We start from the raw sequence: 144179 nt of genomic DNA, 5'->3' as shown, positions 1-144179 counted from the left end.
GGCCCTGTGCTAAGGGCATACTGTGTTGGAGGCAAGCATGCATGATGGGTCATATGAAATTTAATTTAGATGGGTTGATATATGGATTTAGGTTCATCAGTTTGCCTTAGAAAGCATGTATAAGTTATTATGTTAAGCTATTATGTTAAAAAAAGAAGCAAGCCTGTCCTGTAACTTAGAGTTAATAAGGTGCTCAAAGACGGGGTCTTTAACGTCCCACCTGGGAGTGGAGTCCTTTGCTGCCCTTTCTCTAAATGCTTTGTCGTATTCTAGGGCTGCAGCTTCACCAGCCATTGATTTAGCGTTTAAGATAATCTGCTGGTAGTTGAACAAATGCCAGCCCTGGTTGGGGCAAACTGCTGAGACCACACCAGCATAAACTGAAAATGCCTCCATATATTTAGAAAAAATGCACCCAGTTGTGACTTTTTTCTTGTCCTTTCTGCGCTGCTCGTTAGGTGCTGACTTAGAGCTACGGGCAGCGGATGGGAGCATGAGAGTGAATTGATTGATGTATTCCCCATTTAGGATATGTTCCCATATTTTTCTACAGAGATTGAAACCAGGGGGCTGGTCAGTATCAAATAACACTGGAGTCTGATCAGCATTACAGATTTGAGAATGTATGAAGTTTCCTGTCACATGCGCAAAACAAATCTGAAAGCTTTCAAGCTTGTCAGGGAACTCAGGTGGCAACTTTTGTCATATTGTGGTTCTCCTTGCATTAAACTGAGTTGTGGGAACGTTGTGTTTGCATGCTGCCTCCTGTGCCTTCATTTGCAACATCTCATACGATACACTGCAGCCGTTGTTTCGCATTTCATTCACATACCCAAACAGTTTCATTGATTTGTGGAAGCCTGTCAGTTTTAGAACCTCTAAACACATGTCTAGAAAGGTTTATGTTTTTTAGCTTGTCTTTCACTTCCTGCCAGTCTCACACCAACATTTCACTCACTGAAAACTGCCTTTCTGCAGCTCTGTTTCCATGCTGTTCAGCAAAACTGATCACTTCCAGCTTGAAGCCCACAGAATACTTTTTATATTTACCCATAATCACAAAGAAAGCAGAATCAGAGTCAGAATGCTGGTTCTGTAAGAATGAGAAAGAAATGCTTCACACGTTAATGTGTCAGGGTGCAGTTTAGCTATTGCGGGAAGATACAAGTCTCACGTGCTTTGCTTGTGAGATCCAAGTCTCTTGTGCCTCACTCATGGCAGCTTCGCCTGTCCACCCGCTCCCATTGAGCCTTCGGCTGCCACTGAGAATGTGTGATGAGAATGCCATGTGACTATTATGCAGTGAATACTTTGGGACCGATTTTAGGGACTGAAAAAGGGGTGTGACTATTATGCAGTGAAATACAGCAAAATAAATTTAAACAGGTTGATCATGGAAATCTCCAGGGAATTGGAAAGATGGGCATCACTTAAACTTACTATTTGGGGTAAGGTCACTGCCTTGTCGTGGCAAAGGCGCTTGAATAGCTATGTGCTTTGCCGTGCAGGGCCACCCAAGACGGACAGGTCATAGCCGGGAGTTTAGACTAAATGTGATCCACCTGGAGAAGGAACTGGCAAACCACTCCAGTATTTTGCCAAGAAAACTCCATGGACATAAAAAAGGGGAAGCTTTGAGAAGAATGTGAGAGTTTCCAAGGCATGCTCTGGTACATGGGGTCACGGAGAGTCGAACACGACTAAGACAACTAAACAACAACAGCAATATGCTTGAGATAAAATTTCTGCCACAAACAATATTTACGCTACATGGTATTTGTCTATGTATTCTCCAGCTGTGTTCTCAAAAGATCAGTGTGATATATTTCGAAAATTTTTGTTGGGTAATTCTTCATCTCATTTATCTACCAAATGCAGTTGTCTATACAGGAAGGAGGATTTAACTTACCAGACATTAGATCTTATCATAAGGCGTATCTGTTAGCACAGGACTGGGGGACCCTTTCTGGTCTTAATCTCCCCCACCCCATCACACCTTCAAAAGATGGGAGTCAGCAACATCCACCACATGGGCTGCCTCAGCTCTAAGGCAACAGTTTCTCTTAGTAAACAATTCAAACAGCTGAGTTGGGGAAATGGATAGGAAAATTGTATAGGATATTTGGAAAAGCTTTCCTAAATAAAAATAATATTGGCATATTCATCCTGGCCATCTTCTCTCAGTTTCTCATTTTTCCAATCTTTAGGTCATCAGTCAGCGCTGGCTTTTTTCTTCCTGCCTGTTCTTTCCCACTTTGTCTTGTGTCCATTAGATTATGAGTCTGTGGAGAGGAACTGTCTTAGAGTTGATTTTATCTCTAATGTATGAATTGCCCTTAGACATTTTAAAGCCCTTTATGTGAATAGTAGCAGTAGCAGTAGATTCCCTTCTTTTCTAAAGCCATTTTAAAACTTCTAATGAAAGAAGGGTTCCATAGTTGGAAAAAGTCTATATTTTTGCTTCTTTATGACTTGTCTCCAGATAAACTTTGGAAAGCTTATATTTTAATTTCTATAAATAAGAAAAAGGATCAGCTGTTCTGTATCATACCTTTTTTTAAAAAAAAATCAACTCTTGCAGAGCTATTGTAGATAAACAATTGGAGGCAAAGCACACAGGAACAGATTAGCTGTCCTGTAAATCCACTACTTCTCACCTTGTTGTCTGATACAGCCAAACTCATGTTGAAAGCAACATTTCTAATCTGAACACAACAGTGAATGCATGTACAGTGCAAGGTAACTAGGAAGTTAAGTTCTACCTCTGCTTAGTGTGACTATGGCTTCATCTACACTATATTTTTAAAGCACTATGATACCACTTCAAACACTCATGGTTCTCCCCAAATAACCCCTCACAGAACTACAAATTTCAGTATCTAGCAAGAGTGTTTTATACAGTGCTGATTGCAAATCAAACAAGGCTTTGCATGTTGTGATTATGTCTTTAATATAATTTATAACCTACAAAGAAGTCACAGCAAGAGGGAGGTCACAGTAACATCCTTCTTCCTCGTTCTTTTCTGAAAAAAGAAAAGAAAAAGAAAAGAAGAGCATAGCACTGCTGGAGGATGAAGAAATGAGTGAGCAACTGGCAGTGCTGGGAGCCGTCTAGTGGTGGCCTCACCACATGCTGCTGTAGCAGCTGTTGGAACCCTTTACTGCGACAGTCACCCGGAGGCTTCTGACCATATGGAGAGTTTCCATGCATTTCTGTGCAGCAACCCATCCAGATTTCAAACAGAAAGTGTGTGACAACACATTCATTTGCCCATGGCCTTTGATGCACAAATCTCAATGCATCCCAGTGGCTGTGTTTGGCAACCTATTATAGTTTTAACGATAACCCTCCAGAATGATTGTCAAGAAGTTGGAAGGCTGCAGTAAATGAATTCTGAGTTGCAGTTTGACTTGGCAGGTACCAGTCTGGGAAGGGATCGGGGACCTTTTCTGACCTTCTGGACTATATGTGAGTGGTGGTGGGGACAGATGCAAAAGTAGGAGGAGCAACTGATATAACTCCTACCTCTGTACAGTGAGCTAGTTTCTTCACAGTCATCACCATCATCCTGTTACACATATTCATTTTGCAACAAATGAAAATTTTGGGCAAAATTTTGGGCCATTGTTTGGTCCAATTTTTTCATTAGGTACGAAAACAAATGCACACCCCTTTCGGTTGTGCTGTTCTTTCTTGGGATGATGTCTGCAGTCTTCCGGTCCGTTTTGTTCATTCCACTTGGCTTGGTCCACTGGCTCTAAAAATAGGTCAAAATACAAAACAACCCCTTGAATTAAGGAGAGGAACATCTCAAGATAATATTAGCACTTCTCCGAGTTTGGAAGTGAAGTCTGATGCCCAGTGTAAAGGAATGAGAACTCCTATTTTGAGAACAGTAGTTTGGCTTCATGCCTGGTCTGTGGGTTTGATTTAGAAATAAGGAAAAGTCCAGATGCCACAGCTGTATATCTCTGCACTTCCTGGGCTGGAATTTATTCATATGATACTTTGCCTGTCTTCTCCTGCCTATGAAAGCTCATTCCCAAGCCAGATATGTAAGTCCTGAAGGAGCAGGGATGGGCAAATCTGAATTTCTCAGTTTCTCAGTCTTAAATCCAGTTCTTTTCATTTCCAGACCAGGTTGCATTTCCTCCCCCCAAAATTCGTCCTAAAATTCATCAGCATTTTAGTGTGATTTTCTCCTAACATGCACATTTTTGCAAAGTATTTCCCCCCTTTAAATGCATTTGTGTGTGTTTATTTTCACCAATATATGCCTTTTAATACTCATTTTTATCTTAGTGTACACATTTCTATTACTTGGCTGGAGAACTGCATTGCAAAATTTAGAGAAGTATGAATTTTGAACAATCACTGCATTCCAGTTCACATATTGTTTCAGAAAATGTGAATTAGGTAGAGTCACTTTTCTCCCCCATGCCTATGCAAGGCTCATGGGCTCTGGGTTGTTTTTTCTGCAAGACACTAGAATGGCTACTTTTTAAAAAATACATTTTATATGAAAGTTCTCCCAGTGACTGGCATTGGCACTGAAGTTGGCAGAGTGACCAGTATGGTTGGTATTCTACTGTGTGATCTTTGGGGCTTCCATGTAAGGTAAAAGGTAAAGGACCTACATATGGCTAAGTCCAGTCAAAGGCGTCTATGGGGTGCGGTGCTCATCCCGCTTTTCAGGCCGAGGGAGCCAGTGTTTGTCCACAGACAGCTTTCTGAGTCAGGTGGTCAGCATGAATAAACCAACACGGAGGACCATGATGAGTGCCAGAATGCACGGAAACACTGTTTACCTTCCCACTGCAATGGTACCTGTTTATCTACTCAGGCTGGTATGCTTTCAAACTGCTAGGTTGGCAGAAGCTGAGACAGCAACGGGAGCTCACCCCATTGTATTCCTATGAATATTTATTGAGGCTGAAAAGAAATACAGGCTCAGCAGAAGGTAATGAGTCCCAGCAGCTGCTACACTCAGGCAAGCTGACAGAAAAGGTGAGGCCAGCCAGACTAGAAGCTGTGGTCCTAGTTTAAGTAGCCCAACATCAGGACAAGTAGTTCAGAACTGCATGGGAGCAATGGAGTTGTCTCAAAGGGTGGGCACCTCCACCTGCTATAAACAGGGGCAGCCCATCCTGTTTTGCCACCTGAAGCAAAATAGCAAGGTGCTAACCTGTGCCTGTCCCCTTGTTCCCTCCTTCGAAGTCTTGCTTACTGGGGTTGTATGACTGCAGCTTCCATGTTCCAATGAAACCATGCAAGAGCCCTGAGAGATCAGGCGGAGGCAGTGGCGTAGCGTGGGTTGTCAGCACCCGGGGCAAGGCAAGTAATTTGCGCCCCCTAACCCATGGATTTGCGCCCCCTAACCCGTGGATTTGCGCCCCCTAACCCTAACCCCCAGATGTTGCGCCCGGTGCGGCTGGCCCCCCCTGCACCCCCCACGCTACGCCACTGGGCGGAGGCCTCTGCACCATCTTGTGGGGCTCTTGCACAATCTCCCAGGGTACTTTCTTGCAAGATTTTGCCAGAATCTGAAAGCCACTGCAGCCTTTTCTCTTCAGTTTTTTGGTGCTGCTGCTGCCTGGGCAGGAGGCTCTTGGATTCCACCACCTGAGGTGCCTATCTCCATCTGCCTCATGGATGGGCTGGCCCTGGCTATAAAGATGGACAAGGTGAGCTCACTCATGAGACTCTTATGCAATGCAAGACTGTTGATCACACAGACATGCACTGCATCAGGAAGGATCTGTGTGTTTCTAGATATGTCGCTGGTCCTGGGTCCCCTTCTGACTCTGGTTCCACCACTAGAGTTTGGCTGATTCCCTCCAAGAATTGCTCTTTTCCCCAAGAGGGAAGGGGGGAGATGGGAGTCCTGCTCCCCCAGCCAGGGCAGCTCTAGCCTGGGAGAGGGAAAGACCCGCTTCCTCCAGACTCTCTTCCCCCACTCTCAGCCCCACCCCGTGTCATCCTGTTTCCCCTTCCCTACTCTCCTGACCCTGGGGATGCCTTGGAGCTACATGGGCAAATAGATTGGTGATGAGCTACAAGGCAGCTTTTGACTTTCTGTTTCTATACTCAGAATGGGTGACACTTCCAATTTTGGTTCTCTCAGATTCTCATTTTTCCAATCTTAAATTCCATTCATATTTTTTGGGCAACTTGTGCATTTTTGGGGCAACTTCTGCATCTTTATATGCAATTTTGCTTACGTTACACATTTTTGTAAAGCAGGAAATACTATTGTACTTTTTTTTTAAAAAAACCCAAAACTAACATATGCATTGTCATGCACACTCTGATTTGTGCATATTTGTACACATTACTTGGCTGGAGAAATGCATTGTAAAATGTGGAGAGGTGCAAATAGTGAAGCATGACAAAGTATCACTTCACATAGAGTTCCAGAGAAAGTGAATTTGGTAGCTTCATCTTTAATAGTGAACTTATTCTGATTTCTTGCCCATCCTAACTCCATACCAGATGCTCCAGCTGCCCCTGATTTCTGGTAACTGCCTCTGGTAAATTACTTTCCACTTGTATGACACTTTTCTGTGTAAATATTTGCCCAAAGCCACAACACAACACACTAAATGCAAATCAATATAGCATTACAATAACACCCCAATGCTAGATCGTTTCAAAACTTCATATGACAATCCAAATAATTCCTTTTTATAACATAAACATTTTAACATTTTAACATTTTAAATTATTATAAAATAAGCTGTTATTAAAATGTACTGGTTAATGTCAAGCAAATATAATAAGCATTCCAAGTACAAACATTTTAACAATAACAGGAACAGGAACTCACTCCATCATAGTACTGTACAAAATACTAATACAACAAAGAGATTGGGCTCCTCCCTCCTCCCAAAAGGAATAATGCAAAGGGAAAACGCTCTTAGGTCTATGGCTTATTTTGTCCATAGAATGCCTTGTGGCTGTTATTATTATTTTTTAAGAAATGTGAGTGGTTAGATCTGTCATTCTTCAGAATCTCTAAAAGTGAACAAATCTCTTAGGGGCAGAGAGCTGCCACCTCCCTCCCACGTCACGCTAGTGGTGTCATTGTTGCTGGGGGAACTGCACCTTGTGGGGTGGCCCCCAGCCAGTCAGCACCAAGAGGGGGTGTGGTTGCAGGAGATTTAACTACGGCACAACTGGCAGACCCTCTCACTCGCCCTAACGCCAGATCACCCTACCCACCCACCCACCCTCTTTTCATGCTTTGCTCAGATATGACCTTGCTATGGACAATTGTTGGTCACCATATTGTTGTGGGCAGGTAGGAATTTTTCCACTTGGCAAATTGGCACCGGCCATTTGGTTTTCACCTACCTGGTAGCAATCATCACAACTTTGTGTGAGGCATTGGGTAAGCCTTTGTTTGGATGGAGGGGAGGTTGCAGACTTCCCCTGCCCCTTCTCAGTAAGAGTATCCTGTTAAAAGGATCTGGGGTGTGAATCCTGACCGATGCCTGGACGTGGGCTAGGACCTTTCACAGCCTATGTGGGGACCCCTCGGATGCCTCTATTTGATGTAAGTCATAGGGTGCCCCCTATCAGTTGTTTACCCTTAGACAGACTCTCTGCAGATGGACAGGAGTCAAGCTATAGCTTGGTCTCACCCCAATGCCTAAGCCAGACAGCTCACATCTGTAACCAAGAAGGTTGTGGCCTATTTGAACCCATAAACCAAAATACTTTGTGTCTGGGTGTTTATTGTTCTCCTGGGAACTCTGAAGCATGGAGGCCTTGGCATGCAAATGACAATTGTTCACATTTTTTTTATCAGAGTAACCGACTGTTTTAATACTAGGAAGAGGTTGTACTCCAGGGAAAGTTTAGCTATTCTTCTTATGTTATGATTCACATTGAATGTACTGTATATGCATTCTGTTGGCTCTGATCTTGCCATTTGCTAAGGAGAGCTTTCATCTAAATTTAGGTTGGCCGGTTGTTAGCTGTAAAGGAAGGTATTCAGAACCCTAGGGATAAAAATAATGATGCATTAATTTCGGTGGCCAGAAGAACATTGGATATGATCCTCCATTATTTAAGACATGACAGCCAACTTGGAAAATAGTGTTTGGCAACTACAGCCAAAGCCCTGGGAATTTTGAGATGGGATTACTAATCATAAAGTGCCCCAAACTACAGCAGATAGAACAATATTATCCAGAATGTACTGTTACTGTTGTAGGTGTGTTTGCAATATTTATGGCACACTGTTAAATTTTAAACTCCCCAGGGACTAGTCATAAAAAGAGACAACTAAGACCTTACTTCTAAACAACAAAAGCATGAGTGTTTCTATAAATTGTTTCAACATTGTATTTTTAAATTGTTCTAAGTTACCTTATAGTAAAGGACAGGCAAAAAAAAAAAAAATCTAATTCTAATCACCATCATCACCACCTTCATCATCTTGACAATGCAGCCTCATCCGCCGCCCACTGTTCTTCACTGAAACTGCAGGAGGAACAATCAAGAACAACTCCTCCTCAAGAGAGAGCCCAGGAGAGCAGTGTAGTCTTATAGTTAGATGCAATCATATGCTGGGGGAAAAAGAAATAAATTTATGGAGCAAAATGACCATTTCTGTTGTTGCCCAGCAGGGGTCAGGGATGATAGGACTTATGGTCTCACTCAGCACACTGCAGATGGCACAGTGCTTCCAGGGGGTGGGGTGGGGGAGCATGAAGCAGCAGCAGAGGCGTCAAGTTGCCCCCAAGACTGGGGGTGGCAGCTGGTGTGCATCACGCATGTCATGTTAGTATGACATCACATGCATCTTAAATCATGCATGTGTGACGACATGTGTGTTCCAGAGGAGGCAAGGAGGCTCTGGAGGAGCTGGCCACTGAACCTGCAATGTGCAATGTGGACACCTCAAGATTGAGGGAGCTCACCCCATTAAAACAAATATTGAGGGGTCTGAGGTACCTTTGGCCCCCTGGAGTTGGCGCACCTGAGCAGCAGTATAGATGTGCAAACCTCCTGCCCAACATTTACCCTTCCCCCTCCCTGGAATGACTTTGCCTTGTTGGATGTAGCATCCTGTCTCCAAGGGCTACCAGCCAGTTGCCTCTGGGAAGCTCACAAGCTACACTTTCCCTCAATTGCCCACCAGCTACTGGTATTCGAAGGTCTGTACATACTACATATTTAGCAATTGGGATGAATATCTGTTGGGATACATACCTGATGAGGAAAGGGTGTGGATCAGGGGTAGAGCATCTGCTTTTCATGCAGAAGGACTCAGGTTCAATTCCTGGCCTTTCCAGGTCAGTTTGGGAGATACCCCGCCTGATACCACGTGCAGCCAAGGCCAGACAAGACTGACATTACTGAGGGAGATGGACCAGGAGCTACATGGTTGTTAGCCCTGAGGGATATGTTCCAAGTCCACTGCTGGAGGCAGCGATGCTTCTCTATGCGAGCTGCTGGAAACCACAGAAGGCAGGGTGCTGTTGAACTCAAATCCTGCTTTTGGACTTTCAAGAGACATTTGTTGGAATAGATGGGCTACGGGCTGGATCCAGCAGCATCTTTTTAGGATATGACCCAAGGCCTGACAAGGCCACCATGTTTTTACTGACATGTATAAAACATGTTTTATACATGTCAGTAAAACCAGCAGATTGAAGCAAATAAAATTGCTTGAGGGTTCCCCCCCTCCCCTCTTAATTATGTATCAGCTCAAATACATACACATATTCTGAAAATTGTAAGTGCTGTACTATCATGGAGTGCTTACTCTGTGTTCCTGCTACTTACAAGAGGCAGGTCATTCATCTCAACAATTTTCTCCTTTTTCTTTCAGCAGTCAAGGTAAAGGCTATGGACTTCTGTGAAGATAATCCAGGGGGATGTTAGAGGTGAAACATCTCTCAAACAGAGGATTAAAGAACACAGTTTAGATGACTGCAACAAGATACACCTATTCTAGCCCAGCTTTTTAATTTTCCTCCAGTGCTCCTATCAGCTGGGTCTGGCAGCCATTATATAAATTTTCCTGCAATGCCCCTGATGCAGCAAAATCTGGGGCACTGTGGGAATTTAAAACGGTAGCTCTCATCCTCTGAAGACTGATTGCTGCTGCCCACCAGTGCTGTGAGGCAATCTCTCTGGGGCTCACCGGAGGGCTCTTCAAACCTTCAAACCTTCAAAGACAAAGCACGATGCAATTACTTGCCCTGCATACTTTTAAAAATCTTTTTTATTTATAATTTTTTCAAAATACAAACATAACAGATATAAAAAAGAAAGAAAAAGAAAAAGAAAAAATACAGATAATTGACTTTCCATCCATCCTTCCATGGTTTTTTTAAATTAATGGTTCTATTTTAACACAATCCTGCTTGTCTCTGTATTTACTTCCATACAATTTTAAAGTGCCGAGCTTGCTCCAAACCGACTAGTGTCAACACTTTTACAATAGTTTTTCAAATAATCTACAAATGGTTTCCAATCCTCTTTAAATATGGTCTCTTCTTCTTCTCTAATTTTATTTGTTAGATTTGCTAATTCTGCATACTCCATCAATTTCATGTGCTCTTCTTCCTTTGCAGGTACAGCATTTTCACACCATCTTTGGACATATAACATTCTTGCAGTGGTGGTCTCATACAAGAATAGATTCATTTCTTTAATGGTTACATCTGGACCTGTTATACCCAAAAGAAAAGCCTTTGGCTTCTTAGGAATACCTGTTTTAAATATATTTTTCAGCTCATTATGAATCATTTCCCAATATTCCTTAACTACTCTACAGGTCCACCACATAGGATAGAAAGTTCCTTTTTTACATTTTCAACATTTACTTGACTCTGACTTATACATTTTTGCTAATTTGCTTGGTGTCAGGTAACATCTATAGATCATTTTCATGTAATTTTCTTTCAGATCGTAACAGGCTGTTAATTTCAACCCTGATGTCATTCTCTCCCATATTTCTAAGTCATTTTTAAACTTCTTTCCATAGTTATCTTGAAATATATTGGGGTTCTTAGTTGTCAGCCACAATCCTAAATACTTCACCTTTTTATCCACCTTCCATCCACTCAGTAATTCTAAATCCTTTTTCATCTACACATCCATGTTTTTAACCAACATCTTGGTTTTCAATTTATTTATCTTAAATCCTGCTACTTTATTAAATCATTCATTTCTTCAATCACTTTGTGTATGCTGCTCCCTGGTTCCTCTAATGTAAGAACTACATCATCTGCAAATGCCTTCAATTTATATGTTTAACATCCTACTTTCGCACCTTTCATATCTGCCCTGCATACTGTTAACTCTCATGCTGCTGCAAGAATGCATCCTTCCAGGAGTGCACGCTCTGTCTCTCTCTCTCTCTCTATGTATATATATGAGTGAAGGGAAATGAAGTGGGAGAAGCTTGGAGGGACTGATGGTGCCCTTGGGCTACTCCTTGAAGAACAAGGGCTTAGCAAAATACAGCCTGGGCGCTATACATACCATACATAGTGTACTTAACACACAGGTCTCTTGCTGAGAAGCATCAGGATTTACAATGTGACTTTTATGAGTTATCTGGATCCCCAGTAAACCTTCCCTAGCCCATATATAACTACAGTTTTCAAGGAGATTTATAGGCAAGTATTCCCCTGATGATGCCTGAAGATACTCCCGACTTGCTATAAATGAAACGATTGGCGCAGAAGCCTTATCCGTCCATTTAGCTGCACATATTTTGAGATAGCTGTCATGCAAATATTCTGCAGAATACGATCAGGCAGTAAAAAGCTAATGCAAAGTTATAGAAGTCTGTAAAGATAGCAGTACAATAAACTCCTGAAATACTGATTCCTGGCAAAGGCCATTGAGGCATCTGGATTCATGTAATATGTATTCTTTTTTCCCTTTTCGTTAGTTGACACATTTGGGTTTTTCATAATCTTCCTATACAGTTTATGAGCTCTTAAGTAACTGTTCTTGCTGCTTCCCAGTACTCAGTCATATGCTGATTCTCAGCTATCCTCCTAATAATTTTTTTTAAGAGGGAGCAGCTGTGCTAGCACACATTGCAAATTTCTCCTACATCCCCTTCCTCATTCAATTACAACTCAGGGGCAAAAGGGACACAAGCAAACCCTTTGCTGATGGTTTGTACAGTGAAGGCAGTTCTTGGTTTAAGCCAACATGTACCACATTTTAAAGTTTTAGGTAGGGCTCAGACAAATTGAGAAGTGTTACGGACTTTTCCAGGTGATCCCCCCCCCCATATTGTTCATCCTGATTTACTTGCACAAAGTTTACATAGAGGTTAGACTATGTCTAGTCTCTTTTGAGCATTTTGTTTGGGGGAAGGTTATACAACAATGAGCATTCAGCTTAATTTGATTGTGGGCTGATTGAATATTATTGGTATCCATTCATCTCACTTTTCAGATCATTTCCCTGTCCCTGTCACTTTCCTAACTGCTGAAAAGTTCATTTTGTTGATGTGCTTTAATCCCTTTTAATTGAGGAAATTAAATGGTATAAATTTATGGTATAGACTTGAATAAGTATGGAGGCAACTTCCGGGTTGGCTGTGGGCAATGGCAGACGATGGAGACCGCTTGCCCTGGGTTGTCCGATTGCTGTGAGGGGGCAGGAAGGGAGCACAGGCAAAGCACTTTCTCTAAAAAGCCCAAAAGGAAAAGTTTGGGTTCTGAAAGGTCCAGCAGTGTTGAAGGACACACTCTAGGAACTCCCAAAGCTCCGGAGGGAGCATGAGACCTCCGAGACTGAGCGCAGGTACATGGCGCAATTGAGACCCACAGCAAACTGCTCGCCATTGAAGCAGCAACTTCTCCAAAAATAAAAGCAATTCGGACCAATTAGATGAGGTCAAAAGATAATATTAAGAAGCCATGCTGCTTCGGGCTGGTGTCACCCATGCGGCCACGGGGCTGGGGGGTCACAGTCCTCTGCCCCTTGCCCCACCCCACTCCGGTGCACGCACACACATGCACACCAGCCCCAGGCAGCATGGAGATGTGCTCCATTGCTGCTTAGCAGCACTATATTGGATACAATCCTATGTGTTCAATATTCTTTTTTGGAGGGTGTGGGTGTTTTGCATCGTTTTGTCATTTCAAAAGAGAATAACCAATCCCAATGCCTTGCAGACAGGCACAAGCAATACATGTGAAACATATATCAAATCGATGACATGGGAATGTTCAAGCATGCACATGCTGAAAAGTGCTACAGAAATAATGAGTAAATGCCTTCTGTTCAGAAGGAGACAAATTCTTTATGATTTTGAAAATTGTTCTAGAACTGTCAAATGTGCAGTTATGTGCCCAGTCTGCAGCTATCAAACAGAATTAATGGTTTTTCATTCCCACTGGTTTCAGTGGGAGAGCTATGAACATAATTAAATATCTCAAAGGGGCTTTGCTCAGCAGTGGCGTAGCATGGGTTGTCAGCACCCGGGGCAAGGCAAGTAATTTGTGCCCCCTAACCCATGGATTTGCGCCTCCTAACCCGTGGATTTGCGCCCCCTAACCCTAACCCCCAGATGTTGCGCCCGGTGCGGCCGGCCCCCCCTGCACCCCCCATGCTACGCCACTGCTGCTCAGGGAAACTATAGATGTCTCTCTCTGTGTGCACATACAAACACAATTAGAAAATTGGGTTGTTTAACCTATGTCCTGTTTCAGACCTCCAAAAAGTAGCATTGACTCTAACATTTTATGATTCTCTAGGGAAGCTGAGCATTCCTGATGCTGGAGTAGCATTCTGGATTCCCTAGTATCTTTCTCAAGGAATAAATCATGAAAGATGACAGCCTTTGGAACATTTGGCTTAGGAGGCACCCAGCCAATAAACACGGAACAGTGATACTATCATCTGAGTCGCTGATAAACACTAAAGTAGATTGATTTAGGCCTGGTTGTCACTGAATTGGTAAGTGGTCTGGGCTGTTACACTTCAAATTGCAGGTGAGGCTCAGTTGATATAAATACCTAATGTTAATTGTTTAGAATATCTACACCCCATTCTTCTGTATCAAAATAGGCAATAAACGTGCCTAACAAGCAACAAAAAACAGTGTGGTGTCAGGGGTGCCAACTTGAATAAAATATGGGGGGGCAGGCATGCCCCACCCTGCATAATTGATCACATGATGTGGTGCACACACACCATTTGAATGGCAATACCCGTCAACCTTGTGGGGGAGGACCTGGCCCCCTCAAATATTTTAATAAGAATAATAATAATCCAACAACTAATGCTCATGGACTGCAATCCCCACCCTCCAAATCTTGTGGAGCAGCTGAACCCTTGGTGACGTTTAGTTAGTGTGACCTCCATGTAAGCCTTGTTCAAGTAAATTAGGATGAATGCTCAATAAAGAGATCATACGGAAGGGAAGGAAGGCTGGAAGGAGATGAGGGCCCTTGATGGCATTCTGGAAACATCGATTATGCTCTGATTTGTTTGTGAGAAGTTTTCATGTCTTCCTGTTGAACATTAATTTACCCCACACTTTTCAGTGCATTTCTCCACTATTTTTCTGACTGCAAAAGTCCACTTCCCCCTGCAAAGTGGACTTCTTGTGCTAGAGTGGCCATTTCAGTTGCACGAAGCTGACTTTCCTGTGTGCGATTGAATCCCTCCCCCAAATACTGAAAGTCTGCAGTTGCGTGTCAAGGTCCCCAGGTCCACCCCAATAACTCACACATCACACAGACGTTTTTGTTTAAGATTTTTGGCATAATTTTGGCCACAACTTTATTAAAATACAAATTTGTGAGTGGTTGCGTAGGCATTGGTTGCGAACATCTGCCCCCACCATGGGGGACAGACTGACATTCCGCACAATGCGAAAGTCAGAATGGGGGAATACACTTGGGGGTTACGCGGAGCAAGGAACCTGCCCTCACCCCAAATGCAACCAGGAGCTCATTGCTATGGCCCGAGCCCCCTTGACAGAGTGGACAAGCAAGAGTTAGCCCCCGATTCCTTTAACGGAATCCCTTGCAGCAGCAGCATTAGAGGGGCAGGCACAGCCAATCCATGCCTCTCAACCAACCAAACCATAAACCAATGCCTAACCGCGAACCTTACAAGTTGTGACGATTTGCTACGCAGTAGGCAAAAACCAAATGGCCCCAGCCAATCAGCCAGATGGACAAAATTCCTACCAGGCCCCCACTCCAAAGCAGACGACCCCATGACAGGCATAGCAAGGTCAAAGCGAACAACCCTTTTCTAGGGAGGGAGGGACGGGCAATCTGATGCACGGGCGAAAAGAGGAAGCCCTAGCCTCGTTCAAGGAGTTTTACTATTTCTGGCTGTCAATCAAAAATTGGCAACATTAACTTCTTCCCAACAACAAGGGAAGCCCCAATCGCATCAGTGGCCAACGATCAATTAGTCCGCCCCCCAACTTTGGAGTGTCCTGGCGGCCCCCACCGCAACACGTGCTCTCCGTGAAGGAGAACACGCTTTGGCCAACAAGAAGCAGGAATGCTTTTGAAAGGCAGCCTCAGGGGTGGTGTGGAGGGTTAGGGTTAAATCTGGTGGTGACACATTTCCTACAGGTTTGCATTTCATGGAGCTTTCTGATTCTCCGTTCTGTTCTTGCTTTTGTTATCATTACAGCCTTGCAGGTTGCTTTCTGCAGGTGGCAGGAACAGAGCAGCCAAGTCTTTTAAAGCAGAGATCAAAACAGAAATTACAGAGCTGAAAGGCATTGTTCCAGTCTTTGAAACAGCTCCATAAACTTGCTCAAGCGTGGGATGGAATCTTAATTTCCCCCCAAATCATGTTCCTGAACTTCTACATGAGTAATGTTGTGTATGCTACTACTGTTGCATTAGCGCTGATATCCCTCTCTCAAATCTGTTGTATATATCTAGTTCCTCTACTTCGGTTGTTTTTATTATCTTGAGGTTACACGGATTCCTGGGCCTGAGGATGATTGCTTTTCACTGCTGTAAATGAGGAATAAATCGGAACAATAACAACAACAGTGTGGTGAAACCAGGGCAATCATAGACTCATAGTTGGAAAGGACCTGAGGGTCATCCTGCCTAACCCCTGACTGAAGTCTTCCTTGGCATTGCTTTCCTTCATCTTGATTTTTAATAGGTGGGTTCTTTCTGATCTTTCAGAGGGCTCTCAGACAACTCTAAAGTTATTGGAAAGTGCAAACCCATTTTGAATCGAGACAGTTAATATTAAGGTTTATGCAATAAAAACAGGATTGATGGTGACACCAGAAAACCAGGGCTCCATTGCTCTTATATTAATCACCATATAATATCACAATCCACCAAAATAATTACAGACAAATAATTACTCGCAAAATATGCATTCCTGCAATAATTTATTTGTCAACCTGTTAACATTCCAAATACAATGAATTGTGTTCAAGGTAACGATAAGCACTAATTGCACCATGTTGAATGAGGTACAAATATCTTTAAAAATGGCATGATAGAGAAAATTCATTAATGCTGAAAACAACATCCAAAATGCGCTTAGAGTTTCCTCTCCTAAATTCCATCTGCATGAATCTGAATTGCACAACAGATTTTTTTTGTAGAATTCTGAAGCAGAAACCCAGGCGTTATCCAAGATTCCCAACCCAGATTTATTGGTGAATGTGGAAGAGAGGGAATATGGAAAAGAAGCAATTGAATGAAGGGAAGTTGCCATGACCCTTCCCACACCCACCACTTTCCCTTTTCAATCCCCTCCAGAGGCACCACCCCAAGCCAATATTCTGTCTGAGCAGAGCCCAGCTAAAATTCAACAGAGAAGGGGAGCTGCTCAAGGAAGCTGAAGGATTAAGAACTCTCTTCCAGCCCACTGCTGCTTCTCTCCAAATGTCCCTGTGCCCACATCCATGGTCAGTGAAAATTACAGGTTTCGGGATCCTATGGCTTCTATGCTGTATCTAGTTCCAGTCTCACCTATTTCCAGCAGAGCAGCAGAAGTTCCTAACAGGACATGCCACATGCATGTCCAAAATGTTGTGCTGTGAATTGGGAATGTGTGCCTTGGTTCTCAGTCCAAGAAAACAGAACACATTTTCTGCATTGGGACAACACATGAAAAGACACCACACTAGTTTTCATGTCTCTCAACAGGCTCAACACTTCTCCTGCAAAGAAAGATGGGGAAACATGGTTGATTCCGGCTATCAGTCTTTTTCACATAAGAGACACAGATTGCACTTTGCTGGGACTTGTGAACTAGCAAGGAGAAGAGAGCAGGACAGAGAGAACATTCAAGCCTGAAATCATTCTTATAGCATCAGTCCAGACTTGTATGTTGCCAGGATTCACTTTGTCTACTACCGGTATGTTGACGGATGGGAAATGGGGTCACATTGCACATAGGCACTGTGTGGCTTCCATGTCTTAGAAGCAATAGTCACATTCACTTCCAGATACAACAAGGAACGAGTGGAAACATGCCGGACTAGCCCTTTAATGATGATGATGTATTTGTTTCCTGGCCTTCTTCCTAAGGTCCCAGGGTGGGTTTCAATATTAAAACACAATATTAAAAACAATTTAAAACAACTTAACATGCACACCAGCAACATTCCCCATCCAAAGCACAATCAGCTCAGTTCTCCAGGGAGCTGCTTCAATGAATGTAGTAATATTTCCTCTTGGCAGAGGTGGGAAACCTGTGGCCCTACAACTCCCATCACTCCCAGAAAGCATAGTCCAAGAGCCTCTGAAGGGCCATCAGTTCCCCACTCCTGCTCTAAAGGGACAAGAACCTTGACTGGTAGAAACCTTGGCTTATATGGAAGCTGGATGATTAATTGTGTGTTGTGGGACATTGCTAGTGTGTGTGATCGCATCAAGGGACTGGGGACAGTTCCACTCATGCCTAGTCCCATGTATTTAGAAACGAATGCTTGAATAGAGCTTCTGTGTGGGGACAAAGTAGAATTGCCCCCCCCCCAAACCTTGTGTGGAAATGCCCTTGGAACGCCTGCTAATGATTCTATAGTATACAGAAACAGAGAAAAACTCTATTAGTGAGACCCCACTAAGTCAAATTGACTTGGAATGTAGTCTATTCTGCAGAACCCCAGGTCACAGAATTGAGGTATTGATCTTGGCCAAATGCTGAAAAGTTGCCTAGCCTCATATTCTTACTGTTTAAAATTTGTAACGGTCCAATGACTAGATTCAAATAAATGAATTTGATCACACTGAGGAGTGTGAAAAGGTCAGTGCCCTGCCTGCATTTATTTGCTGAAACCATTTATTTTGTCAGAGAAGGTTATCAGAAATCAGAAATGGAAGCCCAGTCTCACAGCTCTGCAAACCTCTTGTCTGTTCCAATTAAAACATTGCCCAGAAAATGGAATGAATTATATTCTATTTTGGCCGCAATACAAAACTTGGAAATGAAGATTCTTTACATAGCTTCTTGGAGGAATGGTATGTGATCCCATGTTTTAAAAAGTTGTTCAAATATTAGTGCACCCAAATAGGAGGGCTAAAAGAGTATTAAGGGTCTATGAAAATTTATAGCCTTCAGTACATTAATGCTGGCATTTTAGGTGTTTCCTTACATATGAGAAGTCCATTTTCATTAATGTTAAGCAAAAACACACACACACCCTTTTAGTCCCATACACAGGCTAACAAAATGAGAGGCCTTTGGGACACTTTTGATAGCAGTGGCAGATTTCAGGATAGTTCCTACCATTAGGGAACTGTCTCAGGCGAGAGAAGTTGGGGAGAAGTGTTGGGAGCCTCCCAGCCTTTCCTGATGAGTCAATTTGCTGTTCCACTTGAAGAATACAACTGTGTGTGCCACAGGGCCTTCTTAGCTTGCTGCTCCCAATGTGGCGGAGGAGTTTCAAGGGTGGGGGGTGGGAAAACAGAACCTGCTCTTGGAGTGTCACCATATTTATCATGCTCTTCCTGCAAGGCGTTCAGAACAGCAAACATTACAGTCTCCCCCTCCTTAAAAAATCCCACAATGTAGGCAGAGAGATACTGACTAGCCAAAGGACAACCACGGAGCTGCGTGGCCAGGTAGGGATTGAACCAGGGTCACCACAGTGCTAGTCTGACATTCTTGTGGGAGTGCATCCAAAAGGCTATGGAAAGAGTTAATGTAGTACAGAATCCTATGATGTCACCACAGTAAGCAGATTTTCAGTAAGGTCTCTTATCACCTGTAGAGTGTTGGGAGTGAGTGCAGCAGGAGTTTGTTTTATGCTGCTATGTGCCTCAGAATACATCAAAAGTCTGGCAGTCTCATATAGTCTCTCTCTCTCTCTCTCTCTCTCTCTCTTACACACACACACACACACACACACAGAGAGAGAGAGAGAGACAGACAGACAGACAGACAGACAGACAGACATGTAAATTTGTTTTGGGATACCAATGAAAGTTATGTGTTATGTTTAAACTCTACAATTCTAACCACTACAACTGGAGATGGCCAAATCTGTCCTTTTCTGTGTCTCACATTTCTGACCTTCACTTCACTGTGCCCAACTTTAGTTTGCAAATATTCCTTTTAAAAGTCTGCATGAAAATTCATCAGCATTGCGTGGTGCAGGAGTTTTAGGGCTCGGCTAGGACATGGGAGACCAGGGTTCAAAGTCCTACTTAGTCATGAAGCTCATTGGGTGACTTTGAGCCAGTTGCTGCTTCTTAGCCTAACCTACCTCATAGGGCTGTTGTGAGGATCAAATGGGGATGGAAAAACAGGTATGCTGCCACCTTCAGCTATTTGGAGGCAAGGTAGGATATAAAGCTAATAAATATATTTTTGAACACAAATTTGCCTAATATGCACATTTTTGGAAGCAATTTCCCTAGAATCTCCCTCTCTTTTCTCCCTTCCTCCAGTTTGGCTTAAACACACCCACCCACCTACCCCACAGTGTGGCTCCTAATATTTTAACAAATAAACTTGGGTAAGCTGGATCTTTCTGTCTACAGAGCTGTTTGTCATCCAGCTGATTCTCTGAATTTGACAGTCACTGTAAGGACTCTCCCCCTTCTCTAAACACGGTTCTTCAAATAGCTTTTGTAATCACTGATCCAGATGTCCATCAATTTAATGAACATTTTAATGAGCAGGGAGCCTCTTTGATTGCCCACAGCTGTGAGATTATTATTATTCTGAAAAGAGAAAACATTTCACCTTTGTCCGGTAGTTAGGAACACACAAGTCTGCCTCATGCCAGGTGAGGATTTGTCTGTTTCACCTACAGGAACTAGGAAGCTGCTTTATACTGAATCAGACCATTGGTCCATCTTTGTCTGTACTGGCTACTCTACACTGAGTGTCAGAGGCTCTCCAGGATTTCAGGTACTGGACATTTCTAGCTCTGTCAAGAGAAGCGAGGAACTGACCCTGGCGCCTTAAGGACGCAAAGCCACCACTGAGCTCTTGTTTAGCAGCATAATCTTTCCCACCACCTGGCACGAAACACTTTTAATTGGAGGTGCCAGAGGCTGAACCTGGGACCTTCAGCAGCCTCGTGCCCTCTAGAGCTTTTGAACTGCAACTCCCACCAGCCCCACCCAGCATGGCCGTGCTGGCTGAAGCTGATGGAAATTGTAGTCCAAAACTTGTGGAAGGCACCAAGTTCTATAAGGCTGCTCTATATGCACTACCCCTGAGTTGCAATCAGGGTGGCAGCCTACCTCTTAGGCTGTGAGGGTTTGGCTGCAACTTTGGATTGTTCTGGGAGCACAAAAGTGAAGCATAGCTACACCTCCCTGCAAGTGAAGCTGCCTTCTGCCATGTCAAATCATTGACTCGTCAGACCTGGTACCATCTCCTTTGACTGGCAGCAGTTCTGCAATATCCACTGGAAGTGTTGGGATGCAGCTCAGCTTGCTAAGGGGTTTGCATGGGGTTATATTATAGAGAAGGGAACCTTCACATTCCTAAAGGGTCTCCCTGATCTCCCTGATGACCTTTCCTTTGATGTTACTGACATTCTCAGGTTGCAGCTTTTCCTTTTGTGCCTCCCCCTTCCTCTCGTTTGAGCTCTTTTGGAGACAGGACATCTTTGGATGTATCTCTGTGGAGTGCAAGAGTCCTTTGCACCTCCACCTTAGTTAGTAAGAGCTAGGAACCTTTTCTACTGAGGTATGCATTTCCTATAAAAAGAAACTAAGTCTTTTTCATGATTCCACAGCAAGGGTGATTGTGTGATTGCAGCCAAGGTAAGCCTGCCATCTCTCAGCAAAGGATCCATTGCACAGTCAGCTTCATGCTTTGTGCTAACTCTGCAAAGTAATTCAATATACTCAGGATCTTTTTAACCCAAGGATGATGGAGGACTTCTGCCCTATCTGTATGCTCTACAAAGTCACTTCAAAACAGTAAGAACAGTCAGGGGTGGTGTCAGCCCCTCTCGTCCTTGGGTAATTTCAAGGGCCCCAGTTCCTTCACAGGGCTCACTGACAATGTCTGCTCTACCCCCTTATTTATTTTTCTGACCCTGAAAGGCAAGCCATGTCAGGTCCAGTCTAGTGTTGGCCTGGGGCAGTGTGGGAAATTTATAGAGTGGCTAGACACAGCCATCCATTGGTACTTGTACAGCTGCCGCTGCAGCCAAGTAAGCTAATCAGGCACCATTGAGAGGGGCAGAAGAGGTCCATAGGAGGACATATTGTCCAGGGTCTCCTCAAACAAGGAGATGGCTAACTGCAGGTTTGGGCAGTGGCCCTTGGCGTGATGCCCTTGTGGGATGGCCTCTCCTCCACTTCGCTTGTCACCTGCTCACTTAGAGAGCGCTTAGCTGAGCAAGTCAGCAGGCAATGGCAGCTGTGATAGGTCAAGGATTGAAACTGGCCTTTCCAGAGGGTGCTTGTGTCTTGGTAGCTTTCCAAGGACACCGGTTTTGAGGACAACTCATTATTCTAGAGATGCTGTTAACTTAGGGAGCAGAGAAGTCCATTGTTTTTTCTTTCTCCCCCCCCCCCCCAGTAATCATTATGGGTGCACAAGAGACAGTCTTTTTAGATATAGCAGTCAGCTAGAAGGTGTTTCCTTGGCAGTATATGATGCTTTGGCTGTGTAGCAGCAGCAGGTTAAGGAGCAAAGGAAGTGGAGGCTGGTCCATTTGGGTGAATGGGACACTGCACCACCAAGTTTAGACCCTTCTTTCTTCCAACCAATACAGGGGATGGCCCTGGCTGTCAGCTTCCTTCTCCTTATTACCAGTGGTTCTCCATGTAGAACGTGGCAGGCACAAAGCTAAAATTAGTTGGTTCCACCTGACATTGACTCTGGCACCACCTACTGCTGGCCTCCCTGTTTTTCACCAGCCACCACTATGGCTATATCTATAGCAAATGTTTAAATCAGTCTCATACCACTTTAAGTAGTCATGACTTCCCTCCAAAGAATCCTGGGAGCCACAGTTTGTTATACATGCTGAGAGTTGTTAGGAGACTCCTGTTCCCCCCCACAGAGCTACAATTCCCAGAATTCCCTGACTGTTAAACCACTCTGGGAATAGCAAAATTTGTCTAGGAAACCTATAGCAGAACTGTGAGACAGAATACCACAATCCTGGGATTAAATGTTTTAGCAAATTACTTCCAACTCACAAACTGTCATTGGTTGCAGGGTTCCTCCACGGGGTTTATTTGGCAAGCCTCTACCCTCCAAGGCCGGGGCTCTGTGTCAACCCAACCTTGACTTTCACACCTCATTGAATGATGTGGGCAGGAGTGTCACTTTTCTAATTTTAGCCTGTCCAAACACACTGACACCTTCCCGATAACATTTCAGTTCAGGAGCAGAGTGTTTAGTTTAGGATTAATGTCTGAGGGACTGTACAGCGTGACCAAACCTTGGTACAGCTCAGTAAAAACTCCCCTGCTATAGATCTACAATTTGGGGTTTGTGCGTGGAGGGGGGTGTGTGTATTATAGCAGGTAAAATCCTGCCAAAAATAGAATGGGTATGAGAAATGCAAACAATCCAACTAGCCATTCAGCAGCCGTGTCTGGAGCACCATAACAATCTGCGCAGGCTGTAATTCTCCCAAACACACCAGTCTTAACAAACTCTTAATGAAAATAAATTGATATGGGGGGTGGGAGGAAGAAGTCACCAAACTAGCAGTTTACTCGTGAGTTGCAATCAGATCAAACCGTGAGATGCACCTGGCTCTGAGAATCTTGTAAAAGGCTCAGTGGGATTCATGGAAAGCGGAGGAGATATTAGAGGGGAGGAGGTAGCAGGAAGTGGGGAAAGCAATCCTGATTTCCCCAAAAGATCAGGGCAGGAAAATGCACTGGATGGTGTGAATAATGCTTGATGTGAGGTTGTCTAACCTGCCTGCAAACAGATCAAAATGAATCCTCAGAATGCAGGTGATGTGGAATAGCAATGAGCAAGAAATTAGTTTGAAATGCATTGGAAATACCCTTTTTTGCCATTTCTGAAACAAAACACAAATTGAAATTCTGTTCCTGTGAAATTTGCACATTTCTGAATTTTGTGGTACAGTTCACCAACCAAACAATGTATATAACGGAGAAAGTATACAGTAAAATGAACAAATTAGTGGAAATTGCTTGCAAAAATTAGGAGAAAATGCATAGAAAAATGTGCGTTTTGGGAAAAATTCACACAAATAATTTTCATGATGATCCCCCCCCGAAAATCAATCAATCAATCAATCAATCAATCAATCACAAGCTTATGCAGAAATGTGAAGAATGGAACTTAAGATGCAGGGGTGGCGATGGGGATGAGAAACTTAGAAAAATAAACATTTGACAAATTGGTGTATCCCTAGCCTGGTAGTAACCCAAGGGTTATTGGTTCCTATTTTGAGGAGGTTTGGACCCCAGAAACTGTGACAAAATAAAATCAGGGGTGAGCAGAAGGTAGGTCTTGATCTGCTGGTCTTGATCCCCTTGCATAGAACAGCAAGGATTTTTGACTCCAAATAATTTAAGAATAGTGGCAAGGAAATGATTTTCCCCAATATTAATAAATTGCGGAAAATAAGAGGACTGGAGGTAATCAGAAGTGGGATTTTTATAGGGAAGGACAATGAGCTTTGTTCAGTTCTGTTACAAATTCAGAATGATTTGTTTCTAAGTTTATATCATTTGCACCAGGTTCTAGGTGGTGGGTATTTGGGTTCTAGTAAAAACAATGTAGATCCTTCAACCCTGAAATTGTCTACTTCCCCGCAGCTGAAATACTTGTAATTAAATAATTATATCAGTCCTGAATCTTCCAACTTCATTGGAAGTTGGTTTACGAGTTCTGGTGTTACGGCAGAGGGAGAAAAACTTTTCCCTATCCACTTTCTTCATGTTATGCATAATTTTATAATCTTCTGTCATATCGCCTCTAAGTCACTTTTTTTTTTAAAAAAAAAAGTCCCCAATGCTGTAACTGTTCCTCTTAGGGGAGTTGCTCCACCCTCTTAATCACTTGGGTTGCCCTTTTCTGAACCATTTCCAACTCTACACTATCCTTTCTGAGGTAATGAGCAATTTTAATGCTCATTAAAATCCGCAGTCCCTCAGGAGAAAGGGTTGATTCTGCATGCAAATCATATGCATTATTATCCTCCGCTGAAGTTTTTCTTTTCTTTTCTTTTCTTTTCTTTTCTTTTCTTTTCTTTTCTGCTGTTCCCACAATGCATCTCAAAAATGCCCCCCTTCAAATGTATACTGTCAGCTTCTATTTATAGTCAGCCTTGTCCTATGCTAGGGCTTGGGACCCTCTTGCAGCCTGAGGGCTACACTCCCTGAGGGCAGCAGAAACTGCAGCAGGGCTCCCCAGACATGGTTGGGTTCCAGACTCGCCCAAGCTGTGGTCACTGGTGGTGGGAGCAGGAGGAGGAGGCAGTGACGGTGCAAGCAGCAGTGCCAGCGGTGCCCCTGGCTCGCCTTGTCTCATGGGGAAGAAGGAGCAGCTCCATTCCATGCCCCATGCCAGAAGCTGGAGAAACTGGGCCTATCCCAGTGCTGCGCTCTGCTCAGCCTCCTCTACCCTCTCAATATTGGAGGGTGGGTGCTGAGCCCCCTGCTAAACAATATCTAGGGGGCTGAGGTGTCTTCAGCCCTAAGGAGTTGGCGCCTATGCCATATACCCTCCCAAACTAGGGCCCAGTTCTGCTTGTAAGGGTCGCAGAATATGCTGCTGTCATGCTCAGCCATCTAATTCAGCCTCAATACAGTGTTCCCTCGGGTTACATACGCTTCAGGTTACATTCACTTCAGGTTACAGACTCCGCTAACCTAGAAATAGTACCTCGGGTTAAGAACTTTGCTTCAGGATGAGAACAGAAATTGTGCTCCAGCGGCACTGCGGCAGCAGCAGGCCCCATTAGCTAAAGTGGTGATTCAGGTTAAGAACAGTTTCAGATTAAGACTGGACCTTCGGAACGAATTAAGTACTTAACCTGAGGTACCACTGTACTGAAATCCAGAGCTAGAGCTCCCTTCACAGATGGCTGCCCAGCTTCTGCTTAGAGACCTCCAGCAAAGCAGAGCACACCATCCCTCTAGGTAACTGTCATATTGCCCATACCATCAAGACATGTCTCCTAATGCTCAACCAAAATCTGCCTCCTTGTAACTTAAAGCAAGAAGCACTGTAGCTTAGTGGCAGAGGATCTGGGTTGCAGGCAGGTAGTCCCAGGTTTAAGCCCCAGCACTTCCTGGTGGAGCTGGGAGAGATCTCTGCCTGAATTCCTCAAAAGCCACTAGCTGTCATTGCAGAACAATAATAAGCTAGCTGGATGAATAGAAAAAGCAGCTTCCTATGTATTGGATACTGGAAAATGGTGAAGATTTAAGGATTAGCATGGAGTTCAATTCAGTTCTTAGAGTTTGCTTACTGCATTGAATCCCATTTTCTTCTGATGCTATAGATGCATTTTCTGCCTACATTACAAAGTTAATTGCCAGATTATTTCTATAGATAGCGTGTGGTGTACAGAGCTGAGAACTATTAATTCCAAATGTGTACTTTACCTCTTTTCTACAGAGGGTGCAGAAATCTCCTGACAGGCTGAAACTAAGGAAAACACCCAAATCAAATTACTTTCAAGCTTCCTTAAAGGTCAATTACTACATTGCAAACCTCACATTTGCTGTGAACTGCTTTTGGTCCTTCAATGTCTAAAACACATTCTATATAATCCCTATGAGGCTATAGCAATAGGGAGGAAAATGACAGCCATACTGTCAGGCCTCTAACAAAATGGGAAAAGCTCTTATAAATATGTTTGGTCTTGTGAATCTTTGAATGACACTGGCATGGTATGAAGAGAGGTTATCTGAAAAGCTTTTCATGTTAGGCTCTCCAGAGAGAAAGCAAACTTTGGCAACCCAAAATCTATAGATTTTTTTTTAAAAAATAAACATAATATTCCTGGTCCAATATATAGACTGACGTTGTGCTACGGTTGTCATATTTCAAAAAGTGAATGTCCAGATACAAAAGTTGTTCAGCTTTTATTCCCCCCTTCCCCCCCCTAAAATCTCAGTAAATAAATAAATGATTTTTTAAACCTATTTTTAAAGGAAATTTGCCAAAAATTCTACACTTCTGATATGGGCTGCCATACGCCCAGGTTTCCCTGAACATTTTTGCTGCTTTTCAAAAATTCCACCTGGACGCCATTTTTTGACAGACAAATCCTGGCTATGTCCAAGAAATTCCAGATGTATGACAGCCCTAGATAATGCAGACATGCCTTTTCACTGTTTTATTTGTCTAACATGATGACTGGCAGCTGAAAATGTGAGATGACTTCACTTAAAAGTATTGACTTAAATCTATATTAAGTTAGCCTTGCTTTAGTTTTATCAGAATCAATTGGACTTAAGGGCGTCATGATGAGCAACTTGTCCTCTTGTCCTACTGATTTTAATAGGGCTACTATCAACACATGTGGTGGGAATGTGGTATCGGGGTGGGGCTGTAAGTATGGCCCCATTTCTGTTGCTACATGCAAGCTCTCTACATGTGAGTAGACACATGTCTAGTGCTTGAATCTGGATCCTTTCCAATGCATTTTGGTTTAGAAGTTCTGGTGTGACATTTGATCTGAAATGGCCCCTTCACCCACTTGGTCATCAAGCAAGAAATCGTGCACGTGTGCATCAGCTTAGAGTCCACTAGCAGCAAAAGTGTCCTCATTAACCTCAGTGTTTAAGAAATGTTCCACACACAGTTCCAATGAGCATGGGGCACATTTCCCAATGCTGGACCTAGTGTAGGAAGCTCTTGCTTATACAGAGCTCAATGGACAAATTCAAAGTTATTCAGAATTATGTATTGTGCGACTGCTATTCATTCCTGTTTGTTTAGGTTTCTGATCATCCAAATTCAGGTAATCTGGTTTAATGAGGGAACATGGTTTTGTTTTTATTTTTTAATATATTAATGTAAAATACTCTCATTGACGTCAACAGTTGAAAGATAAATTGCTTCATCCTTGTTGCAGGGGATTGATTTATATTTTGGTAATCCCACAAAAAGCAATTTAATTTAGCCAAAGTCAATTGAAATAAATCTCCATGGGCAAAGTTATACAGCATACCTGAACTTGTTTAAATTCAATTCCCTTTCCCTGGGGTACTCTATGAAATCCAGGACCAAGAGAGGATTTTGAACAGAATTTTTTGCAGGAAAACATAAATTAAATTAACCCTGTTGTAAAGATGCGTGGGGGGGGGGGGTAGAGGCTTCTTTGACACCATCAAACCTGAATGTCAATCAAGTTTACTGTAGACTGAAGTTTGCTTCAATTCAGCAGTAAAGAGCGGGTTTTTGCAGGAAATGCAATGAGACAAACAGAAAACTGCTCAGACCCATGCCTAGAAACATGAGACAAGTGGAAGACCTCTTGGACTCATGCTTTCTAGGCACAGGACAAGCAGAAATGTGGACAAACTCTGAATCTTACTGAATCACTGTTTCATGCACTTTCACTTCTGTTTCCTTGAGATGGCTCCAAATAACCATGTTCTCCAATCTCCAGCACACGATTTAAACAGATTGAATCTTTGATGTTGACTTGTGGCAAAGGCTGCCTTAAACCCTAGTCTTATCAATGGTTCAACAAGTATCCCCATAATGAATAACCCACATCACAGGGATCTGAACCTCTCTTTCATTGGTCCCTTAGTAAATCCTGCTGCTCCACAATTCTGCAAGTGATAATTACAAAAGGTTGCCTTGCAGTGCAGTGCTGGCTAGTGCCCATTTCGACTGGTAGGGTGGAAGGCAGGGAGGCCAATGGTACACGGAGGCAGAACAATGAAAGGCAGAGCCAACTAATTCTGGTTTTGTCTCCATCTTCCTCCCTAATGACTTCTGCAGGGACTAAAGAGGAGGGACGTAACAGCACAGGCCTCCCCTTGGGGTGGCTGTATGTAAGAAGTCAGGCAGGTAGGGGCTGGCTGAGGGCAGTGCCCCATTTGCCCTCATGGACCAGTGTTGCAATGCAACCTTGTGATATGAATCTCCACAGTTTCCAATTATTTCACATTGCACGCGTACCCTAAGTGAGTGTGTGTGACAACAATAATGGTTGGAATAATGGTTGGAATTCCCAAAAGGAAGCAAAAAGGGATTGAATGACCTGAAGTCTGTAGAGGTAGGCTATTGAAGGGAGAGGTGTGGCCCAGGGATGGGATGGAGTCAAACAAGTACAAAGGAAAGGCAATTGGTGTTGATGAAGGGGCTGGGAATTGCCCCACAAACTCAGAGGGCAGTTTCTTGGCATCATTATTATGACAAAGGTACATTCTTTTGCTACAGAATATTTTCCACCATTACATGCTGCACTTCAAAAATGAATGTACCACAAGACAGGCAACAAAGAGGAACACAGAGAAGGTGAAGCTTCAAAACGACACACAGAGATTTTTGCAAATGCTTTTGGAATAAGGAAATGGTCCCTGTGAGAGGGAGAGGAATAAGACCCACTTCACATCTGCACCACAAATTGTGGGAGCTGCTTCTCTTTGATGATGTCCCATGAGTGAATATTATAACTACATGCCCAGAACTAATCGTATGGATTAGTCCACTTGATTAGCACCCCAGAAGGAGGGAGCGTACTGGTTTGTTATCATAGACCCCCATATGATTTCCTTGCCTATGTGATTGTAGTGTTTCCTCTCCCACATTTTGACCACATGGGATGAAGGAGCCGTTCTCAGCAAGTCTGCCATCCATATGAAGGGTACACAAGCTTCTGAACAGTTGTTGCCAAGTGCAGAATCAGGGCCAGGTCTGAGCTGTGTACTCCCTATTGCAAAGGTGGGAAAGCTCCCCCCCCCAACCTGCATCCTCGAGGGCTGCATTTCTCCATGGACAACCTTCCAGTGGCCACATGCCAGTAGTGGGCAGGGCCAGAGGCAAAAATGGAGGGTGCAATTGCTGTGCCTTGACTTTGTGCAGTAGACTATATTCCAGCCACACAAATGTCCAAGGTCCCCTGTCCCCAGACCTCTCCATCCAGGCAAGCAAAAGGCATTATCACAGTTCAATGACATATTCCAGCCTGGCAAAAACAATTAAGGGATGTATGGAGCAGGGCCAACTAGAGGCCTGGGTGAAGGGATGTACCCCAGGAAGAGCTCCAAAGGCTGGTTGGAGAGGCCTAGGGGGTTGCATTCTGCTCCTGGGACTGAAGTCCCCCACCCTTACCCTTTTGGTGTCTTTTAAGCTATATGGTCCAAAGTTTCACAGGACTGGAATCAACAAAAAGAAAGGAATCAAGTTAAAAGACCATCACATTTCTCCAATTAACTCATGGTTCTGCCTTGTCAAATTCCCCCTTTAGGTGTATGAAGTTCCTCCACGACATAAAAGCTGAGAGCCAGAAAGAAGTTCCTGTGTTGAAACCAATAACAGATATTCATAGATCTCTATTGTAGGACATGCCACAACACTTTCCTCCACCCCACCCCCAAAGTTAAGAGTGCAATGGCTAAACAATTGTAAATAAAACTAACTGAACCTCAGAGCCTTGAAAATAGCAAGGAAATAATAGCAGAATCTCTTGAAGAAGTCCAGCCTCACGTGGTCCCATTTCTGAACCCCACAGATTTCACCTTGCCTGAGATTCCCTCAATAACTTGGATTCAGGCGAAGCTCATGTGCTTTGTTCTACGTTAGCATCATTCCCTTGCTGGCATTCTCCCTTCTGTATTACCCCATTAAAAGCAGCCCCCTCCTTGGGTTGCCCATATTGAAGTACTGCATGTAAACCTCTTCTGGTCCCACCGGAATGATGGATGCCTTTAAATATCCTCTCCGTTATCGCTGACAGAGACAGTGTGTATTTTAATGGTGGGCACTTTCTGGTCCTTTGCAATGTTTCCCCCTGATGTTCTTGCACAGCAGCAAACCTGCAGGAAACCTTTGCTCTTGACTTTGGCTGTCACACAGCTGGCCTTATCCCTGGAGGCTGTGCTCTTGGTGGACACTCTCTGCATGGCCGAGAAGAGCTTCCACTCGCAGACACCGTCCGATTTGGAAATCTTATAGAAGGTTTCTCCGGAGCCGACAGGGATGCGGACAACGTCTTTTGGAGCTTCGGCGACGTGGTTGCTTGCATGATTGAGGTTGAAGCTGAGGGAATATTTGTTGGCTGAGTACCTCCGTGGTGGGAGGCACTGGGCCCTCAGAACATTCTGGAATGCCTTTTTAAACTCTTGACTTGAACAAGGGTAGATGATGGGGTTGATGCAGCTGTTCAGGTATCCCAGCCAAAATGCGATTTTAAAAATTGTCTCTGAGGGCTTGCTCTCGGGAAAGAAAGAACCTGGAATTGAAAATATATGAACCATTACTGGAAATAATAGAAGCACAATTCCTGATTATCAACTAGTTAAGAAAAAAAGTGATGGCAGGGGATAAAGTTTTTGATTGTGCCCACCAGCACCACATTATTCAATTACGTCTCTGGAGATCAAGATGGCTAAAGCTCAGCTTCTAAGTCCTGTTTACTTCACTGCGGGAGACTGAAGCACATGCATGACTCTCTCACTAAAATGCTCTGCAGGGTGGGGTGGGGTGGGGAACAAAAATGGTGGGTCAAGAGGGGGAGTGAGAATGCATAGGGTGAGGCAGCAGAAACACAAACACAGAAACACAGGGGCAGCTGCAGGACAGAAGAGAGACGGGGACACACTCAGACACAGATACCCATCCACTTGTCACATAATCCCATATTGCGAAGGGGTGAGTGGGTGGGTGGAAGGCGTCCCACTCCCAGAAGTACCTGTTCAGGTAATGAGTGTGCTGCAACCCGTTGATGTGGTGCTGGCACTCACCCTTCCTCTGGTGGGAAATGTTCTGTGTGGTGGCTGAGGGACACCAAACAAGTGGGGGACAATGAAGGTCAGCTGGGGGGGATTAAGAACTATGGGGGGGCAGAAACACATAAGGCAAAGGGGCAGCATAGCCTCCAACATTACTCAGATGAAACAGGAGGAAGGAGAAATGTTGGAGGGTATGACATTGCTGGTACTAGGCACACACATTTCACAGAGACTAAATCCACAAATCTTGGTTACAGCTGGTGGTTAAGTCTGAAAAAAGGTAAACCATGAGCCAATATTCATATGATGTTCAAATCCAGCTATGGCTTAGCTCAGCATGGTGCAGTAGCAAAATAGCTAAGGAGCAGTGAAGCAGCTGTGATCTCCTTCCTAGGAGGCCGCACACTTGCACATCCACACTAAAACATGTTTTGACTGATTGGCACCTGCTCCCAAGGGTTGAGACAGAGGACATTTCTGGGCTACCTGCAGAGGCCGGGGACTGAACCTGAGACCTTCTGCATGGAAAGCAAATTCTTTTCCACTGAGTTACAGTTCTTGTCTTCCCCAAATAAATTTCTGGTGAGTCTGATTGTTTAACCTAGCTGATGTATTCTGGATCAGTCAACGTTTTATAAGGCAGGTGCATGCATTATTTACTTAGCTACTCATTTCTTCAATTACTTCTTGCCTTCCCTCTCATGCCTTGTGGGATAGAACTATCCACAGAAATAAATAAAAACAGCCTTAAGGTGGCTTACAATAAAATGATTAAAACTAGAATGAAATATAAATGCACTAATGAACAAACAGTGGAAGTCACATACATATTCAGTAACCTGGCAGCTGAAAAAGACAACTAATGCAAATAAAAAAGCTATTAAAATCAGATAATTTAAACAAATTGACTATCATAAACAGCCCATCAAAGGCTCCAAAGAACAGGACACGCAATAGCTCAGTTGCAGGGGTGGCAGAGTCCCCTGTTTGAAATCCTAGAGAGCTGGTTTCAGTCAGTGTACATAATACTGAGATAGATGGACCCATAATCTGAAACTGATAAGGCAGTTTCCATCTTTCTCATGCACCTGGAAAAAACAAAAGTGATGGTGCCAGAGCATGCATAACTGTGGCAAAACTCATCTCTTTCCAGGAGGGAAAGCAGCAGACATAGGACATCCCAGCTTCATGCCTTCTCCCCCAGCTCTCACAATGCCTGCACTCAACACATCATGGGTTTCCTCATCTCTGGCTGCCATTGGTGGGGAAAGGAAAGCACATGACATAATTATGTCCTCCAATGGTACACTGCAGGGTCAAGGGAGTGAACTCAGTATAGAGGGTGCCCAAAGCATCTCCCATTCATTTGTCTGCCATTTAGGACGGCCACACAGAGAACCCTTTATCTGAAAGAGGTGGTTTAAAGCAGGTGGGGCTAACCCTTTTCAGGCAAAAGGCTACATTAATTCCTGGTCAACCTGCCAGGGTTTGCATGTCAAATTGGGCATGGGGCAAGTATAAAAGTGGGTGTGGCCAAATAGTAATAATGGGTATGACCTTTTTTAAAAAAAGAAAATGTCATCTGGGGGTTGGTTGGCTGGCGCACTCTCACACACAACTTTTGGCATAATGGCATTACAGCAGAGGACCCATTGGAGCAGTCTATTAAAACAAACTCCCGCCCCCCTTAAAAACAGCAAAAATAATTATTGGGGGCCCAGTTGTATCCTTCAACTGTGATAATGCTTCATGCTTGCCTGAATGGAAGAAGGAAGGAGCTGTGTGCTGAAACCTGTGCCTTTTTGCATGGAACGTCGCCCACTGTAGAAAAGTGAGAGTCACATCCATTGATCTGCCTGCCATTGCCCCAGCACTGCCAACCACTGACATGGGGCTCCCAGAAGGTCCCCCATGAGGGAATGCTGCCCTCAAGCTGAAAAAGAAAGTGCTCAGGGCTGACATCAGAGATGGGCGTGGCTGGGCGCCTGTCAAAACCCCACACCCTGGCAGGGGGGAAGGTACCACCACCAACAGCCCCCTCGATCTGTTGCTTTCCCCACTAGCTCATCTATGTTGAGCTGCGTATCTGTCCACCTTGTATATTTTGTTTACTTTGTACTAGTCATCCATTGCAAGATAGGAAGCAGAAATCTTTTCAAGCTCTGCTGCCTGGAAGCCTTTGAGGTGGAAATCACAGGGATCAAACATAGGACCTCTGTGCAAAGCATGCTGCATCCCACTGAGCTATGCCCCCCCTCTTTCCACATTGCCATTGTCTCTGCCTGACTCTGCTGTTAGCGCTCCAAGGCAGTTTGTAATTTCAGCTGTGATTGAATTGCGAGCTTTTCTCCCACCAAAGTAATTAAAACGGGAAGAGCAAAGTGGCTCAAAGCCAAAACAGACTTCCGATTTCTGCAGCTAAAGCCAGGCACAGACGAGTCATAGTTAGAAGTAAAATAACTTCAGTGAGAAATGTTTGTTCAGAGTGCTCACAATGCAAGAATGAGCCAGCAGCTTCTTCTACCCTTAATAACTTAGAGTTCAATCAGCATATAGCAAGCAAATGAATGGGAATGCATGCACAGTGCCACAGTCTACTCAGAGTAGACCCATTAAAATTAATGAACATAAACCAGCCATGTCAATTACCGTATTTTTCGCACTATAGGACGCACTTTTTCCCCTCCAAAAATGAAGGGGAAATGTGTGTGCGTCCTATGGTGCGAATGCAGGCTTTTGCTGAAGCCTGGAGAGCGAGAGGGGTCCGTGCGCACCGACCCCTCTCGCTCTCCAGGCTTCAGGAAGCTATCCCAAGTCTTGCAAGCCCGGCGGGATGTCCCGCGGGCTCGCAAGGCTTGCGGGCAGCAGCCTGCACCCAAAAGCTGGGGACAGCGGGGAGGCGCAGAGCCGCCACCCCGCTATTCCCCGACCTGATCTGGAGGCTGGCGGGGGGAGAAGCAAGCCTGCTTCTCCCCCCCACCATCCCCACAACCTCCAGATCAGGTCGGGGAATAGCGGGATGGCGGCGCTCCGCCATCCCGCTATTCCCCGACCTGATCTAGAGGCTGGGGGAGGGAGAAGCAAGCCTGCTTCTCCCCCCCACCATCCCCACAACCTCCAGATCAGGTCGGGGAATAGCGGGATGGTGGCGCTCCGCCATCCCGCTATTCCCCGACCTGATCTGGAGGCTGGGGGAGGGAGAAGCAAGCCTGCTTCCCCCCCCCACCCAGCCCCACAACCTCCAGGAGAGCCCCACTGCCAGCCCCACAAGCTCGGGGGACAGCGGGAGGGGCGCAGCGCGCCCTTCCCGCTGTCCCCCGACTTGTCTAGAAGGCTGGCGGGGGGAGAAGCCTGCTCCTCCCCGTCGCCAGCCCCGCAAACTCGGGAGACAGCGGCAGGGGGCAGCGCGCCATCCCGCTGTCTCCCGACATGGTTTGGAGGCTGGCGGAAGGCTTCCTCCTCCCCCAGCCCCGCAAGTTCCCAGAGCGATGCCAAAGCTGCGCGCAGCTTCGGCATGGCTCTGGGTCCCGTTCTGGGGGAGGGGGAAGCTTGGGCTTCCCCGCCCCAGCCCCGCGCCTGGCGGGGGGGATTAAATTTTTTTGCCTTTATTTCCCCTCCCAAATCTAGGTGCGTCCTATGGACCGGTGCGTCCAATAGTCCGAAAAATACGGTAATTTCAGTTGGCCTACTCGGAGTAGGATTAGCATGGGATACAACCCCATTCTTTTTATTGTGCCTTTGCAGAGGTTGAAAAGCATTTTGAACACTGTGCATCTTTCAGCAAAGAATACACCTTTGGGTTAAAACAGATGCAGAACTGAGCTGCACCAAATGTTCTCCTATTTTACTTTTTAGGCAACTAATGCAGGGTTGTTTGTTGCCGTTGTTTTCCGATCTGCTACAATTTTTATTCCTCACATAGTTTTTTCACCTTCCAGGATTATTTGCTTGGCTGATACTGGCCAATTAGGGTGCAAGCAGTAAACAGAAAGATAACATGTTGCTACAATATAGTTTGGGTATATGACGTCATAGCCAACCAGTCATAGCCAACATAATAGCTATCAAGACTGCATTTAAACGTTTGTGGCACCCTGGGCAGGTTGTTGTGGCAGCTTCCATTTTCTCTTGGGGTGTAGATCCCGAGAGGATATGGGGATGCAAACTGCCCCACTCAGCTCTTCAGAACTGCAGCACTTATGCTGTCTCCTGGCCTCCTCCATCTTGCCATGAATGGGCAATGTAAGATAAATGTTGTAAGCATTGGGATGGCACAGAGACCTCAGCAGCTGGGGTGGTGGAAAGGACAGGGACCTGCATGTTCCGGCTCTGAAACATGTGTAAACTGCTTGTTGGGGTGGAGGAACTCTGGCAACTTTTGCAGCCAGAAAGGCAGGTGAGGCAGAGGCTGTGGGAGCAACGGGATGGAGGGAGCTCGCACTAACATTGCCAGAACCTCCTTTTCCCCTGCTCCTCATTCCTGGCTCCCCAAAAGCACAGGTGAGAATAGTCTGAGCAGTGAAGAAGGAAGCGCCTTCTGTTTGCACCCTTGAGAGCTTGCTCGTTTTCTGCGAATAGCATCACAAATCAGAAGTGATGGGCAGTTTTATCCAGCCCTACTCCCCACCCCCAACCTCTCTCAGAAAGCACCCAGGCGCCTCTATGGTGCTGGCCCACATGAATGTATTGATGTCTTGAGTCTGGGGTCCAAATCAGCATCTCTGGCCCTGGATAACACATCTAATATCTTGGACTCATTTAATACCTTGGATTTGACCCCCTCTGATCCTGGGCTGTTGTTAGTAGATGAATTATTGAAGCCTAGCAGTGAACTGGAGGCTAACACAGGGGAGCTCAGTTGGCATGTCCCAGTGCCATGATGTGCCAAACTTGATAGCGCTCTTCCCCTGGCAGTCAGCCAGTCCCTCCTTCCATCATGGAGAGATGCTGCCAGTGACAGAGGGGGAATGGGTCCCAACTCAATGTTCACAGGTTGATACAGAAACTACTCCCAAGGACTCAAATCTCAAGGGGGCCCACCCAGAACACCATGATGCTGCCCAGAATTTGAGGCCAAAAGTCATCATACACAATTGGTCAGCTCAAAACTTTAGAGGAGCACTGAGGTCTGAGACTGAAATAATCCAGCACATTCAAGATATTCTGGGGACACATCTGAAATTATATAATGGCCTGTGTTGTAATTGGGTGGATGTACTGTATACAAGGAGACGTGGGTGGCGTTGTGGGTTAAACCAGAGAGCCTAGGACTTGCCAATCAGAAGGTCGGAGGTTCGAATTCCTGTGACAGGGCGAGCTCCCGTTGCTCGGTCCCTGCTCCTGCTAACCTAGCAGTTCAAAAACATGTCAAAGTGCAAGTAAATAAATAGGTACCGCTTTGGCGGGAAGGTAAAAGGTGTTTCCGTGCGCTGCTCTGGTTTGCCAGAAGCGGCTTAGTCATGCTGGCCACATGACCCGGAAGCTGTACGCCGGCTCCTTCGGCCAATAAAGCGAGATGAGCACTGCAACCCCAGAGTTGGCCACGACTAGACCTAATGGTCAGGGGTCCCTTTACCTTTACCTTTACTGTATACAAGCAGTGAGGCAGCACTGAGTTGATTTTTCATGATTTTGAGTCTCAAGGTTCTTGTCCCTAATATATTTGTTGGCAAACAGAGATCTTCTTTCTGAGCTGAAAGGGCATCAAACAGAGCTTGGGAACAGACAGAGAAACTGAAGGCCCCGAATATTGAAGTTGGAGCCCGAGACCAAGGCCCAGAAATGGAGGTCAAAGCAGCAGAGGGAGGGGGCAATGGAGAGCTGAGATTCCAACGTTTGTCACCTTCTCAAATAACACTCAGACACAACCTAAGAAACCCACAGAGCCCAGGAGGTTTTCATCTAGGGAAGGGGAACTGACACTTGCCTGGTGCCATAATAGATTCACAGCTAAACACTTGGTATTCTCAAGATGCAAAGCTGGTGACATGGACAGGTGTAGTGATGCTGGCACTATGGGGAGACCGCCAGAGAGCTCCCTGTATTGACTTAGCAGGCACCAGAAAGATTGTAATATCCCCACATGGAATTTGGCAAGATGGGACAATAAGAAAAGCAAAGGGTTTATGACTCGTACAAAGTGATGGATAGTGGCTTTGTAGAATATCTTAAGCAGTTTCATGTAATTTGCCTGCAGGAGACTCGGGTGGAAGAGATGACGATGCAAGGATATGCTATCTACTCCCAGCCAGCTATTAGAGTTAATAGCAAGGGAAGAAGAAGGGGTTGATTGACTCTGTGTGTCTTGACAAGTCTAAATGTGAGGGCAGAGGAAATAGGATCTCTCTCCCCAGAGTTCCAAGTGGTCCAGCTGTCCAGTGAAAATGGGTTTAAAATACTGTGTGCCAATGTTTATATACGAGTTACAGGCTCCGTCCACCCTGGGAGCAACATATGGGCTTTGTTAGATGCCCAGTTAGAGAAATTGCATAACCAATCACATTTGGCTACATGCTGACATCACTATGGGCAAACTTAGCAACTGACACCTGGATGAGAATGATAACACAATGCTACTTAATGGATCAGATGTGACTACATGTTAGCTTCACTTAGGCAAAATTGTGGTGTACATTAGGAGAAATAGGATTGCTCAGCTGGTAGAGTGTGAGACTCTTAATCTCAGGATTGTGGGGTTGAGCTCCATGTTGGGCAAAAAGATTGCAGGGAGTTGGACTAGATGACCCTCATGTGGCCCCTTCCAAATCTACAATTCTATGATTCTGTGAAATAATGTCAGTTCAGAGTCAAAGCTATTGTTACAGTAACGGGAGAATACTTTTGAAATTATAACTCCCCTCCTTCCCAAAACATTCCCAAAAGATAGGGCCCAAATCCATCAGTCCTTGAAATACTTTAGCTGAATTCTATGCATGAAATCATATGTACTCTTTGGTATTCTGCCAAAGCTGGCAGAACAAAGTGGTAAAGCTTTCCCTGGACTGTACCATTTCAGGCTGCACGTGAGATTTGGATGTCCCTTCATAAAAACAGCAAATAGCTGCTTGTACATTGACAGCATGTCAGGCAAAAGTGTTTTTTATGATGTGCTATTTTTATATGGACAGGGAACCCCACAACATGAGAGAGCATTTGAGCACGCTTACACCTATGCACTAATCTGCAGCCTGGAGTAGCAGATTTCTGGAAAACATTTGTCACTTAATTCTTTTCATGGTACAATCTGGCCTTGACATCTGGGCGCTTTGTGAATCCAAAGGGGAATGAAAAGGCTGTTCTCCTATGCAGAGTTGACCAACTCCTGTAAAATTAAGGTCAGCCCTGTGGCCTGACTGTGAGTGATGTTTGAGCTGCAAGTCCGACTGGGGAATTCTAGAGTATGAGCAAGACTAATTTGATATGGGTCCTAATCAGATTTCAGTGAGTCAGAGGAATCCAGCCTGAGACTTGGAGAAGTTCCCATCTTCCTTAGTGGTGAGTTTCCAGTAACGTATCAGAAATTCTGACTTAGTGGTCAGAGGCCCACTGGAAAGTGATGCTCCTCTTCAAAGAGCTGTGCTTGACAGTGGGGATCACTGACTGATAGGAATGTTGGAGCATATTGGAGAAGAAAATGGAAATGGCAGCTGAAATTGCCAGTGTTCACTTATTTGTCCCATCTCTGGAAGAGAACGTAGTCTAGTGAATACAATAGGTATTCATCGTTACTGTTGTGTGCAGTCCACAAATGATGTGTAGAGCCCTTTTGCATTGCACCTCCTTTGCATTGAAATGAATGGGGTGGAATAATGTAATGACAATTTAATCAATGTCGGCAAGGGTGGGGGGAAGCCAGTACAAATTAAAATGGCCCAGTGGTCTAGAAGGGCCCCTGGCTATCTTGCATATGTTTTATATAATTCTTAATGAAATATATGTTTCATGTTCAATGCATGCACAGTTCTGAAATATGGCATGCCATGAATTCAGCATTTCCAAGTATTTCCGACTCTACATGTACATTTGCTTCTGCGCCTAGCCAGTACAATGCAGTCTCATCTTAATTACACATGATCACATTTGTATGTTTTCATAACTGAACACCCTGCAAACACAACAAAATTGTTGTGTGATATATATTGTGTTAAGTTACACATGCAAATTTAATGTTTAAAATGTATGGCTAGTTCAGCAATAATCATGTGGGTGCTTATATTATTTATATTAGTCATTAGGATCTTAATATTCTCTACAGGGATGAATATTATCATATTTATTATCAACATACCAATGACACACACACGTGTAAAGATTTCTAGCTGTTCTACCCTTGGTGGGGCCCCCGGAATTATCCCCCCCCCCGGGGCCTGAACTCTTTCTCGGTGGCCCTGAATGTAATTTACAGTACATAAATTAGTTATGTAATTAATTTACAAAAGTTATATAATTTTGCCACAGTGAACAGTGAAAAAAATATTGTAGTTTTTGGCAGAAGATGAACTGCAGTGGAACAGAAACGGCGCTGCAAGTAGTGACTATAGGGCAGAATGGAGAATGGTGCCTTATTGCTTCACTATTGACTGATCTCAAACAGAGCCAACCCAAAGGTGAAAGATTAGATAGAACACACACCATTCCATGTATAGAAACTGACTGGCCACTGAATCTTACTCCAATACTGGTAACAGAACAGTCCCTACTACATTAAGGTAGGTTTTTGGGGGGTAGGGAGCAGGCAAGAGTACATACCATACACAGGCAGTCATCCAACAGAGGGAAATAACTGGGAGGTTTAGGAGTGACAGCCAGAGGGCTGTTGCAGCTGCTTTCCAGCATCTGCCACTTGAGGCAGTTGCCTCACTCTGCTTTATGGGAGAGCCTGCCACAACTCCAAATTTAGGAGCATTAATTTGGAAGCTATTACTTCCTGATACGCAAGAAGGAACATAGTTCAGTAATGATGAGGTTACTGTTGTTATTTTGCCTCAAAGTCTTCATCTTGGAAGAGTATTCTGCTCTGGTCAGACCACACCTGGAGTACTGTGTCCAGTTCTGGGCACCACAATTCAAGAAGGACACTGACAAACTGGAACGTGTCCAGAAGAGGGCAACCAAAATGGTCAAAGGCCTGGAAACGATGCCTTATGAGGAACGGCTAAGGGAGCTGGGTATGTTTAGCCTGGAGAAGAGGAGGTTAAGGGGTGATATGATAGCCATGTTCAAATATATAAAAGGATGTCACATAGAGGAGGGAGAAAGGTTGTTTTCTACTGCTCCAGAGAAGCGGACACGGAGCAATGGATCCAAACTACAAGAAAGAAGATTCCACCTAAACATTCGGAAGAACTTCCTGACAGTAAGAGCTGTTCGACAGTGGAATTTGCTGCCAAGGAGTGTGGTGGAGTCTCCTACTTTGGAGGTCTTTAAGCAGAGGCTTGACAACCATATGTCAGGAGTGCTCTGATGGTGTTTCCTGCTTGGCAGGGGGTTGGACTCGATGGCCCTTGTGGTCTCTTCCAACTCTATGATTCTATGATTCTAATATTCATCTAGAGCAGGGAAGGGGAACCTGTGACTCCTCAGATGTTATTAGACTATGACTCTCAACATCCCTGGCAGGGGCTGAAGGGGGCTCAGAGCACAACACCATCTGGAGAGCCATCAGTTCCCAACCATCATCCAGGACTCCAGGCTATAACCCAACATTCCCCAGCATATTTTAAAAAGTTTTCAAAAGATTTACACCTTTCATCATGTGCTTGTGTTGTTCCAAATATAACCCAGTTGCAGCAATTTCCACTGATTCGGATGAAAAAATTGTTTTGCTGTCATCACTGAGATCTATCCACTATGCTGACTTAAACATGAAATCCTATGGGAAGCAATATTTTGGCTGCTTTGTTTATGCAACAGCAGAGATTCAACAGTAAACAGCCATTTCTTGGTTTCATTCCATGCTGTGGGCCACAAAGAGAGAGATGGATCTGAATCATGTCCAAATATTTTAATATCTCATTGGCTCCTGGGGGCAGCTGTTTGGTCTATAAAAAGCTCAGCCAGACCCCCCCCCCGACCTCTTGCTGAGAATTTATTGTTTAACACTGAGGATGTTTGAGTCTGATTATTTCAATATAATTATATATACACATGTCATTTTCCCATATTGCACAAGGGTCCATCTGTTGGCTCACAAAATTTGAATGCTGAGGCTCCAAAGATTTAGATGTGTTCTCTTAGGCTTGATATCCCAGGGTTGTTATCATCGCACACACTATGCACCATGCTTAATTTTGCCTTCCTGCCTGCTTTCAACAATCTGCTCAACTGAGTTGTGCCAGCAAGGTTAAAAGATTGGGAGTGTAACATCTCCATGAGTCCAGTGTTCCAGAACACACTATGGGTTGCATTCAGCTAAATCCTGCTTAGAGTAAGCTCACTGGAATTAATGGACCTAAATTAGGCCACAGCCACACCATACAATTAAAGCACTATGACACTACTTTAAACAGTCATGGCTTTCTCCAAAGTGTACTGGGAGCTTCAGTTTGCTAAGGGTGCTGAGAGTTGTTAGGAGACACACAACCCAATCCTCCTCACAATTTCTTGAGTGGTTTATTAATCAACTGTCCCTCAAAGGGAATTCTGGGAATAGTAGCTACAGTCCTTGAGTCTGTCAGGGTTGATCCCTGCCCAAATCTCAAAATCATACGAGGACCAAAGCAGATGGGGCCCTCTGGCAGATTTCCGCACCACTAATAACTCTGAAGAAACGTTGGACCAGGACATTCCTATCCCAAGGCTGGAAGTCTCCACACCAGCTCCCTGGGTTCCTGGCTAGCTTTTAAAAATCCCTGATCTTCCCCACGGCCCCAACAGCAAAGAAGATGATGAGCCAGGTAGAATGCTGAAGTTGAGTGGTAGAAGACAAAGGGAAGAAGTTCCTCACAGAGCTCATAGTTACACTATAGTTACATGCTGGTGTGATCTGGGGCTGAGATTGTTGGGGAAGGGGGGTGGTCCAAGCAGCCTCTTCGGTTCTCGCATTGGGCTCTTCCCTGTTTGTTGTGGCCGTGGCAGTTGCAGCACTGGTGTCGATGGCGTGGGGACCAGCCAAACCATGCAGCTGGTGTTGGTGGTCCCTCACAGCTCTGCAAGGCCATGGCAACTGCCATCTTGCCTCCCTTTTTCTCTTTTTTAAAAAGGGATTCCCCCCCCTCTAATTTTTAAAGATTATTACTACTCCCCTTTTTATTTTTGTTTTGTTATCATTTCATTTTACCTAAATACTCGCCCCCCCCTTTCCCTCTCACCCTCTCTGCCAATTTGAGGAGGCGGGAGAGAGCTGCGTTAACTTTCAGCTGAGTATACCAGGACCCAGAACTAGAGAGAACCTCACACTAGCTTGTTAAAAACTACCTCCAAAAAATTAACCTTTCAACTTTCAATTTTTGGTTTATTCCTTCAAACTTTAATTTGAATCTCCATTTTGATTTTGCATTTTTATCCTCAAAGAAAGAGGGGGGATGTTTACATTTTGATTTTTTAACTTAACCTGCCATTTTTAACTTGATTCTCAGTCTTGAACTCCTACTTTTACCTCCAAACCCTTACTCCTACTCTCACACTTGCACTCTTTATCCTCATTCAATAATTTAATCTTCCCCTTCCCTCTCCCCTACACCGTTTCCCTTCCTTTTCTTTTCATTTTAATCTTCATCTATCCTCTCATTCTACTCTTTCCTCTACACCCCACCCTCCCCTCCTCCTCCTCCTCCTCTCTTATATGAGTGCATAGACACACACAAATTCAGACACATACACTAGGGTTGCCATTTGTTGGGTTAAAAGTCCAATCTGTAGTTAAAAGTAGAAGTCGAAGAGGGGGGGGAAGATTTGCTCTTCCAAATATGGCAACCCTATCTGATACCCACACTTGCATAATATTTGCACAGTAAGACTGTGACGGCACTTTATTAAAACAAACAAACTCCTTTTACAAGTTAGTGTTAAACACCCTGCAGTAGTAAAGTACAGTAAATTATACATAATGTTTTAAGTATGCCATTACTGCCCACTTATTTTGTTCAGAAGGCTGTCAGCACTACAGGTGTCGGCAGCTGAATCTGATGACCAATCTAGCCCTGCTGATACTGTTGGATGTAGTTTCCATTATCCCTGGCTATTGGCCATGCTGGCTGGGGCTGATGGCAGCTGGAGTTCCACAACATCTGGAGGGTCTCAAATCAACCACCTTTTTGTAGAATAAACTCCCTATTGTAAGGGTCAGCAGGAATTATCTTGCAAACTTTGTCTCTTCATCCCCCTCCTGCCACCATCATTCTAGTCACTATTCATGAATTGCAGGTTAACTGTGAAAACTGGGAGTCTCCTGCATGCATGGTGTTAGGTCAGTTTTTGGCATGAATCTCTGTGTGTGGTGAAACTGATCACCCTTGTAGCTGTGGGGTACAGTGGAAGCAAACTCTGGTCAAGAAGACTCTAGCTCATGGTTTAAATTAGCCCAAATGTCAATTTAAAGGACAGAAGTGTCAGTCAAGCTGAGATCATATATCAGGATGCAGCAGGCTTATGTACAGCTCTGAGTAAGCTTCATGAGGTTTCTAAGCCTTGAGAATATGTCAATTGCCCAAAATTGTTGATAAATAAAATAAAATAAAATAAAACAAAACATCTGTTTTGCAGGTGTGTGTCTCCAATGTCATTACCAATGTGGGTTTGAATTTTCATGAGAAAAAGTAGGGGGGGGGGAGACAGGAAGTTGGAATTGTAGGGAGATTAAAAAGACTGCACCCCAGTGTTAACTTCACTACTTCTCCTTTGTTTCAAGTTTAGTTTTGCTCAGATATTTTGCAAGGAACAACCTATTAAGAGTCTCATAGCTGTTGGGGAAGAAGAAAAAACCCACCACCCAGTCATTCAACTTTGCTGTGACTTCTGGCAAACTTTAAGTGGAATCCTGATATGCTGCCAAAGTCTGTTAAAAATAGTGATGACAGATCTCCCATTCTTTTTGGGTGCAGGGGAAGTGAGCAAGATACAAACTTATTGGCCTATCCTCAGTGTTGAAATGTCCTGTTTTGAAGAAGCATGTGCTCAATGAAAACACGCACAAATTAAGAACACACAAATTGTGCCACCACACATTTTCTTTAACTTCTTCATTTTTTTAATGTGTCCAACTTTCTCTTTTATGATTTGGTGAGTTTATCTCATGATAAAACAAATATACTAAATGGTAACACGTATGGAGCAGTGAGGATGGTAGTATGTATAGCTGCATTGTAATGCCAGTATTAGACATTTCTTCTCTTCCCTTCCTTTTATTTTAACTTGCCCATCTCAAAGGCTAAGAGCAGCAAGTCAGCAAAAGAAGTGGTAACCGATGCCCATTGGGGCAGGTGGGGTTGGGGGCAGGCAGACCAACCGAGCCAATTACAGGCATCCAGCTAATTCTAGCTTTGCCCCATCCTTCTCCCTGCTGAGCTGTGCAAGAGGCAACACTAAGACTAAGGTGGAGGGAGCTGACTGGCTGGTGCTACCTCCTGGACTTTGTAAGTAAGAAAGCAGGGCAGGTGGCCTGGAGACTGGCTGAAGTCAAGTTGGTGGGGCAGTGCCCCATTCGCCTAAATGCAACAGCCTCCAGTGAAACAAAAGTGTCGCCCAAGGATTCCAACCAGTGATGACCCTTGAGCTGCTAAAAGCCTCTCTGATCCTGCTCAGGCTACCATCAACAGAACAAATAGCATTTTTGCTGAGTCCCCCATCTCTCCTGCATTTCACTCTCCCCCAAAATCTGTTTGGAAGAGTTGGGGTCACCTCTGGAACAGCAGGGGAGGAGGTTGTGTGAAGGGCCTGCAGGACTAGGGGGAATCAACAAAAAAACCACATCCCTCCTCATTCCATTGGCAAAAGAGCCTTTGCTCAGTGCAAATGCCACCATTAGCTAAAAGTGCAAAATCTGACTGATAAAGTTGAATTATCTCGATTGTAACTAAATCCTGATTCTGGGAAATGTTTCTGGAAATTGCTATGGCTTGAGGTCTTACTGGCCATGGTGGCTCTGTCCTGCCTCCACAGCTCACTCCACAGGTGAGAGTGCTCTTGTACTTGTTCGTGGGTTTCCCAGAGGCATCTAGTTGGCCACTGTGGGAACAGGATGATGGACTAGACCCAGAAGGCTCTTCTTATGTTCTTATAGTCCTCACAAGGATACTTATTACTCACTGACTTGTATATGTTAATGAGCCACCCCTGATTGACCACTCACTGAAGAAGTAAACCCATGTTTAGGCTCTACTGTTTCAGACTGTAAGTGGGGCTAAAGTTGTCTATTAAAATAAAAATTCATCCACCCAGGAAACTAGCCATCAGTTCCAACTAAATATTTTCCATGATGTGCTAGTTCTCCAGGCTCCCGCCCAAGAACAGCCACAGGTGTACTTTCTTGTAAGCAAAAAAGCCAAGATTTATTCTAGTGGACTGAGAGTGTATAATTGGAATGAGAAGAGCAGGAAGTAATTCAGGGGCCATGAGGCACCAGCAATGACAATGATCAAACCACCTCAGGAGAAGAGCTCCAGGGGACTCTAAAGGCAGGAGGCAGAATTCCAGGACCAGAAGCTTTGATCTGACGCTGCACAGGAGCAGGAAGTTGTTTCAACAATCAGCCCTGTTTCTCTCACATGGTTTTAAACAGAGGCTGGGAAATGCCTGACTCACCAAGAGCTCCTGACCTGAAGATGGGCACCTCTGTTGCCTTGGAGAAAATGCATGGCTTTGCGCCTTCCCTGGAAGCTCAGTCCATGCTGAGGAACTCCCCCTCCTTCATGGCCTAGCAGGGGTCTCCTTGGCATTGGATGGACCCAGCTTCTACCCCTGAGCCAAGGAACGGGGGCCCTGTGAGACTTCTAGAGGGAGAGTCTCAATAGGAAGGCCCAGAGGCTTGAGGGGAAGGGCTCTGATCCAGGGCCAGTTGCTCCCATTCACCATCCTGATGAGAATCCTTAGGGAAGCGCCACAACACTGATTTCCTGTGTGCAGAATCTTTTATTTGTATTTTTGTAGTAAGGGTCATTACATCCTGTGAGAGTCTACCTGCAGTCTGAAGTGGGACAGCCCAGAAACAGGTTTACTGTCTCAATAAGTATAATGTAGCCACATGTCCTACTTTGCACAACAGAGTCCTCTCTTTGAATACTGCCTGAGTACAAGTAAAAATCAAGAGCCATCAGAAGGGAGAGCAAGGGGGCCCTTGAAGTCGCCCCTCAACAGTTAGCATCTAATACTGATGAAGTTTCCTGAGGGCTTAAAAAAAAAAGAGTAAACTGAAGTGGAAATGTGGAGAACCAAGATAAGAAAAATGAGAAACTGAAATTGATAGATTTGTCTATCGCTACTGAGGCAAGGTCAACACGATGCCTCCCCCATTCCATGCGACAAAGGCTACCAGACCAGCTGTTGATGCTTCCTTCAACACTGGTAACGCCACATCTGAGGCATGGCTCACAGAGCTCTGTCCACTTCCCTTGAAGCAGCCAACTGTCTCTGCCTAATGGTGGGGCCGGCCCTGCTGGTACAAACTGCAATGACAAGAAATACAGAAATTGGTTCTTACCGTGAATATCTGTTTTCAGAGTAGATTGGAGGACGTTCATTTGACAGGATGACTCCTCCCAGGCCAGGGGGAGAATTAAACCTCTCAAACAAATGTCTTCCACTCAAATGTCTTGAAAATCCAACTGGAAGCTGCCATGGGGGACACACAACAGTGATATTACCTTGACTTTTATTGGCTGCCACTTTCACTCTAGACCCAGTTAAAAGGGTTTCAACCTTCAGAGCCTTTAAATGGCCTGGAACCATAATATTTGAAGGATTGCTCTTTACCATATAAATCTACCCACATTTAACTTATCTCTCTTACTTGATGACTATGATGGCTCAGTTAGATGTCAAGGACAGAGATATTTCCTATTTTGATGAACAATATCCTCACTTACCCCCAGCCCAATTATGCCTGTGCAGTTTGTTTCTTAATCACGGGTCATTTCTACCCATGGTCTTCAAGCGCATCAGCAGAAGCTACTCTTAGCAATTAATTCCCAAGGAGTGACAAGGGACAACATTAAATTATTCTCTGTGCGAGGATTCTTCCACATCCATATGTTTGCCGCCAAGTTAATTACTGGTTTCACTGCTAAGGGGGTTTGCTACTACTTAAACACACATGAATGCTTCGCAGCGTACCACACAATGCCAGACAGATGCAAAGTCTGGAAAAGAAGGAGAAGAAAGTGAACTTTATAAATAGATGCTGGAAGGTGATGCAGCTCTGCTGAACCAAATGCTTTGGAGAGATGAGAACCGGAATTGCAGCAAAAGGAGGTTCAATTTTCTGGGACTCATCAGTGCTCCAGATGAATTGTCTTCACTTTGGAAAAAAGGAAGGCTAGATTGCAGCCCTGTGCAAAAATTCAAACGTGTGTCTGGGAGGAAATGCTTACTGTCACCATCTTCATTCTAGTCTCTCTCTCTCTCTCTCTCTCTCTCTCTCTCTCTCTCTCTCTCTCTCTGACACTGGCACACACACACACACACACACACTGAACAGGGTTCAATATTCAGCCAATCATATTGTATATGATGTGTACTGAAGCACCCTGTGCTTGTAACATGAAAGATAAAGCATATATAATATGATAATAATAATTTATTATTTATACCCCGCCCATCTGGCTGAGTTTCCCCAGCCACTCTGGGCAGCTCCCAATCAAGTATTAAAAACAATACACACATAAGGCATTTAGAAACCATATTGTCAGGAAATCACTGTTTAATGTCTGGATAAGGTATAAAGATTTTCTAGAGATTAAAACACCAAGGTGGCTTTCACCTATGGAAGCGAAAGCTTTGAAAAAACTGAACATGGAGGCTAAATGGCCAAAATACTGGGAAATTCTAGAACAGGAAGGTGACAAATTGAAATTGCAGAGTTATGACAAGCTTAAGGAGAAGGTGCGAGACTGGCTACATTACTTTCAAATAAGAGAGGTCTATAACTTGGACAAAAAATTGGTTTCCAGGTGGAAAAATCAAAGTTAGAAACAGAATTGTTAGAACCCAATGTAAAGACACTTTCGAGAATGTATAATCTGCTGTTGAAATGGAATACTGAGGAAGAAACAGTAAAATCGGCAATGATAAAATGGGCACAAGACATAGGTCATAACATTATGTTCGCTGACTGGGAGAAGTTGTGGACCACCGGGATTAAATTCACGGCAGGTAATGCCTTAAGAGAGAATATTATGAAAATGATGTATAGGTGGTACATGACCCCAGTCCAGCTCGCAAAGATATATCATTTGCCCGATAATAAATGTTGGAAGTGTAAAGAAATTGAAGGTACTTTCTTTCACCTTTGGTGGACATGCCCAAGGATCAAGGCTTTCTGGGAAATGATATATAATGAACTGAAAAAGGTATTTAAATATACCTTCCCGAAGAAACCAGAGGCCTTCCTCCTGGGCATTGTCGACCAATCGGTGTTAAAGAAGGATAGAACTTTCTTTATGTACGCTACAGCAGCAGCAAGAATTCTTATTGCAAAACATTGGAAGACAGAAGATCTACCCACTGTGGAAGACTGGCAGATGCAACTAATTGACTACATGGAGATGGCGGAGATGACTGGCAGAATCCGAGACCAGGGAGAAGAGCAAGTGGAAGAAGATTGGGGGAAATTTAAAATCTATTTGCAGAAATATTGTAAAATTTCTGAATGTTGATGACATTGAAATGAATTGTGGGGGTTCTAACAACAAGATAAAATCTAAGATTAAACCAACAACAGGTAAATTAATGGGCTATGAATTTGCTGAACTAGCTTTGAAAAGGGATACAAGAACAGGGGACGCGAGGAAGTCAGGAGAATATGTGAATTTCAGATCTAAAATTAAGAAAGAAGGAATTTTTGTGTTTTTCTTATATGTGCTTTTTCTTTTCGTTATTAGTCTTTAATGTATGTATTTTGTATTTTTGTGCTTAATATGTGTATTGTTGTATTTTGTAGTATGCATTTGTGTTTTTATCTTTTTCTTGTCCTTGTCTTTGTATTTTTTCTATATTTTGTAAAATTCAATAAAAACGTCTTAATAAATAAATAAATAAATAAACAATGACGAAAGGGGGGAAAAAAACAAGTATTAAAAACAATACAGCGTTAAATATTAAAAACTTCCCTGAACAGGGCTGCCTTCAGATGTCTTTTAAAGATAGGATAGCTACTTATTTCCTTCACATCTGAAGGGAGGGTGTTCCACAGGGTGGGTGCCACTACCAAGAAGGCCCTCTGTCTGGTTCCCTGTAACCTTACTTCTCGCAATGAGGGAACTGCCAGAAGGCCCTCGGCGCTGGATCTCAGTGTCTGGGCTGAACGATGGGGGTGGAGACGCATCTGGAAACCTTTCTCTGTCTGTCCTCTTTATGTTAAGCTGGTGTGAGATTCTAGGCCAGGCATCCCCAAACTCGGCCCTCCAGCTGTTTTGGGACTACAACTCCCATCATCCCTACCTAACAGGACCTGTGGTCAGGGATGATGGGAATTGTAGTCCTGAAACAGCTGGAGGGCCAAGTTTGGGGATGCCTGTTCTGGGCCTTAATTACATTGATCAGAAGGGGCAATTCTTGGGGTGGGGGAGCACCCCAGTCTTGTTCTCTAATGTCTCTAGGTTTTATCTGGGTTTTAAAACCTTAATTACACATTAGTCCTGCCCCATGAACTTATTCAGGACCAGAGACAGGGCAGGATGGGGTGATATTTCCCAGGTCAGATGGTAGGGACTGTGCACAGCTCTAGTGAAAATACATTTTGGGGGTCATATGAATATATAATGAAAATACATTTTGTCTTTAAGAAGCTAGACAAAATTAAATTGTAAATATATAAATCTTAGTATTTTTCTTGTTTCTTAGAATTCCTGGAAAGTGCTGGGTACTGTCTACTAGTTATTAATAAAGAAGACAGAATAGGAGACTGATTTGCATAAGCTAATTTATGTGTATACAGTAGGTGCCAAATTTAGAAATAATTGTTATAATTTAAATTGAAATATAATCTCTCTCCCCATAGTGGTAAAAACCGTGGCCAGGTGAGTCATGTGCCTGCTCATCTGCTGCCAGTTGCTAACTGCCAATGGCTGTCTTCAGGATCCCTGCTCTCCTTTCTGATTATTCATCTCTGTTATAGACTTAGGAAAGCTGTTTGTCTCTGTGCTTATTCTCTATGCCAGGCATGTCCAAAGTCCACTTCCGGGGCCTAATTCGGCCCGCTGGTTGGTTTAATCCGGCCCCTGCGGCAATTTATTTCCTGGGGTAAAATCCTAAGAAAACCTCAACAACTTTGGTCGGCCCTTATGGCTCGTCACTTCATTAAATCTGGCCCTCTTTGAAAAAAGTTTGGACACTATGCATTTTGACAGCTCTTGTGATACCAGCAGCGTAGCTAGCCGCTTGGGCGCCTGGGGGTGGGGAAACTGCCCATGGGGACGGCTCAAGCCACCCACAGGGAGGGGCGAACCTGGGCAGGGGCGCTGCATAGAGCCTCTTTGGAGCCCACCCGCTGCCTCCCCCTCAGCCACCCTACAGCTGAGGGGGAGGCGACGGGCCGCCCCCACAGTGTAGCACCCAGTGCGTCCCACCCCACCTCCTAGCTACGCCTCAGTGAGATACCATAACCAATTAAAAAAACAATTTTATTTATAATTTTTCAACAATTAAACAATTCAATGTTTCAAATTTAGCAATCAATCATTCCACCTACAACTTCTCCTCCCTTCCTCCATGGTTCCCTAAAAATTTCAATTTATGCTGCATATTGTAGCTACTCTATACCAGGGGTGGCCAACTCTCAAGAGACTGCAATCTACTCACAGAGTTAAAAACTGGCACTGATCTACCCCCTTTTTGGGCTGGGGGGGGGGGCCTTTTTTGGAGCTTTTTTTAGGGAAGAGGAAGGCCCATTTTTTAGGGGTTTAGGTCAAAGTTGTAGAACTTTTTTTAGGGTGGGGGAAAACCACATTTTTAGGGGTGCCGGGCAAAAATGATGAGCTTTTTTTAGGGGAGCCAAATTTGTTGAGCTTCTTTGGAGGGAGACAGTGGACTACCAGTGATCTACCACAGATGTCCAGTGACCTACCAGTAGGTCATGATCTACCTGTTGAACGTGCCTGCTCTATAGTATACCTTTACCTTTTCTCACAATACTGTAAAAACAATGTTTACCCTCACTGCTGTTATTACTCAAATCCTTTTTGCATTTTAACATCTTTACACTGGGTTTTAAAGTAATCTGTATTTTCCAATCTTCTTTAAAATCAGTCTCTTTCTGATCTCAAGTTTTACATGTCAAGCTTGCCAATTCTACATATTGTATCAATATCAGCTGCCATTATTCTTTAGTAGGTACCGCCTCATTATGACATTTTTGTGCGTGTGATATTTGTGCTTCCGTTGTTATGTAAAGAAATAGGTTTATCAGGTTTTTTTGGAATATCTCCTCCAGTTATCCCTACTAAAAAAGCTTCTGGTCCTTTTGGGAAAGTGAAATTTCCTTTTCATCTCCCAAAAGTCCTTAGCTACGAGCCTTCTACTATTTTACATTTCCAACAAAGATTTGATGTTGATTTATACATTTGGGTTAATTTACTAGGTGATAGGAACCATCTATATATCATTTTTATAAAATTCTCCCTCAAGGTATAACATGCTGTGAATTTCAACCTGGATTTCTACAACTTTCCCCATGATTCTAATTCTATGATATGTACTATATCTTTAGCCCAGTGGATCATAGCATATTTAACTATTTCATTGAAAGCATAACCAAATTTTGTTTGATGATAGTTGTCTACATTTCAATACAATTGGATCCCATTTTCACTCAAGGTGGCAGACTGAACCTTTCAAAACTGCACTGTTTTTGGGGGTTTTCTTAGCATTCTTACTGTATTTTTTGGTTTTACTGTATTTTTGGTTTTTATGGAAGCCGCCCAGAGTGGCTGGGGAGGCCCAGGCAGATGGGCGGGGTATAAATAAATTATTATTATTATTATTATTATTATTATTATTATTATTATTATTATTATTATTATTATTATTATTCTGAAGCAAGGCTGGGCACTTTCCATTAGTTCTCTTTAAGTTCTCAAACAGCTTTTCCAGCTGAGGACTCCTTCAAACAGAGGACTGTGCTCCGTAAAGTAGATGTGGCAACTTCAGCAAAGTTGTGCTTTGGATCCCAACAACAGAGTTAAAAGGCTCATTAAGAGTCTTCAACATGCTTCAACAGGCCCTTATTAAAAACTAAAGCAGCCCCCCTTTTTCTTTTGGTACATCTGCTTTCTAATTTACTTCATTTCCTGGGAGTTGTCCTCTTTCCTTTCCATAAAAGTGGAAGATTTTGCTGGTGTTTTTTCATTTTATTCTGCAGCTAAGGGGTGCGTGGGTGTGTTTACTGCTCTGAGCTGACAGCTGCAACATTTCCATGTGCCTCCTGACGATAAAGTGCCAATTTGGTGGCATCCCTTGATTCCTCCGCAAATACATTACACAGAAGCTGTGATTACGGCTTGTTCAACAATCAGGCCTCGCCTCATGCAGAGATGAGTTAAAATGGCAAGGCAATGGAATGAGGAGGAAGAAACACTGCCGAGTTCCAATTAATGCAACTACATGCCCATTAGGTAGGCATCACTTGGCCACACCTGGTCTGCGGACATGGTCCTTTCCTGCAGCAGTCTTCCTGTCCCCATAAAGGAGGAGGGGGGTTGCCTGAAGGGAGAGGTAAAGGAGAAGAGTGGGGAGGGATGTTGAGGGGAGAAGGGGGGAGAAACACAGAAGACACTCCTCACTTTCAGGGTTATTTTTAAATCCCTCCTTACAGAGTACACATACATCCAGGCACACACACCAACAAGCTACCGTTGCTATTTTCTTGCATTTAGTTACTGAAGCTGGGGGAGATTTTTGTTTGTGTGTGAGAAAGATTTTAAGAAGATAAACAGTCATGCAAAAGTGTTTCCCTACTTTTTTTGGCCACTGTTTTATTTCAGGAAGATAACGGGCTGCAAGTTAAAGCTACCGGTTCTTTTGAATGTTCGTCAGAGGGAAGGAGATAGAGATGATGCAGGAAGATATGGACTGCAAGTTAATGAAAGGAGCCCCCACCTCAAGTCACCCCAGGGTGCCATTCCTCAAGTCACCCCAGGGTGCCATTCCTCAAGTCACCCCAGGGTGCCATGGAACACTGGTTGAAAACCACTGGCTTAAGGTGAATTCTGGCTATGAAAAGGTGAAGACGAAAGAGTCTCTCTTCCCCCCATCCCCGTTGTGTTGCAGTATCAGGGACAGGCAGAGGTCTGAAGGGTGGACAGTGGAGACAGGGGGCGGGATAATGGTCCAGGGGAAGGGGCCAGTGAATTGTGGGGTTTGTTGCCACCCATGAGGCAGAAGGACGAGGAAGAGTCTGGGCAGTCAGAGATAGGAGAAGGGGAGGCAGGGGTAGAGTTGCACGAAGGTGCAGAGGGGGAGGAGATGATCCCAGACAGAGTCTGGCCATTAGAATCTCCTCCATCCCCTACACCAGTGTTTCCCAACCTTGGGCCTCCAGCTGTTTTCAAACTACAATTCCCATCATCCCTGACCACTGGTATTGCTAGCTGAGGATTATGGGAGTTGTAGTCCAAAAACAGCTGGAGGCCCAAGTTTGGGAAATGCTGCCCTACACCACTGTCTCCAAAGATGAGGAGGGGTTTAATGTGACGGGAGCTGCACAGGAGAAGTTGCCAACATCCTATGCACAGTATGCAAGAAGAGAGGGTATAGATGTGCTGATGGGGGTGTTGGTCCAACTGTCTGGGTCAGAGCACAAGTCAGAAAAAGAAGATGCCTACAGGAGCAGTGCATGTAATTCTTGCACCTTAGGAACTGGTATAGTCAAGTGCTTTACCAATAAAGAAATAAACTTCCAATTGTGTATCTTCAGTGGTTTTCAACTAGTGTGCCATGGCACCCTGGGGTGCCTTGAATGATGGTCAGGGGTGCCGCGGGAAACACTGGTCTCTTTCTCCCCCCCCTCCTCTGATGCCCTCTTGTGTCTCTGCCTCTCAAAAGCTTGCACAGCAGTGTTTGTATGCAAACTGTGTAGGTCTGTGTGGTAGTGAAGAGTTAGAAGTTGTACTGTGTGTAACTTTTATACTGACAAAAGAACCAGATTTATTAGTCCTTTGATTGCTTCCTTCATGGGGAGGTCTTTAGAATAAGACATGAAGTGCGGGTGGGTTCATGCATGACCCAAGACTGAGACTCAGTTCAAAAAGGATTAATTGGAACATCAAGAAGAACAAGAATGGCAAAGGGGGCACTCAGCCCAGGCCTAAGGTAGAAACTCTGTCCTATTTTTCTAGAAAAAGAGGTGCTGGAACTCACCACAAACGTCTTCCTTGTTCTCTTGTAATGGCAACAGTGCCAACCTGAGAGGAGCAGGAACTGAGTTCCAGTTTTTATTGCTGCCGTAAATACAATTCTGCAACTTACAGCTTTTCCACAGTGATTTACAGTGTCAAAGTCAGAAGACCACAGGTATTTAGGAGCAGATTTCCCGCTACAACACGGCAAAATTGTTATCTATACAGAGATGTTGTGGCTTGGGTGCCCACAGGCTCCGTGCTGCCCCAAACGGTCTACCCACTGCCTCTCCCTCAGATGTAGGGTGGCTGAGTGGGAGGAGGCAGGCAGACTCCTCAGAGGCCCCACGGAGCGTCCTGCCCCCCGCCCTGCATGCGCATCGCCCCAGGGGCCCAATCGGCTTGCTCCGCCGCTGAGGGCAGTCTCCCATTCAGGGGGTTCAGATTGGGATTGCTGGATATCCCCCTCATCATGAATTTACAAAGTGGCCCTAACTTAAGCAAGAAATTATTTCACAGTACCAGACATCTCCACACCTCTGCCAGACTAATAAAGAGATAATACTTCTCTGTCCCCATAGAGTTTTTATAAAAAAAATCATTTTTAGAAAAGGGATACTGGACTAGTCAGATCCACCAGTACTATTGAATAAAGTTGCTGTAATTCAAAGTGGTGTTCAAAACCAATGTTACTTGTTTATTTGTTTATTTCAACTCTTGCTCTCTCATTCCTTTGGAACTGGCAGCTGGGGTGTTTATTTCCACCTTTTGCATTCAATCTCTGCATAAGCTTACATCTAACAAAAAAGTGTCTTTTAAAAGTTGCAGAATCACACTGGTATTCAAATGCAGACTGCCTCCAAGCAGTTGCCAAATGTTCCAAACGACCAGTACCCTGGAGTTATTATTTGTGTTCTTCTGAGCGTTCAAAGCAAGCTGCATTCTAACTGCCTCAGAACTCCAAGAAGCAGTTGCTACGGTGCTCCGACCAGCTTCACTCTTTCCAGGTCCTCTCCTAGATCAGACGCTGGAAGAGAAAGACCTGGAAAAAGCCCTTGCTCTGGAAAAAGACCGGTTGAAGAACTGATTCACGCAGGTGCATATATGCAGCGCTCCTCAGTTCCCCACCAACAGTGCAGTGTTTTCTCAGATAGGAACAAATTGACTTTTATTTCCTTTTGTCCTGTCTGAGAGCCACTTGGTAGGCTTTTCACAGTGTGTGTGTGTGTGTGTGTGTGTGTGTGTGAGAGAGAGAGAGAGAGAGAGAGAGAGAGAGAGAGAGAGAGAAGGAGGACTAAAGCCAGAAGGGATTCTTTCCTGAACAGGAGCTGTATTGGTCTGTTGCACCAACTTTCTTTCAAGGGTAGAATGCATAATTTTGGTGGGATCATACCTGACATTTTACCAATGGAGAGGGAAGGGAGGGGAGCATAGGAATGCAGAGGAGGAGTGGACTAGACAAGAGCCCAATTATCTGCATGGAGGGGGTCCCTAGAACAAAAGGGGTTGTGCGGTTGTGCAATTTCTTCACCCCTGGGGAAGTCTGATTCTTGACACTTATGATTGCAGGTACAGCAGACTTTTCCATTCCTACGTCTCAAGGTGGGAAATGCAGAATTTGCCCTAGAATGATGGCATTGTTTTAGCTGCACATCACTATTTGCTCAAACTTTAGGAGATGTCCATATGATACTGTGCCGAAGTATCTAACGGTTATCTTTTGTCTGTCTTTTTCTCCAGCATGCCTTCTATCGCCAGCCTTCCCAGCACTAAAGCGGAACTTCCACCCCAGGCGCATGATGGGTCCTTCCCAGTCCGCCTGCTGTGCAGGGTGTCCTGCGTGCAACTCGCTGCCTTTCTCCTGGCTGTCCTGGGCTGCCTAATGAGCATCTGCTCCACATCTGCCAACCTTGACTGGAAAGTGTGGCAAGTAGACAAAATCATGGGCAGCAACCAGCAGGGCATTGTGGGCATTGGCATCTGGGGTGCCTGCTCTGTAAGAAGAGTTACTATGAAGAAAACTAACATGATATGCATACCATTCAATGAGGAGGAGTCCCTACCACCTGAAATCATCGTGGCCCAGGACTTGATGCCAATGGCCTCAGTGGCCAATGCGGTGACCGTTCTTTGGATGGCCTTTGCTCTATGCAACATCTTTGAGCCGGGAAAAGACGAGAATTTCATCGATACCTTCTTTTCAATTGGAGGAAGGATAGAGTTGGCAGCGGGTACTTGTGTACTGATTTCCATTGCATGGAATCTTCACTCTATATTAACAAACGAAGGAATTCCGCTTCCGGAGGTTTTGGGAGTGCCTCCGATTCCCACAGAACATCGTGCTGGAATGGCCATCTATATTGGGTTTCTTGCTGCAGCTTCACAGCTGTTAAGTGGAACTCTGGTTCTGGGTGAAAAATATTTTTGGAAAAGGAGTGAAATAAACACTTCCAAGCCAAAATTTGTAAATGGCCCAGAGCTGAGGATGAAATACAGACAGTACTTCTCTTCTGTGACACTGGAATGTGAAGACGAAAAACCCACTATCTGGCGGAGATGTCAAAGTCATATTAAAACGGAAACCATTCCAAGCTCACTAGCAATATGGCTAAGGAATGGTTCCCGTCCTGTGACTGGCTTTTTTTAACTGGAAGCAGGGGACGTTGTGTATATTTATTTTCTTATGCATATTCTGTTGGGTTTTTTTTTAACTGAATGCTTGTGGGATGCTTACAACATAGGGTTAACTATAAATAGGGGGAATAAATTAAAAGTAGAAAACTGTTATATTTGCCTGTAGATATTTATGCTATATCTCTTTTAACAATAAAAAGAATGTTATCTCATTGCAAACTTATGCTGAAGTGCTTATTTTGCTGTGGACTCTACTGTTTATGGTGCTTTTCGAATTTTCTGCATTACAGAAACACTGCAAATTGTTCTGGGGCATGCTTCGTGTCTGTGTGTGTGTGTGTGTTTGCAGTCCGTTTTACAGAGAATACTGGCCAAGCCTTTGAGTGCCTGTGTGCTGCTCCCAGCCCTGGCCAGCAAGAACAATGATCAGGGACACCCGGTTTCAGGGGTCCAGCGAGACCTAGGCCACTTCCAGCTTTAGGCAGAATAAAAAATTAAACACAAAACACAAATAGCACAAATAACACAAAAAAATTAAACACAAAACACAAATAGCACAAATAACACAAAACAAAATAGCACCACACACCAAAGAAGTGAGATGTAATTAAATATGATGAAATCTCTGTGAACAAAAAAGAACCATGTCTTTTACCAAATCACATCTCTCATTTGCTTAAGTTTTCAGCTCTAAGCTGGGAGTGGGTGTCACATTTTGGTTTGCTGCAGGTGGAAACAAGTTGAGAGAAGAATCAAATACCAAAAATATTAAGAAGTGACTAAATCTGAGGCCCCCTTTGAGGTTTTGCCCCAGGCCAAATGCCCCCCTGCAACCCCTCCCCCCAACTGGCCCTGCTTACAGGATTTCTTCAAAAACTCCTGCTGCTGAACACCAAACATGACAGTGGAGCGGGCCCTAAGGAAGCTCAGGTGGTGCCCAGTGCGGAAAATTTCTTGTTAACCCCCCCATTTATTTATTTATTTATTTTTATTTTTGACTGCAAAAAAGGTTTTATGTTTTATGTTCTTACAAAGGAATGTGGATTCTGGGCCTCTGATAACAAGTAGGCGACTATGGACAGATACTTAAATCTACAGGATGGATTGTGTTTTGGCTTGTGATATTTTATTCATATTTATTGTTTATTTAGTTTTAAAAACCTGGTTTACCAAAAAGTGGTTTACCAAAACAAAAAACAAAAAAACCCACAGCAGTAAAATCAAGAAAAATTAACAATTCTACTTTAAAACATACAAAAGCTAAAATATTAAGATTAAAATTACTACAACTTCCTAAGCATCTAGGTAAGCCTGCTTAAAGAATGATTTTAGAAGGTGCCCGAAAAGAGTCTAGCAAAGGCACGTGCTTTGTTGCAATAGGCGGGGAGTTCCAAATAATAATAATAATAATAATAATAATAATAATAATAATAATTGTCAGGGGTTCAGAAGCAGAGACGCAGAGAAGGGTGGAAACAGAGAGCGAGGGGGAGGAAGCCGAAGGGAGAATGAGTGATGATGACGACCCGAGATCTCCAAGCCTAAGCAGTGAGTCAGAGGACTCCCAAAAGGGAGCCCCAGTGAGCAGAGCAAGGGGGGGATCCGGGGGGACACCCCAGGAGGAAGGGAACAGAGGAGATTCAGAGAGCAGCAGCTGGAAGTCGGGACCCACGCTCAAGACTGAGAGCAGCAGGGAGGAAGGCAGCCAGGCATCGGGTTCCGGAGGCCGTCAGCAGGAGGGAGGGCACGAGTCAGGGGTGGTCACGCCCTCCTCAGAGAGCGAGGCAACGGTCAAGAGGAAAGTAGAGAGTTGGGCGCGCGCGCCAAGTTCAAATGCAGCGGAAGCTGGAGCAGTAAGCAGCCCGGAGAGTGAGCCAGGTCCCAAAGCCCGCCGAAAGGAAGCGGAAGGATCAGGGGGGTCAGCGTCAGAGGAGAGTAGAAGGGAGGAGTCCCAGGGGGGCAGAAGGACCCAGAGACGCAGGGAGAGGCGAAGGAGGTGGAGCAAGGCTAGGGTATTAAGCTGGTGTGCAAGAGGCGGGGACTCAGATGGGTCTTCGCCGACCTAGGGCAGAAGGTGTAGAGCTGCACGCTGCAGTTCGGAAATGAAACCTGTAACTCAATAAAGACTCTTTTAAAGTGGACGCTGTGTGGCGTGGTCCTATGTGAGCTGGGACCTGGTAGCAGCTCTGACAGTAAGACCCATCTCTTCAAAGCTTCAGAAACCTGAAACCTCGCAGCGGGAGCAGAAGCCGCTAGGGGAGGAAGAGGGGTGTCTGTAAGCAAGCTCACAAAGGTTAGCAAGATGACGGAAGAACAGAGGATCTCCGCGCTGCAAGAGGCAGTGACCCAGTTGTCCTCAGAGGTATTGGCTTCCAAGAAACGGGAGGAGGAGACTACAGCCGCCTACAGAGACCTACACGCCAGGTTTGAAATGCTTGTTAAGCAAGGGCAACCGGGACCCAGACCGGAGGGCGTGGGATTGGCACGGAGAGCAGGAGGGCTTGTGGCTCACTTCGATGGGACTTTGCAACAGTACCCTAATTTTAGAGCAGACGTAATGTGCGCACTGCAACTGCTGGCAAAAGACTTTAGAGATGAGGAAGAGAAGGTGGGGTTCATATTGTCCCATTTGCATGGGGATGCCAAAGCCTGGCTGCGCAATTTGTGGAGGGATAAAGATCCGGCGCTTCAGAATGCAGATGCCTTTATCAAAGCGATGGATGCGTGTTTTTTGTCTACTATTGATGTGGATCTTGCCAGACGGGAGATTCATGGACTAAAACAAGGGAGGGCGAGCGTCCGGCAGTATCACGCCCGATTTTTTGCGCTGGTCAGTGCTTTAGAATGGGATCGGGATTCGCCCCCTGTCAGAGACCTCTTCTGGGAGGGTCTAAGTTCTGCGGTTAAGGATGAAATTGCAAGGGGGGAGAGGCCCCGAAGCACGCAGGAGGTGGTCCAAAGGGCGCTGACTGTGGGGGTGAGGCTGGAAGAACGTCCATGGTGCAGAGATGAAGGACGTGGAGGGCGCGAAGCAGCGAGAAGTTTCTCTTTCGTTCCGAGGGAAGCAGCGCGTGCGCAATCCACACCTCCGCCAGGAGGGGGAGGGGAACCGATGGAGGTTGGAGGTGCAAGGGCTCAGTCAGCAGCCAGAGCCCTAGCACCGGCAGCAGTGAAAGCGAAGCCTCCTAGAGGGAACAGGAAGTGTTACATCTGCGAGGATCCAGGCCATTTGGCGAAGGAGTGTCCCCGGAGGCTCCACAAGCACACTGCAGCCTCAGCAATGGTGACTGCAGCAACGCAGCAAGGAGAACCACAGCAGGGAAACGACGATGTCTGGCTGGAAACGGAGGCACTGGGGCCCAGCCAGACGCATCTGTGAAGCAGTCCCCAGCGATATTGCAACCCACGGATCCCCTCCCACCCAAACCAGTAGTGCAGCTCACAGCGTCTCTCCAGCTACCCGACGGCGTCACTATCGAAGTGCCGCTTTCTGTGGATTCTGGAAGCAACGCAGACTTTATAGCGCAGAGCTTTGTGGAGCTAGCTAAGCACGCCTACAAGGTGCAAGCTGACAAGCACAGGCGGGTTGGCGAAGTGATCCAAGTGGGAGACTGGGTCTGGTTGGCAGCCCACGCAGTGCCGACCAGGTCACTTGCCAAGAAGAAGTTGGGGCACAAGCAGATCGGTCCGTACCAAGTCGAAGCGCAGATCAACCCGGTAGCCTTCCGACTGGCGCTGCCGGAGGGTTCCAGAATGCATCCGGTGTTCCACAGGTCGGTGCTCACTCCCTACAAGGCACCTCACAGGTTCCAGGAGCCAGGGACGGCGCCAAGTCCGCTCCGGGAACGGGCGGAGACGCGGGGGGTGAAGCACCAGGACCACATCAACGAGGTCACGGAGATTTTGGACTCCAGATGGGGGGAAGAGGGAGTCGAATACCTCTTAGCCAGAGAGGGCACCCGGGCCAGCGCCAATAGCTGGGTACCAGACTACGCTTTGGAGGAACCCCTGCTCAAGGACGAGTTTCATGCCCTCTTCCCACACAAACCCATGCCAGCGAGCTTCTTCGACGACTGGTTGTTCACACCCACACTTTCTTCCAGCACGTTCCATGGATTCGACTCAGAAGGGGAACCCGCACGGAGCACCCGTTTCCCAGAAGGTTCACCGGCAGGTTCGGCATCAGGCAACTCGTATTGGTGGGACGATCGACCAGAGGAGCAATGGCGCAGGAAGTGGCTGGAGATGCCAGGTCGAGCGACCGACGCAGAGACTGACATGGACGTGTTCGGGGAGGACCTCGGGTTCGAGCACGGCGGTACAGAGATGGAAGAGCAACAAGTCAACGTCGACGACCGCGAGGGGGAAGACTCGGAGGTCTTCAGTTGGCGGCCACCCACGGGGAGCGACCTGTATCCAGCATTCCCTCCCATGATGATGAAGCACCCAGCACCCACACCTGACAGCGGGGAGGGGGGAAGGGGGGGCTTCGAGGGGGGGATGGATGTCAGGGGTTCAGAAGCAGAGACGCAGAGAAGGGTGGAAACAGAGAGCGAGGGGGAGGAAGCCGAAGGGAGAATGAGTGATGATGACGACCCGAGATCTCCAAGCCTAAGCAGTGAGTCAGAGGACTCCCAAAAGGGAGCCCCAGTGAGCAGAGCAAGGGGGGGATCCGGGGGGACACCCCAGGAGGAAGGGAACAGAGGAGATTCAGAGAGCAGCAGCTGGAAGTCGGGACCCACGCTCAAGACTGAGAGCAGCAGGGAGGAAGGCAGCCAGGCATCGGGTTCCGGAGGCCGTCAGCAGGAGGGAGGGCACGAGTCAGGGGTGGTCACGCCCTCCTCAGAGAGCGAGGCAACGGTCAAGAGGAAAGTAGAGAGTTGGGCGCGCGCGCCAAGTTCAAATGCAGCGGAAGCTGGAGCAGTAAGCAGCCCGGAGAGTGAGCCAGGTCCCAAAGCCCGCCGAAAGGAAGCGGAAGGATCAGGGGGGTCAGCGTCAGAGGAGAGTAGAAGGGAGGAGTCCCAGGGGGGCAGAAGGACCCAGAGACGCAGGGAGAGGCGAAGGAGGTGGAGCAAGGCTAGGGTATTAAGCTGGTGTGCAAGAGGCGGGGACTCAGATGGGTCTTCGCCGACCTAGGGCAGAAGGTGTAGAGCTGCACGCTGCAGTTCGGAAATGAAACCTGTAACTCAATAAAGACTCTTTTAAAGTGGACGCTGTGTGGCGTGGTCCTATGTGAGCTGGGACCTGGTAGCAGCTCTGACAATAATAATAATAAATTTTATTTATATCCCGCCCTCCCCGGCCGAAGCCGGTCTTGGAGTGGCTAACATCAAATGTATAATACATTAACATAAAATCAGACAATCAATTAAAACACATCCTCAAATCAGATCAGGATCAGAATAAAATCCAATCGGATGGCAACCCGCAGATTAGGGTTGGGGACCTTAAATGCTCCCCAGGCCCAACTGTTTGTGCTGAACTTATATGGGCCTGTGAGAAAGATTGGGAGGCCACTTTCATGCAAGTTCTTATGAAAGGGGAGAGGGAGTCAGACTGAACAGCCTGGCAGAACAGCTCTGTCTTGCAGGCCCTGCGGAAAGATGTCAAGTCCCGCAGGGCCCTAGTCTCTTGTGACAAAGTGTTCCACCAGATCGGGGCCACAGCCGAAAAGGCCCTGGCTCTGGTTGAGGCCAGCCTAACCTCCCTGTGGCCTGGGACCTTCAGGATGTTTTTGTTTGAAGACCATAGGGTCCTCCGTGGGGCATACCAGGAGAGGCGGTCCCGTAGGTACGAGGGTCCTAGGCCGTATAGGGCTTTAAAGGTTAAAACCAGCACCTTAAACCTGATCCTGTGCTCCACCAGGAGCCAGTGCAACTGGTACAGCACCAGGTGAATGTGATCTCTACTACTGAAGGGGAGGTTTTATTTATTGTGATTTCACTGTGCTCTGTATTATCTGAAATGGAAAATGTTTATTTAAAAAGCAGGACTGCACAGCAGCAATCTAGTCTCATCATGATCAGTGGGACTTATTCCCAAGCTGACGGTGCATAAGATGGGCTGCAATTGTTTGCACCCCTTGCATCCAATTTGTACCTAAAACTCTGCACAAGCCTGCACCAGAGAACTGTAGAGTTGGAAGGGACCCCTGAGGGTCATCTAGCCAAACCCCTGGGGCAATGCAGGAATCTCAACTAGACCATCCCTGACCGATGGCCATCTGTCTTCTGTTTCCCCCCTCAGCCAGGACACCCAACAATGGAGACTGGAGGTGGGGGGAAAGATACATTTTGACAATGGGGCGGATTTGTCAGGCGTGCGCAGGAGCAGCTTGAAGACCTTACACAGAGAGGAACCCCACATGGGTTTCCCCGCATGTAACGTAACAGGCAGGGAGCCAGATCAGATAGAGGGAAAGACATTGGGGGAGGGGAGGAGAAAAGAGTGCCAAAGTCTGCCCATTTGATCCTCTTTGGGATGGGGGCACTAGGGTTCTGGGACCACCCTCCCCAAAATATTTACTTGTCTTCAATGACCTTAGTCTCCTTTTCTTCACCTAGGCCAACTTTCCAGGACCCAGGAAGCCCAGTGGAGGGTAGGGCAGTAGGGCGGTTCATAAAAAACTTTTTTTGAAAATGCCTTCTCCAAAGGTCTTATCTTACTAAACGAGGGATTATATAGCTATATCTGAAATTTCATGCATATCAGTTAATATCTCGACCCTCCTCCACTGAATTGAAATTTCAGACTTCACAACATAGGAAACCGGCCAAGTAAACAGCTCTTTTCGTGGAGGAGGTTCGAGATATTAACTGATATGCATGAAATTTCATAAATAGCTATATAATTCCTGGTGTAGTCAGATAAGACCTTTGGAGAAGGCATTTTTTTTTAAAAAAAGTTTTTTTATGAACCACCCTAGTAGTGCAGTAATTGTTCCTTGATCATTTGCCACGCCCCTCCATGATGGCACCTGGGACACCCCGCCCCCCCTTCCTGCACCCCTGAGTATATATTGTTACAAAGACCTGGTGTCTGCCCCTCCCTCTCTCTGGCAAGCAATGGCAAGAGCGCATGGGGCAGACACACAGGATCTGTGCCCCTCTGGAGAGCAGAGACACAGTAGAGACTGCGGTGCTTTAAGAAACAGGATTTACTCGCCTATTTACACCTTCAGTCTGCATGGGGGTTGCCCAGCTCCTACAGCAAGCACAAGTAAGAGCTGTTCGACAGTGGAATTTGCTGCCCAGGAGTGTGGTGGAGTCTCCTTCTTTGGAGGTCTTTAAGCAGAGGCTTGACAACCATATGTCAGGAGTGCTCTGATGGTGTTTCCTGCTTGGCAGGGGGTTGGACTCGATGGCCCTTGTGGTCTCTTCCAACTCTATGATTCTAGGATTCTAAGTACCCTTCAGGCTGCTTCACTCAAAGATGGATCACAGCCTTCCTCCCTCCTCCTTCTGCCCAGAAAGCCTTGCTTCAAGCCTCCCTTTTCCTGTCCCCTCAAACACACTGTTACCCCCGGCAACCTTTGTGACATCTGACTCCCCAGGCCAAAGGGGAGTTCAAAGTTATCAGAGTTCAATGATACCTTCCAGCCAGGTAAGACACTCATGGAGGGTGCAGAGCTGGACTGGTGATGGATGTGGGGAGAGTCAGGATCAGGATTCGATTAAAGCATACTAAGGCCCTATGTCAAACTGAAAAGGCCCCATAGCAGGGCTGGATAAACCATTAAGCAAAATAAGCACGTGCTTACTTAGGGCATCAAGGGAAGGTGGGCACGGCAGAAATTTCCCACACAAATTGCTCAGCTGAGCATTCATTTTCTCAATTGAAGTATATTAAAAATCCCAACCGAACAACTATGCAACAAGGCAAGGCTGGATGCCTCACCTCTACAGAAGCAGATGTGTTACGTAAGATTATTTCTGAGTATCTAATCAAACACTTTGCAATTAGAAAAAGTAGATTTTCCCCCAAATATACATAAAGTGGAAGTATACAAAAAAACCCATTATCTTCCATCTTAATGCAGGTTTCATTTCATTTCAAAGAATGCAATTTTATTTTATGGTTTATTATTGTTGATATTTTGAATTAGATTTTTGGCACACCAAAAGCTTTTAGGTGCTTAGGGCCTCTAAAGGTCTTGATCTGGCCCTACTCCACTGCTAAGTGCATTATTCTCACAGAAAGGACAGTGGAAATGGACCTCCAGGAGAGGAGCAGCATCCAGAACAACTACAGGAAAGGCAAACTTTTGCCACTTGTCCCTGCTCTGCTTTAGCTGCTGCTTTTCTCTTCAGGGAGAGAGAGATGTTCCCTCATCCCTGGAAGACATCCGCACCCACCAACCCAATTTGCAGCTGCCAGCCTTGAGGGGGGGAAGAGCTCCATTGCTGAGCTGACTTCTGAGCTAAGGGGTGGGTATCTGTGTTTTATATTTATCTGCTGGTCAGTGTGTGTATTATTTTCTAATGGAGCCAGGAATTATTTATCAAATCAATCATGTGCCTAGGAAAACGTACCTTGGGCCACGTGGGGGCAGTAGATGGGAGTCCATTTTCAGTGGCCTTGGATGAGGGGTAGCTATGGAGTTGGATCAAGGGTGCGTCAAGTTGAGGGGAACTCACCTAGCCTGGAGCACAGCACAGGGCGCTGCAGCCTGTGTTCTGTTCTGACACTTTTTCCAGCTGAAGGCTTGTTGGTGGCTGTGCCAGGCTGCCCGTGGGTCTTATAAATGCCAGGTTGGTTCACAATAAGATATCCCTTAAGCATGGTCTAATCAAGGATGAGAAGGCTGACCTTGCGTGCATAGCTGAGAGCGGGGGGGGGGGGTGCAGGGTGGAGTTTGCTTCTGCCCCCAACCAGTGTAGGTATTGCATCCAGGTACCAAGTGCCTGAACCTTATGTTAGACCAGTGGGAAAGATGGGGGGATTCTGTTATTGTACTTTTATATTTGGATATATATGAAGGCGAGGATGCCATGGAAAACCAGCAATCTAACTAAAGCATATATTGCAATAAGACTATTTGCATATGAAATACCTTTAAATGAAAATACCTTGTGATTTCGTACTTAGCATATACAGTATGAGTACAGTCGTACCTCTGCTTACGTATCCCTCTGGATACGTAAACTTTGGGATGCGAACGCAGCAAACCTGGAAGTATTTTTCCAGGTTTTGCCGCACATGCATACGCAGACACGGTCCTCCGGTTGCGAATTCCTCGGGATGCGGCCAGATCTCCGGAACGGATCCCATTCACAACCAGAGGTACCAGTGTACTAGTATTACAGCTTTTCTGAACAGATTTATAAATACAATATGGCAAATGATTGTGCAACTATTAAATAGAGTGGTATCTCAGGTTACAGATGCTTCAGGTTACAGACGCTTCAGGTTACAGACTCCGCTAACCCAGAAATAGTACCTCGGGTTAAGAACTTTGCTTCAGGATGAGAACAGAAACTGCATGGCGGCGGCACGGCGGCAGCAGCAGCAGGAGGCGCCATTAGCTAAAGTGGTACCTCAGGTTAAGAACAGTTTCAGGTTAAGAATGGACCTCCATAACGAATTAAGTTCTTAACCAGAGGTACCACATATGTCAGAGGTGTATGCTTTAGAGCGTTCCCCCCCCCATATTTCCATTATTTCTTAACCAATAATGTAAAACTTGGAATCCATTAATTTTGGGCATTTAGAGGTCCCTCATAAATGTGAAGCCTTAAGCTGTAGCTGACCTAGTTTGTGCCTGGATAGCTCCACCCCCGCCCCAAAATGGGCTTATTCTGATCTTGGAACCACTTCACTCTTTGCCCCCCTGGCCCCTGCCCAGCAGCCGACTCTCTTCTGGCCCCTGCCCCATTCCTCCTTTCCTGTCCCTTGCCCCTTTACGCTCCAGCTATAAGGCAATGGAGAAGAATGTCCTGGCCGGTATATTTCTGGCATAGTCAGATTTGGCAGGAAGGAGCTGGAAAACCTCTTCCCACAAGCAAAAATTCAGTGAAATGACTGATACGTCTGTTAAGAGCCTGGAGAAATATTGTGCCAGATGCACGACATTCTCCCAAATAGAGTGCATCAAATATGGTGCAAGGACTTTTCAGCAAGGTCTGCAGAGCTATTTGCAAAATCCCTATGGGCTAAAAGGATTCAGAGGATGCAAGCAGTATCCCAAGACTTTTGAAAAACCAAACTTAAAACATTGTAAGGCAACAACGTGACAATCACTTTCAGATTTCTGGCATTGCTTATATATTTTTGGCCATAGGGAAGATAGATGGAGCTTGTTCCCTAAAAAAGGCATTTTATTTTTTGTGTGTGGTGCAGCTCCTGTGGTTATTTTTATTTATTTATTTTTGCAAATGGACATTATCATAAATCTTCATGGAACCCATGGAAGAATGATTAGAATCTAGATGCAGCCAAGCACGTAGGCAGATGTGGAGGATTTCAGAAACTGAATTTATAGAAGTGTGACTTGCTTGCATAGCAATGTCTCTTTGTCATGGATTCTTCCCATGGAATCTTGGGATTTTAGGCCCAGGTCTCTTTAGCAGAGAATTGTACAGTGGTACCTCAGGTTACATACGCTTCAGGTTACAGACTCCGCTAAACCAGAAATAGTGCTTCAGGTTAAGAACTTTGCTTCAGGATGAGAACAGAAATCGTGCTCCAGCGGCGAAGCGGCAGCAGGAGGCCCCATTAGCTAAAGTGGTGCTTCAGGTTAAGAACAGTTTCAGGTTAAGTACGGAACGAATTAAGTACTTAACCCGAGGTACCACTGTAATGATATTCAAAATGCTACAGTACTTTAAGCACCATAAGACATATTTTGAATTCAATATATTACATATTCTGCTCTGTTAATAGTTCTCTTCTGTTCTGCCTTTGTCAGGCCACACCTGGAGTCATGTGTCCAGTTCTGGGCACCACAATTTAAAAAGGATATTGACAAGCTATAATACGTGCAAAGGAGAACAACCAAGATGACCAAGGGTGGTCTGCAAACCAAGCCTTATAAGGAAGAGCTGAGGGTATGTTTAGCCTGGAAAAGGTGAGACTGAGAGGAGATATGAAAGCCATTTTCAAATACTGTATTTAAAAGGCTGTCACATGGAGAATGGAGCAAGCTTGTTTTCTCCTGCTCTGGAGGGCAGGACCTGAACCAATGGATTCAGAGTACAAGAAATGAGATTCCAATGAAACATCAGGAAGAACTTTCTGACAATAAGAACTGCTCAGCAATAGAATAGTTTGCCTCATTCCTTGAAGGTTTCTAAGCAGAGGGTGGATAGCCTTTTGCAACATATGTTTTAGTTGAGATTCCAGCATTGCAGGGGGTTGGACTAGATGACCCTTGGGGTCCCTTCCAACTCTACAATTCTATGTCTACTCAGAAGACAGCCTCATTGATGATGGAGTCAGAACTGGGGATTATTGCATTAGTTTTCCTGGTTCTACTGCTAGCACTTTTCCGGTTCCTGGTCCTCCTTTTACATTTCACATTATGGAATTATGGCTTTTTGATTGATTTACCCCCTTGTCACACTAAATTTCATTCACACCAGGGGCCATGGTGTGACACATCAGTGGACATGCCACCACACTCTATGTACTTGTTCTCCCGTGATTCACACATGAAAATGGTGGGAAAGAACTGTATGCCAGAATACCATTCCAAATTTCATCACGTTGTGTGATCATGGATCATTGGAAAATTATAATGCTAAACTCCCACAATTTCCCTGGTTATTGGTGGTTGCAAACAGATTCCCCCCACCCAGAAGCAATTCATGCAGAAATAAATGCAGAAATAAATGGTAAACTTCTCCTAGGTTCCATTAGATTTCCAGAAGTGAGTTTTACATTGTATGAAAGATCACATAAAACATAAAAGTTATCAGGTAAGGAAATGTCAGGAATATGGAATAAAGTGCTGTCTGGATGCAGCCAGTGTCATGCAAAGGAGTTGTTGATCACAGCTGACCTAAGAAGTAAATGTATTACTGAGACTGGACAAATGTCCCAAAGTCCAGTGGTCAGGCGAGCCTCACATTGGCACACACAATCTCTAGCCAGACTATTCGCAAATTATCAGCCATGTCTGGCAGTGACATACTCATTCTGGTGTCTGCTCAGAATCTGAGTAATAAACAACATATCTGGAGCAATTACAATTGAAGTTTTATCAGGCTCTTCTAAGATTTTGTTACATGCAGTTTTCACTTACACAAAGTCAGGAGATGACTCTTGTCTGAATCATTTAACTTCATGTATTCTTAACTAGTTTTCCTGCCTTGTTGGAACAAGTGCTAAATAACTACAAATCCCAGTCAAGTGAGAGAATCTGTACATAGTGAATAAAAATACGCCACGTTTCACTTCTCTTTCAGCGTGAAAGACCATTGATACCGAAATCCAGCATCGCCTGAGCTCTGCGAGTGCGGCTTTCTCCCTAATGAAGTGCAGAGTGTTTGAAGACCGGGACATTCACAGGGAAACCAAAATGCTTGTTTACAAAGATATTGTACTACCAACCTTACTGTATGCTTGTGAAACATGGACCCTTATAAATAACTCCTCGAAAGATTCCATCAGCGGTGTCTCCGAAAAATTTTACACATCACTTGGGAAGCAAAGATCACCAGTGTTGAAGCAATGTTTCTTCAACATCAACTTCGTTGGACTGGTCATGTTGTGCGGATGCCTGATGATCGTCTTCCAGAGCAACTACTCTATTCTGAACTTAAAAATGGAAAGCGTAATGCTGGTGGTCAAGAAAAGAGGTTTAAAGACTGTCTCAAGGTAAATCTAAAAAAATGTAGTATAAACACTGACAACTGGGAAGCACTGGCCTGTGAGTGCTCCAGTTGGAGAACAGTGTCATGGGCGTTGAAGACGCTTGAACTCAGGACACAAGGGAGAAATGTGCTAGGAGGAAGTCACGCTTGGCAAATCCACACCATGATCAACTCCCACCCGGAAACTAATGTACCCACTGCGGAAGGATGCGTGGATCCAGAATTGACCTCCACAGTCACTGACGGACTCATTGTTAAAACCGTGTTTATGGAAGACAATCTTACTCGGCTAAAAAGAAGAAGAGACTGAAAGGCATGTGTGTGTGCCGAATGTGGGCTTCACACAGGATGCCGCTGAAATTTGAGATCCTATTGTTTAATCCCTTGCATCAAAATGAATTCATTTAAAGGTAAAAGAACCCCTGACCATTAGGTCCAGTCACGGACGACTCTGGGGTTGCGGCGCTCATCTTGCTTTACGGGCCGAGGGAGCCGGCATACAGCTTCCAGGTCATGTGGCCAGCATGACTAAGCCGCTTCTGGCGAACCAGAGCAGTGCACGGAAACACCATTTACCTTCCTGCTGGAGCAGTACCTATTTATCTACTTGAACTTTGACTTGCTTTCGAACTGCTAGGTTGGCAGGAGCAGGGACCGAGCAACAGGAGCTCACCCCGTTGCAGGGATTCGAACTGCCGACCTTCTGATCGGGAAGCCCTAGGCTCTGGGATTTTCATAGAATCATAGAGTTGGAAGAGACCACAAGGGCCATCAAGTCCAACCCCCTGCCAAGCAGGAAACACCATCAGAGCACTCCTGACATATGGTTGTCAAGCCTCTGCTTAAATACCTCCAAAGAAGGAGACTCCACCACACTCCTTGGCAGCAAATTCCACTGTCAAACAGCTCTTACTGTCAGGAAGTTCTTCCTAATGTTTAGGTGGAATCTTCTTTCTTGTAGTTTGGATCCATTGCTCTTGATCTAGATGCTATACTCCTATTGATGCAGCCCAGAATTGCATTGGCTTTTTTAGCTGCCGCGTCACACTGTTGGCTCATGTCAAGTTTGTGGTCAACCAAGACTCCTAGATCCTTTTCATTTTAGGGGAACACAACTGGTTCGGTCAAACTGGGCATGGAGCCTTGGAGATGGCACAGCTATTATGTAGACTGGAAGGCGTGTGTGTGCGCCGAATGTGGGCTTCACACAGGATGCTGCTGAAATTTGAGACCCTACTATTCAATCCCTTGCATCAAAATGAATTCATTTAGCATGGTGCAAAAGATTTCTGCCTGAGGCCCTGGAGAGACGCTGTCAGTCAAAATAGGCGGTCCTGGACTAGAAACATCAGTGATCTGGGTCAATTTGAGACAGCTTGAAATTGGATCTTATCAATTGAGGGAGTATGCAGAAGAAATGGTATCCTTGTCAAAAGGATTTGGAAAAATAACTTTGTAGTGGCGTTACCATATTGTAAAAGGATCACAAGTATCAGCCCTTAGTCTTACAAAAGCCCCCAGCAATGGTTTGATTCCTAGGTTGCTGTGCAAATCACAGGTATCAGATAAAAAGCTGGGGGCAGGGAAGATCCTATAATGCCAGCACAGGCTAGACCCTTTGCCAAATTCCGTTTGACTCACTTAGCAAGTGGATTGGTCTTATGAGCAGAGGGGGAGAAAGCTGACAATGGACATGATCCGGCTAGTATTCTGCAAATTTGAAATATGCAACTTAAGGGGACGTGAAAGTGCACACCTACAGCTGAAATGTAAACCTGCCTTCAGAGGCTGGGTGTTTGCTCAGTTCATAACCTAAGACAGAGCTTTCCAAACTGTGTGTCGCGACACATTAGTGTGTCAGCTGCAGTGTGTAGGTCTGTCGCATGAATGTTCCCTGTGCTCCTCACGGGGTTAGTTTGACCTCTAGCTTGCTAGTAAAACTGAATTATTGTGTCACGAAATGATGCATGTCTAAAAAGTGTGTCACCAACATGAAAAGTTCAGAAAGCTCTGTCCTAAGACAATGAAGTCTGCTTCGAGTAGCCTTATTCAAGCTCCTACTAAATTCCCTGAAGAGCTGTCAGAGCACAGCCCTCTGAAAGAAGCAGGGGCGTAGGAAGGGGAGTGCGGGGATGCAGTCCACCCCGGGTGTCATTCATGGGGTGTGTGTGACAAAATGGCACACCACGGTGATTGGCACTTACTGCTGGGCCTGGCCTACAGTGCGCCCGGGCCGTGCATCTCTCCTGGCAGTGACGCGGTGGCTCGGGGCCCCACACTGCCCGAAATGGCAGCGTGGGGCTTGTGTCGCCCAGACGAACTCCATGGGCAGCTCGCCACGGTGCCCCCATGTGCAGATCATCGTGGCGCCCCTGTGTGGCACCCCCGTGCACGGATCGCCGCGGCACCCCTGTGCAGTGCCCCCATGCGCGGCTTGCCACAGCGCCCCTGTGGACAGCTCGCCCACCCCCATGTGTAGCTCGCCCGGCCCCTCCACTCTGGGTGCCGGAGCTGTTAGCTACACCCCTGGAAAGAAGGAATCTTTGACATGAAGGGTGGTTCAGTTCAAATCCAGTATGCTGACGGCACTCAGCTTTATTTCTCCTTCACATCTGCAGGTGAGGCAGTGGAAGTGCTTGGCCAGTGTTTTGCCTCAGTAATGGGCTGAATGAGAGCCAACCAACTGAAGCTCAATCCAGATAAGACTGGGGCACTGTGAGTGGGTGGTTCCCTAGACCAGATGGGTGGGAGATCGCCTGCTCTTGATGGAATTACACTTCCTCTGAAGGAGGAGGTTTGTAGCTTGGGGGTCCTCCTGGATCCTTGAGGCTCAGTGCCTTCCATCAGCTTCAGCTGGTTGCCCAGCTATGCCCCTATCTGCACAGGTATAGCCTAACTACTGTTGTCTATGCTCTGGTAACCTCAAGGTTTGATTAATAATAATAATAATAAATTTTATTTATATCCCGCCCTCCCCAGCCGAAGCCGGGCTCAGGGCGGCTAACAACAATAAAAGAGTACAACATTCTAAAATCATTTCATTATAAAATTAATTCAACTCAAATTGATGACAACCATTAGGCTAAAGTTCTGTGAAGATTGCCAAAGGAGGGAGTCAGGCTGTGCCCTGGCCAAAGGCCTGGTGGAACAGCTCCGTCTTGCAGGTCCTGCGGAAAGATGTCAAGTCCCGCAGGGCCCTAGTCTCTTGTGACAGAGCGTACCACCAGATCAGAGCCACAGCCAAAAAAGCCCTGGCTCTGGTCGAGGCCAGCCTAACCTCCCTGTGGCCTGGGACCTTCAGGATGTTTTTGTTTGAAGACCGTAAGTTCCTCTGTGGGACCTACCAGGAGAGGCGGTCCCATAGGTACGAGGGTCCTAAGCCGTATAGGGCTTTAAAGGTTTAAACCAGCACCTTAAACCTGATCCTGTACCCCACTGGGAGCCAGTGCAGCTGGTATAGCACCGGGTGAATGGGATCCTGCAGCGAGGACCCCGTAAGGAGTCTCGCCACGGCATTCTGCACCCACTGGAGTTTCTGGGTCAGTCTCAAGGGCAATGCGTTATTGTCAGAGCTGCCCGAGGTCCCAGCTCACAAAGGACCAACGCCAGTTCGTTGTTATATACAAAAGTCTTTATTGAAGTTCAGTTTCGCTTTGACAGCCGTGGCGTGCAGCTCTACGTCTGAAACTCTAGACCGCCGAAGCTCCGTCTGAATCTCCTCCCCCCAGACACCAGTTTAAGACTCTAGCCTTGCTCCACCTCTTCCTTTGCTCTTTACTCCTCTGGCTCCGCCTGTCAGCTGGGGTCTCGCCCTTCCTAGACTCTTCTGACGCTGAGTCCCCTGAGTCTTCCCCCTGCCGCCGGCGGGCTTTAGGACCTGGTTCCCAATCCGGGTTCTCTGCTGTCCCACGCGCCTGTACATTCGAACTTGGCGCGCGCGCCCAGCCGGCAACCTTCCTCCTGACCGTTACACTGCTCCTGTCACTGCTTCCCCCTTCGGGGAGGCTAGCTGGACCTGATCTTCCCTCACTCTCCGGTAGAGGCGTGGTCAGCCCTGACTCATCTTCTCTCCCTGCTGGAGGAGACGCTGGCCCTGACACATGGGACTCTTCCCCCCCACTACGCTCTGGTGGGGAAGCTGGTCCTGATCTCCCGCTGCTGCTTTGGGAGTCCCCGCTGGCCCCTTGTTTCTGGTGTGTCCCTCCTGGGACCCCCCTTGCCCTGACCATCGGCGCCTCCTTCTGGGAATCTTCTGATTCGCTGGAGAAGCTCATGGAATCTCTCGGGTCACTGTCATACTCCCCTACGCTCCCCTCAGATTCTTCCCCTTCGCTCTCCATTCCCTCTCTCCCCTGTACCTCTGTTCCTGAGCCCCTGACAGTTATACATTGGGCTGCCTCTGAAGATAGTTCGGAAACTTCAGCTGGTGCAGAATTCAGTGGCCAGGTGGCTTACTGGAACAAGACGGTTTGACTGATCCTGGTCTGACTGCACTGGCTACCAATTAGTTTCCGGGCCCAATTCAAAGTGCTGGTTTTGACCTATAAATCCTTAAATGGCTCAGCACTGCAGTACCTCAAGGACCGGTGTCAGGGAACTGCCATCAGCTCAGAGGCGAGAGGTGGAAGGGTAGTTGTGTTATAGGGAACCTCCAAAGATCTTGCAAAGCAGTTCCTCCTCTGGCGAGGAGGAAAGCCCCACCTCCAGTGGAGAGGAGGTGGTGGGACCAGGGGATGTGAGGGAGAGCCTCAACACGAAGCCTGAGCAAAGCGGAGGGGAGGGAAGTACCCCTTTGCCAGCACCCACTCTGCGCAGTAGGTTTCAGCGCAGAGAGGGGAGGAGAAGGATGGGGGTCACACACGGCTGTTATGCTGGGGGAGGTACAAGGACCGGCCACTCCCAGATTCTGCTAGCGACTGAGCCAGACATGAACTTGCGACGCTCTTCACTGTAAATAGTTTGCACTAAGAATAAAGCTTGGAAAAGACAGGTTGGAGTCTTGCCTGTTTGCTCTCGATCAACCACACCACCACCTGACAACTGGGTATAGTGATTCAGGATGAGAGGAAGGAAGAAATTAAACAGCACCCACAGAGCATGTTCAAAGAGTGGCCATGTCTGCAAGTCGCGATTAGAAGCCAGAAAAAGCAGCTACAGGGCAGGCAAGTCAGGAGAGGCAGCCTCCTCTCTCCTGCTGATTGGAACAGAAGAAAGACACTCGGTTATTCACACAAGCAGCAGCTGCCACACAGCCAAATTCTGAATGAACTGCAATTCAACTCACTCAGGGATCTTTTCTCATTTGACTAAAAAGCAAAAAACCCTGGACATTTTGCCAATATTTTTTTAAAAACCTGGGCAGAAATTTTAACCCTGAAAAAACCAGGAAAACCAGACATATGGTGCTCCTATATTTGCAATATATAAAATATTACTCCAAGATACCACAAACACCCTCAACACAATTAAAACCAATGGGAACACAACATAGGATACAAAATAAACTCTACCCAGTGTTCAAAAATGTGGTCTAAACCATCATTTAAATCCATATCAGTGAGAAAGAGAGAGCTCACTCTGAAACTTAACTACAGGTGGTACCTAACACTAAAGAAGTTGTCACTAATACAATATCAAAAGACAATAACACAAAATGAAGATACGCAAGTGAAGGCAAAAAATAAATGCAGTAGCTGCACAAGATTAATTGTGCCACTTGTCTAGGTCAAATAAACAGCAGCAGTGTGACCTGGTACCTAATAATATGCAATGTATGATCTAGGTTTCTTTTTTAATATTTAGTTTTATTTGTGTTTCTGATACAATTCCATATCAAAGAAATGAATTGAAATGATGCAAAGGACACAAAAAAGAAAACTCTGAAATAGAAAAGAAAGAAGAAAGTTTTAGGAAATCAGAAAGTAAGCAGAAAACCAGAAAGCATTCCTCCACTGACTTCTCATCCTCTCCTCCCATGGTTCCTTTTGTCTCTTCTGTTTCTCACATTTTCTTGGTTCACCCCACCTATCGTAACTACTTAAATACACCTTAGTTTTTTCTTACACTGCTGAAAATCTTACTATCTTGCTTGGTTAATTGTTTATTATATTTTTCCACATATTCAATAAAAAATATCCAGTCCTCCTTATAACTTTCATCTTTTTGATTTCTTATCATAGTGGTCATCCCTGCTAACTCCACGTATTCTAACAATTCAATACGCCATTCCATTCTTTTTTTTGGTGCCTTATCTGTTTTCCATTTGGGGGCTGGTAATACAGGTGCAGCTGTTGTTGCATAGAGGAACAAGTTTCTCTCTTTTTTAGTCACTTCTGTTGTTATTAACTCCAGCAACAATACTTCTGGATTTTTAGAGAAGGGCTTCTAAAACATTTTTTTTTTTTTACTTCATGATGGATTGCCCAGTAGTTTTTAATTATACTACGTGTCCACCACATGTGGTAAAAGGAACAACCTAGGTTTCTGTCCCAGGCCAACACATTCCAGAATCTGGATCCCACCATTGAAAAGGCCTTTCTTTGCAGTGCCTGCCCAGGGTTCTTGAGGCAGAGATGGAGTAAGCTTTGCCTCAGGGTAGCTACATGCAGGAAGGGTCTTTCAACGGGGAGAGGGAGCAAATGGGCTACATTGTAGTATGAAGTTTTTAAGGATCAATAGGATCATTCCAAAATGAGTGATTTTTAAGAATACAGCTGCACTTGGTTGATGTCTCTCTTAATGAGAAGCCTGCAAACTTGAGTTATGGAACTCTGTGCTTGTTGGCTGGATCAACATTTGCCCGTTGTTTCTAATGGGGCAGCTTCCATCATGTTAGCCTGACTGTTGTGTTCAATTTTCTGCATTACAAAAGGGGCAAAAAAGACTCCGAAAAGACTAACGATGTGATTCTAAAATAACACAGGAGTTGTGGAAAGAGATGGACACAAACCATGGGCAACTGCCCTTATAAGGGATCAAATATGTGAGGTCAGTTTCAAATTGAGGAAGATTTCTTAAAGCTCCACCCAAGGACTCTATGGCAACAGCTTGATTGCAGGCTCCATGTAAGCAGATAGAAGGGGGAATGTTATGTCTCTCCTTCTCTTTCTAATCCTTTTTGGGTATGTTTGTGGCTGTTTGGCAACCAGCATTCCAACATCATTACAGCCCCGGCATTGAAAGCTAGTCTGTTCAAGAATTTACCTTCTGAAGAGCCGAGCAAACCTTGTCCACAAGCCGTTAGTCAGAGCCCAATCATTGTTCTAAAGAATGAAATGTGAAATGTGATTACAGCTTTTTGAATTCAATAGCTGAATTGTTCACTTTCTAAGCTTCCTTGAGTGTTTAAATGAAAACATGTAATTGAATTGTCTTTCTTGAAAAACAAAAACTTGCAGACATCACTGGACATCCTTATGATTATAAACCATAATTGTCAATCATCAATTCAGTTTATCAGTAAGGTATCATATTATAAGAATGTCTAAATGTAGAGACTCTTTTCAGTGTTGGCAAAATATATATGCAGCATTGAAATTCAATATATAAATATCAGAAAAGAAATGTTGAAATTGATATTTTAAAAAATTGTTAGATATCATTTAACTTTATATGAAGCCAACTATGAATTATTTGCAATTGGATACTGAATGGGTGCTACCTTGCAATTTTGATAACATCTATAGAGATGTTTTGGAGCTCCTGGAGACTCATTCCCAGTCAGTGTAGACAATCCCAAGTTAGATGAACCAATGGTATAAAGCAGCTTTCCTTTTTTGCCCTGCCCTTCTATATTTCCCGTCCACTTCCATGGGGCTTACACATGAAAAGACACACAAGGATTGTGCCAATTCATTTGTAAACGTCAATAGATAGCAATTGTTTGTTAGTAAAGCCTGTAAAAGCGAGCGTCTGTGAAATGAAGAAATAAATATGCTCAAATTAGACTTATTAGAAGTAAAATGTTTTTGTGCAGTCCTAAATGTACTTGGTAGAGATGGGATTGAGCCTCATAGAACACCGTGGCAATTGCTTCTGAGTAGACACACAGAGGATTGCAGTGTAAGTGAGTTTTAATAAGTTACATTAATTCTTATGTGTGTTAATAAGTTTCCCAGGCTGGCAGGTTGATTAGCATAATATTTCTCAATAACTTGTATTTTTTTCTTTACCTTGAATTATAAGGAAATGATCACTTTAAGAAATTTAGCTGCTAATTATCAACCAACAGACAAGCTTATCCAGATAAGAACTGTTCTTCCTGTATTACAAAAAGTACAAAAAAATTCCCCATTTCATCTTGTTGGAGGCGCATATGATTCTGCTTTGTGATTAAGGTGTTGAAAAACTATGGGGCTGGCTGCATAAAATATTTTTTTCAAATATTAGCTTAATTATACTTTTCTGTGGGGGGGGGGAGGTCAACAGTTACATTTATTCATGTTACATGTTTTTTCAGGGGTGTTTCTGTAATAGATAGACGAGGAGGCGATAAATGAACAAAGAGTCACAGAGTGAATACCCCAGGGATGCCAAACAACTGAATATTAATTAAAATCAATAAATAATTCAGAAAACGCTTATGTATACTCTCAGCTGAAAATAATGAACTCAATTACTCACCAAGGAACTGTACCTAAATAATTTCTGTCTGACTTTATTCAGGACAGTTAACCAAATCATAACTAGCACAGGGAGCATTATGGTGTGGCACTTTCCCCAAAAACCCTCTTTTTATACAGTTTGCTATTTGAATGTAACAATTCAGTAAAAATATCTAAAAGATTTGGCCCAAAAATTTAATTTAATTTTAATCATTCCCACCCCACCTAACCCTTCCTTGTAAAACTATATCACAAAATTGTAGCATTGGAAGGGACCACAAGGATCACGTAGTGCAGGAATCGTGTGCCCAATGTGGGGCTGAAAACCACATCCCTGAGATTAAGAGTCTTCCTTTAAGTGTCCTTCCACCCTCCCAAGCACCCCAGCCCTAGGATCTCCAAACCACAAAACTCATAAAACCAATGAACAAATAAGCAGTGCGGAGTGGAAGAGAGTAGATTAACGTTTCTTTAAAATTAATTGAGTCCGACCCCTTGTGAGCAGCCTTGTTAAATCAGACTTGGCATTAGCACTGTACGGAATTACATTACAGCATTTCAAAGCTGTTTAATTCCCACTCACCCCCCTGCAAAAGAACGGCAGTTCGCTTGGCCACACCTAAGGATTTAGCCTGCTGGCAATTCTAGTGCTCTAACAAGTTTAAACTAGAACTAATCTAATATCCAGGATTAGTAAGCAATTCTTCATTCAGACTATTCCCTAAATAGGAGAAAAATCTGCATATAGTTCTTGGCCAGCAATTAGTTTTGTGGAAATCTGTATTTTCTTCTCTTGGCATACTTAAAAAAAACAAAAAAACATCAGAGAGAAAATCTCCATTGTGCTCACTTCCCAAATTTTCTAAAATTGTAATGATATACTAATGAGAATAGACTGAGACAACTTACTCAACATACCTTCTATTTTCCCATGATCTAAAATAAGCACAGTTAGGATCATATATCTCAGTTATGGGTGCATGCCACTGGTTTGCTTGTATATAGCACCTTCCACCCATAATGTGAAGAAGTCTGATGTTTATCAGAAACATAACTTCACAGATGGTCCTTTTAAAGCTATGCACTTGATATTTGAAAATATATTTAGGTCTCCAAGTTTCAAAATTCAAGAGACCCCCTTTTCTGAAAATAATCACCAGGAATATGACATTTCTAACAAGTACTGCATATTCAGATAATTCAGTCATTGTGTATTACACCTTCATGTAACTATATATAACTTCCGATTTTAAAAACCTGTGCATTTTGATAGCAGTAAATTGTGATTTACATACAGAAATACGGTTCCGTATCCAAGTGGCCAAAGCAGAGGAGAAGAGAGATTCCTCATATCCAGTGGCCCCGATTGTACACATAGCTCTAGCCCCAATCAAATAATGGTAGAAACAATTAATGTGTTGGGACAGGAGTTGAACTCAGAGCAGGTACACTCTGCTCACAACCTTGCCAATTATCTCTTCAAGAAGGTAATGGATTTGCAACAACTGCTGTTTTCACATATGTCTGGATTGGGGCCATTAAATAAAGGTCAAGCCAAATTGGTTCACACATGTATGTTTTTTGCTTGCAACACTGAGTGAATTGGCTTTCAGAGATCGAAAATCACTTTAGCTCCAGTCCAATGAGCTATAAGCATCAAGTGTTGAGAAAGCAAGTATTTTTGTAAATGCTTTGAGATTTTTTGCAATCAAGCAGTGTATAAATTTATTAAACAAACAAACAAACAAACAAACAAACAAACAAACAAATAAAATAGGACCATGCAAATGCATTTGGGAGTAAGCCCTAAACCAGCTTGCATCCAGGCTTATGATTTGAGTGTTTGACATATACAGATTGTACATTGAGCAGATGTCTGATCCCAAACACATTGATTATCAAGGAAAGATTTCTTCTGAAATAATCAAGAAAATCCACTCCTCCACAGGCACTGGAATAGGGTACCAACTCGGATTTGGTACTTCACTGACAATGATGGACTTTTGAAAACAACAAAGAGGATAGCTTCCGGTCAGTTAGTTATATCAGGTTAGTTTTAAAATACACAGATCTACCCCAGAGTCGATACTTTGCAGCCTGCTCTTAGGTCTCTTGACTAAAAGCAAGAGCATTCTGTGGGGTTTATTCCTATATAGGCACACACAGAATCACATCCTTCGTCCTTTGGGTCAAACTCAGCACAATGAAAGCAGTTCAACCCTATGCCCATGCTGTTAACATATCAAATAGACTGTGAAATCTTAGTCCGATATCAAAAGGGGGCCAAGCATGAGTGGCAGCTAAAATGCCGCAGTGGCTGTCACGTCTAGTTTAAGAAAAGCCCTACTGGATCAAACCAAAATCCATTCAGTTCAGCTTCCTTTTCTCGTATTGGCCAACCATCTTGCCCTATGGGAAGCCTCAAGGCAGGATTTGAGTGTGACAAAACTCACCCTGCTTGTAATTCCCAGCAGTTGGTCTTCAACAGCATACTGCCTTCAAGGAACTTAGCCATGATGGCCTGTAGCCCCAGATAGCCTTATCCAGTGCCTTTTCTCCTGGGGCTGCTCAAGGGTACTCAGCACCAGCACCGTTCCCCCCCCAAAAAATGTTAAAAGTGTGGCACTTACTGTAACAACTTCATGGTGAATACAGGCACCTTTCCCCCCTAAAAATAAAGCACTGGCCTTGTCCTCAATGGATTTGTTCCCTAGCTGTCCCAGAGTTACGTGAGCACCAAATATCTCATTTACAATCACCAGAGAATCTGATGCAGAATCGTGGACGTTAATGCAATTCCCCACAATAGTTGCGCAACCCCACCCCCTTCGTGACCAAATGCATTTGCTTGACTTACCAATGGGCATGATGATAAAGAAGGGGAGCCAGCAGAGTATGAAGCATCCCACCACAATCCCCAGACTTTTAGCTGCTTTCTTTTCCCTGGAGAACTTCAGGAGCCTCACGGAAAAATTGGATTTGTGCTTGGTGCTGGGTGTTGATCCAGTGGTTTCTGTGGTGGTTTTGCGGTGGATGCGAAGAGTCACTTCCTCTGAATGGGACTTCTCTGTTTTCAGGCCACAAGACAGTCCTTTGCTTTCCCTTTTTGCCACCACATACACCTGGCAGTACATTGCCAGTATGATGATCAAGGGGAGGTAGAAGGAGCCCAGGGCAGAGAATAAGACGTAACCAGGGTCAGTATTGATCTGACAGATGGTTTCATCTTCTGGAGCTGGCTGTTTCCAGCCAAAGAGGGGCCCTACTGATATCACAAGGGACAGGACCCAGACACACAGAAGGGCTAGCAGGCCCCTCTTTTCAGTCACTATGGCCGGATATCTTAGCGGGTAGCTCACCCCAATGTATCGGTCTATAGAGATGACACAAAGGCTCATGATGGAAGCTGTGCAGCATAGAACATCCACAGCTGCCCAGATGTTGCAGAAGATCCTCCCAAAAACCCAATACCCCAAAATCTCAAAAATAGCAGAGAAAGGGAGGACTGTCGAAGTCAACAGGAGGTCAGCCACAGCCAAGTTGATAATGTAATAGTGAGTTACGCTTTGCAGGTGCTTGTGACAGGCTACTGACAGGATAACCAAAATGTTACCCAGGACTCCAAAAACAATCAGCCCCCCCAAGATAACACCTAATAATATGGCTTTTGAAATGTTTACTTCCTCCACAGGCTGGGTGCAGTTGAAGCAGTCAGAGGCAGAGATGTTCTCGGAGTTCAAAGCCATTATATCAATACTGGTTAATGTTCATCCAGTGTTGTTTGTGATTCACTCTGCCCTTTCTATGAAAGAGCGAAGAACAAATATTTGGTAGTGTTGCAAGAAGCTTTATTTCCACATTGTTGATAAAAACTAACTGGAAATGTGGTTCTTGCTTTATAAATGCAGAACCTGGAAGGACACCTCTGACTGGGAAACTTATTTGAAAATCCACATTTATTCCTTGGTATCTGTTCCAGTTAGGCCAAATAAAAATACTGCTGCAATTTGGAAGACTCTCTTTAGGATGCTCTCCTTGATGTTCTCTGGACGTTGTGGGATGCTTGATGACACAGTATTGCAGAAGGGGTCAAAGATCTCTTTCCAAGTTTCTGTTGGGCTGTTGAAAAAAAGTGCCATCAGGTTACAGAATGCTTTCTGCCACTAAGCAAGGAAAATATGTTTGGGTTTGTAGCAAAGGAAAATATCTGAGTTCGTGGAAAGGCCATCAACATCTGAAGTGCGTCCATTTAAATTTGTCTCATTAGACACAAATGGCAGGAACATTCTCTTTTCTCCCACTTATTTGGGTCTTTATCATACTTGATTTTCAAATATGTTTAAAGTTGGAATAGTGGAAGACCACAAGGATGTTTCCAATTAAGCTTTGCTTTTGTTATCATCAGAGATGTGCATAACAGTCTTGAGATGTGGAACAAAGTTTGCTGCAGCCGTAAGATTCTCAGCGTTGTGCCAACTGCCTCCAGGATGTAAGCTTATTAACAAATGTTGGTCATAGCTCGAAACAGGGACTTCTGCTTGTTGTGCTCCTTGCAGGATAGATATGCTAACTCCTAAATAAGAAAAAAAGAAAAGGAAGCTTATTTTAAAAGCCATGGCTACCTGCTGCTGTAATGTCCTGACTGCAAAGGTTTTCTGGGACCTGGGAATCAACTTGACTGATTTTTCCTTATCATCTGCAGCACTAACTGCTGTTTACTAGTATATTGCTTGCTCAGTAGATGCTGTTGCTCAACCCCATAGCTTTTGACCAATGGTGGAGCATCCCCCACCTGCGTCCGAACCAAGTGCACACCAGGGCGCATGCAGGGCACGCTGTGGGGGCAGGGGCAGGGCACACCACAGGAGGGACCCCTGCCCACTGCTGCAAAATGGGGTGAGTTCACGGTGACCTGCAAACCCAGTGCTGCTTTTGCAAGCGGTGCTGGGCTTACAGGGAGAGTACCGTGAGCTTTTGTGGACTTCTCCTGGCATCCTGCAGTTGCATTGCGGCTGAGAAGGGCACAACAGGGCTGTGCCTTGGTCCCTGTGAATGCAGCACTATGGCACTGCTTGCAGGGGCCAGGGCGCATGCCTGTTGCCTCCTTCTCAGCTGCCCCCCAGGTGGGGGGCTCCGTGTGAAGGATGCAACAGCTCAGGGACCCTTCCAGCAAGCAGAACCACTAGGAAAAGCAGCGCTGGGCCCACAGGGGCCAGGGGGCACACCTATTGCATCATTCTCAGCTGCCCTCTAGCTGGAGGGTGCTGAGAAGTACACAAGTGCTCACAATGGGTCAGGGTGCTAAATGGCACCAGGGGCAATGGCCTCCTCAGCCCCCCCCCAACATTACGCCATCCTTTCTGACTCTCAGTGCAAGAATGCTATTGCTGCCTGGTGGTTTGTCAATCACAACCCTGCAGTCTCAATATAGGGACAATGCCACATATTTCAAAAGAAGTCTCTCCATGTTTTCCTTTTTCATCTGATGTAGACAGAAAACCTTGTGGCTACACAGTGAGAACAAGTCTATGGACATTTTCACACTACAGGCTCAAAGTGATTTGTAACGCAGACTAGCAGCTGGAATTACAATGATCTCCCACTTTCTCTTCCACATTAGCAATGGTCCCACATATGCATAAATAGTGGGCGAGATAGACTTTACACTGATTCAGCTCTTAGATACGAATATGCCATGGCTACTCTGTAGGGATTTTTCCAGCCTGGGTTTTCTTTTTACAGCCAATGTTTTGCCCAGGCAAGAAGGCCTGATCCATACTAGGGATGACCCCCACTATCAATACTTAGATATAGCTCTGTGCCATATGTGGAATACCTTCAGCACTGAGTAATGAGTGACCACCACCAGCCCTTGCGCATAAGATAAGGTTCAATGACACAGCAAAATCAGAAGACCCCCTGCTTCAATCACTGGCATCCCCACTTAAAATGATCTGGTAGCACATTAATGATAAAGACTCCACTCTGATTGAGACCATTGCCAGACAAAGCAGAATAATGGGATGAATGGGTAAATTAGTCAGACTATGGGCAGTATCTAATTCACTCATTCCTTTACCGTTTTGTCTGCATGGGCCAAATTCGACAGGTGAGTGGGGCCACCCATCTATCAATTTTCTGATGTCACAAATGGCACCAGGGGATTTGGTGCTCTGAGGTCCCGAAGTTGGGGCTTCAAAAAGCAGAACTGACGTTTATCTCATTCAGTTGCAACATCTTGGACATGCTGAACCACCAGGGCTCCTCAACCCCTTGGCTTCTCACCCCCCTTTCCCAAAGACAAAAAGCAGGCAGCCCCCGTTTGTTTCAGCAGCTGTTTCACTGAAACCCCTTTGCAGTGAATGAACTGCTGAAATAAAGGCAGAAAATACACCCAGACCAAGAAAAGGTTGTCCTCCTTTCACATCAGCTGATGGACAGGGGGAGATTGCTTGGTGCTGGGTTTGGGTGCTCTCCCATATACACAGATCAAGCAGGATCATTTGCTGTTGGCATCAGTTGGTGTGTGTGTGTGTGTGTGTGTGTGTGTGTGTGTGTGATCCTGCATAGCCCGGGCCTCCTGCTCTGTGCAGTGCTTCAAAGCCTTGTTGTTGGGCAAATTGGAAGCAAATCAAGCACAATGTTACTTGCACAATGTTGGGTGTAGGGTGGGTAGGTAGCCTTGCAGGCCAAATGGGGAACCCTGGGTCGGGACTGGCCTGTGGGCTGGAGGGTCCCCATTCCTGCATTTGCACAAGGATTTATGCTTGTGCAATGAACCCTCACTTCTCCCTACATGTACACTCCATGCCTTCCCCAAATCTGCCCTGGAGGGTTGTGGGAACCCATAGAACAAATTTAGGGGGTGCAGTGGGAGTATGGAGGGAGAACATTCCATTGTGCAAGCAGAAATCCTTGCACTGTTGGACTGTTCCCATAGTACTACTTTGGATACAACCCCAGGCATTTGAATTAAAGCCCATGGCTTCCATCAAAGAGTCCTGGGAACTGTAGTTTATCCCCCAATGAATTACTTTTCCAAGCACCCTTAACAAACTACAGTTCCTAAGATGCTTTGAGTTAAGTAATGTTCAAAATGAGCCTATGATTAGGGTGTTGGGCATTCATAGATCAAATAAATAACTTTGGGGTACATGTGAACTCCAATGGCCCTCTTTTAAGAAACTAAAGCAATGGTATAACAAATAGTTTATAGCAAAAGCATTTTTAGAAGTTTGAAAACAGTGATTTTCACTCTGTATGAGAGTTGTGTACACTCCAGGTATTGAAACAGCATGTGCACCTCTCCAAGTAAGGAAAGAGGACATATTCTCCAGATGGGCAGGGTAATAATAATAATAATAATAATAATAATAATAAGCTTTGAATGTTCCAAACAAATAAACAGAGGAGCAGAAAGTACAACATGCTTTCTTCCTTCACTTGCAAAGAGATTCCGAAGTCTCTCCTGAGCCAGACCATGCAACTCATCCATCTCTTTAGTCATTAGAGATTGCAGCACCTCCCCAGAATCACAGAATCTTTCCTAGTCTTGCTCCCCAAGTTCTCTCTTCATTACATGGAGATGTCAGAGTACAAACTGTGATCAACAGACACACAATATTGTCTGCTCTGTACTGACTGTTCTGACTGCCTAAGCTTACAGACATCTTTCCAGCCCTACTTAGCTATTCCAGGGACTGGACTTAGGACCTTCTGCATTGCAAAATGTGTCCTCTGTCACTGATCTGTGACTTTCCCAAAAGGCTTCTACTAAGACTAATGCAGATAAAATAAATCACAGAAGAGCTGGACCCATACGGTTGGGAACACAAAAATCAGGTATCAACGGGTAACAATGCCTCCTGTAACTGGTAATTGTCCAATTTCCCAGTATGCAACACTTGCTAGTATTTTGGGAAACAATATATTAAACCTCACAGATTCTTCTTCATTTTAGGACTTAAGTGAGACCTGAGATTTTTTAGTCACAGTAGGGATGAAATTAACACAGACAAGCTTCGAAAGTTATATTACAGCTAGTTATTGGTGGCCCCATGTATACATTTAAGCTTTGCATAAAATTGCTACAGATCGACTAGACTTATATAATTCCTGACCTTTTGGACCCAACATTCACATCTCTCCCCCCCCCCCTACATGGATGTCCACATGTGTACTCAGGCACACATATTTTGGCTACCTGAGGAAACAATTTGAGCATCTGATGAAACAGGTTCTAGACACAATAAATCTGTTAGTTTAAAGAGTGCTACAAGTCTCTCTGTTAACAACAACAACAACAACAACAACAACAACAACGAAAGTTACTCCCATCATCACTTGGTGCCATTAGGTCCCAGAGTAAGTTACAACAATTTAAAATTCAGTATTAAAAACAGTTAAAACAATTTACATCAGGAAAAAGTCATTTTCCTCTCCTTCACACATGCTAGTTACTCGGAGAGAGAAATACTGCAGAATTTTCCCTCCGCAAGTAGTTTCACAGTTTTCGTTTTAAAATGTCAAGATATGAACACAAAGTAGCCTCTTGGACTGTTCTGAAGTTGTTTCCTTGTCAGAAGCAAAGAAAGAAAGAAAGAGAAGAAAAGAAAAAGCGTATCGAAATGGTAAGTTCTAAGATGAACAAGTTATGAGGTAAAAATTATTGAGGGGGAAATGATGACAAATAATGAACACAGTTTCATTCAAATGGTATAGATGCTTCATAACAAGTGGGGAAAACTGGAGCATTAAGTGTATCTCTCTCCCCCCCCCCTACACATATACAAAACTGGGAGGCGAAAATGCACCAAGTCCCAGCAGAGGTCTAAACCGGTCTAAGCAAGTCTAAATAAACAACAACAGTGCCTATTGGGGGACTAGGAAATTAAAATGAGAAAATCGCGAAGGGGTGTAAGGTGGGGAAGCCCCAAACGGACAAACAAATCGTGTCAGCATTACCTAGGGGAAAAAGCAGCTGGCAGATGGAATTGGGGAACGCGGGTCTCTAGCTCCGACCACCGTCTCTAAGCTGCTGCCTGCGCTTCTCCTTCCAGCTGAAGGGCTGCAGACCTCCTGTTGCAGAGCGCGCGAGGCAGGAGATGACAGGCAGACGTCTCCAGCGCACCGTGGGACATTCTGCTCGGAAGCAACACCAAACCATGCAAGCACTCTCCACCCCCCCACCCCCCCCATGTATTTTGATGACTCACATTTACACTTATTCCCTCTGTCCCAATGGCTGGCCGGGGATGGAGGCCAGCTCCGTGACCCCCCCCTCCCCTCCTCCCAGCCGAATAATACTCCGCTTTGCACTGTCCAGGAGAAGCAGCAACTTCACGGCTGCTGAGCTGATGGAGCTGGCTGGGTCGGATCCCCTTCGATTTTACCGTAATCTCCCGCCTCTTACCGTATTGCAGCATAGTAAAGAGCACATTTGACAGTTGTCAACGTCTCTCACTGCTGACTCTCCCTCCCTCTTTCCTCCACCTACTAGCTGCAAAAGCAATGATAGAATTTGGTTCGTTGGCTGCATCTCGTAAGCACGTAAAATAATATTATAGCAACAATATTTGGGAAATGTTTGTGAGCTGTGCATGCACACCGGGCTCGTGTGATACAAAGAAGAAAAGGGAAATGCAGAAAAGGAAAAAAAGAACGGAGGGGGTGATGTCAGAACTATTGTAAAAAGCTTGGTGCTTTTTTACGCAGAGGAAACTGTCACGATCTTTCTTGCCAATGCTTTGGAGTACATTCAGAGGACCTGTTCATCGAGCATTTCCCTTGACTTCTTTGCAGGAAGGTCTGATAATATTGTCTCCACCAAGTGCCATCGCACACTTCTCGGCGCATTTTCCTTATCGCAAAAAGTCCAATCTTTCAGGGAAGCGGGTTTATTGTGCAAGGCTTCCCTGTCAGCTGTAATGGAGCAGCCTGAATTTGCTGGCATGTGATTGAACGGTTCTCAAAATATCAGCAGCTTGGAAGTGCCTTTAATTAAAAAACAAAGCGAGATGAATGTGACCTCTCCTGCTATCAGCACTGCGGTGCACATTCGCTGGCAAAATGTGTTCAAGCGGCTGTCAACCACACTTGCAATTTGGGGCCAGTCCCTCCCACCTGATTTACCCCAGCAAAGAACTTGCTTGATTGAAGATAATAGGCTTGAAAAGAATTCATGTAAAGAATAAAAGCTTCTTCTCCGAGTAGGAAAACTACTAGTTGAAAAGAAAAGAAAAGAAAAATCGGGGCAGCTATTCCACCCCCCCCATGCGAGTGCTCTGAAGACCATCCATCTGATTCTGCTTATTCTGAGCACCGCACGTTCTCTACTTTTTCACAGTAATGAAAACCCTTATTGATCGATTCCCCTTCAGCTTCTAAAACTCGCACAAGCCCTGTCTTGCCTCTTTCTTTCTTTGAACCTGCGCCTGGAAATAAGGCAGCTCCATCAAGCATGGGAGGCTGAAAAACTCCACTGGAGTCCCACTGGGGACTGGATTTCTGTGCACTCAAAGTGAGGGCTTCGAAATCCTGAAATGACAATGACATGTGAAAAGCTGGCCAACAGGATGTATCAGAGCCACTACATAGAGGGTTTGGCACATGGCAGCAGCTGGGGCACACAGCCACCACCAATGCCAGAAGTGAGCACCTGGCTCAGCTCTAAGATCAGTCCTAAGTTATTTCCTATTTGCACAGGAAAGCACTGCATTAAAAAGAATATTGATGCACACTGGTGCATCTTGCTAATGCTGGGAGCTTGCTGGGGCAACCCAATCAGAAGGGCAGGGTACAAATAAAAATAAAATAAAATAAAAATAATACAAATTAACTGAAGGAACTGAAAGGCAGGCAAGCTCCAATTCCTAGAAATTCCTAACGCTAAACCAGAATTCAGGAGGCAAAGGAAGCTGAGGACACCCTCTAGTTCTTAGATATCACTTGATCTTGCAGTCATCAAATGATGAATTTGCTTATGGGAATCAGTTTGTATACTGCCAGTAATGTGGTTCAAGCAGGGAAAAGTAGGCATTATATTTCCTGTTCTTAATGCGTGAATCCGGTGGTTTTGAGGCAGAGTTTGGTTTGGATGAAAGAAGGCTTATCAAGTGATCCACACACATAGATCCTGAGGAACAGATCTGAACTGGATTTAATTTATAAATCCACAACACAGAATGGCACATAGGATTAATGTTCTCTGTCTTTGGTTTTTTTGATTGCATCAGTACTGCTTTCCCAGCACCATAGAAGAATATCTATAAACTGGAATCAGGTAGGTAGCTGTGTTGGTCTGACGTAGTCGAAATTAAAAAATATATTAAAAGTTGTTCGAATCCCCGCAACAGGGTGAGCTCCCGTTGCTCGGTCCCTGCTCCTGCCAACCTAGCAGTTCGAAAGCACAGCAAAGTGCAAGTAGATAAACAGGTACCACAGGAAGGTAAACGGCGTTTCTGAGCGCTGCTCTGGTTCGCCAGAAGCGGCTTAGTCATGCTGGCTACATGACCCGGAAGCTGTACGCCGGCTCCCTTGGCCAGTAAAGCGAGATGAGCGCCGCAACCCCAGAGTTGTCCGCAACTGGACCTAATGGTCAGGGGTCCCTTTATCTTTACTTTAGTAGCACCTTATAGACCAACTGGGACACGGGTGGCGCTGTGTGTTAAACCACAGAGCCTAGGACTTGCCGATCAGAAGGTTGGCGGTTCGAATCCCCGCGACAGAGTGAGCTCCCGTTGCTCAGTCCCTGCTCCTGCCAACCTAGCAGTTCGAAAGCACGTCAAAGTGCAAGTAGATAAATAGGTACCGCTCCAGCGGGAAGGTAAACGGCGTTTCCGTGCGCTGCTCTGGTTCACCAGAAGCGGCTTAGTCATGCTGGCCACATGACCCGGAAGCTGTCTGAGGACAAACGCCGGCTCCCTCGGCCAATAAAGCGAGATGAGCGCCGCAACCCCAGAGTCAATCACGACTGGACCTAAATGGTCAGGGGCCCCTTTATCTTTACCTTATGTTGTAATATTGGATATAGGAACCTAGCAAGCTTCCTAAGGGTCCATTTAGTTCAGCACTGACTAGCAGGGTTCTCCAGGATTTCCGACAGAGGTCTCTCCCATGATGCCAGGAACTGAACCTGAGATCTTCTGCATGTAACCATTGAGCTAAGGCACTTCCCCTGTAAGGTGAGTTGCATTGGTGGAGCTGGAATAGATGACCTGCAAAGTCCTATTCAGGTCCATAACTCTGTGATTCAGTAGCCAAGGACTGAAATGCATAGGTGTAGGATCACCAATCTTTTGGGAATTCTGTATACATTTGCAAACTGGTTGACATTATATGCAACACCCCAAATCAAAGAATGGATGGATAAAATATAGGATTTTGCTAGTACCAAGCAGACAAATTTCTTAAAATATCAAGAAGGAAGAGAGAGGCAGGGCATTTTATTATTATTTTTTGTAAAGTTGAAGGCGTGTTGATTACAGTAAAAGATGCCATTTATTACCACACGTATGTTTTGAGTTCGCAATGTATTCATGGCTAATTTGGTAGTAAGTAGTAAGCATTGCAGTACACACACTGCATGCCTTTACTAGTTTTAAATGTGCTTTGGGAAATAGTCCTAGACGGATTAGGTGTAGTGGCTTTCTCCTGGCACAATAAGCAATTGCCTATCAATTTCTTGTTCTGTTATCACCTATGTATTAACATTGTCAAATGATGTTGAGTAGTGAATTATGAAAAAAGGGAGAGAAGGCAATCAGCAGCTTTCTCAGAACATGTGGAGGATGTGCTCTCACCAGTGGCGTAGCGTGGGGGGTGCAGGGGGGGCCGGCTGAACCGGGTGCAACATCTGGGGGGGCCGCACTCGCACTCACAGCTCTCTGCCCCTACCGGGTTTGGGGGCGCAAATTACTTTCCTTGCCCCGGGTGCTAACAACCCACGCTACGCCACTGGCTCTCACCCCTGTGTCCCTGTCCCCACTGGCCTGGGTGTGCATCCTGGAGTTTTCCAAGTGGTTGGGAACCTGCACAATTGAGATTCCCAATGATCCAGAGGATTCGAGTTGTGTTTGACTGGGTGTGTGAGGATTCCCTCTTTGGACCTTCCCACTCAGTGGATAAGGGTCTGGGGTGGGGTTGCTGGCGATGGGGATGTTGTGGGAAGGCTATCTTATATTGCTTTCTGTCACCTGCAGATAAGCCCACTGTATGTTAATGTAGAAGTGGCTTCTTCTTATGAGGGTGTTTTGCAAGAGAGACATTTTTACATGCAGCTGCAGAGTAATATGTAGTTATGCCCTGAGTCATTTGGAAGAAGTGTTAGTTACGAAGGAGCTCAAGAAAAAAATGAGTCTTCAGCACTGTCGCAATTTTGATTATTTTTTTTTAGCAAACCACACAAATCTAAGATCTTTTCTTCTTCTTCTTCTTCTTCTTCTTCTTCTTCTTCTTCTTCTTCTTCTTCTTCTCTCTCTCTCTCTCTCTCTCTCTCTCTCTCTCTCTCTGAACTAACACCCCAGAGGACAGGATCACACTTCAAAACGACCTTGACAGATTAGAGAACTGGGCAAAAACAAACAAGATGAATTTTAACAGGGAGAAATGTAAAGTATTGCACTTGGGCAAAAAAAATGAGAGGCACAAATACAAGATGGGTGACACCTGGCTTGAAAGCAGTACATGTGAAAAGGATCTAGGAGTCTTGGTTGACCACAAACTTGACATGAGTCAACAGTGTGATGCGGCAGCTAAAAAAGCCAATGCAATTCTGGGCTGCATCAATAGGAGTATAGCATCTAGATCAAGGGAAGTAATAGTGCCACTGTATTCTGCTCTGGTCAGACCTCACCTGGAGTACTGTGTCCAGTTCTGGGCACCACAGTTCAAGAAGGACACTGACAAACTGGAACGTGTCCAGAGGAGGGCAACCAAAATGGTCAAAGGCCTGGAAACGATACCTTATGAGGAACGGCTAAGGGAGCTGGGCATGTTTAGCCTGGAGAAGAGGAGGTTAAGGGGTGATATGATAGCCATGTTCAAATATATAAAAGGATGTCACATAGAGGAGGGAGAAAGGTTGTTTTCTGCTGCTCCAGAGAAGCAGACATGGAGCAATGGATCCAAACTACAAGAAAGAAGATTCCACCTAAACATTAGGAAGAACTTCCTGACAGTAAGAGCTGTTCGACAGTGGAATTTGCTGCCAAGGAGTGTGGTGGGGTCTCCTTTTTTGGAGGTCTTTAAGCAGAGGCTTGACAACCATATGTCAGGAGTGCTCTGATGGTGTTTCCTGCTTGGCAGGGGGTTGGACTTGATGGCTCTTGTGGTCTCTTCCAACTCTATGATTCTATGATTCTATGAAAGATATTTGAGACCTTGTCCTGAATACTGAGCATGCTATATAACAAAATCCAGACAAATAAGGACTAGTTGAAGGAAGGTTTTTCTTTTTTCTGCAAACCTTCTGCACAAAAATTTCCTATAAGGGTCAAAAGCCTAGCCGGTGGTTTTGCTCAAATGCTTTGAAATGTAGCAAGTGATGATGTCCCAGATTGGGTGGATTGGGAGAATCTCTGGGTTTCATGTCCATAGTATGCAGTTTGTAGCAAATGTTACATTTGAGTGGATAGAAAGCAAGACAAGCACTTGATACAATCATCTATAATAGTTGATGGAAATATTTCTGCCAACCTCCAGGCGTAAACTAGGCCATCACATGTCACTGTGGAAGTTTCCTTGGTTTCTTGAGTGACTGCCATTACAGACCACTACTCAATTGTAGAGATGGACTTTCACATATGTGCACCAACGAGTAATCTCTGTGTTATTCTGTAATTTATTTTTTTAAGAAAGCGCATTAAAATGCACATACAAATATTTCTAAATGAATTTTCTCTCAAAAGATGCATTTCTATACGTGTTTTCTCTCAAAAATAACTACTTTGGTTGAAAAGTCATATTTAAGGAATATGCAGTAAAGGTATCAGTGGCTCCTAGCCACCACGACTGTGTTCTGCATTCACTGTCAGCGGCAGTTGCAGGAATCACAAGTGCTTTTGTACTCTGCGTTCCGTTTGTGGGAATCCCATAGGCATCTGGTTGGTCACCATGAGAACAAGATGCTGGAATTTATTTTAAGCATTTATATACTGTACAACTTAATATTTTAAAAATCTAAGCTGTGTGGGCGATTAGCCTGGGTGGACCAATGGCCTGATCCAGTAGGCGCTTCTTAGGTTCTTATATCCTTGGGATGCTATTCTAAGTTGGGAAGGCTTGGGAGACTGAAGTCACTAAATCTTCCTGATGTCATGCACTGTTGGTCTCATGCCAACTTCATAGATATAGATATAGATATAGATATGCAGGTTTTGGTGTCTTCGGGTGTCTTCCCGTGTAAGAGTCGGGGTGTCTGTGCGACGTTTCGACGAGGTCTCACTCGTCATCTTCAGGCTGGTGCTTTCGGCTTCTTGTTACTGGAACAGAGCCTCTGTTCCAGTAACAAGAAGCCGAAAGCACCAGCCTGAAGATGACGAGTGAGACCTCGTCGAAACGTCGCACAGACACCCCGACTCTTACACGGGAAGACACCCGAAGACACCAAAACCTGCATTCCTGTACCCGTGAAAATCTACGAAAGCAGATATAGATATAGATATAGATATAGATATAGATATAGATATATAGATATATAGATATATTGTTGCCTGCCACCAATGTTACACCCCGGTCTCCACAGTGGTGTCAGATTCCAAGGATTCCAGGCATGCTTACCCTGTGTTTCCTTTTGGAAATGAGGCACAGAGGAGACTGTGGTGTCTGTATGATATGTGGTTTATTTACACATATATACAATCTGAGACTATTTGGGAGGGGTTCACAGCATTAGCACTCCAAGAGAGTGTTGCTTCTCCCAAAGGCCTTGCCTCCAGCTCTTTTTCTATTTCTCCATCACCTACTCCTCACTCTAACCTTTGGCTTTAACTGCGGAGTAAAAGGGGCCCACCCCTTTGCTGCCTCACACAGGTCCTAGTCTGACACTATCACCACTACACCACACTGACTGGGCACTGCTACAAGAGTGTGACTGCAAGACTTCATCTGAGCCTCAGGAACTACCATGGAGCCAGCCCTGACGTTTTCTAATAGAGGAGTGATCCTTTAGGTGCAGAGTACATTTGTTTAATCAGTGAGTAACCACAGCTAGCCTTTCAGCCCCTGTGATTACTGGGCAAAGTTCCTGACAGGCCAAGAGCACATGGTTTCCTGGCAGGTACACTTGCCCCATCATTTCTCTTTTGAGAACTTAATTAATGTGCAGGCAGGCATCCGCCCCCAATGTCATCCTCATCCTGCATGCAGCTGGGTCCTGGAGAAAGGAAAGGGGACCCCCTGCAGTGGGAACTCCATGGGAGGGGCCACCAGTGTCCGCCTGCACAGCAGGTTGCGGGGGGGGGGGGAGTGTGGGAAGTTGAAGGGGAGGCTAAGAGTCATTCCTGGCTCCTTACATGGTATTGCTGAGATCTTATTTTTTTCTTTCTTTTTCTTTTTCAGCATCATTAGGCTCAAAGGAACTGCTGAGTGCTCTCTGTTAAGTAATTACTTCATTTCATAGAGATTAATGACACTTGCAATGTTTCACTGACAAACACAGGTATGGGAAGGGAGCTCCAGGGAAGATAGCAATTATCAAAAGGGAGGAGGAATTGTGCTTTGGAAACGTGAGTGTGGCAGCGTTGCCAAAGCATCCGTGTTCCCATACGCATGCAAGAATTGAAAGGCCTTTTTGTTCTCTCTGATGCAGATGTATGGGAATTCAGTGCTGTCCAGTAAACAGCTTGATCCAAACCCAAGATCCACCAGGAGGAGTGAGTTTGGAATAGAGGGTGCTTGGGCTGAGCCAGCTAAAGTGCTGGTTTCAGTCGAAGGAACACTGATGTAACTCCTGCATCCTGGCTGAGTCAGTGATTAGCCAGCTCAAATGAAGCATGAACAGACACAGGTGTAAAGCTGTTTTAAAGGTTTGTTTCCAATTTGTCTGGCTGGGGCTAGTTCAGCTGGGAGTAGCCCTGTGCCTGAATGAGCTTGGAACAGGAGGAAGTTACACAGCCATGATTTGCTGTTGTTGTTTAGTCGTTTAGTCGTGTCCGACTTTGTGACCCCATGGACCAGAGCACGCCAGGCACTCCTGTCTTCCACTGCCTCCCGCAGTTTGGTCAAACTCATGCTGGTAGCCTCTGTCGTCCCCTTCTCCTTGTGTCCTCCATCTTTCCCAACATCAGGGTCTTTTCCAGGGATTCTTCTCTTCTCATGAGATGGCCAAAGTATTGGAGCCTCAGCTTCACGATCTGTCCTTCCAGTGAGCACTCAGGGCTGATTTCATTAAGAATGGAGAGGTTTGTTCTTCTTGCAGTCCGTGGGACTCTCAAGAGTCTCCTCCAGCACCAGAATTCAAAAGCATCCATTCTTTGGCGATCAGCCTTCACATAAATTATGGTCAGCAAGATTAAAGCAGGAGAAGAATGCAGAGTAGGGGCAGGAAACCTTTATTAGCCTGAGGGCCACATTCACTTCTCGGTACCTTTTTGGAGGCCACATGTTCATGGTTGGTGGTACCAGAGGCAACTGTAGGCAGAGCAATGAATACAAATATTAGCCCCTGTGCAGCAGGCCACTTTCTAGACACCTTTTCTCTAGTCTCTGGAGGGTGGACATAAATACTTCTCTGTCTTGATTTACAATCACAGCTGGAAAATAAGGGGTTTTCCCCCCTCACACACTTTCCATTTATTGTGGTATAATTGTTGTTCTCTCCCACCACAGATTTATTGGCATGCTACTACACTATGGCATCATTATTTAGCTAATATTTCAGAATAATGTATTAAGGGATCCCATTTTTTTATTCCACTGCAAAAATAATAACTTCAATGAAAGATAAGAATGAATTCTCAATATTTTCATTGTGTGGGATGTGTACAAACATCATCCCAGTTTCTGCGTGGTGGGGATGGTTTGTGAGACATCTGTTTTGTGCCACTTCCCTCTGACTTGTGCTAGCTGTCAGTTTGTGAACTTAGTTCAGATGAGAGATATGGAAGATGGAAATGACAGTACTAAGTCTTAGTCCTGCCCATGATAGCAATAATTAGCTGCAGACAAAATTTCTTCACAGTAACCAGATTTTCCAGGCAGACACAAGGTTAGAATTCCAGAATACCAGGCATTAATTTTTTAAATTAAAAAATCCCCCAAAGAAAGAACAGTGTGAAAGGGCTGTGCCCATGCTCATAGTTGTGAGTGCTCATAATTGCAACATTTATTGGCTGGAGGAACATGAGGGTACATAAAGCACCACATAGCCTGTGATTTCAATTTTTATTTTGACTTACTGATAACTCACTGATTTTTCTTTAAACCACAGAACATCAAATATCCTCCTTGATTTTAAACTGGTAGAGAAGTGGCCACAGAAAGACAAATATACCTTACAGCAGAGCTGAGCCTTCAGCATTGCAATTATTGGAAGTATCCCTAATTTGAAGAGCTGTTGGCAGATTTTCTGCTGCTCACAATAAGCAAACATATCCAGCTTTCCTTAGTGCGGGAAAAAATGCATTACTAGTGCAATCCCTCCAGTATAAATTATGCTGAGTAATCATAGACAACTCAGCTCAACTAGGCCCTGAAGGGATGTGTAGCTATATCAGCATGTAGCAAACTTGCTTGTGTGTTGACCCTCAGATCACAAAGGCATACACATAATGGCGGAGTGGGAAGCAGAAGTCAGGATGCAAGATGGCAGTCAGAGAAGAGCTTAGCCTTAAAGCTATGTCCCCCCAATGGAAACAACACATCGGTTCAGACCTATAGCAAGAGTGTTCTTTCCATCACCTAGACCAGTGGTTCTCAAACATTACCTGCCATAGACCACTTGAAAATTTCTGAGGGTCTTAGTAGACCTCATAATGATTTTTGTGCCTGTTTCATCAATTGTAATTTCATAGAATGTTGTAATGCAATATGTAAAGCAAAATTAAAAATTAAATTTAAAAAACCCAAAAAAACCAATGGAAACAACACAGCCAGTTTGTTAAATTGCATTGAAGATGCATGATGACAGCTTTCTTTTTCTGGGAAAGATTTCTCCTGACTTTAGCTGCAGATCATTCTTGCAAAAGGCTATTCTTTCAATTTGAGACTAATACTTACCTTTTGCCATCCTTGTGGCCTCAAGGTTCATCTTTCTAGAACTTTGTGGCTTTGCTCCACCCAATATTTCTATCACCAGACAATATACAGCTATTGTCTTGTCTTCCCTTTAAAGCTTCCATCTCCCTCTTGTGTCTAAATAGCAACTTTGGGCTGCCTATTTTTCTAAACTGTTGAAGGCACGTCAATAAATAGACAGATCACTTTTCATCCAAAGAGGTGCACTGACCATTTAAATTCTTTTTTAAAAAAATACAAGCTCAAAACTCAATTTTGCCAACACTACCTTTAGGGGAACAGCTCTGTGTCAGCAACATTACACTATATAGTATTTAAAAAGAAGACATGAAATGTTGTGCAGCATGGCCAATTTATCGAAGTTTGTCAAGAAATATGGTTTCCCATTAGTTGCTGACTATATATCTTGTTTAAACTCCTTTAAAGCAGAAAAGTCCCAAAGAAATAGCTGTGTGAGCCACTACTTTTCAATAAGAAACCCACTTGCTAACCAGCTTTGGTGCACAGTTTCTGCTTGTACTTTGGGTCTGTGCCCTAAAGAATTTGAAACGCTGTTTCAGGGTTGACCTTTATCAAAAGAAAAATTACCATTGTCGTACTTCTGACAGCAGCTTCTTTAAAGGCATGAGGTGGCTCTTATAGAGATGTGAGAGAAATTAAATTCCGTTCACATTTAAAGGTAAACCTACCTCATTCACACTTTCCACAACAAGAACCAAAGCAAAGCCATCTATTGAAATTCGCACTGCTCCGAGTTTTTCAGTGCAGTTCCTCAGTCAAGTAACGTGTACAAAATTGCACGTGGTTGGGTAATGTGTCCATAAAAGTGTATATATGGATGAAAATAACATACAGAGATGCACTATAATAGTGAAAACTGCTTTGCAAACATGGTGTATATTAGGAAAAATTGCATACAAATTTGTGTTTGGTAAGAGAAATTCACACTAAAATACTGGTTAATTTTCAATGGGATTTTTTATTAAATCACAAATCAATACAGAAATGTGAAGTATATATTATATTGGAAAAATGAGAAACTTTCAAGTTGCTGCATTTCCCCTCTTTATTTTATTTCAAGCCATCCTCCAAAGGTGCTTCTGTTCACCCTCAACCCAACATCTGCTAAGCTGGACGCTGGACACAGAATTGGCTGTTGCGTATCCTCACTTGAACATGCCAATCTGAGCACTACAACAAGCCAAATGATTGCATGGGATAAATGAAAATATCCTTGTGTAAAGGGGAGGGAACTGTGCAAGGGAATGTGTGGGGTGGGGAGAGGGAAGGGATCAGAAGAGGCAGAATCATTTTATTCTAAGAAAGGCCAAAACCCTAATAAACTATAAATAAATAAACAAACCCAAGTTTGAAGCTTGATTGAATCCAGATAATCAGTCTCTTCCAAGAGTCCCTTGAATCAAACCACTCTTTTGCCCAGGAAAGAAGTCTTAGTGACCAGTTGATATTTCCTAAAATTATCTGGATCTGTGTGTTCAGCACTGGCCACACAGCTCTCCCCTTCAAAGGCAGCTAATACTGCCCTATTTTGAAGGAAAAGATTTAGAGTATGAACCCCTGAACCCAGCCAGACAACTAGGGATTTGCTGGAAAATCCCAAAGAAACATTTCTTGGTATATTTGCAAGGGTGATGTATGTGAAAGGGGGTGATAAATAAGCCCACAAAGTACGGGTGCTGAAGAAATGAACCTTTGCTGCCAATTCTTGTAGTAGACCAGTATAAAGTAAGCAGCATATAAGCAGCACACAAAACGCTACCAAACCATTCTACGTCCTAAATTTTATATTAATCCAAAAATTGTGAGAGTTATGTACAAGATCTACTACAGAAGCCACAAACAGAAAACTCATTCAAATTGTGTCCAAAAGGAGGATTCAGTCTTTAAAGTTCCTTTAGCCAGGCTCCTGTAGATATCAACAAAGGTACCGTAAGTTTGATCAAACGAAGTGTTGGCGATGTTGCGCTCAAGGGTTAGATATCAACGAGGATAAGTTTGATTTGTTTTGCCCATAAAGCTTAGTAAATGAATAAATGCTTAAGTCAAGAAATAACTTAGCATATGAAGTTGAATGTATGTAAATACACCAAAATCTTGAGGGAGAATTTCCTGAAGAAAGAAATTAAATATTGTAGAAGGTATACGGACAGCTTCCTATGTTCCAGGGCCATATCTCCCCACAATGCTTCTGAGGAAGTGAGCATCCCTTCCCAGATACATCTTGCTGCCCTAACAATTCAGCCGGAAAGATGCTTCCGCAGAGGCACTGTGAGATGACATGCCCCTGGATTGGAGAAGTGCTTCCGTTGGTGCTTTCTTTCTTTTAAAAGGAAGGAAGAGGAAAATTAGGAGGACAAATAGCAGGAGATTAAAGAGAAATAGTGGTGGTGATAGTAGTGTTGGTAGGAGAAAGAGAAGCCACTGGCGTGAACTTCTGCAAAAGGAAGGGGTGCACCCAACTACTATGGTTGTATTCATTCACTTAAATGGCTCTGCTCAGAATAAGACTAACATTGGATATGACCCAAAGTCACCTACTCCCTGAAGTTCAGAGTGAACACTGAAATAGTTTAGATGGATAGTGCCTGCAATGGTGAAAAGGACAATTAAGCTCTGTACTAGTCAATCCGTTTCAGCTTGATATTATAGGACAGAAAATTGAGCCTACAATAAGTAGATTATACATGTCCAAGAACCTTGCCTATGCCTGTGGACCTCAAGAAGCATAAGAACAAAAGAGGAACATGTTAGATCAGACCAGTGGCCCATGTAGTCCACCATCATGTCCTCACAGTGGCCAACCAGATGCCTCATTAGGAAACCCACAAGAGGGAACCTAACACAATAGCACTCTCCCACTGCCACTTCCTGCAAGCTGGATTTGATAGCAACAGACTGACTCCCTGATTCAAATTTTACCTGAACCATAAGCTCACTAGTTCCTCCATCTTCAATATCAGGATAATAATAATAATATTGGCCTATTTAGATGAATGGTCATAGCTCAGTGGTCAAGCATAAGCTTTGTATGCAGAAGGTTCCAGTTCCAAACCTTTCATCTCCAGGTATAACTGGGAATGTCCTCCATCTGAAACCTGGGGGAGCTAACACAAGACTATGTAAACAATACTGAGTTAGATAAACCAGTGGTCAGAGTCAGTATAAGACACCTTCATGTTTGAAATGGTTGCTGGAAGGATTGCTGCTACAAAGTGCTTTAAACACTTTATGGAAAGAGACAATGATTAATCTGGTCCCAAACGGAAGAATCAAATGTCACAGTTTTTTAAAAATCCAAACTGTGTGTGAGTGAAGTATTGACCTCTATTTAATCTATCATTCTAATATAAGAAGTCCTTAGTTAAAGATATTGGTGCAGTGGAGGACATTATGACATTTCAGCTATGTATAATTCTCTCTCTCTTTCTCTCTCTGTGTGTTTAATGTGGTATTTGATTAATCCTTTCGGGGCTGGATGACTCATTGCCTCTTTCCACAAATAACCCTTTGCAAAACCCCTTTTGATTTAATGACAGCATTTGGAATGACAGTAGGGAACAGAAATGGAAGAAATGTCTGACTGTCAGAATTTTAACAAACACCACCAAGTTGTCTTAACTGTGGGATATTCAATGAAATCAACTATTGTGAAAAATTCTACTTCCCTTTCCTTTGGTTTCTGTAAGGCAGCCAGGATTCATTGGCCTGTAGATCAGCAATAGCCGACATGATGTCTTCCAGATGTTAGACTACAACTCCTATCAGGCTCAGCTGGCATGACTAATGGTCCAGGATGACAGGAGTCAACCAGATCTGCTGGGCTCCATGTCAACTGCGTCTGCTGTAGATACTGCAGACTTAAACAGGCTTGATAACGTTTATTTAGAAAATTTCTTAATTGCTTTGTATTCAAAAGAACCTCAAAGTAATGTACAAAACAGAAATCAATACATTATGGTATACTGATAATTAAATAAAATCCTGCTAAAATAGCATTTTACTGCTCCAAAATTAACAGGCAGGATTATCCTTCTGGGAGGAGCTGGTGGAATAAAATTGTCTTCAGTGCGCACCAACATCCCCTGTGGGTTCCCTTTACCCATGAACTCCTGGGAACTGTAGCGTGGGGGGGGGGGTAGGAATCTATTGCACAGTTTCCACCACAATTCCCAAAACAAAGCAATTCAGTGGCTTTTGGAAACTGTGAGATAACAGCTTCTCTCGAGACATGACAGGAACCAACAACAGTTGCAGGAATAAAGGATACAATGCTATATATGTGGACTGAAAAACATCATGGAAAAAATGGTCACACGCAGGAAAGTATAAGGATTATAGCTAAAGTTCCTCACTTGAAACTTTATATATTACCTATTATACCAACACAAATTGAAATCACAAGATTGTAGCTGTTATATAAGGGATTATTAAATCTGAATGGAATGGAAATTATTAAAATTTTGGAATGCAGAAAAAATGTAGAAGAATGAACTCAACAAGTCTAGCATGCGAGGGGGCCAGTTTAATTAAATAATTTGACATTTGAATAATTGGCATTAATAGTTGTATTAATTGGATTAAAAGGTATTGTTATAATGAGCTTATTATTGCACCGATATTGGAAAATCATTTTTATATATTAAATTGTGTGTGTATGTGTAACTCACTAGACTTATCATTTCTAAAGTTTCAACTCCCTTCTCAGTGTTTCTAGAAGTTAAATCTCTCAGTTGAAATTGGATTTGTGGTCTCCAGTGCCAAAGCATGCACATGAACACAGTAGCTGAGGTCTGCTTTGAATGGTTGATAATCGTACTGTAAGACACTTGTGTGCCCCCCGCCCCCCTTAAGAATATCTTTATCCCAAAGAAAAAAACATGTTAAAGGTAAAGGTAAAGGTACCCCTGACCATTAGGTTCAGTCGTGGCTGACTCTGGGGTTGCGGCGCTCATCTCGCTTTATTGGCCGAGAGAGCCGGCGTACAGCTTCCGAGTCATGTGGCGAGCATGACTAAGCCGCTTCTGGCGAACCAGAGCAGCACACGGAAACGCCGTTTACCTTCCTGCCGGAGCGGTGCCTATTTCTCTACTTGCACTTTGACGTGCTTCCGAACTGCAAGGTTGGCAGGAGCATGGACCGAGCAACGGGAGCTCACCCCGTCGCGAGGATTAGAACCGCCGACCTTCTGATCAGCAAGTCCTAGGCTCTGTGGTTTAACCCACAGCGCCTACAAAAAACAAAAACATGTTACTGAGTTTTAAACAGCATCTGGAAGAGCAGAGCTTTCTGCAATATAAAAGAGCTGCCTGATGGACTGTGGGGCAGCTCTTACACATTAATCGTCAACCTTAAGGTCTAGCATTAACTGCACCACTGGATACACAGTTCAGTCTCCAAACAGAGCTCTATGGATGACATTTCTCTTGTAAACAAAGTTCAGACTGGATAATGAGGGATTTCAGGGCTGTGAGAAGTTTAGTAGGTATGCTTGCATCAGCAAGCAGCTCTTTCGCTTGCTGTGAGCACAATTTGGGTGAAGCCCACATCCCACCTTGAGCCATCCTCTCCTCCATCCCAGTTGTTTTCCATAAGCACTTGCTGCTGCCTCGCCATTCTTAATTCTCTCCTATGGGCATCAATGAGAAGCACAACACAATTCTAACCACATGTACACGGAAGTTAAGTCCCAATTATTTCAGTGAGGCGTACTTCCACTGAGCTGCAAATTTAGCATCTTTAGGACTGCACCCTTAAACATTGGTAGTCTTGACTGCACTGGGCCTTTGTTCTTTGCTGTTCTATATCAAATTCAAAGCACAGGTGCACAATATTGCATATTCCACACAAAACATATTCCAAACTCTCAGAGTTGTAGGCTGGGTCCCCCCCCACTCAATTCTGTTTAAATTTAAAAAAAACAAATCTCTTACTTTCTTCCACTGATTTTCTGTAATTGCTTTGCATAGAAAGGGAACTCTATTCATATCTGCATGGAAGACTTTTAAACTACAGGGACTCAGATATGAATTTTAGCTAATCCTTAAAAGCAAATCATTGCAACCTCCACTTCATGTTACGGGATTTTTAGTGACCCATTTCTCTTATTTTTCTCACCGTGCTCCTCTTACATTATGCATTTTGTTTATTTTAAAATCTGGCTCCTTGCTTCTTCTAATCTTGCCCAGACTGATCCTTTTCTTTCTCTGTGCCAAACCTTGTATGAAGAGAACACTTTAATAATTACACATGATTATTTCATGACAAACAAAAAACAAAACATGGTGTTCCAACTGAGCGGCATTTGAATGCTGCTCTTAAAATACCAGCATGGAGAGGAAATGCTCATTAAATTCACAAAGGCAACATATTTTGACATGTAAAGAGCTTTGGTGTTAACATTGTAAAGTGTTTTTCCAGTTGCATTTCAGATAATTTTCCTCAAGAGACTTACAAAGTGAAAATATTTCTATTACATCACACAAATAATTGTAGATTTTAGGCAATGGCCCTGATCTGTAGGAGTGTAAAGAGGCAATTACGGTACTTGCTCAACTTGACTTCAGCTACTTGTGAAATTCCCCCCAGTGCTGCAATCTCTAAGATCACTCACCTGAGAGTAAGTCCAACAGAGTTCAGTGTAAGAGTGCTATTAAGACCAGTTGCAATTCAGTATGTTTGGGGTTTTGGTAGTAATCTATTGTGCTGTTGTTAGAGAATGAGGAGAAATTCAATTCAGTCCACATTTAAAGGGGAACCTACCTACTTTTCACTCTTGCAAATTTATGCAAAGTGAAACAAAGTCTTTTAAATTTGCACTTCTCCAAATTCTGCAGTGAAGTCCTCCAGCCAAGTAATGTGTAAAAAAACCCCATGTACCAGGGTAAGGTGTGCATAGAAATGCATCTATTGTGAAAATAAATACCAAAATGCATTACATTAAATGAAATTGCTTGCAACAAGATATATGTTAGATGAAATTGCATACAAAAAAAATGTGCATTTTAGGAGAAATTCACACTAAAATGCTGAATTTTTTAAAAGGTCTTTAGAAAAAGAAAGCAAACTGATGTGGAAATGTGGAGAACTGAACTAAATAATTTAAGTTACAGATAGGTAGCCGTGTTGGTCTGCCATAGTCAAAATAAAAAAATTCCTTCCATTAGCACCTTAAAGACCAACTAAGTTAGTTCTTGGTATGAGCTTTCGTGTGCATGCACACTTCTTCAGATATACACTTCAGAAGAAGTGTGCATGCACACGAAATCTCATACCAAGAACTAACTTAGTTGGTCTTTAAGGTGCTACTGGAAGGAATTTTTTATTTTAAATAATTTAAAAAAGGAGAAACTGAGAGAAACCAAAATTTCCTAGCTGAGATAGGGAAGTGGACTTCTTGGAGAAATTCAGTCTAGGTTGTTCACGCATCCATACATGTAGCTGCATCCCACTTGCTACTGCAAACTTTCCAAATTATTATTTAATGACTGTGAGTAGAATTGTGACTCACACTCATGCCAAATGATTTTACTGACATTCAACATGATTACCGGAATCTATGAATAGCAGGAGAAGAAAACAGCACAACAATGTGAATTAACCTTGTAAAAGTGAGTTAGAGAGTTTCAAGAGCAAATGAAACGCAGTTAGGCAATCAGGGGTAGTCTCTTAGACAATATTTGATTCAACTATGTATTATTGCTCTTATCAAGGACTAAGGCGTACCAATGCACTTCCTAGAATTGTCATCCATTTTTCAAACTTGATTTAGAATGCAATGAACATTTTCCAGAAGAGGTCTGCAATCAGTTACTAGCTATAAAACTGCCAGATCAGGACTGGGTTCCAAATCCATTCGTGACAGATATTTTTAGCAACATAAAACACTTCAATGAATACAAACACCTTTCAGTACACCGGGAGTTGGTTAAGTGGACCTGATTTGAAGTACAGTACAGTATCTTGGTTTGGATCAAACATCCTTGATGTTTCCCCCCAAGGGAAGACTCAGTGGTAGCAGAGGTGTCAGGTTCAACCCCTGGAATTGGCAGGTAGGGCTGGGAAAGCTCCAGTCTGAAATCTGTTGGGAAACAGTGTAGACCAGAGATAGGAAACTTGTGGCCCACCAGACGTTTTTGACTTCCATCATCCATTACTTTTGGCCATGCTGGCTGGGGCTAATGGGAATTGGAGTCTAACAACACTTGGAGGACAACAGGTTCCCCATTCTTGGGGTAGGCCTCTCTATCTGGCCCTCAGGGGTCTCCCCTTCCAACCCAGCCACACACCCTCTCCCCAGGCCCCAGCCCTCACCAGCCCCACTCCATTTGTTGTCTGCCTGGAAGGAGATGGTGACTCTTACTTGCCAGGGTGGATGACAGAGAGGGGTGTGTGTAGCCTCCTGTACAAAGGGAAATTTTGCATTCCTTGCTCTCTGCCCCCTTTTGCCTCTGATCCTGTTCACTACGCCTGGAGCCCTCAGAAGGCTGCAGAGAAAACATACCCTCTAAATGTCCCAATTTTCCAGGGACAGTACCAGAATTATGAAAGCCATCCCAGACTTAGAACTGTATCACCAAGCGTATTTCTTGTCAGGTACACAATTCTGGAGACCCATTAATGAAAACAACTGTCCAAATTGGACTGCTTTGGGATATTCCTATGTAGCACCTTTAGAAAGATGGGTGGCACCTGGGTCTAAATAAATTAATACTCAGGATGCTATTGAAACAACATTAGTTCGAACGATATGGCACCACATATCAAAAAAATATAAATTTGACCTTTTCTCCCACAACAAAATGCCTTTGTGGGGAAATCCATTTTTAAAAATCAGGAAAGAAATGGTTGTATGGAAGAGGTGGATGAATTTGGGTATTTTAACATTAGATCAGCTGATAAACAAAGAGGATGAATTTTATACATATTCTGTCTTAAGAGACAAATACAGATTGCTTACAAATGCTCAATGGCAATATCTCCAGATAAAACACTTGCTAACCACCATCTAAGGGATGCTGGTGGCGCTGTGGGTTAAACCACAGAGCCTTGGGCTTGCCGATCAGAAGGTCGGTGGTTCAAATCCCCGCGACGGGGTTAACTCCCGTTGCTTGGTCCCTGCTCCTGCCAACCTAGCAGTTTGAAAGCATGTCAAAGTGCAAGTAGATAAATAGGTACCACTCTGGTGGGAAGGTAAACGGTGTTTCCGTGCGCTGCTCTGGTTCGCCAGAAGCGGCTTAGTCATGCTGGCCACATGATGCAGAAGCTGTGCGCTGGCTCCCTCAGCCAATAAAGCGAGATGAGCGCCACAACCCCAGAGTCGGCCATGACTGGACCTAATGGTCAGGGGTCCCTTTACTCTTTTTAACCACCATCTATGGACCAGCAGCTTGTACAGCCTCAGAGACCCCAGAGCTATTCAAGCAGTTGATTAATTCTTACGCAACAAAAAAATTGGCCATCAGCATATATAATTCTTTCTTACTAGCAAACCAATTTGATATACAGGTATTGAGGGAGGAATGGAATAAAAAATTAGAGATCTCAATTTCGACCACACAGTGGGAAACGTTTAAGTGCTATAACAAGGGTGTCTCTGGATCTTAAATTGTGCCTCATACAACAACAAAAATGATATTTTAAATATACTGGACCCCATTATGTTTGTTTTAAAAAGGGCTATCTAAGGTATCTAACTGTTGGAGATGCAATAGGGATAATGCTTCTCTAAAACACGATTTTTCATTGTCCTATATTGAAAGGTTTTTGGCAGAAGGTTACTGAAACTTTCAACAGAACTATACCGAACAACCTTCCATTTACAGAGCAAAATATCCTTTTGAATTATATGCCCAGCAAATGGAATCTTACAAAAGGACAATATGAGTGGACTCTCCGTGCCCTGACCATGACAAAAAGACTGGTGAATTGGAAAAATAAAAATGTGGCTCCCTACTATGATTGGACTGAATGCAATGTAAGTGCAAGTAATAGATAGGATATTTTTAATTTAAAAACAAAACCTTTCTAACATTTTGTTTGACTACCAAGTCAACATTTTGGGGAAGGTATGTAGTGAAACATATTTTCTTGCATGGTAACTGAAGTCTATGCAGGGCAGTAAAACTGACTCTCAACAACTTCCATATCGAAAGCATGTGGTGTCTCTGCTGAAATGACAGGCTGTTTATAACTGCTGGAGAATGTCATAAAAGAGGAAGGCTTAGTACTTTTTTCTTAAAAAATGCTTAGGGGTACTCTCATTTTGACTCAAGAAAATCACCATTTTATAGTTCAAATTGGGAAAAATAAATACAATAAATGGACAAAAGTACAAAGATTCACAAAATATTTAGGGGTATGCGTACCCCTGCGCCCCCCCCGAAAAAAGCACTGGGAAGGGCTATTCATCACTTTTCCGTGCTTCTTTACAACTTCAGACAGTTTTGCGTCGAAGAAAGTGCCTTTACAAAGCTGTGTGGATTCACTTATTCTGCCAGTTAGGAAAGTGGCTGATTTATTTACAGTGGTACCTCGGATTAAGAACTTAATTCATTCTGGAGGTCTGTTCTTAACCTGAAACTGTTCTTAACCTGAGGTACCACTTTAGCTAATGGGGCCTCCCACTGCTGCTGTGCGATTTCTGTTCCCTTCTTGAAGCAAAGTTCTTAACCCGAGGTACTATTTCTGGGTTAGCGGAGTCTGTAACCTGAAGTGTCTGTAACCTGAAGTGTCTGAGGTACCCCTGTACAGTGAATTGTGCTGTCAGACTCTAGTTTATTGGGCCAACTTGTGGCACTTTCTTTCAGCCTGAAGGACATCACAGTGACCTTGTTAAAGTGGGGTAGAGTATACCGTTGCTTCCGCATGGATCAACCAGGCCTGAGGCCACTTCCATGGCCTTCCTCTGTGTTAAGTTGTGGGTGAACATATCAGACGACACAGCGATTCTTCAAACAGCTCTTGTTTATTCACAGGCCAGAACAGAACTGAACTGAAGAGTTCAGCCAGCCTGCTTATACAGAGCTCCACTACAACACAACTGTAACCATTTTCTGTAACTATCCAATCACTGAATGTCACTTTCAATCCCCTATTTGCATATGTGGACCTGAGTGAAAACTATCTACAGTATCCCCCTGGTGGCCCAGGGTGAGAACTTCAGTACATAACACTCTGCACCAGGCACACCCTTGGAGTAACACAGCATTGTGCATGTGCTTGAGTTCCTGGAGGATTCTTGTGACTATCTTCTGAACCTATGTAAGAACACCCACATATCTTCAAAGCAATGCAGAATTTCAGGGGACTTACACATTGCAAATGTAAACTGGTTTGAAACTGAGTTTGTGTTTGGCTAAAAACAGACCACAAACAGAGCTGGCTCAATACCTTTTACTCCATGTGGTGAAGGACAAGATGCCACCTCTCTCATTTCGCACACAGTAGCTGAACATACTGGCTGTTGAATCTTATTCCAATACTGACAAGGGGACAGCTTAGGGCGCGTCCACACTTGTCCTGTGCCTAGAAAGCATGGGTCCAAGTGGTTTTCCTTTGCCCCACCACTTTCCTCCAGAAAACCTGCTCTTTAGTGCCAAATCAGAACAAACAGCAATATCAACAGAAGGCTGTCTCCTGCAGACTGCAGTGATTGGTTAGGTATATAAGAAGACAACCTGCTCAGGGAACTGTGGTGTTAACAAGAGCGTGTAGTGTTCTTTGTTTAAAATGCCTTGCTACATGTTTCATAACTGGAGAGCACTGGCTGGTGACAGTTATAAATGCAGAGTGCATGCTAGCAAAGTCACTTAAATAACATATATGGAGTCCAGAAAGAGGAAAGTATTGATGGTGCTTTATTGAGGAATAAAACAGTGTATAATCTGAGGGAAAATAAACAGAGAGGTATTGTCTTTCTTAGTTCAGGCCTTGTACATAACAGGGAGAAATTCAATCAAACATACATACGCCGGAAAAGCTCCCTCAACTACACAGCCAATCATAGCAAGTGCTACCTCAGTGAAGAACATGCTGCTCTGCTTGGTTGCTAAGCAACACCTCTACTCATCCACCTGTTGATTGTTGAGTTTAACAGTCACAGAATTAACCCTTAAATTACAAGTTAAATAATCCCTGCTGTCCTTCTTCTGACAGTGCAGACATTCCTTAAATGGAGGGGGGTGGGGAACCCAAAGATTATAAATTATATTTCTTCCAGCCTGATTGGGGAGAGAGAGAGAGAAAAAAAATGTTTTTTTCTTCCCATGTACTTACCATAGGTTTCTCAGAGAGAAAAACAAATGCAACTGTTGTTCTCATAATGAATTTTATTGGAATGTCTATTAATTCCTCCGCCCCTACCCTCCCACCATGTGTCATATTAAAATGGGGGAAATAACTCATTTTAACTACAAGGAGGTGGAAGAATCACAATTTAATGAGAAGAGCTTTGTAATAATTTATTTTCTGACAAGCAAGCCAATAGCTATGGCCTAATTTGACTTTCCCGGCCTGTTCTGCCTTATGAAACCAAACTCAAAGAGACTTGAGCACTAAGGGGGAGAGAAAAAGAGACACAGAAGCAGCTTCTTCCTGGAACTGACAGCATTAAGGAAGAACAATTGCGTCTAGTCTAAGAACCTTTAGGACATTCCATGCATTTCAAAACAAACTCTTTCCCCCCATATATTCACTGCATTTGGTTCATTGCTAGAGAAAAGTGGTTAATTTGGACTTTAGGCTCTGGAAATGACAGAAAAGACTTGTGAGGGGCAAACCTCATTTCAAGCTGAACACAAATTCAGAACTGTTTGGGTCCACCATATAACTGGAATTGCTGGAGTTCACTTGGAGTTCCAAGTGGGAAAATTACTGCCTGGCCCCTAATATGGTGGCCAGCATGGGACACAGCAAGGTATGGAAGTAAAAGATGAAAAAGAGAGGGAGGGTGGGAGCTTCAGCAATGAGCTGGGGAGGAGGGCTGTACAGGGCTCAATTTGTTCCAGGAATGGACCAAAGCGATGCCCATTGACCGGTTAGGCCCACCCCCGAGGAAATTCTTGCACCCAAGCTTGCCTGCAATTGGCCAGTATGTTATATTTTTCTGTGTCCCCAACTATTCTGTCTGTCTCTGTCCAATGATTTGTGCATACAACTCTTTCCTCTTTCCTAAATAAAGGCTTTCCCACTGACATCAATGTGACTGAATGCAAATAACAACAACAACAACAACAACAACCCCCAGAACCCATATGCATAAGTCATGTCACTGGCATTTGTTTTGTATGTATGTTTGTATGCAGTATGAGTGACTGCAACAGTCATTGCTCATGAAAATACATGGGTTGTCAGCTACCAACTCAGCAACTTGCCTCAAAGATAATGCAATAAAAGTGTGAAAGCAACACTAGACAGAAAAGCTTAAAAGTTAGCACTGCTGGCCCTTACACTACAAGGCCCTTAAAAACTTGGGTGTAATATACCTCAAAGACCACCTAATCCCTTGTATTTGTCCCTGACCACTAAAGTCTTTGGAGGAGTCATAGGGTTCATCTACAGTGACCTTTTTTTTGCATCTTTAGGCATGGATCTCTGGTTCCCATGTCTGAGAGCTGCTGCTGCTTCTTCTTCTTCTTCTTCTTCTTCTTCTTCTTCTTCTTCTTCTTTTGGTCCTGCCTCTTTCCCTGCAAAAACCTGCTCTTTACTGCTGAATCAGAGCAAACAGCAATCCGTGGGAAACCCAAATTGCTGTTTGCTGTAATTCAGCTGTGAGGCAACAAATAAACATCCATACTGCTGGTCTATCCATACATGGACCGGGAAAGCCCAGATCTACACCTAGAAAGTGCAGAGCAAAAGGTACGTGTGGATAAGCCCGCTGTTCGTGGCACCACATGACTCACATGCACAGCTCCATCATGAACTGTGTGTTCAGTATTGTGGGCCCAATGTTATGGAATTGCCTTCCAGTGGTGGTTAGATGAGCCTTTTGAATTTCAAGTGAAGCCTTTTTAAAATTCTAGCAGGCATTTTAATTGAAGTCTGATTTTATAGTTTCATTCATTTTTTACTTCTCTGTATTGCATTTCTTGAACACCATTAGAGACAATTGTTTGAATAAATAGTCACAAGTCACCATATCTCTAAATGCAGAAAATCACACAAAGCACATTCCACACCATGGAAATATTGTGGAACTATTCCAGATCATTCACCAATGTATCTATCTACAGATTGTTCCAACCACTCCTTTGGACGGCTTGCTTTACTTGAAGCTGGCTCCATGAGACAGATTTTTATACTTGAAGATGTAGTTCAAGTATTTGTCTTAATCTCAGAGGGATTTATAATTTGATGTAGCTGACTGTTTAGGTTTCCTCAAGGAGTCTCAGTCTCCTTTTCTTCTGACCTTAAACAGTCATTCCTGGTTCTGAGGCTGCTGTTTACATTACAAAAATGTGCACAATTACATCCACATAATCAACAGGACAACTAGTTTGGCTCAAAGGTCGGCTTGGAATCATTAGGACAATTCAGGTGTCAAATGTGCCACTGATGGGGGAAACTTGGCACATTTTCTCAATGGCTGCCTTGTGTGCTGTTTTCATTGGCTTAGGATTTGGATTGCTTGGGTGCAGATTTTTTGTTAATACAAAGCCTAGTCATGCCTCTGGCTAAGATGATCATATTTTGGGGAGCCAATTCTCACAGTCTCATTTTCCGTCTGTCCTAATCAGCTTTTCAAATAGCCAAGTGCTATCTGGTGGACTTCAGAGATTTGTAAGCTAATTCCAAGCAGATGCTCCTACTTTCCTGCTCCCTCTGTTTCTGCCAGCTCCTCCATGCTTCATGCGGCTAACAAATTCAGACATATTGGAAAAGATCCTCTCTCACTCTTAAAAAAATAAATATACCAGGCAATCCAAAGTACTCACACTTGGCACATACCCTTTATGCTCCCTGGTTTAGAAGCTTTGCTTCAGCTAAACGCTGATCATTGCATCATAGGCAATGATGGAATGGGTAGGGTAGCACCTACTGTGTAAACATGTGTTAACACATGCACAAGTTCAGCATCAGTGTGCATCCATTCAGACGGCGCTTCCAGAAGACCTGTTTATTGGGCATTCATCCTCATTTGTTTGCACAAAGCCCAGGCAGAGATAGAGGTAGGAGAATCTGTCAATTTCGGTTTTTCTCAGTTTCTTTTTCCACAGTCTTCAGTTCAGAGGCAAGCAGGAAGAAGGCAGTCTTCCTGCCTCCATGACAGTTTTGAATTTTTAATCCCTCCCCCCCCCCAAGTGCTCTATGCCACAACCCCAAAGTAGTGATTGGTTCTGTCTCTAGTGGAGTTTTTCAGCATGCACACAACACATCCGAGTACACAATTTGCCTGCATATAAACATGGCAGATGGGGCTCTGAGAATCCTAGGGACCTAAGAAGCAGGTGTGTGACACTTTGATTCATTGGCAGAAAAGGGATACAAACAAATATTTGGGGAAGAAGGTAGCTTTCAGCACATACCATATTTTTCGCTCCGCAAGACGTACCTTTTTCCTCCTAAAAAGTAAGGGGAAATGTCTGTGCATCTTATGAAGCAAATGCACTGGGCAGCAGAGGGATCCCTCGGCTACTGCTGCAGTTGTGAGCTGAGGGATGCCTCTGCAGCCAGAGCCATGGCTCCTGTCTGTTGCTCTTGCTCTGCTGGTTTCTCAGCGAAGCGGGATGTGGGACGGAAGGGGCTCCTTGTAAGGGCTCCCTTCCGTCCCTCCGACCGCTTCGCTGGGAAGCCAGAAGAGCAAGAGCCATTTTCTATGGGACAGAGGGCTGGGGGGGAATGCTGTGTAAACTACGAATGAAAGCTAAATCAATTTTGGATCTCTTAATTTCTTTTTTTTTTAAGCTTAAATTACGTTCTCTGCATTTCTGCAGCAATTTGTGGTGGTTATTTTTAATTTCTCCCATTTAAGAACATTTCTGTATGCAGTTCTCACTAATGTACTTTTTTTTTTGCAAGCACTTGCAAACAAACTATTGCGTGTTATTTTCATGAATATATCCTTTTTTAATGTACACTATCCCCTAATACCTGCATTTTACTACACATAGCTTGGACAGAGAATTGCAATGCAAAATTTGGATGTGCAAATTTTGAAGGATAACCATTTTGGTTCTCATATCTGATAGATTCATTTTTAAATGTGAAGTGAATTAAATTCCTCTCCTATAGGTAAGGAACATAGGTATTGGAGCAATTTCCAAGATGGCAGCAGAATTTATGAGATACTGCACCCATAAAAATAATTGCATAGGGTACATGGCTGTTTGGATGCTTTTTCACACATATTCCTGTGAAAGGTAAGTGGTTTGCATAATCAGTAGCAGTAAGTGTGCAAACCAGCCCATAGTCAGACCAAATGATGTGACTTTTATGAAAATGTGCAGACTTTGCATTATTTATTTTAAACGCGGCACTTCTCTTTCTTTGCTTTATGCTTCCCCCTTCTCTCCATTGTGTAGTGAACATCTATGGACAATCACTGAATAACATTAAGTTTTTTTCCAGATTCAAAGGGGGAACTAGGAGCATATGGCACACCAGAAATTGTATTTTCACTGTATTATTTAGCAATGTGCATGATGCAGCACTGAACCTCTTTAGCTAACCCATGGCAAGATTAAGTAAGGTTTCCTGGGGACAGTCCCCGGATTTACAAATCAGTCCCCATACAAAATACATTGAAGTTGAAAAGTGTCCCTGGATTCACTGAATTTATTTTGGTAACCTTAAATTAAAGGAGATTCCAGGAACAAGATGCTTAATGAACTGAGATAAGAACAATCTCCCCCTCCATCCCATGCTACTGATAAATGAGGAAATATGGATGTCTAAGTTGGCATCGCTGTATTTGAACCATGTTAATGACATTTCTTCAGCACAAATTGCCTTACATAAACTGCTATTTAAAAATATCGAAAGAATGAAACTAAAACTAAAACCATAAACCAACAATGGCACAAAAACCAGGTGAAATGATTCAATTTATATATAATATTCAAAATGTGGGTGCTGCTGCTTATTAAGCCAAAAAGCATCGCCCATGCATAAGGGGGAAGTATTTGGAGGCTCCCCCCCAAGTTAAAACAGTACACACTCAAAAAGGCAGGGGAATCTTAAAGGTGTGTGATACCTTCCAAATTGCCCAGTGAGGAGTAAATAATAATAATAATAATAATAATAATAATAATAATAATAATAATAATTTATTTATACCCTGCCCCTCTGGCTGGGTTTCCCCTGCCACTCTGGGTGGCTTCCAGCAAAATATTAAAATACAATAATTCATGAAATATTAAAAATTTCCCTAAACAGGGATGCCTTCAGATGGCTTCTAAAAGTCAGATAGTTGTTTATTTATTTGACATCTGGTGGGAGGGCTTTCCACAGGGCGGGCGCCACTACTGAGAAGGCCCTCTGCCGGGTTCCCTGTAACTTTGCTTCTCACAGTGAGGGAACCGCCAGAAGGCCCTCAGAGATGGACCTCTGTGTCCGGGCAGAATGATGGGGGTGGAGAAGATCCTTCAGGGATACTGAATAGAGTGCATGATGGCCATGGAGTGCTGCTGTGGATGGAGAACTGGGGAAGGGGTAATGGAATGGGGTGGTTGGAGTCTTGAGGAACGGCACTCCACACTGGAATTCTTGTTGCAGGTCCTGCTTGGAATAACAAAAAAGCTCAGTGTTAGGCAGTATCATAAAACATTCTCATCATCACTGTTCTTGTCTGTTAAAAGTGGGGGAGAAAAGCGGTGTGGGGAGGGTGTTCCATAAATGAGACATAAATGAGGTTACCCCCGTGGCACTGATGGGCAGTAGGTCCAACCAAGAGAAAACAAACGCCTCTTCAGTTTCTTTCAAAACATTGCTTTATCCTCCAAACGTTTAGAGGACATAGATGAGAATGCTCCTATCAACAACAGATGCTGCCCTTGTAATAACCAAGAGGTGAAGTCAGTGTCATGTACTCTTTTAAAATGAAGTTTTCATCAGGGGGCTAGAGAAACAATCATGTATCCTATTAAACAGTTCTTTGGAGTCTCTTTGAAGCCTCCTGATCACTTTTATCGATCATTTTATTGAATGGCTCTAATTATTTAATTACTAAGCAAGTTGCAAAGCTTCTAAGGGTGGTATCTACTGCTAGTCCTTCTTGAAGTAGATACTCTGACTAGCATCAAATGCACTTCTAAATGTTGCAATTCCCCTTAGATGATTAATGTTTGCTTTCTGATAGTTTTTGGTGTGCGTATGTTTGTGGCGTTACATATTTTAAATTCTGCAACATTTTATTTTTGGTCGTTGGACCATAAATAAATTATATTTTTATTGATATGCATAACATAATTTTATTATACCCTGGTATATAGCCTTTGTGAAGGGACGCGGGTGGCGCTGTGGGTTAAACCACAGAGCCTAGGACTTGCTGATCAGAAGGTCGGCGGTTCAAATCCCTGCAACGGGGTGAGCTCCCGTTGCTCGGTCCCTTCTCCTGCCAACCTAGCAGTTCAAAAGCACGTCAAAGTGCAAGCAGATAAATAGGTACCGCTCCAGCGGGAAGATAAACTGCATTTCCGTGCGCTGCTCTGGTTTGCCAGAAGCGGCTGAGTCATGCTGGCCACACGACTCCCTCGGCCAATAAAGCGAGATGAGCGCCGCAACCCCAGAGTCGGCCACGACTGGACCTAATGGTCAGGGGTCCCTTTACCTTTACTATATAGCCTTTGTGTCTGAAAAAGCAGCCTAGAAGCCCATTAAATAAACAGATAAATAATTTGATAAATTCATGGTGGATTGGCATATGCATTGCTGTTAGCCATGCTAGTGCTACTGAATGTCCCTCTTCAGAAACCAGAATACCAATCCACAGCTGTTGCTGGGAAGCAACAGAGGGAGAGAGCTACTTCTGTGAACTTCCCAGAAGCCTCTCTGTTGGCCACCATGACAGGAAGAAAGTTAGGTTTGATGCAATTTTGGAACTTTGGCCTGATCCTGCAAATTTTGTTTTCCTTTCTAATGGCGAGATTAAACTCATCTTAGATTATGGTTCTGGTTTCTTCCCTCCAAACAGAAGGCATGAATAAATCTATTAGGAAAGATGCTGTAAGCGAAGAATTCCTTGAGTGGAAAATGAGTAAGTTAAAAAAAAAGACTGTGAATAATTGAAAATCAGATCAACCAAGAAGTGAATTTGTCCCTTGATAGCGTGCTGATTATTATAGTGATATTAGTCTTTTGTGTGTTTCTTTTAAAAAATAAGAATGCTAATGCTTTCATGCTCCACTGAAAATTCTTTTTTAATGTAGCATATTCATTTTACCTCTCCTTCCACACACACAGAAAAATTGTTTTTTAACTTCTTTTTGCTTCCTTGACATAGACTCCGATCAGTTTCCTTTGAGTTCCCAGGGAGTTCTGGGAATATACATCTGTTTTGAGTTACTGCTTTCTTTGCCTTCATTTCCTAACTTGTTCTATGTTGTTCCAATTGTAAAGAGCATCTTAGCTCAAGAATATGCATCCCATTCTGTGAATGATGACCTCATCCCAATACAGTGAATGCACAAGCGGAGGGAAAAAATCCTTTCAGATAATTCACTCTGTGCCAGTTCCATCCTCATCTGTCAGCTGCCACTCACAAACTTGTTTCCTGGTATCCTTTGCAGGTTTGTTGGGCTGCCATTCTCCTTTCTGAGACTGAAAAAATGCATCTGGAACAAATCAGGATCTCAGAAACAATCATCCCAGAAAACAAAATTATTATGAGAGTCAAGAAGGTTACATGATTCAGGGAAGCAATTATAAGGTCTGAAACAAGATGCTTGATCCTGGCTTACAGTGCAAATCTAACCGTATTTAAGCAGAATTAAGTCCTATTGATTCCAGTAGGGCTTGCTACCATGTAAATGGGGTTAGCTTTGCAGCCTTAATTTTATTTTCAGGGTGTGTGGGAGGAACTGATTTATTTCTAAAGTGGCCTGAATTTCTGCTTTGAATTCTTTCCCCCCTAAGCAGAAACAGGACAAGTAGGTTTAAATAAATAAATAAATAAAGGTCCATTTCTTGAAGGTTTGGGGTGTGTTTTCCTACTAATATGAAGGCTGCAACCCTATCTACTTACTTATTTATTTAAGGTTTTTTTTTAGGCTGCTTTTCTGGGCAAATGCCTACCCAAAGTGGCTTGCAGTCAAAAATAGAAAAAGATAAAAAGAACTATGGTAAAAGTAAAGGTGAAGTCATGTGGCCAGCATGACTAAACGGTTTGCCTATGCCTGGTCTAGTCTATAAAAGCTTATGCTGTAAATAGTCCTGGATAATTTGAAAGGATTTTTTATTATCATGTGGTTTAGACTGATAAGTGATTCAAGAATGGATAAAGGACCACTGAAAGCAGCTCCATCAGGATAAAGACAAAAGTCCCACCCGCTCAAGGGATGTGTTTATGTAGATTGAGTTATAGAATCATAGAATTGTAGAGCTGGGAGAGTTGTAGGTAACAAAACTATTATGCGTAAGGAATACTTCTTCTGTCCCACCACAGGATCCTTGTGCATTCCGATTTCTTACAATTTTTTATTTTTCACATACAGAGTAATACTTGGTTTCCATGCTTTGCTATTCTCCACCTCCACTCACCCACAGCACGGCAATCCAAAGGCCATAATTACTGCTTGATGCCTCCTGATCTTGTTTGCGCTTTGTGATTCAAAGTTAGAATAAGTGTTCCTAAATAGTTATAATTACTCTAATTACAATGTGTACCTTTTTGACACAGGACTTTAGGTTGCCAGAAACCTTTGTTAATTATTGCAGAAAGTCTGTTCAATGGAGGGCTGTGGGAGACAAAGCCAGCCTAAGGATTTAGCAATAGTCTGGGAGGTGGGTGGAATGGGGGAGCATTGCATATTACATTGAGCATACTTTTCCTCTTGCATTGATAATACAGTGGTACCTCGTGTTAAGAACTTAATTCATTCTGGAGGTCCGTTCTTAACCAGAAACTGTTCATAACCTGAGGTATCGCTTTAGCTAAGGAGGCCTCCCGCTGCCGCCGGGCCGCCGCCGCCCGATTTCTGTTCTCATCCTGAAGCAAAGTTCTTAACCCGAGGTACTATTTCTGGGTTAGCGGAGTCTGTAACATGAAGGGTGTGTAACCTGAAGCGTCTGTAACCCGAGGTACCACTGTACTTCATATAGGCTGTGCAATCATGTCACAGTTAGCAAGACTTTGAACTTTTCATAAAAGAGAGAGATATCACTAAAGGAGCTGGAATAGTGGTGACATTTAGTGGGTGGAACTACATGTAAACAAACACAAGTTTCCCAATGAGAATATTTTCTTATGGAATGTTGTTTTTTAAATTAAAATAGCAACCCTGAAAAGCATTCAAGGCCACTTTATTGGAGCAGTAACACTAAGGTGATGCAGCAGTAAAAAAAGCTACTGCTACTCTAGGCTGAATCAACAAAAGTGTAGTGTCCAGATCAAGGGAAGCAACAATACCACTCTATTCTGCCTTATTGAGACCACACCTGAAATACTGTGTCCAATTCTGGGCACCACAATTTAAGAAGGATCTTGACAAGCTGGAAGGTGTGCAGAAGAGGGCAACCAAGATGATCAAGGATCTGGAAACTACCGTATTTTTCGCTCTATAACACGCACCCGACCATAACACGCACGTAGTTTTTAGAGGAGGAAAATCCGTAGGCATGCCACCCGTAGACATTCCCTCCATAACATGCACAGACATTTCCCCTTACTTTTTAGGAGGAAAAAAGTGAGTGTTATGGTGCAAAAAATACGGTAACTGACCCTGTAGTGGCACCATTTTTATGGGACTTGTGTTTGTTATGCCAGAAACATTCATATGAGTGTTTAATTATTCTGACATATAAAGGTTACATTACAATGGCAAAGAATCTTGCCATTTTAGTTGAAAGTGAGAAGCTTCCAACAGTTATAAGAAATTTGGATCAATTGGATGATGGAAGTGGTCTTTTGCAAATTAGGATGGTGTCCTAATAGGAAACTGACACATACAAATAAGGTGCCATTGCTGTGCGAGAGAAGGTATTGTATCTGAATGCGAAATGAATGACATTTCTCTGCAGCGATTTCTCTGCCTGTGCTATTCTATGATGCCCCAAGGGGAGAGGGGGAGAAGCATTTAAGCAGAGAACTGTTGCTTTGAGTCATCCGCTCCCTCACCCTTGTCACACCTCTCTATCTCTATAATTGAGAAAATGCAGAAGTGGTGATGGTGGGTTAATCTGCTTTGCACTTTTAATTCCTTGCTGTTTGTTCCTCCATGTGCACTCTCACCCCATGCAGGTTTTCACTTTGGAAACGATATCCACAAAGCTTGTATGTGATGACAGCATAAATCAATTTCTCAGCTCTGAATTCAGTGCACCTCCATAAATGTTCCCAGAGGCATCTGTGTGCCTGGGAACTGACTGTGGATTAAAGCCAAGGCAGCAATCGGAAAACGTGTTGCTTTCCTTCATTCTTTTCAAGGTTATGCATGTGCAGAGAATTACACACTGGTGGTCAAATTTCATCCATTGATTTTAACACTCCATTATTTCATTTTCACTTCGGCATCCTCCTAAAAGAAGCTCAACAACTTAGGGTTGCCTGTCAAAAAAAAAGGTGGGAGTTCCTGCACCTCTTTTTCTAGAAAAAAAGCACTGGGTACAACCCAACATCTCCACAACATTAACTGCTCAACAATTAACAGTTTTTGGTTTGTTTTTGTTTTAAAAAAACATACTGTATGTCTGACATCTCCAAGACTTTCACATCCCAGTGTCACTCCAAAGCTCATGGCAATAGTGCCTAGCAATACCCTCCAACTTTCATACCTAGGCCCAAAGACCCACTCCCAGTTGTTCTTGAATGAGTTCCCTTATGACTGAAGCATGGGGCAAGGAGATGGAAGCAGTTGTTCCCTGGTGGCAAGCCTAGATACTATCTTCCCTCCAGTTTGTAGAAGGCAGGTAGTGATGACCACCAGGTTGGATGGCTTTTGAAGATAAATTCATGGATGATACAGCTATCAGTGGCTGTAAGGCATGAAGACTATGTTCTACCTCCTGTGCTGGAGGCACCATGCCTCTGAATGCCAGTTGTTGGGAATCTAAAGAGGGGAGGTTGCTGTCGCACTCGGGTCCTGCTCGTGAGAGTCCCATAGGCATCTCATCGGCCACTGAGAGATCAGGATGCTGGTCTAGATGGGACTTTGCTCTGATCTATTAGGGTTCTTCTTAGGTTCTCTAGAGTTTTTCCAAACTGCTGTTCAGGTGGAACTGATTGCTGCTCCCCCTACAGCCCTTAGTGCCCTAAAAATAAGTTTTGAGGGTTGAGGGACCCTCTAGACAGCATGGTGGATGGCACTGAGGGAGATGCAGGGAGAATGGGCATTGGGTGAAAAAAGTGTTCCCTCTTCCATTAATGGAAGATATCAATTCAGGGACTGCTCAATACATGTTTTTTAAGAGCTTTTCAGCTTCAGGAATTAATCTGAACAAGGTCTTGATGTATTTACTTGATGCCTCCCCTTCTGTGTCTCCTTCACGGTAGATTTTATTGGTGTGCAATGTCAGTTTTATTAGTCTAAAATTAAGACTATGCACTCAAACAAGAGGACTTTCACGGAAATGATGATAAACCTAGCCCAATAAAAGCAAGCAAGGGGATTCTACTCATTTTTAACAAGCAAGGCATGTTATATCGTCATGCATTTTTACCAAGGGCAAGTACAAAGAGTTTTGTCATGTAGCCAGGGAGGTACTTTGCCAGTTATCAGAACTCGTTGATAGGCAGTACTCTTAGACCTCTAGCACATTTTTTGCTTCTGAAAAGTGCTTCTTGGCAAACTGGTTTTATTCCTAAAATAAAAGTTCATTTTAGATTGATTCCACATTATCCCCCTAGTATATACACTTGCAAACAAACCATTCAGTGTATATGCAGACTGAGTTGCTGTGTGATCCCTCCATCTCAATCTGTATTTCAGGTTCTCTGTACAAAACTCTTTGGTCTCCATTCACTACAATGAGGAAATCTATAAGCAGATATAACCTTTTCCCCTTTTGGCTAAAGTTGATGAAATTTACAGGCCTCCAGGGCTCTAACAGAATGGATTAAGCCTGCCAAATTGCAGACAAATGGGTCTAGGGATTTTTGTGGAGGAAGGAAAATGTATTCACATAAGGGTTTATGGAGGAAAAGTGAATACATTTTCCTCCATAAACCCTTATGAGGGATGGTTTTTACCTAAATGCCTCCAATGAAGGTACGGCCACCTCCTTCTGAGGCCCTCTTTTCCACTGCCAAACAGTGCTTACCACTAGGAATATGTGTACTATGGAGTACACTGGCTTGGCCCACCCTGCACACTGGAACTGCCTATGGAGATGTTGTGGAATGTGTCTGAATTGCAGCTATTCTGTACTAAGTCCAGATTCAATTTGTTTTGCATTTTTAAAGAGTTATGCTCCCAGGTGGTCTCATCTACTTACCTATCTATCTGTCTATCTATCTATCGGAAAGGAAAGAAACTGCTTTGTAGCACCTACTTCAGAAACTATTGCAGGACAGTGTGTTGCAGAATGACTGAGTACAGCTGCTGGCAAGTGCACCAACTACTCAAGGTTGGGAGGGGGCTCAGGCAATTATCTTTTCTGTGAGAATTGAGTTGCTGCAAGCACAGTCTTATCTGTGCTGAATCTATTAGTATCAAAGTTAGCTGGAGCTAGAGCACTTTTGTATTAAAGTTTCAGTGCAAACATGAACAAAAAAGAACAGTGTCCCTTATTTAATTTGCGGCACAGTGTGGAAATGATGCATGAACATTTAAGCTGTTAATCTAGAGATGCATTTTTTTTGCAACATAGATAACTGGGCCGATATTTATTCATTATAGATAACTATTCATTAAAGGGGGGGATCCTGAAAATGGAGGCATTGTGCTTTAAGAAGTTCCATTGCGTCTCTGTCAGGGTAGACATGTACACAGGCTTCATATGCTGAAGTCCCAGCTTCAGTCCCTGATACACATCTGCAGCTGAAAGGATCAGGTAGCCAGTGGTGGGAATGACCTTTCTCTGACTGAATCCCTAGGAAACTGCTGTATAACACACCTTCTTTCTCCCTATGTCCTTCTGCTTAAATAAGTGTTTGATAGTGATGTGCTTTGGCACATGTGAACTGAAACATATAAACTACCATGTGGGAGGTTTTGCCCATATGAGTTCTTAATAAACAGGAGGGATTTTTTAAAGGAATTATCAAAGTGAAGGGATACTGCAGGGAAAGTAAAGACTGCCCACAAACTATCATGAAAACTGTAGGTGTACACAATTAATGGGAATTAAAGTGGTCTGTCACCCCCAGCACAACAAATTCACTTTTTTAAAAAATGACACATCTTTTGTGATTAGAAAAGTGAAGGGGAAAGGCATTGAGGATGAACAAATGGTTAACTGGAAGATGTATAAACACCATGCTAGCAAATCCGAGTGAGTGCTCCTTAAAGTCCAGTGATAGTCTAACCTCCATGCATGATTTGTGCAAGGAAATCAGGATGAAAGCTCAATAAAGACGTCATCTGGAAGATCCCAGAGTTTATACCTAGTCTGAGATTACATTTGGATTATAATCATAGTACAGTGGTACCTCGGGTTACATACGCTTCAGGTTACATACGCTTCAGGTTATAGACTCTGCTAACCCAGAAATACTACCTTGGGTTAAGAACTTTGCTTCAGGATGAGAACAGAAATCGCGCAGTGGCAGTGGGAGGCCCCATTAGCTAAAGTGGTGCTTCAGGTTAAGAACAGTTTCAGGTTAAGAACGGACCTCTGGAACGAATTAAGTACTTAACCCGAAGTACTACTGTATAGTAACAGCACTGAAGAAAACATTTCTGAACATTCTTTACCCTAATTTTATATATACACATATTCATAATTGCTGATTGTAGGTTATGGAATGTCTCCCCATGTCTTGGATAAAGAAAGATCACAAGTAAATAAATATTTACACACGCAGAGCAACTTGGGGCTTCCAGGGATACAGCTTGACATTTGCTCTGCCTAGGCTCCTGTTTCACTCTTCAGCCAGCAATGTCAACATTTAAACCTCAGTCTACTTATATCATCTACTTTGTGCTTAATCAAGTTCAGAAAAAGGTTAACTGTTCAGAAAGTTCTGAATGTCATCTTCTTTTGAAAGGCAAAGATAAATATTTCAATAAAACAAATTTGACCTGTCATGTGTAAATTCTGTCCTCTCCTGAAACCATTAGGAATATATTAAAAGGAGTAATGTAGCAATAAAATAAAGGTGTATGCTAAAACAAGGAGGAGAGTTGCAATGATGATCCAGTGAAGTGAAGCGAGTAGCGCTTAATCCAAAGAGGTGCAAGGGATTTTTGTTCTTGGGTAGCTTTTAATAGCCAGGATCACTCAGACTGGGGGCCAGCGGCGGAGCAAGTTGATCGGGCGCCTGGGGCGGCGCATGTGCCCTGCGTCCAGGAGCGGGGCCAGCCGCCCACAGGGGTGGAGCCAGGGCCAGCTGCCCACGGGGCGGGGCAAGCTGGGACAGGTCACTCCGCAGGGCCTCCGAGGAGTCCGCCTGCCTCCTTCCACTCAGCCACCCTACAGCTGAGGGGGAGGCAGCAGGCAGACCATCTGGGGCAGCGCGGAGCCCCCAGCCCCCACATCACTCCCAGGAGAGATGCGTGGCTCGGGCGTGTTGCAGGCCCCGCAGTGAGTGCTGCCTGGCATTTTGTCACCCCCCTCAGTGGTGACACCCAGGGCGACCCGCGCCCACCACACACCTCTTCCTCCACCCAACTAAGATTTATCAATCAGTTAAAAAAAATAAATCTGCCTTGCTTCATAAAAACTGTACCAAGTTCAAATGGCAGAAAGTTCCAGAGGAAAGAATTCCACAAGATCTGTGAAGATGTTGTAACATTTGGGTTTATACAGATAGCACAGTGCAGGAGTCCTATGATGTTAGCACGAGGGAAGGGCTAATCTGTCAATTTCAGTTTCTCTCAATTTCTCATTTTTCAACTCTTCCGTTCACATTTCAGTGTCAGTTATATACTCACATATATATTCATTTTAAAAACTAGGCTTTGATATTGTTCTTATTCCTTTTCAAATTGAGTCTTGTCTTGGATCTAGCGCAAAATGGCCTCTCAGTAGCAGAAACACAACACTCTTGGAAGTGATCACTCAATAACAGCCAACATTAATCAACTCCTCTGGACTAGCTTGTATCATCCATACCAAGTTTTGGCTGCTGGGAGCTTTGTTCATTCTAAGCTCATTTTGCCTTCCTAAACTAATTAAGCCACCTAATAGAATTGCCTGCAGCATCTGATAAGAATATAGATCTCTCTCTGTCTGTCTGTGTGTGTGTGTGTGTGTGTGTGTGTGTGCGTGCATGTGTGCACGCGCATGCAAAATAGCTGACACTTTCTTTTTCATGTAGGAGAAGCTTAGGGAAAAGGGAGCACTAGCTTGCTCTTACATTATGGTGCAAGTGTCAGAACTCATCATCAGGCTACATGGTAAACAGAGTAACAAATGTGTGTGTTTTCTGACCGAGTCTGCATCTGGTGTCTGCCTTAGGATGGGAACAGAGGGAAAGTGGCAGACATTCCAGGCTATATAAAAGTTGAACATTAAAAATGTCAATAAGCAACCTTGCCTAACACTTCTTCTGTCCTTTGTGAATAACTGTATGGAATCAGAGGCAGCAGGCACTTAGCATGAGATAATTTTCTCCACAAATGAAGTCTGCATCTGTTAAATCAAAAGCTGAAGTAAAATCCACAAAAGCCGCATACAATCTTCCACCAATGCAACTCACAGAACCCTCAAGTGTCCCAAACTATTCGGGACATCCCAAATTGGCAGAAGATGCCCCTGCTTCTCCTCCCAATCCCCAGTGCCCCAATTTTGCTCCCCTGTGCGGTCACGCCAGAGCGAGGGAGCAAAAGACAAGCGTTTTTTAGTTCTGCTGTGGCACGAGTCCAGAAACAGGACTAAGAAATGGAAAAAAGCGTACCTTGGCCTCCTCTTTCAGAAGTTTGTCTGTGGTGCTGGAGGAGTCAGGTCCACTCTGTACTGCCTCAGGAGACGCAGCACAGGCCGGTGCAACCTTCCCCAGGCTGCTCAGGTCTATGCCGCCTCAAGAGATGCAGTGCAGGCCTTCCAGCAAGCCTTCCGGCAAGCCACAACAGGCCGACGGAGGCTGTCTGCAGCCTGCAGAATGCTGCCCCAGCCTTCCAGAAGGCGTGCCAGGCCTACACCGCTTCTTCCCACGCAAGTTCAGACCACATGTTTTAAACTATATTGTGTATTTTGCACCCAAGAGTTATCTACCTATGTTCTCCTTGCTGCTGCATGGAATAATACATGATCCAGACCTTTTAGACTTACTTAACAGTGTGTGGTCTGCTTATTGCAAAAGGGATAGAGCTTTAAGGCAGCCTAAACAGGATATGCAAAAAGGGTTAACAATGCAATGCCGCTAGTGGACTCTGATAAGTGTTTTTAACACTGCTGGGGGCTCTCTTCCACTGGAGAGTGTGCAAAGCCCCGTGTTTTGAATCTAGGCACCCTGCGATTCTTGTGTTAATTACTCAAATGTGGGTCAGATCTATTTTTCACTTCCACTATACCAAGGCTTGCAAAAGCAGCAGAATAATAACCGCATACTCTCATTCTCTGTAAACACAAGAATTGTCGGTCACCCATGTGACTGATAGTTATGATTTTCATCAATAGATGAAAATCAGTGGCTGGCAAAACTCTGTCCAGGCTGCACCACTTCAGACAGAAGCTGGAGGTCATATCCATACAGTTAAAGCGCATGGCTTCACCCACAGTGCATGATTCTCCCCCCCCTTTTTTTTTTAGCCTGAACGCCCCAGAACTTCTCAAGGGGTCGGGAAGCGGGGGAGACCTGAGCAGCCACAGCAAAACCCCTCTGCACCTCTGGCTCACGAGGAGACCCTCCCCAGAGGCGGAAGCAGTCATCCGCTCCAGCTCCAGAGAGGGTCTCCTCGGGAGCCTGAGGTGTGTAGTGCGGCTCTGCTGCATCTCCCGCCTAACAGCTGACGCGTGAAAAGAAACCTCCCTCTGCGTCAGCTCTGCAAAGAGCCCTGCTCCTCCTGCTTGTTTGCTTGAGTCGGAGAGGCAGGGCTGCTCTCTGGACCGGCAGAGCTGAGGTGCAGGGAAGAAGCCTCCCTGCGCCACAGCTCTGCAAGCCACCCGTCTCTCCTGCTTGCTCACGAGGAGGAAGGAGCACTTTTTCATGCCTTTAAAGCCCCCTTTGCTGCATTCTGCCTGCTTGTGAGCTGAGCTGCCCAGCCGGCAGAAAGCAGGATGCTGCCTCGAGCCTTCCCTTCCCTTCGCTCTCCCAGACAGAGGCTGTTGCTTAAAAGTTAAGGGCGGTGGTGGGGGAAATTGTCTTGCCCTTAAAACCTCTTTTGCTCCATTCTGCGTGTTTGTGAGCTACACTGGACTTCCTTCCCTTCTGTGTGTGTTATTGTCTGCCTCTCCATTTTTCCTCCTTTCCCATAAACTCTTACCAGTTCTCCTTTTGTCTTTTCACACATTTGTTTCCCCAACCCTGCACATCTTTATGTGCTGCATGTACAGTATGTGCTGCTGCTTCATTTTTCTTCCCTTGCATCCAACCCCCACTAGCAAAAAAGAAAAGGGGAGGAATGTTTTATGATTATTATTTTTTTTTGGGGGGGGTGTTTCTCTTGGTTCCCCCTAAACAGCTTTCCTGTTCCCTCCATGCTAAAAACGAACCTTGTAACAAAATTAAAAGGAACCTTAAAAAAAATTAAAGGAGGCTAGCTCTGCTTGACTGCCTCCCCTTTCCTTTGATAAAAAGGGAGAGATTGGTGGGATGGGGCTTGGGGGGGTACCTTCTGTGTCACAATAGGGGTAAATGGAGGGGGGAAGCCTTATGTTCTCTTAAGTTGAGGCTACTTGAGTTGAGGTACCTCCATTGCTGGGGGTTGGACTAGATGCCCCTCAGAGGTCCCTTCCAAATCTGTGATTCTGTGATCATCCCACGGTCATATTCTCAAACTCCACTTCCAACTCCACCCCCAGCTTTCTCTCCTCTGGACTTCTCAAGACAGCAAAACAGCTTTTCTGCACTTCAAGGACACTTCCAAATTCCTTTGCTTTCCCTTAAAAATAGCTTCCTGTGCAGAAAACTAAACACATCCAAAAGTTAGTGTTGCCTAAAAAATGGGAGAGAGCTCTGTTAAGTCTTGAAGCAAAACGTGGGGTGGCATGGATGGGAAGGGGTGGGAGCTTATGGTGGGACACTGCAATCCTCACCATCTCTACCCAGAAGTATGTATATCCCACTCACTTCAGTGGGACTCACTGCCAAGTAAGTCAGAGTCAATCTAGGATTGTAGGTTTTGAAGAGAAGATAGAAAACGGGGAAAGGAAAGCAGGAAGGTAGTGAAGAAAGAAAAAAGGGGAAGGCACTAAGACTGAAGTAGCTCTTGTGTGTGTGTTGGCTATTGATACACACTGCCAAGGATATTACTTTTGCTAAAAGCTGTGCAATCAGTACAATTCCATCAATGGTGTCTCTGAAAATTTTTACACATCACTTGGGAAGACAGGCGAACTAATGCCAGTGTACTGGAAGAAGCAAAGATCACAAGTGTCGAAGCAAAGATTCTTCAACATCATCTTCGTTGGACTGGTCATGCTGTTCAGATGCCTGATTATTGTGGTCAACAAAAGAGGTGTAAAGACTCCCTGAAGGCAAATCAAAAAAATGTAGTATAAACACCAACAACTGGGAAGCACTGACCTGCAAGCGCTCCAACTGGAGAACAGCCTTTACCAAAGGTGTCATGGGCTTTGAAGATGCTTGAACTCAGGACGAATGAGCTAAGAGGAAGGCACATTTGGCAAACCCTCACCATGATCAGTTCCCACCTGGAAACCTATTTCCCCACTGTGGAAGGCTGTGTGAATCCAGAATTGGCCTCACTGTTAAGACTGTGTTCATAGAAGACAATCTTACTTGGCTACGAGTGATTGCCAAAGAAGGTAACCAATAACTAAAACTGAATAATCCCAGGAAATTAATCAGAAAATGAAACAAGGGATAAAGCAGTCCTTTTTAGAGCCCTTTTTACATTTTTCAAGCTTTGGGATCTTGAACTGCATTTTTCTTCGGTTACGATATATTACAGTGGGTGCCGAGAATGCAGCCTACTTGAAACTTGGACCATTTGGCTTCAGACATAGACTAGATGTTTCCAGACTTTTTCAACTGCAAAACATGAAGTGGGAGGATTCCTTCCCCCTCCCTCGTTCTTTTAAAAAAGCATATTTTTACATCATTTATTTATTTATTTTTGGTTGTCCATGTTTATGCAAAAGTACTTGCAAAGCATTGATGGAAGCTAATCATGGGAGCTATTTTGGCCTCACTTCCTTCAGGATTTCACAACCTCCATCACCCAGTGAATATAGCTCAAGACTTGTCCCCTCACTCTCCCAAATGTTCTGACTGAATTCTTCAAGCTCTGGTATCCATGTTGAGGGATAGGTCCCTTCCAGTCTAGCTTATTGTGGATTTTTTTTAAAAAAAACATATTTTCTGTGCCTGTCATTCTTTAACTCTTTATCGCTAGTGGTGTGGGTGTAAGTCTTATGGATATTGGTACTTTGTACACAGTCCAAGGTAAAGGTAAAGGGACCCCTTACCATTAGGCCCAGTCCTGACCGACTCTGGGGTTGTGGCGCTCATCTTGCTTCATTGGCCAAGGGAGCCTGCACCACAAACCACAATCACACATAATGTGTATTGTAATTGGAACTCACCGGAACTCAGTCCCAGCACCTCTCAGATGGGCGCCATTGCCATTATAAGATAACAAGGGAGATGTTCATGGTGCGTTCCAGTATCTTTTTCAAGAAAAATAGCACTGCCCTTTATTCTAACTGGCTATAGACCAATTAGCCAACTCCCCACCACTCATGATGCCCTGCCCTGCCATGAGCAGTTGCGACCTCCAGCTGGAGGACAACTGAGAAGGACACAGCAGGTGTGCGCCCTGGCCTCTGTGAGCCTGGCGCTATGGCGCTGTTGTGTCCTTCTCACGGCACCCTCCCTGCAAGCTCACAAAAGCAGCGCTGGGCTGGCAGAGCCAGGGCAATGCCTGCTCAGGGTACCCCATGTCGTTTTTGTGGGTCTTGCAAAGTGATGCTGGGCTCACATCCACTTTGCAGCAGTGGGCAAGGGTTGCTCGTGTGCATGCCCTGCTCACCCCGGGCACAGGCAGGGGATGCTCTGCCACTGCCTGGAATCACTTCAGATCAGGGCTGTGGTGCCAGGTTATTTTCCCATCTAAATTCCTCTTGCCCACAATGCTGGTTGGGGTGGTGATGGAGGTCCATCACTGGCATTATGCCAAGCCCCCCCCCCCACAGTCTTTCACTGGTCTGCCTTCTGTAGAATGCTACTATTCACTGGAATATAATAAACATGCAATATCATGGTGGCATGTGTACTAACATTATGAGTAGGAGAAGAACATTTTTTTGAGGTGGGGACAAAGAATTGTAGAGTTGGAAGGGACCCAAAGGGACAGCTACTCCAACCCCTTGCAATGCAGGGATATCGGCATGCAGTCCCCCATCCAATTTGAAAGCATACCAGACTCTGCTTAGCTTTGCAAATGTGTTAGTAGTTTTGTTGGGCACTTTCTTTTCAGACTTCCCCCAGAAAAATATTAAGCTAATCCGGAACCAATCTGAGTGGAGTTAACTCATTTCTAGGGTGGACTGGTGCAAAGGTAGAGAGACAATTAGGAGCTTTGTATAATCCGCTGTGAGCTTTCTAAAAGGAAGACTAGGCTAGAAGTATAATAAATAAATAAATGAACAAACTCAAGAGTTTAATAAAGCCTGAACAAATCTTCCTAGCGAGTTAAAATCAGGTCATGTCTACTAAATCTAATTTCAATGTACAAACAAACATTACAGATTATTCCCACATGTGATTGCTTTTCTTGTTCAACCTATATTTTTGTTGTGAGAAAAGTTGGGGCATTACATCTAGCAATCAATTCCTAACAGTGCTTATCTCTGGGATGATCACAAATGTGAAGCATTAAAAAACTCAGTGCTTCTCCTAGAGTATTTATTCAAGTGATCAAGGACAATTTTGTTTAGAATGAAGCTAAAGGCCAAACTACATGTGATGAGCATTTCACGATTCTTGGGCCTGATTTCTTTTGAAATGGGAAAACAACCTGGAATAACATAGAAGAAGCCCAGTTACATCAGACCAAAGCCAATCTGGTCCAGAATCGTGTGACCAACCAGGTGCCAGAATGCTTGTCAGTTGTTAAAAAAACCCATAGTAATTCAGTCATACCTTGGGTTACAGACGCTTCATGTTGCGTTTTTTCAGATTATGGACCGCGGAAACCCGGAAGTAACCCGTTTCAGCGGTCGTGCATGCACAGAAATGCTAAATTGCACTTTGCACATGCGCAGAAGCGCCGAATTGCAACTTGCACGTGTGCAGACGCGCTGCTGTGGGTTGCAAATGCTGTGGGTTGCGAACGTGCATCCTGCACGGATCACGTTCGCAACCCGAGCGTCCACTGTATAATGTCTACCACAGATGAGGAAAGGTACCACCAGCCCAAGAGGATGCCATCATGGCTAATGAGCAGAATGAAGGAAATTATTACAAGAAGGCTTCTTTCTGAAAACGGAAGTTTTGTCCAAATGAAGAGGAGAAGAAGAAAGGGAAATGAACTTTGGGAAATGCAAGCAGACCAAAAAGATGTAGAAGAAAAGCAAAGCGAACAAAGATGAACCAAACAATTATATCTACTATATAATATATCATACCTGCTATATATTTTGGGAAATTGTTCGTGGTTAAACTCAGCACAAGGTGGGGGTGGGCTCTTTTTTGTCAACACTGGATAAACCAGGGGCTGAATCTGGCCCCTTCTGCATACAAAGTAGATGGTTTGCCCCTTCCATGGATAGATTAGAAGCCTGTTCGTACTCATGTTTACTTGGAAATAAATCCCCCTGAGTCTAGCTAGGCTTTCTGCAAAGTCAGTGTGCATAAGATTACAACCCAAACAGATAAAATCAATATTGGACATAAAATACTACTCCTTTCTAAGTGTTGTAAATAAATCCTGGTCTCTAAAATTCATCCTTCAATGAGCTTGCTTATGGCGCTTTTGAAAAATGCATAAACTTTGATTATGTAGACACACATTCTACTTCCTTTGGCAAAGTGTTTCATCTTTTCTATAAAAAAAGAAAAGAAAATCACGATGGGGGAGAGTGGAAGGCGGAAAACAAAATGGTCTATCAAAACTAGCAAACAAGAACAAAAGCAAAATTACCTAGAGCAAATGTTTCCAAATGTTTGCATATAGTCGTGTACTTGCTCTGTGTTGACACACCAAGTCAGAATAAAAAAAGCTGTGATTTTAGAGTTTGTTGTGGATTAGAAATCCAAAGCACGTGTTTCCCTTTATGTCTGTCTGCAAATGTGAAAACACAAAAGGGTATCAGCTGTCAAGTTCTCTTTTTCCCCTGCCAGGCAAACAATAGCAGGCAACAAGTGCTCTCTGCTCCCTCCCTCCCACTACTCTGTTGTATATATATTTAATAAATAAATGCAAGTCGGGTGCCCTGTTGTTTTTCCCTTTTTTTTCTTGCCTAAAGGGCAAATCATTAATCTCCTTCATTACAAATAGCTATCTGCCTGAAAAAAAAAGAAAAGAAAAACCAGGAGGGAAAAAGAGATCAGCTTCAGGAACATAAAGCATGGAAACAGCTGGGAGAACATTCAGCCTATTGATGAAAGGTGCCCCAATAATTCATAGAATCATAGAATCATAGAATCATAGAGTTGGAAGAGACCACAAGGGCCATCGAGTCCAACCCCCTGCCAAGCAGGAAACACCATCAGAGCACTCCTGACATATGGTTGTCAAGCCTCTGCTTAAAGACCTCCAAAGTAGGAGACTCCACCACACTCCTTGGCAGCAAATTCCACTGTCAAACAGCTCTTACTGTCAGGAAGTTCTTCCTAATGTTTAGGTGGAATCTTCTTTCTTGTAGTTTGGATCCATTGCTCCGTGTCCGCTTCTCTGGAGCAGCAGAAAACAACCTTTCTCCCTCCTCTATGTGACATCCTTTTATATATTTGAACATGGCTATCATATCACCCCTTAACCTCCTCTTCTCCAGGCTAAACATGCCCAGCTCCCTTAGCCGTTCCTCATAAGGCATCGTTTCCAGGCCTTTGACCATTTTGGTTGCCCTCCTCTGGACACGTTCCAGTTTGTCAGTGTCCTTCTTGAATTGTGGTGCCCAGAACTGGACACAGTACTCCAGGTGTGGTCTGACCAGAGCAGAATACAGTGGCACTATTACTTCCCTTGATCTAGATGCTATACTCCTATTGATGCAGCCCAGAATTGCATTGGCTTTTTTAGCTGCCGCGTCACACTGTTGGCTCATGTCAAGTTTGTGGTCAACCAAGACTCCTAGATCCTTTTCACATGTACTGCTCTCAAGCCAGGTGTCACCCATCTTGTATTTGTGCCTCTCATTTTTTTTGCCCAAGTGCAATACTTTACATTTCTCCCTGTTAAAATTCATCTTGTTTATTTTTGCCCAGTTCTCTAATCTGTCAAGGTCGTTTTGAAGTGTGATCCTGTCCTCTGGGGTGTTAGCCACCCCTCCCAGTTTGGTGTCATCTGCAAATTTGATCAGGATGCCCTTGAGTCCATCATCCAAGTCGTTGATAAAGATGTTGAATAAGACCAGGCCCAAGACAGAACCCTGTGGCACCCCACTAGTCACTCTTCTCCAGGATGAAGAGGAACCATTGATGAGCACCCTTTGGGTTCGGTCAGTCAGCCAGTTACAAATCCACTGAGTGGTAGCATAGTCAAGACCGCATTTTACCAGCTTCTTTACAAGAATATCATGGGGCACCTTGTCAAATGCCTTGCTGAAATCAAGGTAGGCTACATCCACTGCGTTCCCTTCATCTACCAGGCTTGTAATTCTGTCAAAAAATTCATTACCATTTTTGGCTGGTGGTGGATTCTATGTTATATTCCAGGGTTGTAGACTACTTTTTAGTGGATTTTCCCTCTTCCTCCTCCATTTAGATTGCTTCAGCAACAAATGGCAATACTACAGTCAGAAGTTTCCTCTTGGTGACTATCATTTCACCATAACTCCACTGCCACGCTCCAGGGATTAGGTCTCAAGTGATAAAACCAATTATCAAAACACTTAACCAAGAGAGGCAGTTTCAAGGTGCAACATAGTCTCTACAAACCTAGTTCAGAGAATCAGTTTAGGTCCCAAAACTGATCCAGAAGCAGATTTGATCTGATCCAGGTCAGGAAACAATCCAAGGTTAGTATACTAGGCAGTTCAGCGAGAAGGAAGCACTAGATTCTAGACCAAGCTGCTGGAAAGCTCAGAGTGAGATCTCTCATACTCAGGTCTCCTTGCCTACCCCCTAACCCCAGCTGCTCGTAATAAAGGAGTTCCAGGAGCTCCTTACTTATGAGCATGCCCAGTTCTGTTTTTCTAGAAAAAGAGGTGTCAGAACACACCATGAACACCTCCCTCATTCTCTGAGAATGGCAATGGCACCCACCTGAGAGGTGCCAGAACTGAGTTCCTGCCCCATCAAATCCCAAAATCAAGCTCCCTTACACACTCATATCTTGCCTACCTCTTGGTCAGTCGGTATTATTATTATTATTATTATTATTATTATTATTATTATTATTATTATTACATAGTGCACCAAAAGTCCACAGCCCATCTTTGTTCTTGCTTACCGTCTCTAACAGTGAACAGGAAAGATTGTTATCTTGCATGAGAAACAGGCTGATTGTATTTATTTTATTTTGAAAATTTCTACCCTGCTGTTCTGCCCAGAAGCTCTCCAACTGGCTAAAAATAGATATTAAAAATACAATTTAAACAATGGAATAGGAAAAAACAAAAAACAGTCAGAGAAGTTTCAAAAATATGTTAGTGATGGCTTAGACAATACACAGATCCAACACTTGCCTTTGTGTTTCTAACTGCTTTTAATGATATTACACATAAATCACTTTGAGATAGTGGTTAAAAGGTGAATAATGGAGAGAGGCATTTAAAAGAATTTGGGTTGCAAAAATATGTTATTTTCAGAACTGAAGGCTCCCATACTACTGGTGGTAGTGCAATGGAAGATTCATGGAGGATTAAAGGCTTTCAGTGGCTACTAATCTTGAAGTTTATTTTCTGCCTCTACTGTCAGAGGCAGTGATACTTCTGAATGCCACTTGCTGGAAACTACAAGAGGGGAGAGTGCTGTTGAGCTCACGTCCTGCTTGCACGCTTCTCATAGGCATCTAGTTGGCCATTGTGAGAACAGGACTCTGGACTAAATGGGCCTTTGACCTGTTCCAGGGGGACTCTTCTTACTTCTTATTGTTTTGTTTTTCCCTGTGGCATGCCTTGACTCTGAACTGAAGACCCAAACATATGCATATTAAGCTCAGTACACAGGTATGTGTGCAAGCGTTTGCATGTGTAGATAAGGACACATGGAAACCCAAGTATTCAGAAGGAGTTGTGCTGGATCATGAATCATCTGTACAAGACAGCAAAAGCTTTATAATCAAAATGAATAGATTAAACTTTTATGGGAAATCTCTCACTTCCTCTCACACATAACCTGGCGCATCTTTGTACACACAGCGTGTCTAGCTGACATTTGCAAAGTTGGAGTAAATATTAACCAACAGGCCCAACACCACTAAGCAAATATTTGATCTAATCTTGATTTTGATATGTTTCTTTCCATGTGTGTTGATGTTCAGAGTTAATCCTTTTGCATATTTCTCCAACTGAAGCACCTCAATTTTACCTCAAAGGTGTCGCTAAAAGCTTTGACAGCCATCTCCTAAATGCCAAAGTGGGGCTTTTTTATTGCAGCTGGTTGATATCAGCTCTTGTGTGTTTTATTTCCCTTCTGGGGAAAATATATAATGTAGCATGAGATCAAATGCTGTCATTTTTCTCAAAGCTTTCTTCCCTTTAGCAACTATAAATCCTGCCTCCTTAAGGCTGCAGTTCTATGCATACTTCTCTGGGAGTAAGCTCCATTAGACACAGCAGGACTGTCTTGAGATATGTTTGGCACCAGGTTGGCTACAGGAGTCGCCGGCACTATCAAACCATCTTAGGGACTCCATTCCAGATTTGTGTACGGTTTGCTCCTTAGCTTTTTCTTCTCCTGAAGATATCCCACAAAACTGCAGAGGTTTGGGATAAGAGTTTTCCTACTCCTAGATGGGCTCCCTTCCCATGTTGATGAGTCCCATCTACCCCTCATTTCCCTCTACAGCAGAAACCACCTTCTTGACCATTAGACCTGCTATTGGTTCCATCTGCTCAATCTGCTGGAGCCTGTCTTTACATGCATGGGAAGTCCCTAACTCACCAAGGGTTTTAGACCTATTGGCTACCCTCACCTGGTTTAGCCATCCAGTCAAAGCTGTTCCTGGGAAGTGGCTGCTGTCACATGCTGACAGCTTCTAGGAACCACAGGCGAGAGTTAAGTGCAGGGTGGAGACCAAAGGTGGAGAAACTTCCCCAGCAGGAGCACAACGTGTCCCCCACCAGAGGTGCTACCCCTTCTCTAACACCCCATACACCCCAGCAGGACTTACTTCTGAGTAAACAGAATTACTCTGTAGTTCTTGGTGAATTATGAAATTGTTTTCTGCAGTGATGTTGATGAAACTGTGGCTGAATTGATTGGAAGTTGAATCCTGTAGGTATGCAATTCTCAAATGTGATACACGTCCTGACTTTGAATCAAGAGCTTTAATACTTTTTTTTTCTTCCAAGTGATTTTTTATTGTTTTCCTTACATATTCTTTTCCAACAAATTGTAATAGCACCATACATTCCCTTTGACTCTGCCGAGTCACGACCCCCCTCCCTCCTCACAACTGGTATATTTATCCTCTTTCCATCACACACATCATTTACATATTAGTACTATTATACATTGGAGGTATTATGTCAATCCTGCTAGTGTCTTGACCTCTTTACAATTCTTTTCGTCCCACCTTAACTTAAATTCTTTTCGTCCCACCTTAATGCCTCTGACTTCTGATGATTCTCTTAGCTTCTTATTCAAGACCTCTAGGACTGTAATAAATAGCAAGGGAGACAAAGGGCATCCCTACCTAGTACCTTTAGTTATCTCAAAGTTATCTGATATGTTGTTATTAATTATTAACTTTGCTTTTTGGTCCGAATAAATCGTGTCAATACCTCTCAAAAAATTTTCACCAATTCCTAGTACTTTTAAGTTTTCTTTCATGAAATGCCAAGAAACATTATCGAACGCTTTTTCCGCGTCTATGAACAATAGTACTGCCTGCTTCTCATTTCTGACTTCAAGGTATTCCATTATATTTATCAGGTTTCTTACGTTGTCCCTTAGTTGCCTCCCCGGCAGAAAGCCTGTTTGGTCCTTGTGTATCACCTTATTTAACACAATTTTTAGTCTATTCGCTAGTATATCCGCAAATAACTTATAGTCGTTATTCAATAACGAAATTGGTCTGAAATTTTTTACATCTAATATATCCCCCTCTTTCTTCGGGATCAGTGTAATATAAGCTTCTTTCCAGGTGTTTGGCATCCTTCCTTCTCTTAAGAATTTAATCATTACTTCACTTAGAACAGGTGTCAGGTATTGCGATAGTGTTTTATAATACTTTGCTGAGATACCGACCGGTCCTGGGGCCTTCCTTATTTTCATTCTTTTTATTGCCTTTGTGACCTCTTGTTCTGTTATCTCCTGGTTAAGCATTCTTTTTTCTTCTTCTGAGATTTGATGTAGTTTATGGTCATGGATATACTTTTCTATTCTCTTATTTTCTTTATCTTTCCTATAAAGATCTCTATAGAATCTCTGAAATACTTTTCTAATTTCTTTCGGGTCCTCAATCATTTTACCCCCATCTTTTATTTTACAAATTGTGTTCTGTTTTTGTCTTGCTTTTATTTGCCACGCCAAGAATCTTCCAACTTTGTTGGCCGACTCAAAAATTTTTTGTCTCATGGTTTTTATTTTCCATTCGATCTCCTGTCCCACCACCATGGAGAACTGAGACGGCAACATTTTTATATTATATTTCGTTTTATTATTTCATCTTTAGGTTTTGTTTGAATCAAGAGCTTTAATACTTTTGTAATGGGTCATAATTAAAATAATTTATATTTTCTGCACCTATTTAGCAGCCAGTTGTTTGTTGCTGTAACTCAACCTTCACCAACCTAGATGTCTTGGATTGGCTGGATGTAGAGGAGTGGTGGGAGGCTGGGGAACATCCATGGGATGTTTATCTGCTAGGACTTCAACTGTCACGTCTTGTACAGATCGACCTGGAAGCCAATTAAGAATTGGCAATATAAATTTTCCTCTGGGTGTTGTCTGCAGGGAGCAAATCAGCAGAGTATGTGTGATGTCCTCTACCTGATTGCATCCATATATACATTTGCTATCCATATGAGGAATTCCCGGATATCTCCCCTCTAAATATGCTGAGAGCATCCGTTGGAATCTTAGTTCTGCAAAGATCCTCCTGCATAGTTTTGGGAAGGTCAGAGGCTCAAGGTAATGGGGCATTGAGTGATTGGTCTTAATTTGGGGGTACCAAGTAGAGTAATGGGCAGCAATGATGGATACTCTTCTTGGATGGCATCCTGATCAAAAATCTCATTTCTAAGATCATGTGGTCTAAGGGCTAAGTAGTTCTCCATTTGAATAGTATAAGCCCTAAACTTATATTGTGCCCAGCCGCCTGCACTTAGTTGCTCTAATCAGCTGAGCTTAGTAATGGTATGATCCTCGAAGGCATTTAGCCTGTGCCAGCATCTCAGACAGGCATCAATTCTGGCTGCTAGCAAGGGGAGGCCCGGCTCAGCTCTGAGGTAGGCTGCTGGTGTCCCACCGGGAAGCCCCAAAATCTGACTCATAAATTTATTTTGTAGGACCTCTATTTCAGATTGGACACCAATTCCCCAAATCTCAGCCCTCTGGAGCATTTGGGCAATGATTTTAGAGACAAAGATCTTAATAGCTGGGTTGATTAACTGCTCACCCTTTGAATGGAGAAACCTATATAGCTGCTCAGTAGAACGGCCAGATATTAGCTTAACTGCTTCCAGATGGGGTTTCCATGATGACTTCTTACAAGTGTGGAGCAGGTATTATGTGGCACCTGAAGTTGTGCCAATTTCACCGATTGAAGCAGTCAAGCGGGGGTAAAGCTATCTTGTAGGTAAATTGGTCCCAAAATGTTAAGGGCTTTATATACTAATAGTAACACCTTGAACTTGCCCAGCAGCAAAGCATACATATTGAAAAATTACAGAACTGTATATTGGGAGAAATTTTCATATTATGTACAAGTTTAAAAACACAGATTCCAATAACAATATTTGGGTGGGTGGGGGCTCTACTTTCTATCTCCCTCCAGTGGGATAGTGGAACATTTATTCATACTGTTTCCTGCTCATTGGTCATTTACAGAACCATAAGAGGATATCTTCTTTTATCTTATGAAAGCTAAGCTTACTTTGGAGTCTATGGCAAAATACTTTTGCAGAAGGTTTTTGAAAGTCTAAGTACAAAACGCTGACTGAATTACACCTCTCTCTCTCTCTCTCTCTCTCTCTCTCTCTCTCTCTCTCTCTCTCTCTCTCTGACAGGGCATACCTTTCCAAGGGCCTTCTGACAGTTCCCCCACTGCAAGAAGTGAAGTTACAGGGCCTTCTTGGCAGTGGTGCCCACCTTGTGGAACACCCTCCCATCAGATATCAAACAGATAAACAACTGCACAACTTTCCAAAGACAGCTGAAGGCAGCCTTGCAGTGATATTTTGCTGTGTTTTTATTATGTTGGAAGTTACCCAGAGTGGCTGGAGCAACCCAAGCAGATGGATGGGGTATAAATAAGACATTATTGTTAGTATTGCAGAATAAACCTTCACTGAAATGCAGACTGATGTAGGAATATGGAGAAGTGAACCTAAATATGAAAAAACGGGAAACTAAAATTTACAGATTTGCCCATTTCTGCTCCTGTCTTTCCTGATCATGCTAGCTGAGGCTGATGGGAGTTGTAGTTTGGAGGACACCAGGTTGGGGCCTGCTGCTCTAACTCTGTGCATATAGGCACAAAATTTCTTCAGTCTTCACCTTGACAGTACCAGCAACATAATGAGTCCAGTGACAAGCAATTTCACTGCTGGTGTTTGGTCTGCTTTCACAGCAAATGCCTTTGCCTGTGTCTCCCACTCCAGCTCAGTCTACTATTGTAAGCAAAATTCATGTGACAACAGACAAAATTCATGTAATAACACCCAGCTGGATAACTGTGGTAAATAACACCACATTATACACACTAGTTTCTAAAATGCATTTTGCTGAGCTGACACACATTTGCAAAAATTCAAAGATACTGCAAGACCTCATGACAAGGGCTAACTTTCATCTGCGTTGATTCTATTGGATTCATAATTCAGTTAGTAGATTACAAATTATATAAATTTACCCATCACTATCTTTCTCATGGTATTTTTGTGTGTGTTTTTTTGTGTGCAAGACACAAAAATATTGACATGTAAGATTAGATTTACTGTACATGAAGACATTTTGAGTAAGATGGATAGAATGAGGCACTGGGAGTGAATCTGAAGTTTTGTGGCAATGTTTGAATGTCATCTATTTTTATTGTTAACATGTTTAATCAATTTGCTGTTTATTTATGTAGAGCAGGAATGGGGAACTGTTAACCCATGGGCCTGATCAGGCCTCCCTAAAACAATTAGAACATCTCAAACACAATCCCAATGCAGATGTGGGCTGGGACAAAGATCTCTACTTAAAAGAAAGAGGAAAGTCTCCAGTATGTGTCAAAAAGATGACAGAGATGGTGCCTGTCTAATATTTAATGGAAGGGAGTTCTAAAGGGTGGGAAGCTAGACCCCAGTTTTTATAAGGGGCTAAAGAAAAGGGATGTGGGTGGCGCTGTGGGTTAACCACAGAGCCTAGGACTTGCCGATCAGAAGGTCGGCGGTTCGAATCCCGACGATGGGGTGAGCTCCCGTTGCTCAATCCCAGCTCCTTTCAACCTAGCAGTTCGAAAGCACGTCAAAGTGCAAGTAGATAGATAGGTACCGCTCAGGCGGGAAGGTAAACAGTGTTTCCGTGCGCTGCTCTTGTTCGCCAGAAGCGGCTTAGTCATGCTGGCCACATGACCCGGAAGCTGTACGCCGGCTCCCTCGGCCAATAAAGAAGAAGAAGAAGAAGAGTTTGGATTTGATATCCCGCCTTTCACTCCCCTTCAGGAGTCTCAAAGCGGCTAACATTCTCCTTTCCCTTTCTCCCCCACAACAAACACTCTGTGAGGTGAGTGGGGCTGAGAGACTTCACAGAAGTGTGACTGGCCCAAGGTCACCCAGCAGCTGCATGTGGAGGAACGGAGACGCGAACCCGGTTTCCCAGATTACGTGACTACCGCTCTTAACCACTACACCACACTAAGCAAGATGAGCGCTGCAACCCCAGAGTTGGCCACGACTGGACCTAATGGTCAGGGGTCCCTTTACCTTTACTAAAGAAAAGAGGGCATGAGCCCAGTGCAATTGTGTAATGTCTAGGCTCTCTTGTCTCAGTCTCGTTCATTCCAACTGGTCTGAAATGTGCTTAACATCTGGATTATGCTGTGGTGAAAAAATAAAAGGGGGTGGGATGCAAAACTCCAAGTAGTCATAAAAAATGTCCCTCCACTTAAGACTAATACAATTTCATCAATGTGGTGGGGGGGACGGACATATTAGGCATGTTGCATCTCAGAGCCTATGCAAATCAGAATCACTTCAGTCATTTGCATTACAATGGTTCCCACTGACTTAATTTTGCACTAAGTACCACCACTTTGTAAAGTCAAGGCATTTATCATTTATGCAGAGAAGGAAGCCAGGTTGTCAGCAGCCCCCTCGATGCATTATTCATTAGCACTGATTTTGTGACTAACGGCAGGAGGCAAATAACACCTTGAGCTGCCATTCAGATGCCCTTGGATTTTCAATTAGATGTCGAACTTAAAGGACCTGATAGCTTTTCCTGAAGAGGGAGGCATGCATCTTGCCAGTTGCTGTTGAGAATCTCCTGTATGAGAGGGAGGCCAGGCCCCCATCAACAGATTCATTTCCCTTTCAATAGCAGAAAAATAAGCAAATATCAACAAGTGATTCCCATCATTATATCACCTTACAAGCTGGGGCCCTCCAGTTGATGTTGAATTCCAAGTCCCATGTTGGAAACATTCCATGGCTACATGACAACAGTGAGCAGGAGCAGAGGCAAAGAGGTCAGAACAAAAAATGTGAAATTTATTTTCATACAGTAGGCTAGTTTCTATACGCACTTAAGCACTACTTTAAAGTATTTCATGTTTTAAACAGTCTCCCTCTGGAGGTGGTGAACTCTCCTTCCTTGGAAGTTTTCAAGCAGAGGTTGGATGGCCATTTATCATGGATGCTTTAGCTGAGATTTCTGCATTGCAGGGGGTTGGACTAGATGACTCTCAGGTTCCCTTCCAGCTCTATGATTCTATGTGTTATTCAGGTCTTGAAACAGAGAACTTGGAGCCTAGCTCTCTTCTTTCATTTTTAAATATATTTTATTTGAAAAAGGAAGAAATACACACACATATCATCCAAAACCAGCCTTCTTCAATCTGGGGCCTCCAGATGTTGGGATCTAGATCCCACCATTCTAGACAACTGGCCTTGTCAAGCTGATGGAGCTGATGAAGTCCAAAACATCTGGAGAGTAACAAGTAGGGGAATCCTGATGCAAACTGTGGCATTTGGTATAGACCAAAATGCAATATAAAATAAATCAAAATATATTATAAAATCATATCAACACTGTCAGACAGTTTCACGAGGGTTCCAGTAAAGTAAAGTGGACCCCTTGTTCTCTGTGGTACACAACCTGAGTTAATTCTATCAACCCAAATCTTATATAGTATGCCAATTTATGCCTCAATATAAGTTTCTATTTTTTCCTCCCTGGCCCAAACCCCTCTTGCTTAGAGGAACTCTGTGTGCACCCATTAGCTCCTGCAAATGCAGAGTCGGTATTAGTGGTGATGGGATGGTGCCTGTGTGGCCGGCAACTGTGTGCATGGCTACTGCATGCTTCAGTACCAGCAGTGGATAGGGATGGGGGAGATATTTGGTTCAGTTTGGTTTTTAATGCACTTCCCAAAACAATACATGAACAAACACACACACACACAAAAGTGCTACCCGTGAAAATCTGTTCTTCTTTGAATTTGGTGATGCTGTCCTCCAACAAAACAATTTGTACTAAAATGTGCCTGTTGTGTAAAACCACATATAACAACATATATATTAATGAAAATAACATATAAATGTTACAGTACATTTCTTGCAAAAATTTATCTCTCTCACAAAATTGCATTCAATGATGTATTTATTATTGCACTAAGATGCGGATGATTTTTTAATGTGGACTTTAATATAAATAAACAAATAAAACTGTGGAGAGCTGATTTCAATATTGGAACAAGAAAATGAGAGGAATGGATTGGAAATGAACAGATTTGTCCATCCCAAAGAGTGGAACTAGCCCTCATGGTTGTGCAATTTCCTTCCTATGTTCTTTCAACACCTGGCTCTGTGTGTGTGTGTGTGTGTGTGTGTGTGTGTGTGTACCCTGCAAGATGCTGCAGAAACCAAGGCATCCCTAAGCATTTGTGCTTCCTCAAATAGGTCTTAGTTAAAGAGCCAGAAATGTTTTTCTGGTGGGA

At 43.9% G+C, this 144179-nt stretch overlaps 1 protein-coding gene across 2 annotated transcripts; it reads right to left on the bottom strand.

Moving 5' to 3' along the window:
* Nucleotides 1-24399: 24399 nt before the first annotated feature.
* On the bottom strand, nucleotides 24400-88220 carry ADRA1A (adrenoceptor alpha 1A). 2 transcript variants are annotated; one of them, XM_082200535.1, is made up of 3 exons: nucleotides 87817-88220; nucleotides 81710-83425; nucleotides 24400-30821 (listed from the first exon to the last, which is right to left on the bottom strand). In XM_082200535.1, exons 2-3 carry the CDS (start codon nucleotides 82596-82598, stop codon nucleotides 30298-30300), a joined length of 1413 nt encoding a protein of 470 aa, XP_082056661.1. In that variant the 5' UTR covers nucleotides 82599-83425; nucleotides 87817-88220; the 3' UTR covers nucleotides 24400-30297. The 2 variants fall into 2 exon arrangements, with proteins under 2 accessions (XP_082056661.1, XP_082056662.1); XM_082200536.1 differs by having other exon boundaries at nucleotides 88068-88220.
* Nucleotides 88221-144179: the final 55959 nt, after the last annotated feature.

The sequence above is a fragment of the Podarcis vaucheri genome (assembly GCF_965113315.1).
Source record: "Podarcis vaucheri genome assembly, chromosome: 15".
NCBI lineage: Eukaryota > Metazoa > Chordata > Lepidosauria > Squamata > Lacertidae > Podarcis > Podarcis vaucheri.
Note: the sequence above shows the minus strand (reverse complement) of the source record. Positions and strands in the feature narration are given on the sequence as shown.

What these genes read in the sequence shown, in the direction of transcription:
- ADRA1A (XM_082200535.1), bottom strand. Translation starts at nt 82,598, where the DNA reads ATGGCTTTGAACTCCGAGAACATCTCTGCCTCTGACTGCTTCAACTGC. An exon ending in CTTTATCATCATGCCCATTG is followed by an intron (nt 30,822 to 81,709) that starts GTAAGTCAAGCA and finishes TTTCAATTCCAG; the next exon opens with GTTCTTTCTTTCCCGAGAGC.